Source organism: Castor canadensis, chromosome 15 (genome assembly GCF_047511655.1).
Source record: "Castor canadensis chromosome 15, mCasCan1.hap1v2, whole genome shotgun sequence".
NCBI classification, from domain to species: domain Eukaryota; kingdom Metazoa; phylum Chordata; class Mammalia; order Rodentia; family Castoridae; genus Castor; species Castor canadensis.
Window position 1 is genome coordinate 52,004,805 of NC_133400.1, and position 144,179 is coordinate 52,148,983.

The window sequence follows — 144,179 nt, forward strand, 5'->3', positions numbered from 1 at the left end:
GAGGCAGAGCACAGGAGGGATAGGACAAGGGAAGGAAATCAAAAACTTGAATGTGGCTAATGTGCTCAAGGTACAGCAATGAATATAGAAATCTTAAACTGGCCGGGGCCTCCATGGGAAGGGGACTAGGGAGAAGTGAAGAGGACTGGTAGAGATGAAACATTTGGGGTTGTATGACACACATGCATGGAAACAAAACAAGGAAACTCTCTGTAGCTATCTTTATATCAAACTAGCAAAAAATGCCATGTTTCTCTTTTTCATCTTTTATGTGTTTTCTTCTACAAAATTGGAGAACAGGAGATTGGAACAGGTCCTGCTTAGGGGAGGAGGGGTTTAGCATTGGCGGGTGGAGGGTGATATGGGGAAAGGGGTAGGAGGCTAAATACCGTGCAGATAATGTATACACGTGTATGTAAATGAAAAAACAATAACTGTTGAAACTGTTCCAGGAATCAGGGGAGGGAGGATGAAAGGGAGCAGCTGAGGGGGTGAATTTAAGTATGGTATAATTAATACATTGTAATAACTTTGTAAATGCTACAATAAAAAAAGAAAAAAAATGAAGTGATATTTAATTATTAAAATGTTGGAATTCTAAAGGGAAGGACAATACTGAAAGAAGAAAAGATAGCTAAAATATCCTCAGAAATTAAAATTCAAATTACATGAATTAGAGTGCAGTGTACATAAGAGACCAGAATCATGGTCATTCTCACATTCAGAAATATTGAAGAACAAATGTTATATTTGGGGTTACAAAGAATTTTTCATTTTCTGCTATGAGTTTCTGAAGTAAACTGGAAAAGAGAGCATTTTTATTTAATTATAAAAAGGCAGATATAAAATGAAGTTGCATTTATATTTTAGTAAAATTACAGTTTAATTGATTACTGAATGGTTGAATGATTTAAATATTAAAAAATCTTACCCAGTTTTCTCCTTTTTTACTTCGCACTTTTTCTCACATTGTTTCTTCACATTACATTGTAGGGATTTAATTGCCTCAATCAGTTTGTTTAAATCATCATTCTTTGAAAAAATAAAGACAATTAGATTAAAAAGTATGGAGACTCACTATTCTTTTGTGAAACATTATTCTCATAAGTTTAAGAGTTAGGTTTCTAGACAAGTTCACCAAACACATTTTATAAAACTGATGGCAATACGCACAGACTTACGTTATGACTTCTCTTAAAACAGCCCAAATTGAATTACACTTTCACCACTATGTTCTCTGTAATTTAAATTTCCAGATCTTATTTAATAAAAATAAATGTTGTTACACTTGTGTTTACAAAAATAATTAAGTATAATTATGTTTGTTAACTTTTAAAAATACCGTGGAAACATTTAAATAAATACTTCAAGCTATTCAAGGTTTATTTAAATCATTTTTTATTTAGGCAATTTTTAAAACTCTCAGCTCACCCTGTTATATTTTTAATTCTCATCTGACATTAGGATGAGAAAAATACTATCATTCTCTTAAAGAATTCTGCCAGGAGTTTTAAGTCTTCCTTTGTTAATAACAATTTCTGTTTAAAATTCCTTCTCTACAATAAAAAAATTAACATCTGTCTAGCTATTGAGTTTCCTATCATCCTGTTTATCTCAATCTTTGATTCCTAATATTCTTAAAATAGAGTCTAGTGTACAAATCTATTTAAAAATCACCTAGTGTCTTATTTTACAATAAGAAATTACTTCCAATCCTATAACTTCAATGAAAATTTCAGGGTCATCAAAGACATTTTTACATTTTTAGTTCTTATCCTTCATGATTTCTCAAAGCAAATGCCAAGAGTGCCTGCAACCTCCACTCTGTTTCATTTCAAAACACCAGCCACTGTTGCCTTGTCCTGGCCCATATATTTTTCTCTTTGTAAATTTTCTCAAGGTTTCTGAAATCCAAAGGCTTCAACTATTATTCCTAATCCACACTTCAAGCCCTGACCTCTTTACCAAGGTCATTCATATATTTCTGTCTTTCCCCTAGTTCACTTCTCATACACTATAATCTCAGAACCCATTACCAGTTGTGGGTTACTGTTGTACATAACTAATTTCATATCATTCATGTTAATTCCTATTGGTTTTACATTGAGTGGAATAAAATTTCTGAATTTCAAGGATGTGCTTGGGTCCACATTTGAATGATGACAACCATAATTTGTCTTCCTCTTATAATGCAAAACTTTTCCATGAGAATCTCTTTCTCAACTTGTCCTTTTTGAAATTTGAGTAAATTTATTTTCTATATAGATATGACTTTATAGAAGTCTCAGTGAAGTCTCCTCTACAAAGGCTTGAGTGAGCTGTTGCAGCTAGCTTCTCTTCCCAGCACACACGGCTCATAACCAAAATTGTGTACATCAAAAATCTTAACAGAGTGAACCACTGCCATAGAGACCCATGAATTGAGAGCTTTCTGGAGAAATCAAGAACTGTTGCCTGGGGTGGAGTTCCTTTGTTAAATTTGTGATTCACAGTGTAGAATTCAGAATGCTAAAAATTCTGTGCTATATTCCGATTTCATGACTTTGGAAGTCTATAGAAATTCCGTCATTACTTTCAGTAAGTTTAATAGGTTGGGGGCACTTTTACACCTTTTCAAATTTTGAAACAGTATTACATGTCTGTAAGGACACTTTTGTAGGACGATATCTCCTGGGACTCTCAGAGAAGACTCCCCAACAATAAACTATGTCACATGTACGAAAAGTAAACCAATAAAAGGGTAAACCAATAAAAGGGGAATGAATTATATGAGTACTAAAAAATTATTTATTAATTTATTCAGCCAAAAAAAAGCACAAATTGCCCCCAACAGGCACCGACGGCTTATGCCTATAATCGTAGCTACTCAGGAGGGAAAGATCAAGAAGACTGCAGTTCAAAGACAGTCTGGGCAAATATTTTGCAAGACCCTATCTTGAAAATATCCAGCAACAAAACTAGCTGAAAAGTATCTCAAGCAATAGAGTGACAGCCTGGCAAGTGTGAAGCCCTAAGTCAAAAACCAGAACGGCCAAAAAAAAAAAAAAAAACATAGCAAAAGTTCTCTCAAGATGTTAATCTCTCTAATCCATCTGTATGAATGTAACCATTGTGACTTAAAGAAACCAGTTAGTGGGAGCAATTACTTCACTGTTCCAAGGTAGTGTCCACTGTGTGATTCTGTTTTCAATTTCTATGAAGAAAAGCATGAACATCAGGAGAACTCTGTTTTCTTTAGTAAATAGTTATACAGATTTCACTGTGCATCAATAAATTAGCACCCTGAATTATACATCAACCTTCTCTGAGATTGCACTGTGAAATCTTTGAAAGGCTAATGACCACCAGAAAATGGAAAAAGAGTTAGATTCTGAACAAACAGTTCTAGAAACAGTAAGTTACTCTGTAAGTTTCCATTCAAACAAGGAGAAATGTCCACATTTTCACTGGCAGCTCTTTCCAGTTTTCAAATATAGAAACAAAATGCATTCTCTTAGGGAAAATGCTTTTGAAATGATCTTCTTTACCCATTCTTAATGAGGAATAAAAATGATAAGTCATTCATTTACAAACCTCACTAAAAGGCTTAGCTTACAGTAGAAATCCAGAATTCTCCGTGAAATAATTACATACATTTCATAGAATTTGAAATTCTTGTAAAATGTAACCAGTAACGCAGATATTTGTATGCCAATATCCAGTGTAGCATTCTTCACAGCATCCAAAATGTGGCTATAATGCACTTGTTCATCAGCAGATGAATGGAAAATCAAAGCATGGAATGTGTAAAATATAGGCTGTGGTCTATCACAATCTTTGTTATTAAAATGTTATAAACATCATTAACCTTATGAATTAAGTCACCCACTTCTATACAGTTAAGAATATTTGCACTACTAAAACAAGTGGTAGCAAATGCTTTTAATACTGTCTAAAATATTTCTATATATTATTAGTACCCAAAGAGAAATTTTGTACCACTATCACAGAAATTAATGACAGACACACTTACCAAAGTTGAACTGAATTGCTTCTCCTGAAGTTGTTCCATTTTCTTTTTTTGCTCTCTTATTGTATCTATTAATTGGGGGTGTTCTAAAGTCAGCCTACAATACACATATATACTTCAAATGTATTCTCAGACCAAAATTGAAAATTCCACATAATGTCAAAACAAATTCTCAAAGATAATTACATAAATTATTAAACACTAAAATATGAAATGTATAACTGTAACATGTTTTTAGTTGTGTTTTGTGGATAATGCACAAAGAAGAGAAAGGGAATATCACAACAAATAGCAACGCAATCCAGTGGGCCATTAGTGAATACTTGCAAAGTTTACGTTGTAATAAACTGGAAAATCTAGAAAATGTGGGTAGATTTGTAAACTCATCTGACCTGTCTATATTTACTCAAGAGGCTACCAATTACTTACAGTGCCCTAAAAAAGCAAGGACATTGGAGCAGTAATAAAAGTAACAACAAAAAAGAGCCTAGGCCCAGATGAATTCACTGTCAAATTCTTCCAGACCTTTAAAGAAGAACAAACATCAATACTCCTCAAAATATTTGATAAAATTGTAAAAGAAGGAACCCTACCATACTCATTTACAAATCCAATATTATCTGAAACTGAAGCCACATAAGGAAATAACAAAGAAAATTATAGATCTAGTCACTATATGAACATACTTGCAAAAAAACCTCATCTCAATGAAATACTTATAAACAAATTAAACAGTCTTTTAAAAGATCATACACTATAACCAAATTAATTTCATTAAGTTGATGCAAAGATTGTTCAGCCTACATTGGTCAATAAATGTAAGACAGCACATAAACAAATAAAGGACAAAAATCACATGATTATATCAATAGATTCAGGAAAGTTCTTTAACAAAATTCCATATCCTTTCATGATAAAAACTTTGAAGAAATAGGAATAGAGGAACATACTTCAAAATATGATAAAGCCTATCTCTGATAAGAGCAACTGCCATCATTGTACAAAAAGGGATGAAACAGAAACCATATCCTCAATAACCAAGTGCCCAAAAAATTTAAAATAAAAATAAAATAAAATTCATATGGAAGCATGAAAGACCTCAAATAGCCAAACAAATCCTGGCAGAAATGAGTTATGGTTGAGGTAACAATATTTCACTTTATTTATTTTATTTTACATTTTTACTTTTACTTACATGTGTATACATTATTTGACTTTAAATTATACTATAGAGCCATACTAAAAAAGCAGTGTGGTATTGGCAAAAAAATAGCTATGAAGGCCAATGGAACAGAAGGCCCAGAATGAAGCAGCACAGCTACAGTCATCTGATTTTTTGACAAGGAAACAAAAACCATGTGTTGGAGAGTAGACCATCTGTTCAAAATGATGTTGGGACTGTTGGATATCCACATGTAGAAGACTGAAACTAGATCCCTGTGTCTTACCCTGCAATAAAATCAATTCAAAGTAGATCATGGCCCTTAAGGTGAGACCTAAAACACTGAAAGTACTACAGAAAAGTGTAGAGAAAACCCTGGAAGATACAAATGTAGGAAACAACTTCCCAAATAGGACTCCAATAGACCAGCAATAAGATTAAGCATTGACAAATGTGGTTATATCAAATAAATAGCTTTGGACATCAGAGAAAACAATTTCCAGAGCCCAGAGAGAACTTACAGAATGGGTGAAAATCCTTGCAAGCTATTCTTCAGTCAAAGGAATAAAATTCAGAATACAAAAGACTTTCAAAACAATTAAGGACTAATTGAACAAATAATCCAATTAATAAATGGTTAATCAAATTAAGCAGTTTTCAAAAGAAGTATCAATTGACAATGAAAAAATAATAAGCCTTAAAGGAAATGCAAATCAAAACAATGTTGACAGTTCATGTGAAAATGGCAGTAAACATACAGATTGGGTATCCTCACAACCATGTTTAAGGCAGCACTGTTTACAACAGAGAAGATCTGGAACCAAGCTAAATGCTAACAACCAATCACTAGATAAAGAAAATGTGGTACACATATACAATGGAGTATTAGTCAGGCATAAAGAAAATAGAATTATGTCCTTTGCAGGAAAATGGATAGAACTGGAGGACGTCATGTTAAGCAAGATAAGCCAAGTTCAGAAATACAAATACTGCATGCTTTTGCTTTTATGTGGAATCTACACTGAAAAAAAGTACAACATGACATGATAGTCAAATGGAACCATTTTGGGGAGTGGGACCAGTAGGTGTGGGTGAGAAAAGAGAGGGTGACAGCGGGTGAATATCACAATAATACAATAATATACACTTTACCCTGGAGATATGTTCCCAGCCATAAAATAAACATTCCAGTCAAAGTCAAACAGAAATTTCTTCCGGGCTTCACACAGGTATACTTTTCATCACAAATGATGTAATTCATATACTTCTATACATATTTTAGTCACTTACAAACACTTATATTATTCTGTACACTGGTTTAAATTATACCTTTGAAGAAGACAAGACCTCTTGTGAGCACATTCTCCAGAGTGTGCATGTTTGTCCTGTGTTTTTTGTAACTGAATCATATAGAAAAAAATCATTACTAATAATTTAAGAGAAATCTTCCCACCTGGATTTTTATAGGAAGTTTTATTGGGACACATCTGCACCACATCATATGCATGTTATTTGTAGTTTGCTTTTGCACTGTAATTGTAGAATTGACTGAGCTGATGTAACAGGGATTCTATGGCCAGTGGAGTCTCATATCATACTATGTGACACTTTACAGAAACATTTATGGGACCCTGATCTTGGGCGAAAACATTCTTTTTTTAAAGTATATTTTATCAGATACTTCACACCTTGATAAAATTTGGTGAAAGGAGAATAAAGATGAGGCTAGCTATGAAGCAATTTATGTTTTTGTATTCAACACACCACAACATCAATGGTAAATTAAAGCATATAATTGATTGTGACTCTGCAACTGATGATAAAAATTAAAAGGATGCATTAGTGACAGATTGGTATCTCATGCAATCATAGAAGCAGTATCTACCCAGAGATCAGTATGTCAGGTCTGAATCCAAGCTCCACAGGTTAATAGCTATGGGGTCATGAGCAACCTGGTACAATGCCCAGACAAGACCTGTTTTACCTTCCTATTCTACATTTTTGAATAAAGGCATTTTTGTTTGGTTAGGAGAGCTATACAAGGAGATTCACTCATGTACATATGTATCATAACCCAAATCGGCTCATCTCCCCTCCTTGTCTCTTTTCAAGTTTAGTCACCCTCTTATGGTGATTTCAAAAGATTTACAAATTCTATATTCATTTTGTATAGAACAATTTTATAAACAACCATTTTATCCTTCTTAATTTCCTTCTTTTATCCTCCTTCTTCTATTAGCTGTCACTCTTTGTTTGGTTAACAATAATTCATGGTGTGTTAATTTTACCAAAAAATAATTTTTAATTTAATGACACAAAGGTTTCCTTACATAAAATGATTGTGCCTCAACATACATTAAACATGAAGACTTTATGATGCATTTATACCCATTTTTGTTTTGCTTTTTTTTGTTTTTTTCAAGATTTTTAAAATATTTTTTATTTATGTCTTTTCAAAAGGACAATTAACTTGCAATTCAAGACAAACTTGAATTTATTAAGAGCAAAAATCCATGACATCCAAACAGACAGAAAAACAAATTGGGAAATTTTGGTTCAAAATTTACACTTTTATAATGTATGGCTCTATATAGTCTAGATATATATTCTACCTGTATTAAGTTCAACTCAAAAATACACTAATCTCCACTAAACACAGTGGGTCAAAATTACTTATGTTTATTGATTTAATACAATAAAATCAAGTAAGGTAGAAAGTTCTTTTTTATACCTTAACACCAAAGGGCCCATTCTAGAATTCACATTTTTTTTGAATAGTAATAAAATAGTATCCAAATTTGGTGTATTTATACAGCTCATTTAAAAAGATAGTAGCATAAAAGTCGAAGGAAAAAAACGTGGACATAGAAAACACAGAAACCATCCAGGAAGATGGTACAGCCTGGATACAGCAAGTTTAATGTCCCTGCTGTACAAAGAATGAATACCCTTTCCCCCTCATCCTTGTGCTGGCAATAGGATATGCATTTGGATATGCATTAAAAAATTTGATCTTGGAGTCAGTGAATGAAAGCATGAGCTCTCACATCTTGATCCCTCTTTCTAAAAAGGGTGCTAATAATTTAGCGGATGTCCCAAAGGAAAGGAGAAACTATAGGGCAAAAGGCGGTTTCACATTTTTTAGTCCATTAGTCTTGGGCAGCGTTCTACTGAGGCCAGATGCACGTAGGAAGCCCCAGATATGTGGGTATGTCCACGTGGTCAAAAGAAAAGAAAAGGAACAATTTGGAAAGCCCTGAAGAAAGAGCTTCACCCCAGAAAGGGAAGAGGAGATGCCTGAGGGAAGGCTGGAAGATCAGTGAGGTGATCTTTGCTGTAGTGGTGGGCAGGGCTTAAGAGTTCAGCCAAAGATGTTGCAGAAACTCGGAGCCGCAGTGGTTCACTTCTGGGGGATGAGCTCCAGCATGGGCAGAAAGAAATCTGTGAAGCCAGCTGCATCCTCCTGAGACCACTCATACTTTTCCACAAGAACCTCAAAAAGCCCCCAGGGCTTCAGCTTTGTGATGTGCTTCAGGTCACTTTTTTTTGGTGAAAAATTCCTTGGAATATTTTCCTGCCACAATGAGCTTGCAAAGCACCTCACCCCAAAGTTGTATGATCCGTGCAATGTGACCTTCATCTAGAGTATACTCTGCCTCTGAATGGGGTTCAAACAGTCACCTGTTTTTAACAGGCACTTCAGTTTATCACCCTCTATGCTCCTTCAGTGTTCACTGCACTCAACTAAAGAATACAAGGCAGCATTCAGTTTTAACCTTGGTTATACTGACAGGTAATATAAAACATAAATGTAAACCTCAGGGAATGATCACCCTTGACATGGATCTGACTCAGGGCTTATCACTGTGTTTTATTGTTCATTATTTCAACTGTGTAATCACAATACTCAACTTCCATCTCATCTACTTTATCATGTAAGTTTATTCAAATGGAAGCACAGTCATTACTCAGAAAAATAATGTGTCAATACATATAACACAAAGTATACCCTGTAGTTTATAAAATATTTCAGGATTTATTGCTATTTAAAATGTTTTCAAAATTAAATATTAAATACTACATTATGATCTATTGATTCTAAAGTGTTAGTCTAAAAAATAATTTATTTGCTACATTATTAAATCCAAGAAAGAATTATTAAACCAGAAGTTTAAAGTATAGTTTCTATACCTGGAATTGATTTGCACTACCATTAAGGCTCTCTTGGTCTTCATCTGATGTCACTATTAAGTCCTTTTCTGTAGAAAAAAATATTTAATTAAAATAACCTCCTAGAAAACTAAGATAAAAAAATTGTTTCAAAAATGGATCAAAATTGATGAAAATTAATAAAAGTTATTTTTACATTCCCAATTAAAAATCTAAATTAAACTTAATGTTTACTTGAATATTCATTTCTTTAGGAAATATTTCTAATCCTCAAAAATTGGAATATATCACTCAGAGAGAATTTAGGTATCACAAATTTTAAGGCATAAGATCCTCCCAAAGATTCATCTACAACTTCATCCACCCAACATAAATGAACAAAACTTTAGAAACAAAATTTAGAATTATACTACAAGCACATTAATTCACACTGTACACTTTCCCCTTCCATATAATAGTAACTGGTTTTAGACAGGCTCTTGTTTTGTACCCCAGGCTGGCCTCCAACTCACAATCCTCTTGTCTCTCAGGCAATACATTGTTGGGATAACAGACTTTACACCTTTTCTGGTTCATATAGCAGACCAAGCATGTTCTTCAGCAATAATGGTTTTCATAATTCTGGTTACTATTTATGCATCATCTGAGAACACCCTGCTCCTTATGTCAGAAATATTTTCATCCACTTGATTGCAAAATTCTCTTCTTTTAATCCTTGATTATAGCAACTTTTCCTTGAGAACAAGTGTCTCTTTTGGTAGTGTTCCTATAGTACTTTATTGACTTTTCTACTATGTCTTTACCATTCAAACAATGAATTATTTCTTTGCATATCTATCTTTTTGCTTCTAGACAGGCAAGGGAAACTTATGTTCTCTTTGCATCGTCTTTATTTGCTTTCACTTCTCAATCATTCAATTTTTAGTTTCTGCGAACTGGTTGGCACTGGAGTTTAAAGAGTATCAATAAAATGTGTTAGAATTGACATTTCCACAGTTAGTGTCTGGAGGTGGAATTTCACGAGCAAACTCAGCCAGATAGAGGACAGGAAATGATTACATCCTGAAAATCAGTTAGAAGAAAGAAGTAGCAAATGGGGTTCATATTTCTCAAAAATACACAGATCATTGAGGAGGACTCAATCAGCTGTTTCATAACACTCAACATGAGGGTAGAGAAAAAATTGGTAGGAAGGGAAAGTAACAGAATTCACATCACAAAAGCTTCATATGTAGCCTTAAGATACTTGGGCATTAATGATTTAAACAGTGGTTCATGGTCATATTTGCACCAGAGATAAGTCACTCCACATTTTGCTAGGAAGGTGAGTGTTGGAGTTTCAAATAAAAGGAAGGAGTTGATTTTTGGACAGCAACAGAGCAAATTAAAGATGAGACAGATCTGAACCTAGAATATTTTTCCATAAAATTATATGAAATTATCAGTGACAAGGATAAAAGAACTTATTGAACAAATAAAAATAATATTTGTGTCTGTTGAGAATTATATCCTCCTCATTACTTGACAAATGGTTTAAATGAGATGTGAAATGAACTACCCACACTGTTTAAATGCCTTGCATTTCCTTTGCATTTTCTCTGCTTGGCATCTTCATATGTTGTGGGAACTCATTTAGGTTTTTGTTTTAAATCTCCTGCTTCTCAGAGTGATGTAGCTTATCTAGAAATAAGAGTAGGGCTGGGGTTGCTGCTCAATGGTTGATCATGTGTTTGGCATCCATCAGATTCTATGTTGCATCCCCAGAACTACAGAACAGAGCTACCCATTTTTAAAAAGTACTCACTGACCCTTGTATGAGCAGGTATTACAGCAGTGCATACTCATTCACTTCAATATTTGAAGCAATGACAATCTGAGTAACAATGTGAGCATTAGCTCCTTAATTGAAGAAACTGAAAGCATATACAACAATTAATTTCCATTATATAAATTGAAAAAAACAAATTAAGAAAAGTAAAATACTTTATCTTGTTTCAGTGACAGAAATCAGGTTTATATGACACAAATGATTGTAATATATTCACTTTTAAATGAAGTCCATTTACCATAAAATTAAATAGAATACATGGCTGTTAGATTGGGCAGTACTCAGTTTAACCTCAGACCCTCACACTTTGTAGATGTGCACTCTATCAGTTGCACAATGCCTCCTACCCTCCCCCTTTTGTTTTTTGGGATTTTGGGGGGAAAAGTTCTCCTATTTAACCTAGTTATTACTGGAAGCATCTGCCTATTCAAGACTTGCCTCAAACTCAAAATCCTCTTCTTTTACCTCCCAAGTGTTGGGATTACAGGTGTGAGTCATCACCCTTAAATCTAGAGTATCCATTTTACAACTATCCAAATTTGTTATTAAGTGCCCATAGAAGAAAAATACAACACACAGAGGAAAAAATCCTTTCTTTCTTTCTACTCAAATATACAAAAGCTTTCAGGGCACAAATTAAATGAACCATTTTAGCACAAAAACTGTCTTATATTATAATTTTCATACAACTAAATACTTTCCTAATTCTGAAATAATAAATTTATTAGGAAGGACTGGAGGAGTGCATCAAGTGGTAACAGCACCTGACTCACAAGTGTGAGGCCCTGACTTCAAACCCCAGGGCTGCAAATAGATATATTTTTTTCTAATTTATCTATTTTCCTAATGTAGAAGGAAAATATGTGAATGTCATTTATACATCAATTATTTTACCTGCTGCCCTGAGATTAAAATTTCTTGGTCTCATTGTCTTATATGGGATAAGATTTTCACAAGTAATGTATAATCAGAAGTCTTACCTGGTTTGCTATTTGGAGAATTTTCAGGTGTTTTTCCTCCACATTCCAAAGGTATTGGTTTTCTGCCATTTAAAAAGTGATGAATAATATTATAATTTTAATGTTGATATGAAAAACTTTTACGAAATGCATTAAAATTTTTATAGTATTTAATATTATATATAGTATCATATTTGTACATATGATTCAAACTTAGAAACCTACATTTTTTCAATTAATCTTCTATTCAAAGGCAAAGAAAATGTTAGGTGAAACTGGCAATACATCTCACTACATTAACTCCATTAGCTCGATACAATAGAAAGTGACCTGAAATCAAAAGAGCTTCTAGCTCTGCAAACAACAGTTGTATTTCTAGGAAAAGTCCTTTGTTTTAGGGGCAAACTTTGTTCTCATTATGAAGAGAGGTTGTTTGGAAGAGTTAATGACAGCATATAAAAATATTCATGGATAAATAGTAAGATTAATGTAATAATTTGTTCTTCCATGCTGAACCATTCTGGAAATACAACTAAAACAAAATTTGTGTTATTACACAGACTATTATATTCAAAAGCTACATTTATCAGACAATCTTAAATTCAATCCTTGGTTAAGAGATTTCTTACTTTTACAGCTTATAAATTGGAATAAATCAGACATTTAATATTATGTATCTAATTTTAGCAAATTATTTCAAAAAATTAAATTACAAAATTTCCCCTATTTTTGAAGTAATCAACCCTACCAATAGAAGAAGACTAACATATGTCATGACCTAGATAGAACTACCATTGTTGTTTCTCTGCAAAATCAAACTCTGAAACAATAGATCTTTAGAAAATGATACTGAAGTTCTGTGTTCATCAAAAAATCACTTCAAGGCAACTCCAACGATTCTACATGGATACTGATGAGTCATGAGGGGGATTAGCTCTCTTCAATTCAAGTGAGCTACTTTAGTTTCAGAGAATTCTGCTTAATGGTTGCCTTGTGAAACACAATTTGGAAACATTTGAAAAACTTATGAGTGTCACTACTATGGAAAACATATGACTTGAAAGTCAATTAAATTTTGGAAAGGGTAGTGGAAAAAAGAATTGTTGCAATGTTTGTTCTCTTTTTACCTCTCCATCTCATTTGTTAAGGAGAATTTTCTTCCTTGGTTTTAAGGACACCCTTAAGTTACTGAGAAATTCAAAAACATGGTATAAGGGAGAGCTCCAGGAGAATAAAACAAGATTTACATTAAGCCGGATTTTCCAAGACAAAAAAATGGTAATGAGAAAACCCAAAGTAGTGACATGCTTTAAACCTCAATTGGAATAAAATAGCATTCTCATGTAAACATTTACATATCACAGCCACAAAAAAGCATAATCTATTGCATGCTGTCTAGAAAGATCTTTATCAAAGGCATCAATACCTTGCAGAAGATTTGACTTATATTGTGATAACACATCTTATAAAGCTTCTGGGCTGTCTTAAATTAAGAGACATACCTTCATTCTTAAGTACTTAAGATAGTTATATTTTAAAAGATATTTGAATATGTTTTAACAAGTTTATATTTTGCCTATATGTGTAGAATTAACCAAATAAAAATTCTTATAGATAAAAGTATCTTGGAATCTCAAGTGTTAATTTTTGTAAATTCACTCAAAGGCCAAAGGCAAACAGGAAGCCTCTTCTTCCATAAAGGTATTGCATAGAAGAAGTTCCCATTTAAAAATTTTTGGTGGGTAATAACTATGTAGATTTAATTTATCTGAAGTAGGTAAATGTATAATTAAAAAAAAACTCCATCACTTCTCTAGTCTGATATAATATATAGTAATTCATAGTAATCTAAACTTTAAATAAATAAAAGCTATTTGAAGCCTACAACTAATTATACGAATGTAATATATTTAAAGTAATGACACTATTAGCTTAATATGTTTTAGTCAGTAATACTGCAAATATTTTCTAGGACCTAAACTAAGTGCTATGTGTATAAACTTCCAAACACTATTCAGAATTATATTATGCTCTTTTTCATATCATGAAGCATATATGGGAATAAGTAATTATCAAAGATCACACACATGGAAAGAATGAAAGCCCAGAATTAAGGCCACATTGTGTGAATATAAAGATTATATGTCTTCTCTTTACTATTCTCCTATTACTTGTCATCTTTAAAGAAAAAGTTTTCCTAAATAAAGTTACTTATCTTCCCTATTCTCATGCCAGTTAAAACAAGAACATCAAAGTCTATTAGAAACCAAAGAGGGAAAACATGAACAATGTGTGGTTAATACAGTTGACAGTTACTCAGAGATAACATAACACCAGTATTCTTCAAAGAAACCAGTTTAACATCAAAAATCATCAAAAATGCATTATGATTTTCAGCTCTTGCTCATGCTTCATATAGCATTTGAAAGGCAACAAGTAAAAGGAAAGGAAGTGAAAAAAACTATCAAATGGTCATAAATTTCGTTATGAATCAAGAAGTAAACTAATATGAAACTCCTTTAGCTAACCTAAGAACATATCACCAAAAAGTCGAATTATGAAGAATAAACAAGAGTCTATATTATACTATTATTTCGGTTCTTCAGCTTAAATAAATGCCTTTCTACCTGATTTCACTATATTCCATTAAGTATAACTTAATCTTCTACATACTAATATAATATTTACAAATTAAGTGATATTTAGCAGTGTACACACACACAAGTTCTGAGAAAGTGATAAACATCTATACCTTCCCATCCTATCAACGCTACATAGATCTTCTTTGATGTCTAACAAAGATTCTGCCATTTGATGTCTGTTTTCATTTATACCAGGTATAAGCTGTGTGAGGATATCCTGTAAATCAACAGTGACATTTTATTATTATTCTATATTTCTCAAAAGAACTGAAAATCTTAAGATACACTATGGAGGTATAATTACAATGCCAAGAGTAAATACACAGCAGTCCTTCCCTTCTCACCCACTGGGCTTTCATATGTGCCACTCCTTCCATGTGTCAATGTCTTTGCCTTTGCTTAAAATCAACCCAAAATGTAAGTTAAAAGCCTCCTAATGCCTTTGTTTAATGTTTCCCAACATTTACTATTGTATACTCCATTAGTATTTAATTCTCCAATACTGTTAATTAAATGAATAATTATTTGCATGCGATGGTTGAAACTAAACTATTAAAAGGACTCTCATATATATTATCATGAAGCTTATGGTTGTCAGTGTTTATTGCTCCCAGCCTGATGATTCCAGGGGACTATGAACTTAAAAGACACAGTGAGGTCAACCACCACCCAGGTAACAATGATAAAAAAATGTTGATTGGAACTTTTCTGATGAAGGAAGAAAACTCTGCTTATAATTGTCACTTAGTGACCTGCTGAGCTGAATGATGACAAGGGGATATGAAATCTTTGAGACATACTTCTACTTATGAAAATACAACTTAAAGCATATTTCTCAAAACTTTCTGAAGAGTAGTGAGTGCCAAAAGTTTGGAAAGAAAGGAGTATCATTCTGTAATCCAAGAGATACAGCCAATAAAATATTTTTACTTGTCACAGCAAGACATTGTAGAAATCAGAGCTGTTTTAGACTCTTACCCAGTTGGTTGTTTCTGCCAGTAAATGTTATTAGTGAAATGTTTTATTAGTGAAATGTTTTATCATCCCTCGGGCTGTACATATAATACCAACTACACACTGAGTCTGGTTTCCTCAGAATATTCCTAAAACTAATCTCTATGCATGTTTATGACTGAAAGTTTTTCTTTCTTAAACTAAGAATAATCATTCAAAAAACTGAACAGCATCACTACATCAATACACATGATGTAGGAATCATCTCCAAACTCCTACAAATAACTCTTACTGATAGTTTCCATCAATTACCTCTTTTCCAAATTTTCCTGCATATTTTTATGTTTCCCTTTCCATTTCTCCATTTTAGCTTGACCACTAAAGTTAAATCCCTTTGATCTAACTGCCCCAGCAACAAAATTTCCATTTACTGAAAAATATTTTTGATTGCTGAATTTTAAGATAAAGTTGATTTCCAAGACAAAGTTGGAATTCCTATATTGTATTACTCTAATAAGGAAAAAATACACTAACTAGGGAAAAGCACATGTAAGTGTAAAACATTCAAAAATAAGAAAAGGGTTTTCATAAATATTTGACATGAATGCATATAAGAAAACTGTGTCCTCTAATACTACTTTCAAACTACCCATATTTAAAGTGAAATCTTTCACAAGTAAGTTATTTCAACATAATTTTCACTCAGGGAATGTTTGAGAATTCAATATGGCATATCCTCTCTACTAAATATGTTTATCTCATGATTAAACCACATATATTTCTAAATTTTGAAAGTAAGGTTGGGGAATCTATGCCTTGTTTTTTCACCTTTCTTTGCATTATACAAGCAGCTGGGCAGCTGTTGAGGTGTTCCCCATAGAGACGGCATAGTGAAGGGCAGTGTTGCCCCTGGAGTCTTTCACATTTGGATCAGCACCTTGTCTGAGTAGAATAGATAGACATTCCTCCTGCTGGTATTGTGAGGCCTGTTGGTTTTGAACCAAGAATTGGTTGTCAGTTGCATAGATTCAGAATAAACCTTCCATGTGTTTCATAAATTAGTTGCACTTAAATGAGTTATTTTCATTTCTATTTCAAGAATTTATATCAAATCCATCTCTGCTGAAATTATTGTCTTCCACTTACCTTTATCAAAGCAGTGCTGTGTTCATTGTCAAGAGTGTCAATATCACACTTCCTCTCTACCAAGAGAGTCACCACTTCTGGATGGCCATAGGCACAAGCATAATGAAGAGCGGTCCTGCGAAAGTGAGATTATTTTAAAGAAATTACGTAGCATGATCCCAAACTGTTCCATTCTTCATTCATTGCAACCATTAAATAGAATGCAATTCCTCTGCCTTCTATACACATTTTCTTCTGAAAAAGGACAATGTGTATTAGCTCTTAATATTTTCTACAAAAAAAAGACAGTTTGTTTCTCTCTCTCTCTTTCTCTCTCTCTCTCTCCCTCTGTTTCTCTTTCTGTGTGTGTGTGTGTGTGTGTGTGTGTGTGTGTGTGTTTGTTATATAGGTGATACAACCCAAGACTTCATGCATATTAGGCAATCTCTCTACTACTGAGCTACATCCCAGGCCCAGATCACCAGAGAAGCCTGTATGAAAACAAAGAGCATAGCCTTTGGGTTTACTTAACTTTTATTTGAATTCTATTTATGCTGTGCTGCTTACTACTATCACTTACTCTTTATGTGCCTCAATTTCCTCACCCAAAAATGGGGATTTAAGAAAAAGTAGTTACCTCACAGAAATTATTGCTGACACATGAAAATTTATTCAAAGTATTGAGGCCAGTTTTTAGCACATAACACCTCAACACATTATAGATATTATAATTAAATGGTGGTGTTAGTATAAACAAAGACCACATTTCCACTAAGTGAAAAAATATGATTATACCTGTTTTGCAGATATGTTTAAATGATTATTACAGTTATAATTGACATTTCAAAAATTTCTTAATAGAGAATAAAGGATAAAAAAATTTTGTGAAAAATGATATATTTTTCATGTGATATATATGTATGTTACAAACATACATGTAGATTGTAGATTATAATGTCTGTTTTTCTTAATTTTTTCACATACAACATTTTCTATTTCTTTTTATTTTTCCTTATTTTTATTGAAACAGTGCCTCACTGTGTAGCTCAATCTCAACTTGAGGTCCTGAACCTCCCGAATCACTCTCTCTGGTGCTGATATTACAGGCCTGTACACCACACCCACAGGAGTGGCTTCAATTTCCGTTTCAATAAACTGACCTACAGAATGCTTGCTTTTGAACTGGCAGTGTATCTTAGTGATAGAATCTGTGCATGGCAAACCCCAGGCCATGGCTTCAACCACAGAACAACCACCAAAAAGAATGCATAATTTTGAGTTGTGCAAAGTATGGTACTCTTCACCACAGCTAAAGTTTATAAACATTCAATTGCTTCCTTCATTCCTTTTCTCATTTTGCATTAGTTAAAATTTTTAACCTATGTTTAATCAGAAATTAATTGTCACATAGGAGCATAGATAGCTTGAAGGACTAGGGTTGGCCATTTGCACAGCATACACCAAGCTCTAACTTCCATCTCCAGAAATTCCCCAAACAAACAAACAAAACAACCTAGATGCTTTCTTCCAAATTTTTAAGGTGTATTATGTTCAGGAATAATTCGTATTTTCTAACCTGTATGGAATATCACCATTACCAAATTCTATATTCTTACATCTAATTGGGTGTTTCAGGGTTTTCTATTACATTACCCTCATTTATGTAGCTTACCTATTTTTTTGCTGATGAGGCATTATGTTGTGATAAGTAATGGCTCACATTGATTCCAGGAAGACTAGTGTGTGTTATGTAGAGACAGTTTCTCAGTGTTCTCAAAACCAAATTTGACCAGCCCAGAAAGGGCTCACACTTGGGGAAATGAGACTTTCAGGTGAGTACACAGTGAACATAACAGTACTAGTGACAAGGATCCTTCCGGTTAGGACACAGCCTGTAGGTAGCCTTGGATCACTTTCTCACTGCCTCCCTGGCAGTTGAGAGTGAGCTGGCTGGACCTACTCATGCAAGCTCCTGACCAAGATCACCCTGAGTAACCCTTCAGAACTAAACCAACTGTGATGAAAAGACATCAGAGAAACATGAGAAATCTAAGGACGAGCAAAAACGACGCCTCAAAATAATTTAATGTCACATAACTTCAAAAAAAAAACATGGAGCACTTAAAATTTTTCAGGTAAAGTGTCTCAATAAACAGCAATCATGCATGAATGTGCACTGATATAAAATGGATCCTGGATTTTAAACGAAGAATTTTGAGTTTTGATGTCAATACAGGACAGGAAAAGTTTTCCCTTTATGCATTTTTCTACAGTATCTAAATCAGGCTTTTTACACTATACATTAAAAATAATAGAGTGAAATGGTCTTGTTGTTCCTGTCATCACTTCTAAATGTAAATATACTACTCTCTATGGTAATTATTAGAGACCTGAAAGCAGCTAAAGTTTTGTTCTTGTGTTTGATGCTCATAAAGACAGGCTTGGTTAGAGTTCAGCCCAGGTGCAAAGGACCTAGGTGCTAAGTAGCCTGAGGCAGGAAGCAAGCCCAACATCCCTGCAGAAACAGGACCCAGCCCTTCCTGCTCTTCAGTACTAGGGTTTGAACTCAGGGCCTCACGCTTTCTAAGCAAGTACTCTACCACTTGAGGCACTCCGCAAGCCCTTACTTGTTCTTCTTGTCTTTGCCATTCAAGCCATTTTCCCCACAAAGAAGCATTTGCTGCACTTTAGCTACATTGCCTTTGATTGCAGCCTTGTAGATCTTTCCTGCAGGTTTGTATCCAGCAAGGTATTTGTGCACACGGAGACTATCAGCCCTCTGGATCTGTCGTCCAAAACTTAGGCAGGTTGTCTGCGGACCAGTGGAGAAGCCCGAGGGCTCCCGGCTCTTTCTCCTAAAGCCAAAGATGTTCTTCATGGCTTCTTCTCCAGACCACCCAACCTCCTCCCTCCCACCCTCTCTGTCTCCCACCCTTCCACCCTCCCTCTCTACCCCTTGTCTTCTTGCCGCCTCCTGAACCGAAGACAGCACTTAGAGTGAACAGAACAGTGATTATAGTGATCGGATCAATACGCCGATAATCGCAATCAGACCAATACAGCCATGATAGAGAAAGGCCCAAGTCTCTCTCTCAGCAGCTTCCCAGCAGTGTAGCAAGCTGTTTGGCAGCTGTCAACTGGCAAGTGCACGTTGCCAGGCAACACAGACAAATGCAATTACTGGCTTACGCGCGCACTTGCATCACATGACTGCTGACAGCAGTGACAGCAACTAGTTAGAGCCAAGGTTGAGCACTGCGCATGTGCAGAGCCCACTGTCAAATCTTATCTCAAGGGTGGAGCAAACAGTCCCATCAAATGTTGGAAATTAGCGCAAGTTCACGTAGTAAGACCAGCAAGACCCCGAGCAGCTTCCCAATGGGGTAGCAAAGCGATTATGTCAGTTAACTGCCTCCTTGTTGAGAAGCAACGCCTCTAAACACAAGCATGTGCTTCAAGTCCTTGTGCATCTGCAACTCCTCGTCTTTAAAGGTGCGCAATGCGCATGTGCAGAGCTGGCCTGTCACATCTCAGCTCAATGCCAGAGCTGTGTTCCTGTCAAACGTTAAATGCTGGAAATCAGCAGCGTGTTCACGTCACTTGCCAAAGGCAGACTCGTGCTTGTGGGAAAGCAGTGTTTGTACATGACTGGGTTTAAAGTAGAGTGGAATTTCAGGATGCTGAAGCAGGAGTCTCTAAGAAAACTCACCTAAATTCTCCAATCTACCTGTCCCTCAGTTTATTAACCTTCCACATCCGCTGGACTGCAGCTGGGGTCCATGGACAATTAGCAGTAAGAGAGGCTTTTGAGTGATTTCTCAAAAGGCTCCAATTTTTTAGAAGAAACTAGTGCACAGGGCTGGTGGAGTGGCTCAAGTGAAAAATGTGCCTTTCTAGTAAGGGCGAGTCCCTTAGTTCAAACCCTTGTATCGCCAAGAAAGCAAATAAATAAATAAAACAAAATTTGCCTGGGAATGATGGAAATCAGGGACAGTGGTCAGCCCATGCCCTGCTGAGCATTGGTGTCTTCCACATGTATGGGGACGTGATGCAAGGCCAACAGAGTTAGAGGGACATGAATGTGGTGGAGAATTTCAATTGTGACCATTTTTCAAGAAGGTTATCTAGAATAGGTCAGTCATACACAGGTCACTCGATTTTATTTTTTTGCAGTGACAATGATTTATGCCTCACACTGGCAAGGCCTTGCACATGTGAGGTAAACATTGCACCGCTGAGCTAGATCATCACAACTATGGCACACCTCTTAAATGGCACTGATATAGATTTCAGTCTTATTCCTCGTTCCTACCCTTCTTCAGTCCTTCCTTCCATTTATTCCCTCCAATCGCTTCTGCCTTCCAAACCAGCCCTTTCCGTTGCTTCTCACCACTAAACAGTCCTGTTACTTTACACTCTTGTCATTCGTTTTTTAGGGCTATATTCCGAATATCAAAGAAAATATGTAATATGTATCTTTCTCAGTCAGGGTTATTTCACTTAATATGATGTTTTCTTGCCTCATTCATTTTCTTGCAAACAAAACAATTCATTAAATACCACAGTGATTTCTGTACTGTCTGCACTAATTCAGATTCCAAACCACAGTATATACGAATTCCTTTTTACTTGCATCTTCACCACCTATAAGTTTAGTAGCATTACTTCCTTCTCTATTTTCTGAGAAAGTTTGAGAAGCATTACTCTGATTTCTTTAAATGTATGATAGAATTCAGTAGTGAATCAACCTGTACTTGGCTGTTTCTTCATTGGGCAACACTTTCATTAGCAGGAAAGGGACTTGCATCTGAAAGGCTGGAGTTGTAGAGCTTACTTTTGTTGTAGAGGTTTGTATTGATACCCAAGCTGACCTGATCCACAATTATCATACTGACACTTCCCTTCTCTTCTCGCTAGGATGAGAAGCACATGCCATCATGCTCCACATTTTAATTGATTGGGATGTAGTCTCAGTAAATTTTCTGTCAGGCTGTCTGTGGACCATGATCATTCTGAGCCACATCTCCCAAATAACAAGGATAAAAGCTGTGAACCATCATGCCCCATGAGAGAGACTTTATTACTTCTTAAATTTCATTGCTTGTTCTTGATCAGTTTAGGAAATTTATGTCCTCCCAGTCAATTTTGTTAAGTCATATGCATCTAGAAGCTTACCCTTTTCCTCTATGATTTTCCATTATTAGAATATAAGTTTTTGAGATATTCCCTAAGATCCCTGTAAATTTCATTGCTGTTTCTTTTCATAATGCCTTATCTCATGTCCAAATCTGTGATTTTGGATCTTTTGTTTCTTTCCTGTGTTGAGCATGGCTATGGGTTTTTCCATTTTATTTATCTTTTTAAAAAAACAAATGTTTGTTTCATTGCTTTGGTCTTTATTACTTCTTTCCAGCTACTGCTTTTTGGGTTTGGCTTGTTCTTGTTTTCCAAAGACTTGAGGTGCATCACTAGATTACTTTTGGTTGTCTCTCTGATTATTTAATAAAGATTCTTACAGGAATCAACTTTCATGTTAGCACTCCCTTAAATGTGTCCCAAAGTTTCAAAAAAGTTGTACTTTCATTTTTGTTTGAGTCTAGGATCTTTTTTGATACACCTCATTTCTTGGATGACCCAATGAGCACTTTAGAGTGAACTATTTCATCTCCATGTATTTGAGGATATTATGTAATTTCCCATGTTATTGATATCCAATTTAATGTCTTTGTTTGACAAAAACAAGAAATTATTTCAGTTTACTTGTATTTGTTAAGACTCACTTTATGCCTTACGATATGATCTGTTTGAGGGAAAGTTCTGTGGGTTATTATGAAGAAGGTGTACTCTGTGAATATTGGGTGAAATATTCTGTAATTAACTTTAGGTCCTCTTGACCTAGTGTAGTTTAATTCCAAAGCTTCTGTGTTGATTGTTTCCTTAGTAGATTGTGTCCATTAGTGAGAGTGATGTATTAAAACCATCCATTATTATTGTGCATGTATCTATCTGTGTTTTTATGTCCAGTAGTATTTGCTCAATAATGTTGGATGAGATGTCATTCAGGTTCTATATATTTACAGTTATTTTCAAATCCTAGATCATTGCCTTTATCAATATGAAATGATATTCTTTATCTCTTCTGACTAGTGATGTTTGAAAGCTACCTTGTTAGACTTTAATATGTGTATTTTTGCTTGCTTTCTGTCTCCATTTGTTTAGAAAATGTATTTCCATCCTTTCTACTCTGAGCCAATAGTTTTCTTTGCCAGTTAGATATATTTCTTTACTTTTATTATCATTATTACTGTGTGTTGGGGGTACATTGTGACATTTACAAAAGTTCTTGCATAGTATCATAGTTGAACTCACCCCCTCCATCATTCTCCTTTATCCTCCCTTCCCTTATTGACATATATTTCTTAAATGCAATAAATGGTCAGGTCTTCTTTTTTAATCTTTGTTGTTCTTCAGTTTTTCTTTCATTTTTTTGTTGTTACAAATTTTTATTGGATATATTTATTTTCAGGTGTGAATGAAAATGACAATCCTGATTAGGCTTACATTGTGCATTAGTTACAGTGCCCCCATCATCTCTCCTCAATTTCCTCCCCACCCACTTAAAGAAATTGCATGATTTCTTTGTTCTACTTCATATTTGCACATGAAATCCACCAACCATATATCCTCACCTTAAACTCCTTCATTCCCCTTCCCACCTCCCACTAGTACCCCCTGACAAACTGTACCTATATTACAATACTGTCTTTCATTGTTAATAATTAAGTATATGTTCAAAATGGCTTTTCAGTGTATTCCCACTGTTGGTATACTTTATGTTTGTCTTTTCACCTTCTTCCATTACTCTCCATTACTGATTTATCTCCTATCCCCCCCATTTTTCAACAGCTTTCAATCCATACACTTATATCATCTGACTTCACAAATGTTATGCTTTACAATATTACTTATGCTCTATCATTCTCTTTTTCTTTCCCTCTTTTCTTAAGTTCCATGGAGTAGTTCTACTATTACAAACATGCTCTTCATATGAGTTTGTGTGCCACCATGCTTGGATTTTTTTGTATAGGTTTATCTTTTGGACGTATCTTCTACATATAAGACAGTCTTTGTCTGCCTTACCCTTCACTTAACATGATGTCCTCCAATTGCATTCACTTACTTTATACTATATATCATTATTCCTTATGGCTGAGTAAAACTCCATTTTGTGTATACACCACATTCCTTGATCCTTTCACCAGTTCTAGGGCAAATGGGTTCTTTCCAAATCTTGGCTATTGTGAATACTACTGTGATGAGTATCAGTGTACAAGTGTCTCTATTGCATCCTGACTTACATCCCTTTGGGTATATGCCTAGGAGCAGTATGACCATGTGAATGACAGTTCAATCTTTAGCTTTTTGAAGAATCTCCATACTGCTTTCCATAAGGGTTGTACTACTTTGCATTCCCACCAACAGTATATAAGGGATCCTGTTTCTCCAAATCCTTGTTAGCATTTGTGGTTGTTATTGATGTTGAGATGTAGTTTCAGTGTTCTATATGTGGATGTCCAGTTTACCCAGCAACATTTGTTTAACAGGCAGTCTTTTCTCCATTGTGTGTTTTGGGATACTTTTTCAAAGATCAGTTGGCTGTAGATGTGTGGGATTATATCTGGGTCTTCTATTCTGATCCATTGGTCTTCAATGCTGTATTTATTGTTGTAGCTCTGTAGTTTAGTTTGAAGTTAAAGTATTGTGATGCCTCAAACATTGGACTTTTTGCTCAGAATTTCTTTGGCTATTCAAGATCTTTTGTGTTTTCTTATGTATTTCAGGATTGACTTTTCTATTTTTCTGAAAAATGTCATCAGAATTTTGATAGGGATTGAGAAGACTATGTCAATTGCTTTTGTTTGGATGACCTATCTATTGATGATAGTGGGATGTAAAAGTCTCCCACGACCACTGTGTTGGAGTTAATGTGTGCTTTTAGGTCCTTCAGGATATGTTTGATGAAATTGGGTGCATTGACATTGGGTGCATATGGGTTGATAATTGTTATTTCCTTTTGGTCTATTTCCCCTTTTATTAGTATGGAATGTCCTTCTTTATCTCATTTGATCAATGTAGGTTTGAAGTCTACTTTGTCAAGAGATAAGTATTGCTACTCCTGCCTGTTTTCAGGGGCCATTGGCTTGGTAAATCTTCTTCCAGCCTTTCATTCTAAGCCTATGTTTATTTCTGTCAGTGAGATGGGTCTCCTGTAAGCAAGAAGTTGTTGGATCTTCCTTTTTAATACAGTTGGTCAAACAGTGCCTTTTGAAGGGGGAATTAAGTCTATTAACATTAAGTGTTAGTACTGATAGGTATGTGGTGATTCCTGCCATTTAGTTCTCTTAGTTGTTTGAAGGTTTGGTTGTGTGTACCTAAATAGAGGTTACTCTCTACTTTCTTGCATTTTCTTTTCCTGTAGTTTGGTGCTGCCTGTCTTTTCATGGTTATGTTGGGTTTCCCTTTCTGTGTGCAGAATCCCTGGAAGAACCTTTTATTGTGGTGGTTTGTGGTCACATATTGTTTAAGTTTTTGCTTATCATGGAAGACTTTTATTTCTCCATCTATTTTGAATGATAGTTTTGTTGAGTAGATCAATTCCTTTTGATAGTATGGCCATTTTTGCTGTTTTGAGTGCTTATCCATGAGTATGGGAGATCTTTCCAACTTCTGATGTCTAATTTGATTTCTTTCTTCAGTGGCTTACAGTTTTCATTAAAAAGATCTTTGGTTTCCTTTGGTAAATTTATTCCATGCTGCTTCATTGTTTTTGAGGCTATCGTAAATAGGATTGTTTCCCTTATTTCTTTCTCAGTCTGTTCGTATATAAGAAGGCTACTGACTTCTGTATGTTAATTTTATATTCTATCAATTTGCCAAAAGAGTTTATAATTTCCAATACTTTTTTGCAGAGTTTTTAGGGTCTGTTATATATGGGATCATATATCTGCAAGTAGGGATACTTCGACTTCTGCCTTTCCTATTTGAATCCCTTTTATTTCTAGTTCCTATCTTATTGCTCTGGCTAGGAATTCCAAAACTAAATTGAATAAGAGCAGGGAAAGTGGGCATCCTTGTCTCATTCCTAACTTTGGTGGGACTGGTTTCAGTTGTTCTCCATTTAAGATAATGTTGGTTATAGAATTGTCATATGTAGCCTTTATTATGTTGAGGGACATTCTTTCTATTCCTAGTTTCTTCAGAGGTTTTATCAAGAAAAGGTGTTGAATTTGGTCAAAAGCTTTTTCTGCATCAGTGGAGAAGATAATGTGGTTTTTATCTTTGCTTCTGTTTATATGCTGTGTTATGTTTATGGATTTACATATGTTGAACCATCCTTGCATCCCTGGAATGAAACCTACTTGGTTATAGTGTATGGTCTTTTTGATATGTTGAGGAATTTTTTTGCCAGTATTTTTTTGAGTAAAATTGCATCTATATTCATTAAAGATATTGATTTGTAATTCTTCTTTTTGTTGCATCTTTATTAGGTTTTTGAATGAGTGTAATGCTGGCTCCATAGAATGAATGTGATAGTGTTCCTTCCCTTTCTATTTCCTGGAAAAATTGGTATTGTATTAGTTCTTCTTTAAAGGTTTGGTAACTTTCAGTCATTAATACATGAGGTCCTGGGTTCTTCTTTGTAGGGAGGCCCATTATTACTGCTTCTATTACATTGTTTGTAATAGATTTCTTTAGGTGGTTAATATCTTCGTGGTTCAATTTTCCTTGGTTATATGTGTCTAGAAATTTATCCAATTCATCTACAGTTTCCAGTTTACTTGAATATAATTTTCAGTGTACTCTCTAATTCTCCACTGGAAGACATTAGTATTTGTGGTTATGTCCCCATTTTCACCTATGATTTTATTGATTTGGTTCTTTTCTCCTCCATTTTGTCATGATGTCTAGGGGTTTTCCAATCTTGTTAATGTTTTCAAAGAACCAATTTTTCAATTCATTGATTCTTTGTAGTTTTCTTGGTCTTGACAGAATTGATCTTGGCCCTGACATTTATACTTTTTCTCTGTCTGCTGGTTTGGTGTTTGCTTTGTTGTTGCTTTTCTAGGAGCTTAAGGTGCATAATTAGGTTATTTCATTGAGAAGTCTCTGTTTTTTAATGTAGGCAATTATAGCTATAAACTTCCTTCTTAGCACAGCCTTGTCCTACAGATGCTATGTAGCTGTATTTTCATTTTCATTAGAATGTTGGAACTTTTTTATTTCTTTCCATATTTACTCAATCACCCACTGGTCTTTCAGCAGTGTGGTTTTCAATCTCCAAGTGATTGAATATTTTCTGTGGTTTCTTTAGTTGTTGAGGTCTAGTTTTATTTCATTATGATCTGATATATTACAGGAGGTTACTTAAATATTCTGAATTTGTTGAGAATTTCTTTGTGTCCTAAAATATGATCTATTTTGGAGAAAGTTCCATAAGCTCTATAAAAGAATGTGCATTGCCTAGTTCTCGGGTTATAGACTCTGTAGTTGTCTGATATGTACATACATATGCTATAATGTGTGAAGTAGCTCTGAAGTATCTTTGTTGATCTTTCCCTGGAAGACCTGTTTATTGGTGAGAGTGGGGTACTCAAGTCTCCTGTTATCACTGGGTTAGGGTCTATCTGTACTCTTAGGTGAATTAGAGTTTTTTTTTTTATTTAGATGGGTGCCACTATGTTTGGTTCATATATGTTATGAATTGATATTTCTTCTTGATGAATTATTTCTTTAATTGATATGAAATGAACATCATTGCTTTTTCTGACTGATTTTAGTCTGAAGTCTACTTTGTCAGATATGAGTATAACTACTCCTGCCTATTTGTGGGGTTCATTTGCCTAGAAACCATTTCTCACCTATTGTCTCTAAGTTAGTGTTTATGTTTTTCAGTAAGATGAGTCCCTTGTAAGAAACATATGGTTGGGCCTTGTTTTTTTAACCTAGCTTGTTATTCTATGTCTTTTGATTGGGGCATCGAGGACATTTACATTCAATGTTAATATTGAGAGGTATAGGTTGTTTCCAGTCAATTCTATTCCCTTGTTGTTTACTTTTACCTATTCCTTGTTAACTGATCTGCTTCATCAAAACGGTTTATTCTTTCTTGCATGTTCTTTCCTCACTCTACTTTTTTTTTTCTAACAGCAAAGAATCTTCCCACTTTTTATTTTGACATACTGATACTTCCATAAACTTGGAGTGGAAGATAAGTTGTTAAATAAAAGTCATTTAATATATATAATATACAGATATTATTTTAAAGGTGTTCATATAATGAATTCTTTTGGTACTAACAAAAATTAAGATACAAATAACTGACTAGAAAAAAAACCATCACTAAACCAAGATACACAGGAACTATACTTCATTTTGGGAAAAGAAAATCCAAATAATTCTTAGTGCATTAGAAGAATAAAAGTACATTTGTCATAGTATACATTATTATATTCCCTTAAAGTAGGGACTGTTTAAATTTTTTAAATTAAAAAAAATGTTCAGGTTTAATTCTGTCTGTACATTCAGGAACAATCAGTGGTTATATACAATTCTCTCATCATGCAAAAAAGCCTCAGTTAATTGATTTCTAAAGTCTAATTAAGTAAAATCAACCAATAGCAATTTATCAAGCAGAAAATCAGATAGATATAGAAACTGAGCAGTTGAGTTGTATTTCCTGTCTACACTACTGCACTACTCAATCTCTCTTCTTCATGTGGGCAATGGTGGTCAAAAAATTTCAAATGACAGAATATGTGAGAGAAAGAAGAGTTCCTAATGCCATGACAGCCTTTGCCATCTTTTAATACAGTCCTTACACTTCTACATGTATGTGTGGAAAGGAGCAGGAAACAAAAGCAGTAGATTAAGACAGATAAATAAAGGTAATGCTGAAATAGCTACATTAGAATTATATTTATTAAAAAACTGATCTGAAATCTGCTCAGGACACCCAAACGAGCAAGCAGAGCAGACATTAGTGCAAATTTAACCTGATAATTTATGGAAAAAAAAGCTAGTTGTGATTAGAAAAATTTCAGTTATTTCCTTGTAAACACAAAGAAAACTCAACAGGAATTTTAAAGGTCACAGAAAATGCAACAGTTGCTCTTACAATCCTTCTGGAGGCTTATAGACAAATCAAGTTGAAGGCAAGTGTTAAAATACCTTTCAGCCTGAAAATTCATGCACCTCTATATCCCGTTGTTCCAATTGGCTTTTGATTTAAAAAAAAAAAGACTCAACAAACTTTTTGTAAGAGGTACAGCTGGAGTGATGAATATAAATTAATTCCCCTCCCCACAAAATGACATCATTTACCCTCTAAAGCATAAAAAGCTATATAACATCTCATACAAATTAACCAGTGTACTTAAAAAAGTAAAGCAGTTTTGGACTAATGACATTACACTGAATTTGTGATGAAGTACGAGGCACAAGAATGTATGCACTAATTAGGCATTTCAGTCTAATCAATCTCAAGATTACCATTTAATTCTTGGCAATATATAATAATTGTTACGCATTTTGGTATGTAAGTCATGAATTGTATAGAACAAGAAGCAGTGTGTTATAATAACAGGGTTTGTATTTGACAAAACAACTGCAATGGTGAACAAATTTCTTCTATGAACTTTGCGATTTGCTTTGCTGTTTGTCACTTGTAGTAGATCCTTGATTTGACTCTTCAATATTCATGCTTTCTCCATCCACAGTCTCTAACATTTCTTCATCTTCCTCGTCCTCATGTAGGTCTTTTGAAATTAATTGTCTAGCTAATTTAATATTCAGTTCTTCATTGTAGAGAAGCTTCCTTTTCATTTCAAATTGTCCCTTTTCTTCTTGCTCTTCAATGAGAGGTCATTATCCTCCTCTTCACTGCTTTCTTGTTCCCAAATTCCATACTTTGGCTCAGAGCCTTCAGCAGCAGCTAATTTCTTGGCTAAGATACCTGGAGTCATGGCCTCAGTGGCTTCTGAATCACTGTATCCATCTTCATCACCACCTATCATACTATGCTAAGGAGTGTTTGGTTCATCTATTTTCATTAAACCATAATCTCTGTCTGCTGGATGATATGTTGCCTGGATGTCCATCTCATCCCACTTCTGGGATTTTTTACTCAGTTCCTCCTCGGCTGTTCAGCCTAGGCCACCACCGAGGAAGTCGTGGAGGTCTTGTTCTTCAAGATTCCCTTGATGGGCTGGTGCGAAGCACAGCCAATGCAGAGCAGCTGGCGGCCTTTCTCCGCGCCTGCACTTCAGCCGCAGCCCTCAGACTGAGGCCGACCCAGTGCCCCAGCGCGGGAGCAACGCAGATGCCGAAGCCCTCCTCACCCTAATTTTATCTACTGTGTATAAGAGTCTTTTAAATATTTTCCAAATTGCTACTTTGTTGCATTGTGGATTCCTTAAGTTTTTCTTGTTGTGGGAGGTTTTAATTTGTCCTTTACAGAGGGAGGATAGTTTTGCTGGATAGACTAGTCTAGGCTGACATTTGCTTTCTTTCAGGGACTGAGTTATTTCTTTCCACGGCCTTCTTGCATTTAGAGTTTGTGTTGAGAAATCTGCTGTTATTCTAATGGGTTTCCCTTTGTGTCTTGACTTTTCTCTTTTGCAGTTTTCAGTATACTTTCTTTGCTCTGTATGTTGAGTGTTTTGAATATATGTCTGGGAGTGTATCTTTTTTGGTGCTTTTTTTTGTCTCAGTTGGGGAGGGAGGTTGCTCCGTATAAATTCCTTAAGCTTCTTATTCTCAAGATATTGAATTCTATCCCCTGTTCCACATAGTGAAAAAAGGCTTAGTTACTCAAGCTTTCTTTGTAATCTAACTGCATCCTTGAAGTTGAAGTAATCCATGATGAAGACCAGTTAGTGCTACTGTTAAAGTATGCTTGATTTCCAATTAGAGAAAGGATGAATATTCATGGACATGGAAAGAGTCTGAGGTAATTTCATTTTTCTTTATGTCAGCATAATACTACATTGTGCTGTGTTGTCTTATTCCATTCATTAGTTGTGGGGCTTCAGGGCTATTTCCAAAGCATGGCGGTAGTGAATACTACCGGAATAAACATGGACATGAAGTGATTCTATCATATTCTGCACAAATTGCTACTGGTATATACACAGGGGTAGTATCATAAGATTGTATGGTACTTTGGTTTTTAGTTTTTGAGGAACCTCCATACTGCTTTAAGTGGTCATACCAATTTTCATAACCAAGAGAAATCTTCACCAGGATTTGTGATTGTGTGTGTTACTGATGGCAGCCTTTCTGACTGGAATGAAGTTAGTCTCAATGTAATTTTCTTTTGCATTTTCATTACAGCCACGTATGTTGAGCATTTATTCACAGATTTATTGGAATTTGTACTTCATATTTGCATAATTACATTTTCAGCTCATTTGCACTGAATAATAAATATTCAGTGAGTTACTGGTCCTTTGTGGGATTAGTTTTTTGAGCTACATGCATATTTTGGTCAGATGTACAGCTGCCAAAGGTTTTCTTCCATTCTATAGGCCGTCTCTTCAGTCATTGACTATTTCCTTTGCAGTTGAGTTTTATGTAGTCTATTTGTCAATCATTTCTCTTAATTGCTGAGATATTGAAGTTTTCATAAAGCTATTACCTACCCACATCTATGTGGATCTTTGATCCACTTAGAATTGATACTAACACAACTTGAAAGTCTAGTTTCAATCTTTGGTAAACAGATATACAGTATTTCCAGTACATTTTTAAAAGGCTATACTTTCTCCATTTTTTTCTTGGTTTGTCAAAAATCAAATGGCTATAACTGTGTGTGATTGTATTTTGGTCTTTTGTCCTGTTCCATGGGTCTTCATGTCTGTGTTTTTGCCAGTAACATGCTTTTATTAATTTGACTCTGTAACTTCTTTAGAATAAATTTAACTTGCAATTATATAATTAGATATACTCTAACACATGTTGAATATTAAAACATACTTTATTGAGAAATTAAATTTACTCATTGATTTTCTTAAAAAACTGCCTGTCTCTTAAGATTAATTTAGGGAAAATGAGATACTAAGTGTTTGCATTGTGCAGACTTCACAAGATTAACAACTCTCTAGAGAAGGCCAATAGCAAGCTTGTTTTGGAGAGATCACAAATCACAATTTTACTTAAACCTATTTAGACAAGGCTTACTCCAATGTACAGTGGTGTTGGAAATCTTCCTAAGTTTTGAGGTTTAACTGAATTAATAATCCATGGTCTCTACCTTAAACCAGAGATTTTGGCTCAGCAGCCGAACATTCTTCCATGTGCCCATGGCAAGGTATTATGCTTCTATCCAAGTATGCTCAAAAAAAGGAAAACTAGCTGGACCCTCTGGTATATTGGTTGACTTCTCAGCTTCTGGGCTATTTTAGTATACAACTCTTTTGGGGACACTGAGGCTGCTTCTGACCACAGAGAGCTTTACACACTTGTGCCGGACAGGTTCCCTCTGCCACAAGTTCCCCTAGGTCATGGCCAAATTTGTCCATGTTCAGACTGACCTCAGAATGTGTCCCAGAGATTGGGGAAGTAACTAACCACTGCCTTCTGCACTGGCTGGGGATAGGATGAAGGAACTATGTGCTGTTTCTGTTACTCCCAGTACTTAGAGACCCTTGAGACCAATTCACCTTCATGTGTGTAGATTCAAGATTCAGAGGGTCTGGACTTAGTTCTGTCTGTAAGCAACACACACCATGATAGAGCTCCCAGAGGCAGGTCTCAGTGCTTTGAGGCCCAACTCAGTAGTTCACCTCCCTGTATGGAAGGAGTCTGTGAAATTAATGTGATTTGGAGGGTCTGGGCTGAGGTCCCTAAGACTGTCCTAACAGTTAACCCATACCAATTTATGGTTCATGAAGGTAGGCCTTAGTAACTTTCAGAAGTTGCCCAGGGGTTCACTTGCCTGTTTGGTAGTACAAGCGATGGAAATTTTGCTATTCGGCAAATATATGCTTGGAAGCTTAGATCCACTTGACAACAGACTAACCAGGCTGCAGTTCCAAATACATTGGCCTTCTGTTGTGCTCAGGCCACATGATGCTGCATGGAACCTGGTGGGCCTGCCAGAGGACATGGTGGCCTCCCTGAGCTGTGAGTAAAGGTGCATTTGTTCCAGAGGCTGTCCTAGGACTCCCTGCTGGCAGTTGGCTGTGGACAGCATTTTGCCTGTAGGCACCCTGCCCAGTGTCTCTAGGAGCAGGCTTGGCATGCTTGAATCAATGTCAACAGCCTGCCCCTGTCCTCCCTGTCACATCTCTCCCCCAAATTTCACCAAGCAGGCATGAGCTTGGACCCCTGGTGAGGCACACACAGGGCTGGCTACTGTGGTATGAAGTAGCTCTGACAACCCTGCTGAGCGCAGGATTTTCCAGTCCCCACAGTACTGGGCCAGAGCCATATGTTCTGCCATTAGATAGGTGTTCAGATCTTTCACTGTCTTATGTTGAGAAACATGTGAGTCAGTTAACCAAAGCAGTGTTGGTCCTTGCAGATCAGAAATCAGTGCTTTGAAACCAGCTGTGTTTGGTCAGCCATATCAGTAGGTGTGGAGTTGTGCTCATGACTGCACCTGCTATGTTTGCACTTGCATGGAGTTACCACAGGCAGGAGAAGTGAATTCTGGTATCTCAAGTCATCTGTTTGGTGAAAGGTGGGGAATTACATTTTCCTGTTGCCAAAAGAAAGAAATTGGGTGAGGAGCTTGATCTTATGAAAAGAGGACCAGAGGAGGGTCCATCTGCATGTTAAACTTTGTCCTCAGAACACTGACTGAGCTTAGAACCAGTGCCATCCCTTGGATCTGGGCCCCTGTTGATTTGGAATCACAGCCTGCATGGTTATCTCCTTTCCCTGAGGGGAAGCATGTCTAAGGCTAACATCATCACCCATTTTTGTGGTAGAAGATGGCAGTGGTGAGGCCAGCTCTTTGATGAGCTGCTCAACACTCAGGAGCACCTGCCATGCCAGTTCCCAGGAGACAGATTCAGGCTTCACATAACTTAGATGTGTCTGGGGTCACCTTGCCACAACCAGGACCATAAGCTGCACACCCAGCCCTCCTGGGTCATGCTGATTGGTCAACTTTTGAATTAGATCAGCGTTCTTACCTAAGACTTCAGGCAGTGTATATCCAGAAGCTCAGAAGCTTGCCAAGAATACGGGCTTGGGAAAGAGAACTTTAAAACTAGTTGTCCTCTGTCACAGAAGGGTGAAAGAGGGACTCGTGGGCAGCGATCCAGCTCCAGCCTCAGAGAGGGCATGAGAGCTCCTCTGAGAAGCTGTGTTGGCCTCTCCTCCCCACAGGAGACATCTGCCCAGTGCTGGGCTCTGAAGCCCTCCAGCTCCAGCTTCTTCCCCATCATCCCATCCCATTGGTCCCTAGTGACCCAGATGCATTTTGCTTGAACAGCTTTCTGCCAAGGTCCACAGTCACAGCTGAGTGCATTAGACAGGTCCCTGAGGGTCTCTCAAACCATGCTCAGGCCTTAGACTTGCTGGTTTCCTGCAGTAATGTGACTGACCCCCTTGTCAGGCCTCATTGCCATGTGCCACAAACTGGTATACTTATCAAATGGGAAGTGAGTGAACGAAACTGTAATTCAGAAGCCTACTGTTAAAAGTTGTCGGTAACCACAAAGAGGATTCACATAAACAGATAAATGAAATCAGGAAACCAACACCAGACCTAGACAAGAAATTCACCAACATGGAAGAGAAATTCAGCAAGGAAATGGAAATTATAAAAAATAACCAAGTAGAACTATTAGAAATGAAAAGCTCAATAAATCAAATACTAACCTACTATCCACAGTAGGTAAATGTCATTAGCATACAAGATCAAACAGAAAGAATATTTGAAATGGAACAGATGATTGAGAAGTTATTGCACAGTCACAATCACAAAGAAAAAGAAATAATTACATATGAGCACAACATACAAGAACTCTAGGGTACAGACAAAAGACAAAACCTAGGAATTTATTGGGTGGTGGGATAAAGAGCTGAAAAATTTAAAAACTAATAAAATTAATAGGAAACCAATTCAATAAAATCATTTGGGAAATAAAATTTCCCAAATGTCCCTGCTGTATAACAAATACATCTTAATAAAGCTTATAAAAAAAGAAAATTTCCCAAATAAATATAATGATACACACACCCATGTATAGGAGGCATTATGAACTTCAAATAGGCATGACCAGAAAAGAACAACTATACATCACTTCATAATTAAAACTTCAAATAAGCATGACCAGAAAAGAACAACTATACTTCACATCAAAATTAAAATAAATAAATTAAACATGAAAACAAAGAAAGGATTCTGAGAGCTGTAAGAAAAAAAACTCAAGCTTACATACAAAAATAAACACTTAAGAATCACTTCAGATCTCTCAGCATAAACCCTAAAAGACAGGAAAGCATGGAGGCATATAATTCAAACTATAAGAGAGAATAATTGCCAATCAAGGAAACTTACCCAGAAAAGCTTTCTTTCAATCTCAATGGATACATGAGGATCTTTCAAGGAAGGATAAGCTGAGGCAGCTTGTGTCCACCAAGCCTGGATCAGAAATTATATTCAATGGAATAATTCACATGGAAGAGGATGAAAAAACAATTACAAACATGGGAAGTAAGGAAAGAAGAAAACTCAACAGGTGATATGACAACCCATAAAAGTTAAGAATGCCTGAAGCATGATTACTCAGTAAACCAGAAAATCTCAAAGATGAACAAAGCCAAAAGTTAAAAACAATCAACAGGAATCCAGAGGGGCATAAGAGCAGAGGAGGGAAAGAGAATGTTAGAGAGTGAAAAATATTAAAACATTTAATCTGTGTATGAAGACAACATAACACAATGTACTGTAAGCTCTTAAATAGTATGGAAACCAAATGACATAAAGAAGTAAGTAATGGGGGGATTAATCTGATTAAAGTACGATATATGTCTGAAATACCAAGGCAAATCTCCTTTGAATTATCAATATGCAGAACAGGAGTCTAAAACAGATCCTATCCAAGGTAGGTACCAAGGCGAAGGGGGAGGACATAAGAAGATGGTAATAAAAAGTGAACAAGGTGGATGCATTTTATATTCATGTATGAAAATAGAACAATGAAAAGTTAAAACTGTCCTAAAGGAGAAAAATAAAGGGGGACAATCTAATTAAGATATATTGTAAGCATGTATGTAAATAGACCATGATATATTGATTGGAAAAGTATTCTATGCTAATAACATTATTAAAAAATAAATTAAGAATTATAAAAAATGACTTGGCAATGGAAGAGTCCACCCTTTGGTTCACCCAGTGTACTTGTAGTTTGATTCTTTCTAAAACTTCCAGATTAGATAGCATTGTCAAAAAATGTGATTAGTTTCTTTCATGTCTCTATTTGTAAGGCAGCCCATCATTGCCGGTAACAATTATAACTGTCTTCTTGGATGAGTCAGTAACCACAGAATTAATATGTTCACCCCAATAACTGTCCTATAAAACAAAGAAAAACCTGAGAGGATAAAAGGCCTAGAAGGGTTATATGTTCCAGTAATTAATGGAATTTTTAGAACAATGGAAGGCAATATTGATGTAAGAGTAAATAATCTCATGACAGAAATGCCACCTACTCTGTTTGCTACTAAATTTCCCAGGATATTATTGATGAGCCAGCAGAACATGTTACCTTGATGGCCTGGCCAAGATCAGAAAAGATGTGGGGAATTTCCACATCTGTGCAACAGGGCATTCACAATGCTAATGGAAAGGGAGAACAGAGTCGGCATAACACTGAAGTGCAGGGCTCATGATTCCAGTGTACCTAAGTGGATGGCAGATGGTCACAAAACAAACAAACAAAAAAAAAACACGGTGAGCCTGTGTAACTGATGGCTTTCCTCTGGCAATGGATGTTTACTAGCATCTTGATGAACATGGTGGAAATGAAATAAATGTTAGTGAAGTGCATCTTTGGGAAGAAAGAACACATGGGAGCATGAATGAGCGACTCTGGCTGGTAGTGACAGTGGTGAGGATTTTAAATCCAACACCATGAACAGGTATATGGAAAGAACAGTACAAATATGGGTGAATTCTTGATCCTCTGAGATACCAAGAAGGAAGAATTCTCCTTTAACTGCTTGGTTTTATGCTTCCATGTTATAGAGGAAATTGATGTGAAAAATTCAAATATTCAGATAGGTCAAGTATATACAAGAGTCCCTTATTTTAGAGAAATTGTGCATCTACTTTTCAGGTGAAGTAAATGACACTAAACTTTTCCTTTGCCTTCTTCCTTGTTCTCTCCATTTTCAACCTGGTTTGTTTTTCTATCCTCTTATTTCTATCTCCTACCCTACCTAGCTGTCCAAATTTCATTTACTAAACACCATTTCCATTCCCACATTGTACCAACTAATAGAGCTATTACAGGAGAATACAGAAGATGGAATATGTCTATTCCTTGACAATACTTCAATTCCTCAAGCCAACTGTAAAACAATGTTAAATCCAAATCAGTAAAACAGCTTTAGCAGAGCTTTTTAACTCAGAAAGAATTGAGTCTAATCATGGCTCCAGTTCTTGCTTTATAAGCAAGAAAACATTTTTACTCATATAAAATGCCCTTATCACCTCATTTTCATATCACATAATCATTATAATATTTTTGGGAGTCTGACAAAGATGAGTAATGGGAATAATGAATCTTTTTAATTATCAATTTAATTTATAAAGAGAGAAATTAGATTTGTATATTTCTAGAGACTCAGAAGTTGAAGATCAAAGGGCTCCATTTGGTAAAGGCTTTCTTGCTGTATTATTACATGTCACAGGGCATCAGATGGTAAAGAAACATGACCAAGAGAGGAAAATGGTAAAACTTCCCCTGTTTTTAAGTGACTCTTTCCTGCAATAAGAGTGACAATTCATTTTTGGGTGAAGCTCTCATTACCTAAACACTTCCTATTAGACCTCATCTTTTTAATACTGTTACAATTGCAGTTAAATTTCCACAAGGGATTTTGGAGTAGATGTTTAAATCATAGTATATGATTCTACTCCATTTTCAGAAAACAGCCAAACTTTACCCATGTCACCTAAAAGGAACTTATTAGCAGAGCAAAAAATAGAGTAATAGCATTCTAAGTTCTTCTTCTCCTTAATTATGATTTTTTAAAGTGCACTGTTGAATAGAAGCATTGAAGGTAGAAGAAGCAGCACAGAAGGAAATGACATTCCATTTCAGGAAGGAGAAAGTAGACCATGGGTCTTGTGGGTCAAAATCACATGACTTTGTCTATGGAAATACCCTGAATTACTGATTTGTCAAGGAAGATGAACAAAACCATGGTAAGCCTAAGAAGGTTGTACTGTAAGCACCATGTTTCCTGGTCACGGTCCCTTAACATAGAAGGGAAAAATCAACATCTCAAAAAAAATTTGTGCCAGGGTTTGTCTAGCACATCACTGGCAGCACTATGAATCAAAATTGGATGCTTCCATTTTGTATCTGTCTTGTTCTTCCCATGTTTAAAAAACTCTTGGTGATTAGGTGAAGTGCCAATAAGATTTAAAGCATGTGTACTGGAAATTTATCATGGGAATTCAGAATCAGGGTAGCTTGATTGAAAGGCAAGTTTTTACATGCAACATTTTTAACCACCAACATCATACCTGATCCAAGAACTACATTACACACAATAATGCTCAATAATAAAGCATAAACATTGGTCTCAAAAATTAACATTATAATATAGCAGATAAAATATTTGAAATATTTCAAATATTTAGTGTAACAGAAACCCACACTAACCACAATAGTTAGGCAGAGTTCCATTGCTAAAGACTCGTAGGTACCAAAAGGACAAGGCTTGCATGTGAATGGTACATTGAAGGAAAGACGACAGTGCAGCAGTAGCATTATAGTAAGGTTGTACATCACTGTTCGCATTCACATATTCTCTATTTCAAGGCAATGAGACACCTCAAAACAAAGGGTCTAAATTGGAATTTGAACATAATTTTAAAAAAAATATTCTTGCTATGTGAGAATCCCCAATACCATCATCAGGACCATCCTAATACCTCATTATGGAATATTCTCAGAAAATGTTCTAGAACTCTTAGGTCCTGTCTTTTTTCTAGAGTCCACAAGGCACTTTGAAGTTTGTTCTGAAAACTTTGTTGATATTTAGATTTTTTCCGTTAACATTCGTAGAATTTTCTGCCTCTACACACCTTAAAGATTCTTTTGTCCCAGGATATTATAACTTGTGTTCCCTCTATAGGTGTATTGCTGCATCTTCACCAATTTTTTAAATGTCTAAATAGTGGATAAGATGGTATTCATTGTCATAATACATAAAATTCAGGGATGCAAAATTAATTTTCACTGTACGTCTCCAATTTCTTAATAGGGAGCTTAATATCTTGAATTTTCTATAAATTTTATATCTTTTGGTAAAAAATATTGCTTCACGTATGAGATGCTATTAATATTCCCATTGTAATTTTCTTCTGCTATGGACATGACTAGATTACCTGACACAGTTTCTTATAGAAGGGAAGTGATGGGGAAAAATGTATGGAGAATAAAACAAAGGTAGAACATTTTAATATTGATAACTGCAAATGAGAGAGAAGAAACAATGGACTAAGATTCTTGCATAGATGAAGAAGCAGAAAGAGAGAACCCCTCAACAAACCTCAGTAGAATTGATGAACTAACTCATAAATATCTGTAAGTGATATAACATAAACCAGAAGACTTCACGTTATTTGGATGCCAGCTCTAAGGAATAACACTCACTTCATCCCAGGCTATGAAACAGAAAAATTTTAAGCTTTGTCCACAGGAACACAGAATTACAGGTAAGCACCTGCCTCCTGTACAGAAATGATAGTCGCTGACATGATGATCAGGAGTACTGCCTACTGATCTGTGCAAGTTTGTTGAGTGGAGACCACAGGCTGATGTTTGCAGTTTCTGTGGCCCTCGGGGTTTCCATATACAAATCTGTTCATTGCTCAAGTTCCTTTATTCCCATGTGATCACAAGGCAGCACAAATGCTTAAGGAACCAGGATCAATGAATAAGAACTTGGCTTTGGTGGACTCTGCCACCCTGAGATACCTAGACAAGTCACCTTATTTCCTCTTCCTTTTGCTTCACATCATAACCTTGCCTGCCTGAAAACATAATCCCTCTTTGATTAGATTTTAGTTTCTATTTTGGTAAACGTGATAGACAACCCTATTATAACAATGTCAGAAATAATGGTAACTCATGTAGACTAGGAAATATACTCATTATTTACTGGCATATAACAGTTTCTATGGTGGGAATACACTGTAAAATTTATACATGTGCTTATAATGTATCTTAATTAGATTTATACCCTCCATTGTTTTCCCTCATCTTCTGTCCTCCTCTGCTTAGAACAAACAGGTTTCATTTTTTTTCTATTTTCATACAGGAGTACAAAACTCATCCACCACAATGCCCTCTTCACTCTTTCCTTATGTCCTCCCTCTCCCATCACTGAACAGGACTTGTTTTAACTTTTTGCTATTTATTTTTAAGTGAATACTGATTGTTCAAGTGGATTTTGGCATAGAGTTTTTTCTATGGGTAAATACATACAATGCCAGTGTAAAAACATGAGCTCATGCAATGAATATATCATAAAAATGAAACTGCTAAAGTCTAAGTCAATGAATGATTCATGGAGCATTTATACTGCTTATGCATATTATATTCGGGAGTTCTAATACATTATGTATAATCAACTGTAAAAAGTCATTTATATTGTTAACAGCTTTGTTGGACTAAGACTGACTTGAAATAACATCTCTATACTTTATGTGTAAAATTTAATACATTTTGATGTTATATATTAATGAATTTGAGCATATACAGCCAATCCCACACATATGTAATGATCAAGGAAATCATTATCATAAATATACCAGGATATATATCATCTGTAAAGTGTTTTTCTGCCCCTTTATAAAACTTTGTTTTCTTTCATTGAATATATTTGTTTTGAGATTTGTCCATCCTGTTACATCAATAGCTCATTACTTTTTAACAGTGAGGAGGAATGCAGCATTTGGATATTCTATGATGCACTCATCCATTCACCTGTTAATAGATAGTCTGTTGCTTTCAGTTATTGGCTACTACAAATAAAGCTTCTATGAACATTTTTCTGCAAGTCTCTTTATAGACATATGCTTTCATTGTCCTTTGAAAAATAATGCACAGTAAAAGGGTGGATCATGAGATTTTTGTGTGACTAACTGAATCAGAAATGACCAATATTTTCCAACATGGTTTTACTATCAATTATTCTCATTAGCATTGTATAAGAAGAAAAATTCTTGTATGTTCTTAATATTTGGTATTGCTTGTCTTTTCAATGATAAGTTCTCTTGAAGTTAATATTTCATATTAGTTGTGATTTTAATTTAAATTTCCTTAATAAGTAATGAAGTTGACCATCTTTATATGTGTTCATAAACCATTTGTACATGTTTTGATGGAATTTCTGCTCCACTTGTTAGATTTTGTGTGACACAAATAATTGTACATAATTTGAGGTCACAACATGATGTTTGGATTAATTTATAGATTGTGAAAAGACTAAATAATGGTAATTAGCATCTCCATAATTTTCAAATCATACTACTTACTCATAATGAGAAAATTTCAAATATTTCCTTCTAACTGTGAGGTAGAATGGAGACATATTATTGAATGGATACAAAGTTAACGTTAGATAGCAGAAATAACTTCTGATATTCTGTTGCACAGTAAAGCCAATAGAGCTAACAATAACATATCAAATATTTCTATTTCTAATTTGTTTATCAAATTTCTTCTATATTCTATATAGAAACCTTTAATCAAATATACAATTTACAAACATTTGTGCAAAACTGTGGCTACCACTTGAATGCTATTATAAACCTGATTTGAATGCTATGACCATCACCAAAGTATGTTACCCTATTAATTTTTTTTTCTGAAGGCTTTATTTATATCCATATTCCTCAGGCTATAAATTAAGTGCTTCTTCATTTGAAGGATCACAGAATCCATTATTGAAGCTACTGCTGTCTTCCTTGTTGACTGATTAATTACAGAGCTACCATACACTCCAAAAGCTGTCCATAGAACAAGGAAATTACTGATAGGTTATTTTCTGCCAGCTGGTGACATTCTCAAAATAGAATAGACAATTTGAGTATAAGAGAAAATGATATCAGAGAGAAAAATATCACCAAGGATGACTAATAAAAACTAAAAAGAAATTACTGATGACAGTATCAGGACAGGAAAGCTTAATAACTTAAACACATTCACAGAAAAAGTGGGGTGTATTCACCATGGTTGAGGCTCATGATGACCATTATACATTAAGGGGTGACAAATGACCACATAGAAGTCATAAGTCATTACTGTAAGGAGATAATTTTCCACTCCAACAAAAACCAGGACAGGGCACACCTGAGAGAGGCAACCTGTGCATCTGATACTCTGATCCTGTACTTGAATGCTCTTCAACATGTTGGAATTATACTTGTGATCAAGCCGATATTAGTAAAAGACAAATTGGAAAGGGAAAAGTACACAGGGGTTCAGAGATGGGAGTCAGAGATAAAAGCCAGGATGATGAGCAGATTTCCCAGGATGGTGAAATGGACAGGGATAGGAATATGGACAGGAACAGGCTTAAGGTGAGGAGCTGAAGTTCAAGGTCTTCTGTCAATCCCAGAAGAAGAAATTCTGAGAGAGTTGTTTGGTTTTGGGGTTCTATTCTACAATTGAATATAAAGCTAAAGATGAGGGACTAAAATATATGATTCATGTGCCCACAGTCAGATTATCATCACCTGAGAGCTTGTTAGAAATACTAATTTTTGGTACCCAGCACTAGACTCACTGATCATAAGATACAGGGATGAAGATCATCAGTCCAGATTTTAACAGGCTGTCTCCCATATGCTAAAGTCTCAGAATCACTGTTCAAAAGAAACATTCTGATTTCCCTTTCTCTAAAACAAAACAAGTCTCAACAAATTGAAAAAAAATTAATAAAACCCCTTATATCATACCAGATCACAACAGAAAAAAACTAGACCTCAACAACAATAGAAATCCCAGAAAATATTCAAATGCATGGACTGTGAACAACATACTGATAAAAAAAATCAATGAGTGAACAAAGTAATAAGAAAAGAAATCAATAAGTTCCTAGACTTCAATGAAAATGAAAAGAGAACCTTCCAGAATCTGTGGGACACAACAAAGGCTACACTAAGGGGAAAGTTTATAGCTATAAGAGCCAAGATTAAAAAACAGAGACCTCTCAAATAAACAATCTAATGATCCAACTTAAAGTCCTAGAAAAGCAAGAACAAACCAAATCCACAACCAGCAGGGAGAAATAATAATAATCAGGGCCAATATCAATGAAATTGAAACCATACAAACTATACAAAGAATCAATGAAAGAAAAAGTTGGTTCTTTGAAAAGATTAACAAGATTGACAAATCCAAAGCCAACATGACAAAACAGAGGTGGGAGAAGACCCAATTTATAAAATCAGGGATGAAAAGGGGACATAACCACAAACACCCACAAAATCCAGAGAATCATTAGAGAGTACTTTGAAAACTTATAATAAGTAGCTGGAAAATCTAGATGAGATGGATAAATTCCAAATGCATATAACCAACCGAAATTGAACTGAGAAGATAATAGCCACCTAAATAGTCCTATTACATGCAATGAAATTGAAGCAGTACTAAAAAGTCTCCTGAAAAAAAGGAGCCCAGGACCTGTTGGATTCACAGCTGAATTTTACCAAACCTTAGGAAGAACTAACACTAGCAATGCAAGGATGGTTCAAGATGCATAAATCCATAAACATAATACAGCATATAAACAGAAGCAAGGACAAAAATCTCATGAACCTCTCAATAGATGCAGGAGAAGGTTTTAACAAAGTCAAGCACCCTTCACGATAAAAGCTCTGAGAAACTAGGAATAGAAAGAATGTTCCTCAACATAATAAAGGCTACATATGACAAACCCAGAATCAACCACATACTAAACAGAAAACAACTGAAACCATTTCTCCTGAAAGTCATGAATGAGATAAGGCTGTCTGCTTTCTCCACCTTATTCAATATAATTTTGGAATTCCTAGCCAGAACAATAAGACAAGAGGAAGAAATAAAAGGGATTCAAATAGGAAAAGAAGAAATCAATCTATCCCTATTTGTAGATGACATGATCCTATCCTAAGATACCCCAAAATGTCTACCAAAAAACTAGAAATCATAAATTCAGCAAAGTAGCAGGATACAAAATTAAGATACAGAAATCAGTTTGTTTTCTATATATCAACAATACACATGCTGAGAAAGAAGTCAGGGAAACAATCCTATTTGCAATAGCCTCAAACAGCATAAAGTACTTTGGAATAAATTTAACAAAAGAAACCAATGATCTCTTTAATGAAAACTATAAGCCACTGAAGAGAGAAATCAAAGAAGCCATCAGAACATGGAAAGACCTTCCATGCCCTTGGATCATGGAACATTGTAAAAATGACCATAGTACCAAAAGCAATTTACATGTTCAATGCAATTCCTATCAAAAGTCCAATGACATTCTGCAAAGAAATAAAAAAAATCATGCAATGCATATGTAAACACAAAAGACATTGAATACCCAAGCAATTTTGTGCAAAAAGTCCAATGCTGGAGGTATCACAATACCTGACTTCACACTATACTACAGAGTCATAACAATAAAAACAGCATGTTATTGGTACAAAAACAGACAGGAAGACCAATGGGTCAGAATAGAAGAACCAGATTTAAATCCATGCATCTATAGCCAACTGATCTCCAAAAAAGGAGCCAAAACCCATGATGGAGGAAAGAAATACACTTCAATAAATGCTGCCAAGAAAACTGGATAGCCACATGCAGAAGAGTGAAACTGTATCCCTGTCATTCACCCTGTACCAAAATCCACTCGAAGAAGGAATAGGAAATACAATGGGACAGACAGATATAAGGAACAACTTCCTAAACAGAACTCAAAAGGCTAAGTATTAAAGAGATACAATGAACTAATGGTGCAGAATCAAAGTAAAGAGCTTCTCCAGAGCAAAGGAAACAATCACCAGACTCAAGCAATAGCCCACAGAATGGGAGAAAATCTTTGCCAGCTATTGATCTGATAAGGGACTAATACCAGAATAAACAGAGTACTCAAAAACCTCAGTCTTCAAACAATCAACACCACAATGAAGAAATGGGTACATGAATTAAACAGGGAATTCTCAAAGGAAGAGGTACAAATGACCAGTAAATACATGAAGTGTTTAATTTCCCTGGTTATATATGAGAAGTAACTCACAACATTTACATTTCATCTCACCCCAGTTAGAATGGCCATAATCAAGGGTAATAACAACAACAAATGCTGGAAAGGATGTGGCAAAACAGGAACCCTTATATGCTGCTGGTGGGAATGCAAATTAGTATAACCACTATGGAAAACAGTATGGAGATTCCTCAAACAACTAGTGCTAGAACTGCCAAATGATACAGTGATACCGCCCCTGGGCATCTACCCAAAAGGACATAAAAGAGGATACAGTAGAGACACCTGTACACAGATGTTCATCACAGCATTATTCACAATAGCATACTTCTGGAGACAACCCAGATGTCCTGGAACTCATGAATGGATCATGAAATTGTGATATATTCACAGTGGAGTATTACTCAAACACTTCACTCACAAACGCAGTTGTAGAACATGTTTGTAATGGTGTAACTACTCTATAGAACTTGGAGAAAGAGAGAAAGGAAAGGAGAATGATAGAGCATCAGTAATATTGCATACCATAAGATGTGAAGGTAGAGGACATAAGGATGTGTATTAAAGGCAGTTGAAAAGAGGAGGTGGGATGTATGGGTATAAAGGAGAGTATTAGAGGGGATTGAACACACCAAAGTAAAGCACACACACAGTGGGCATACATTGAAACATGCCTTTGAATATCGACTCAAATATTAATAATGAAAACCAGGACTGCAAACCAGGCACATTGTGTGTGGAGGAGGGGAAGTAGTGGGAGGGGGAGGGTGAAGGAAAGAGATTAGGGTGACAGTGTGTGCTGATGGACTTCATGTACCTATATGAAACAGAACTAAAAATCCTCTTGCAATTGCTTTAAGTGGAGTGTGTAGGGGATTGAGAGACACAGATGATGGGGCATTATAAATAATGTATAATATAAGACTAATTGGAATTTTCACTATAAATCACCCCTGTATAATGAATATGTGCTAATAAAAACTCTATAACAAAAAGAAACTTTCCTTTCAATATTGCGAAGCCAATCAAGATATTGAAATCCTTCTCTCTGATTATATCTCCTTCCCTCCTTCGTCTCCCTAACCGGTACGCCTGCACTCACTTATTCAACTCAATGTTTATTGAGCACTACCTCAATCATATGTGGTGCCAATTTCTGAGAATGAAATAAGCAGACACTTTATTCTTTCAAAATTATTTTAACCTTCTACTGGGCGTGTTGGTGTATACCTGTGATCCTAGTACAGAGGAGACTGAGGCAGGGAGATGGTGAGTTCAAAGCTAGCCTGGTTACATAGTGAAACACTGCCTCCAAAAAGCATAATTTTACATCTTTGCACAAACAGGAATGAAAATTTAATCACTGATCCAAACTAATCTTTAGGGACATTTTTACCTTAAGATGCTGGGAAGTATCTGAATAAGTGAAAAAATTGTATGGAACAAAAAATTAAAACCATAACCTTTTAATAATGCATGTGAAATTAGGCATGATAGTATTCTTCTAAAATCTCAGCACTCAAGGGACAGTGACTAGAGATTTTATGAATTTGTGGCCAGCCTTGGCTACATAGCAAAACCCTGCATCTAAAAACAAATATGTTTGTGAAAACAGCAACCATTTATTGGTGCTCTGAATACAAAGACATAGACGATAACACAAGCATCAGCCATAGTAACAGGAATCTCACTTAAGATGTGAGTCTCCATTTGGGAGACAGAGTAGTAGATACCAGAGCACTGCATGTTTGAGATAAGCCTTAGATCCACACACTATGAGTTAAATCTAGGCTCCACACTTATTTTGTAAAGAGAGAAAATTCTTCAACTGTATCTGTAGCTATAGTTAATGAACTGTACAACAGGGACTATAATAAAACCTGTTGGAATTGTTGCAGTGGTGAGAAATGAAAAGCCCCAAAGCAGCTAGCTCAGTACTCAGCAACTGAGACTCTCAGAATGACATTTTTCTGCCACAAAACCTTATGTGGCATGTTTCTGTCCTAGCTGAGAAATTATCCTTGGGAAATAATGAGAAAAAAAGCAAGAAAGTGAAAACATCCTGAGCATTATAACTGCAAATTTTAGGAGCAGAAAGTCTATGAGTTCAACTTCCTCTTGTGAGTCATAATCATGCACAGAAGAGAGGAAAGAAATATAGGTAACATCACTATTTATTTGGCATGCACAGATTTTAATTAAAACAACTGAAATTGTACTACATGATTCAAATATGAGTCAACATGAACAGTGAAAACTAGAAGAGCAACATTGTATGGTATAAAGATTATAGCATGAGGATTTTTAAACATTTTTGAGTTCTACATACGCGTGGTTTTGTTTATTGAAGATTATTCTAACATAATAAAAAATATGGAAAATAAAGGACTGGGCACATCAAATACATGCAATTCACCCTCCTCACTTCAGGAATTGATATTGCAGTAAATAGTGCATTTTTTGGAAATGATGCATTTCTACAAATTGTTTCTTCTAATTTCTCAGCAGAACCACTACACAAATCTGATGAACATGATTTGTGTTTTTACTGTTTTTGGTCATTTTTCCCATAAGTACTTCCATATTTTTTTATTTTTAATAACTGCATATTAAAAGCATCATAAGCAAACTATTTTACTATTGATGTTCATTATTACATATTTTAACTAATATTTAAATATTGATAATTCAGCTCTACTTCATCAATTTTTAACTACCAGAGATTAATCTACTACACTGTTACAAAACAATTTGCTTTTTCATTTTCTGTGTGACTGATACGAGGTCATATTTCATTCATCCTGTATACAGATGTAAACATCCAAAAGATGAAACCATGGTCAGGAGGAACAAACACATTGATCATGCTTCTGAGAAAGCAAAGATAGGAACAGAAAGAAATATGCAAATTTACCTTCAGTATAAGATATTTTTTCATTTTAAAAAATTCACAAAGATGCTATAGCATAATATCAGTATTAGTGATCTGGAAGATGTTCATTGATGCTGTTTTAAAAATTCTTTCATGGACTACTTCGGCTATCATTACAATTTGAAACATTTGTCGTTTCAGAAAGAAAAATGGTTAGATAAAGGAGGTAGTCTACCAGGTCTGTGTGGATCTATACTTCATTACCCAGAGTCTTCACATCAGTAAACACAGACAATATCACAGGTCTTCTGCAGGAAGATGTAGGGGGACATAGCAGGAAAATAAACTGTCACTGAACAATACCTGTCCTCTCTACCACCACCTGGCCATCCTATTTGTGAAGGGGATCAATTATGCTCTAGAAACAATTATATAATTATATTCAGAGAAAATTGTTAGTTAAGAGAAGCATTGAGTAATTTTACACCAGTACAGAACTCAAAATTATAACTTGCAAAAGCCCCATTAAGGTCTTGGAACTGATCCTTTATGCATATATTCTCCTCACAGTTTCACAGGATGAAAATGTGTTAAGTATCTGCTTCATTTCCTAGGAATTGTCTAAGAGTCTTTGGGTTACCTGACTGACTGGCATCATAGCGGAAGGATGCTGTCTTCTCCCCTGTATTTTGGGGGAACATAGAACATCTGTCACCAGCAACAGTGGAAGGAAAAGCTCAGGCAGTTAGGTCTGTGCCAAAGAGATAAGCACTAGGAGAATTCCAAGATGTTCCTTACTGACTCAGAAGAATTATTCCATGAGGTGGTCAGAGACAAAATACTTGAAGTTCCTGGATTCCCAGGAGATCAATATCCAAAGCTCCTCATTAGTCAAATACTTCCACTGTCATTAGGAATTTGGGAAGTGTAAATCCTTAAAGACAAATAATCTAGAAAGACAAAATTCAGGATGGCTGAGTTCTGCAAAACCCGCAAAGCCAAATTATTTTTCCACTTCTCACCATTTGTTTCTACATACATACATTTCATATTCTCTACACACATGCATGGGGCATCCTTCTCTAACTCAATTCTAGTCTTTCTTCAGTAGAAGCAATAGCATCTCTGAAGTTAGAATCTAGTTTTAGGTGGAGAAACATGGTTTTCATATGTGGGTGTACAACATATATCTATAGGTATACCTCAGATAATGGAAAAATACAAACACTCAGACAGTTTTTTCCATAAGTCATTGAATATTTTTGGAACCTTGATCTTTATTTTGTATATTTAATTCAGGAAATTCGTTTCTATAATTTATCAGAGATGTTCATAGCATGATTTCAAACTTCACAATAGTTCCATGACACCATTTTCTTCACATTAAGGAATTCCAGATTGTGAATATGACTCTATTATTAGTACAGTTATGAGAAATAATCAATGGTGTCAAACCAATGGTGTACTGTTTTCCTCATACTTCAAGGAGACCTAATGAAGTTTCAATCATAATTAATTCTTGAAAGTGGCACTGACTATTACACTTAATTACATTTTATCTGTGATGAATTAAACCCTTTCATGGGTTTATACATGTGTCTCATTTTATATTAACAAGATTTGCACAAAGTTGTTTTTAAATCAGAAGTTTTTTGATACATTACTTGGTAGCATTATGAAAAAAGATGGCATGGCATTGTAACTCATTCTCCTTTATCGTATTACATGAAGTAAGATAAAATTATTGAGCACATAGCTGGTGTCATTAAACAAGGTCTAAATTTTTTATGGGTACCAGAGAATTAACTGAAATTTACAGAAATCATAATTATTGAATATACATTATTTTTGTGCAAATATACCTAAAAATTGTGGGGGGGAAATTAAGAATTTCAAGGGAATATCCCAAGAGTTAGAAATCAAATAGAGCAAGCATTAATCACTGTTTTGGGTAGGTGGTACCTTCATACCTACATTCCTAATTGTGTGACTAGGTCAATGTTTGTATATGTGTGTATATTCATGAGCAAACACATGTGATACATTTTAACACTCAGAAAGAAGTTATGGCTGAGGGTAGTTGGGGAAATAATAAAGAAAAACAGAACATCGCTAGTGTAATGAATCCTAATTTAAACCAAACATTTCTATGATGAACATGTTTATATTAAAAAATGTAAGAAAAGAAACATCATTGATACCAATGTTCATTTGACTTGGATTTAGGGTAAAATATGTAACAACAAAACTGAGTGAATAACTAAGGAATTAGACACACAGGTCATAAAATATATGAATGTCTAATCTAATGATTTTGAAAGAACATATTTTACACCATGAGAAAAATTTCAATTTAATTGAACCTATACAAATATGAACATTTTTATTGTAAATTATTCACAAGTGATAACAACTTCAGAGAACCATGCTGGGGACCCATCAGTCAGCATTAAAAATTCAAATACTCCACCATACTGGCATTAAATATTGCTATTTGAAGGAATAATATAGCCATATTTGAAGCCTCTCACTTCCTGAAATATCACAAACATATTTATATCACTCCACAGGAAACCACTGAAATAACTTGAGATACATTATTACTCTTCACTTTTTATTCTATTAGGTATTAGTCTTACAAATAAAAATGATTGCATTTTGTTGCATTTAAATGTCTTAATAAAATAGACCCTACTATGCATGTGCAATTTCCAATTGAAGTCTTAAGCATCTTGTTTTTTGACTAAGGATATTATATGGGATATTCATTTTGAAAAAGATGATAGAGGTGCATTTCTCCCTGGGGCAGAGAGGCAAGAGTTCAGAATTCTTAAGTGCTATTAAATATTATTAGAGACCTGTTAATATTAATAACATGCCTTTAGGTAAAAATATCTTTTAATATTTACTTTTAAATGAAATAAGATATTATAGGCTAGGGAAATTTATCTCCCTAATTGGCATCCCTTGTATACCAACCTAATACCCTGGCTTCCTTGAGGGAAGGAATGACAGCCAAGCAACCAGTCTGCCCTTATGCCAGCACCAGCTGCTTTGAGCACTCCACAGGCACCTTGAGAAAGCTGCATGAGAGCTACACCTGCTTTCTGCCAGAGCACAGCTCTGACTCTTGAAGGAACAATTCCAGAAAACTGTGCCAGGTTTTTTGCAATTGCATGCCAGAGGAAACCCTAGATGACTCTGCAGCCATTTTGACCCAGAACAGATGAGGAGCAGTACCCTGATGGCCCAAATAAGACTTGTTTTTAGTATAAAAGAGCCTTTCACTTGCAAAAAGGAATGTCAAGATGGGTGCTTAAGAGACTTCCATGAATTCTGCGATTACCATTTTTATAGCCCCCTAGTGGTTATTAATACAGATTCTTGGCCTCATTTTGTCAATCATATGGAATATACTTTCCTGGGTTGTTCTCTGATGTCACAACATTAGGTCCAATGAAGGCTTCTCCTGAATGGTCTTCTTTGTTGCTTTTGATTTTCATCACTAATAACAGCTGATTTAGTAACAAAGTGAAAAGAGCAGTAGTGGCAGCAGTAGTGAGAGCTATAGAATGGTTGATTGGAGTCATTCCAGCAGCAGAGCTGACATTGGTGGGTTATTGATGTAATTGACTGTGTGAGGAGAGCTTAAATTTTGGCAGGTAGGGGTCACTTTAGTTAGGAGCAGAACTGGTATAGCTGGTACTATCAGTTACCCAGGACCCTAGCTCCAAGATGCAAGTTATAACACTTCCCAGGGCTAGTGTTGCCAAATACACTGAAGACCAACTCCAGAGGTATGTGAGATGTCAAACTTGTTATGGTAAGACAAAGGGACCCACCACCCATGCCTATACTGGAGGAGCAACACTAGAAGATGCCACTTGTTGGTGCTAGCTGTCATCTGCTGCTGCTTCCTGTGGATTCCAAAAACCCAACAATGGTCCAAAGTATCTTGAGGAATTTCTCTAATCCTACTCATTATTCTTTTCCAGGCAGAGCAGAAAGACTCCTCCAGCTAATTGACATCAGTTCCTTAATCTTAACTAACACAGTGTTCCACCATATTTTCACAACACAATTTATTTCTACATTTCTTAAGGAGTAAAGCTATGATTATTGACATGATACATATACAGTATAGAATCACGCAGGAAAGACACAATCACATTGAAGTTACATGTTTTGGGAAAGGAAGATAAAAGAAGAGTTACACCAAATTCAACAATTTTTTATGCTCCTTATTTTACAACTTTATTTAAAAAGACTTGAAACATATAACACACTGTCAACAAAGACTAATTTTAGAAATGGAGATTGGTTATCATGTTTTATTGCTGTTATACTATCTCTACTGCATCAATGGAAAATATAGGGTGTATCAGAAAATGAAAAATGAGGGTGATGAAGCTGCTCAGTGAACCTGTCTTCATCTCCACTTCTTTCCCCAGAGTCCTCAAAGCCCTTGTACATACATAGGACAGACCTCTCTATACAATGCAGCATCTACATTGCAACTGCATTTGGAGATTGTTCTTTAAAAAGATAACTACTTCTTGCCTGCAGCAGTATCTTCTAGTGTTTTCCAAGATATCATCATGTTAATCAAGATAAGCTTGACCCAAAAAGGCAAACATTACATGTTTTTTCTCATATGCAGAATACAGATCTAAAAAAATCAAAATGTAAAATGGGGACTGTGGAGCAAGAACCAATGGAAGGATGGAGGGAGAAAGGATATGGTGATGCATGGATGAATATGTATGTATGGAAATAGAATAATGAATCCTTTTTGAATAAATAACATGGTAATAAAATGTTAATTTTAAAGTAAATGAATAAATTGAACAAAATAAAAAAGCTAATTGATTTTATCTGAGGTATTTATGAGAAAACCAAGTTTATATTAGAGCAAACCATAATTCAGTATGACTGGAGTCTTCATAAAAATAGATTAGGGTGAAGGTACACATACAAGGAAGACAATTTGAAGGCACTGTGAGAAGGCAGATGTGTGCAAACAAAGGACAGAGGCCTCAGGAGGAATCACCCTGTCGATATCTTGATCTAGACTCCCGATCTACAGAACTGTGATCATAAAAATTTCTCTTATTAAGTCATCCATTCTATGGCACTTTGTTATGACAGTACTAGAAAAACAATACCATGATCAAAACCCTCCACCACAAACAAAACAATTCAAGTAACCATCACAATATTTTAAATGAGTTATCATGTTCAAGAAGGAATGGATTTCTCTTCATTCAGAAGAAAAATGGTCTTTCCTGATGTATGCAGGAAAGAGAATCTCGGTGTCCATCCAAAAGAGAGCTGGCTGAATATCGGTGAAAATTTGAGGATATGTCAAGTAGGTAACAGGCAGGATGGTCATAGGATTTCTATTCCTCATCATCATGTGCAGGCTCTTGTTTCACTGATTCCCTTGTGTGGAGTTGTAGAAAAACATCTGCCTTCAATACCAAGTCATTAACCAAAGGACTTGGGTTATCTCTTTTACTTCAATAAGAAGAATGCTCAGCATCTTGCTCAGATATGCAAGACAAAGACCTGTACTCAGGAAGGGCACATATGTGGTTGAGTCAATAGGGTCCAAATCAGGAAGGATCATCCCTGTGAGAAGGTACAGCTGTTTCACCCTGTCCATGTAGGGATGCTGAGTATGGTTGTTACTGCTTGACTCGTATGTTCTCTACATGCCAGGGTTCAACATACAAAATTCATCATTATTGGAGAAACATTACTATCCTTCTGGTCTAAATCAGTATATATCCTTAAAGACAAGTTTTATAAGGAAGAATTCAGGGTGACCGATTTCCAGCCGCCATTCTAAGTATATATGACCTGGGTATGTCCAGCATTACCTCAACTCCATTTTAGTATAACACATTGAACTTCTCTAATAAATTCCAACCTTCCTTTTGGCTACCTCTATTTCACAATATCAAGGAACCTTATTGAATTTTATACATAGATATATGAAAGATAGATAGATAGACAGACAGATAGATAGATAGATAGTTATGATATTTTAAATTTTGGTAAGCACCAAAATGTCTACATGAGTATATTAATGTTCCTACACCTTAATTTTGTTGTCAGTATTTTGTATAGAAGAAACAAATATCTTCATTGACTAGTGCTGAGTGCGTTAAATGATAGCTAGCATTCTGTAATCACATTGATAAACATGTTTCCAGATCCGTTATAACATTTCCATGCATATTTCTTTCAAATTAATGGAATATGTGTAAAAACAATGGTTCTACATTTTAAATCACCAAAAGTGGTAGTACACATATGTCTCTATGACAAGGTATTTATTTGTTCATGTACCATAGGAGGAGATGGTGCTCTATGTTATTTATTTTAAGAGATTTTTATAAATAAAAATGTCAATAATTTCATCATATGAATATAGATTATCATGATTTGCCATGTTTAACTCTTTATGAATTTTAATCTATAATTTTAAGATATTTAAAAATCAACTTATAACATTACAATAATTTTCTTTTCCATTATCACCCATTATTTTTTAACAAATGAGTAATAAAGTGTAAAAAATCAAAATGATTACAGAGTAATGTCTATTACTTTGTGTTACACATAAATAAGGTTATAAGTGTGAAATGAGATTAATTTTTCAAAACAAAAATATTAATTATTTCAAGTGCTAAGGGAAAATCTCAGATATATTATAGTAAATGGAAAAAAGAGAAGGATCCATATAGATTTGTATTCATAAGCAAGAAAGAACTTTGCCTTCTCAGGTAATGAGGGCTTACTGTCCTTGAAGGAGAGTGCTTGCCAAGGATAGAGGTGGATGTTCTTTATTTGAGAAATATGAGTTAAATAAGAAGTAAAGCACTACCTATATGCATGCATATGGACTTAGAATACCAGAAGCTTTTAGAAAGTCCCCAAGGAAGAAATAACTCAGTTACCTATAGACTTGATTGAGCAATTTGTTGTATTATCTTTATTAATGAGCAGTATAATATAGTAAACAGAATGTGGGAGTAGAGACCTAACTACTGATTGATGAAGGTGACTGTTAACATTCCAGATGAGAAATCAAGAAAGGAATTATTACCACGTTAAAATAAGTTTTAGTATCCTGGTATTGGATAATATTTAAGATATGTAATATCAGGCATGGTATAGATAAAATAATCCTATTGTTTAGGGAAAAACATTGCAGAAAACCATCACCACATAAATAGGGATTCTTATTGCTGAGTTGGCATCAGATAGAAGTGGTTAATTGTTTAATAAATTATCCTAAGAAATAAAATAAATTTAGATATCTGTCTCAAATTAAACCGGAAAAAAATTTTATGTGGTTTCAGTTTCAATTGCAAAAGAAAAATGTCATATATGAATAAAAATAGGGTGTTCAATATCAATATTTGTAAAAAGAACCCAAAGGAAAATATTGACAATTTAAGACATGGTCAAATATAGCATTATTGTGCATCTACCAATTGTTGTAAAGCACATTCAAGAAGAGACACAGCCCTAAGAATTATACATACATATGTGTGTGTATACTTAAAACAATAAAATGAATTGTGTGTATAACAAAGTATAGGCATCCCAGGGACATAGATAAGTATTATGAGTAAGTGATTTACACAAGGTAAGCAGATTAATGGTAACATAATACACACATATTTAATGAGAAGCAAACAAATGATGATAATACATGTGTGTAGGAATTATGAATCTCACAATAAGAGAAGTATAAATAATTAAATGCTTTTTCCCCTACGTAGACTGCCAAGGTAAATAAAGTATTTGGAGGAAGATGTGACACACCAAAAATATCTATAAGGATGTTAAATTGGTTCAAAAACTCAGGAAACTCTTGGACCTGCCATTCAAATTAAAATCTAATCAGTTATAGCCAATAATTATTACCCAAGTATAAACTTTATCCAAATATTTCAGACAATATCTAAAAGAACACTCAGCTTTTTTTAAAAATGCAGTAAAATAACTTCTGAAACCTCATCAATCTCAGAAATGCTGCTGCTGGGCCCTGGTGGCTCAAGGGTAATCCTAACTACTCAGGAGGCAGAGATCAGGAGGATCACAGTTCCAAGCATCTTAGGCAGATAGTTCACAAGACCCTATCTCGAAAAACCCTCTTACAAAAAGTTGGGCTGGCGGAGTGGCTCAAGGTGAAGGCCCTGAGTTCAAACCTCAGCACTGTAAAAAACAATGCTCCTTATTTTTAATATCATCACATATAATATAAAAATACTGAGCATTAAAAAATAAATGAATAAACATGAAACCCAATAACATGGTTCACTCTATGTTACACAGATGAAAATAAGAAGACATATAATTCATCCATTAGGTTTGATATATAATGACATCAAATAAAAAACATTTATTTAATAAATTATACATGTACACCACAAAATTGATAAAAATTCACTAGACTTTTTGAAAATAGCTGTTGTGTAAGAAAATGTGGTCAAATACTGACAATCAATTACTAGATGCCTTAATTCCTTTTCTGTTTCCATGATTACGTTACATCTTTTCTTTGAAGTGGAGACTTCTGGTTTAAAAAGAAACATATTATTGCAAATAAAGGCCACCCAGACAATGAAAGGAAAGAACTTCTTCTACAAACCCCCTTCTTCCAAATACTATTCACCTGTTTACAAAATAAATCAATGTTGTGTTAATGGGATAGGATATTCCCGTATTTTCAGATCTGACATACAATGCTCTGCAGATATGTGGTATGGTTAACTCATAAAAAATTTACTTATCAATGAAACCAGCTATGTAGATGTATTTTTCTACCTAAAGAATCTTATCTTTGTGTGACAACTGATACCTGCACTTGTTGTAATGACCTGTTGTTTTAGAGAAGATTCAGTCCTAGGATTAGCCTACAACAGAGAGGACTGAAGGAAATTCTCTATTCCAGTACATTTCCTAACTTTGATGTCCTTGGAGTAAAGATTACACTTTCCATTGTTTTAGTTCATTACTATTAGAATTTTTTTCTTATTCCATTGAAGACATGCTTCTTATTGAAATTTACAATTATTTCAAACAACCGTTATGATCTAATTAATCTCATTTTATGTTTTATGTACATGGTATTATTGAATACGTTAGATATCTTTACTAGTGAAGGATACATTTTGCCAGTATCAGGCCTCAATGTATACTTTCCAGAATATGAATGTTCACTCCTTTGCCTCACAAGAGGACTAACTGCAGAATATAATTCCAGTGACTCTAAAGATGATCAGGTGAAGGTCATTTTAAAAATATTAAATGAATTCACGCAACATTTTATTTGCCCTCTCCAACTTGCGTGACTCTGAGAAAACTACACAAAAATTTTGCTAAAATTTGTCTCTACTACAGACTCAGCTTCTGTTTATCCCAAGTAGATAAATATATTTAAGAAGTTGAGATAATTTGTCACTATTCAAGAGCTGAACAAAAGCAACTCTAGGTTTCAAGCTGAGTTAAAATTCACATGGTCATTACATTGCCTGGTTATTTTAGAAAAAAAAAAGTTTAGTGATAAAAGATTCAGCCATTCTGTATCACAAGGGGTCCAATCAATTTAACTTAATATAGAAACCCGATTCCAAAAGAAATGACCAATCAAAGAAGAAGAGATGCTGTCCTGCCAATGAGATTCCTCAAGGCTTTCTTCATGTCCATGCTCCTTAGACTATAGATGAATGGGTTCAGCGTTTGAAGGAAAATGGAATACATCACTGAAGCATACTGCAGACTTTCTGGGTGAGTTGGTAACTGCTGAGCTAATGTCCACCACAACAACTGAGCCATAGAACAAGGACACAACTGTGAAATGAGACCCACAGGTGGAAAAGGCTTTATACTTTCCTGCTATTGGTAGTATTCTCAAGACAGAGGACACAATGTGAAAATAGGAAAACAGAATTCCAGAGATAGAAGCCCTACCAAAGATGCAAGTTTCAATATACATCAGTATGTTATCAATGAGAGTATCAGAACATGCAATCTTGAGGACCTGAGCAAGTTCACACAAAAAGTGGGGTATTTCAAGGTTTGTGCAGAATGACAGCTGCAATACCATCAGACTGTGCAACAGTGCATCCACAATTTTAATGGACAAGGTAAATAAAACCAACACAACACAGAACCATGTGTACCTAAGTGGTTGGCAGATAGCTGCATAATAATCATAAGCCATTGCTACAAAAAGAAAGTTTTTCACTCCAACAAAAACTAGGACAAAGTAGACCTGAGTGAGGCAGTCTATGTAACTGGTGGCTTTGTATTGTGTCCAGATGTTCGACAACATCTTTGGGACTGTGATCATACTTACACAGATGTCAATACAAGACAGATTGGAGAGAAACGATTACATTGATGTGTGGAGATGAGCGTCAGAACTGATGGCCAGAATTATTAGAAGATTTTCCAGAATGGTAACCAGGCATATGGACAAGAAAGGCAGAAGAGGAAGAGTTCCAATTCTGGATTATCTGTCAGCCCCAGAAGAAAGAATCTGGACACAAAAGTTTTGTTTGGGGTTCTATGTTGTTGATGATGCTGATGGAAAAGCTAAGATGGAAACAACAAAATCAGTAGCTGTCAGGTGTTATAAATACAAATATTGAGATGCAGTGGCTCAAGCCTGTAATTCCAGTTATTTGGGAATTTGAAATTGGGAAGATAATTGTACAAGGCCAGCCCAAAGAAAACATTTGCAATGCCCCATCTCAACAAATTGCTGAGCTCAGTGGCAAGTATCTGACATCACAGATACATAGGAAAGTGTTTTCAGGAGGATCGCACTTCGAATTCAGTCTGAGCAAAGAATTTTGTGAGATTGCATATTAAGAAATGCTGAGGGTGGTGGTTCATGCTCATAATCCCAGTTACACCAAGAATTATAAAACAAGAAGATCATGGCTCAGGAAAGCCTAGGCAAAAACAAGACCCTATATCAAAAATAATCATAACATAAAGGGCTAGTGGAGTGGCTCAACCTGCAGAGCACCTTCCTACCAAGTGCAGAGTCCTGACTTCAAACAGAAGTAACAACAAAGAAGAAAAAGTTGGAAAGAGCAAAAGTAATAAAGAAAGTCAGAAAGAGAGAAAGAAAGGAAGGAAGAGAAGAAAGAAAGAAAGAAAGAGAGTGAGAAAGAGAGAGAGAAAGAAAAAAGAAGGAAAGAAAGAAAAAAAGAAAGAAACAAAGAAAAGAAAGAAATACAAGTGCTTTGCCAATTTCTTGACATAATTCTGATATATTCTTAGGATGAGGACCAACAATATACACTCTGTGAAGGCCTGTGGATGTAGGATGAATTTAGAGAACTAGTGAAATAAAAAACAAAATTTATCATGGGTGTGGTCAATTCAAGTGAATATTCAGATACTTTCCTTTGCTCCTTTCTATCTCTGTCCCTCTTCACTCATTCTTCCTTTTCTCTCCCTTACCCTATTTAATACTTTTTGTTGAACGTCAACTTTTTCATGCATTTTACTAAGTGCAGTATAAGCCATAGCTTTTCTATCAATTATTCTTTGTTTTCACAAAAACCAAGGAATAAGTACTAAGATGACATCTGAGAAATATCCCCCAACATCTCAACTCACAGATACCCTAAATTGAACAGCTATACTCACTCCAAACTTCCTCCAGAAAATCTAAGGAAATCAGAATATGCAGTACATTAGATGTGTATACATGAGTATCCCATGAACATGACAGTAGGTATAGAAGGAGCATGGAGTTCAGTTGTAGAGAGAATTTGCTGAGGGCAAGATTAGTGGCTCAGACAATATTATCCAGATCTGCGATGAGAACCTTCCAACCCATGGGATCACAACAATAATAATTGTTCCACAGAAACCCCAAATAATTCAAAAGATAAAATCCTGATTATTAGTACAGCCCTGTTACTAGCCATAGATTCCTCTTAGAAATCTCATTTTTGCATATCCAGTGTCCAGCAATATTGTCATTGACTTGAGAAAAGTGTTGGTCCAGAAAAGAACAGCCTTTGGCATCTAGACCACCAAAGATCAGGTGGGTAGTGAAACCAGAGTCTGAGAGGTTAGGAGCCTAGCCTCTGGAAGCCAGCATGGAAAATTGCAAACAGAATGAGTCTACTTGTCATTACTTAAACACTGGGTGAGGGCCTGAGAATCTGTGTAACCACTCTGCTGCTAAGCTAAATTTCCAACTAGATAGTCCCTACTTATCCTAGCATCTTAAATTTTAATAAATCAAAAAACTGCTTTGAGGAGGAAAGGTTAAGACCTGCCTGCTTAACAATGAAGAAAATACTGACTGTTCATTTTGTCTGTGCCTTTGAGTTTTTTTAATTTGTCTTTGGCATTTTTTCTTTCTTGCTCACTTGCTTTCTTTTTTATTCTGTTTTTCATCCTTCTGTTGTTTGCAGTCATTATACACGAGCCAAATAAAACCACATGTTGCTATTCAATTTTAAAACATCTCTTCTCTCTGCCTCTCTTATCATGCTCCCCATCTTTAATTTCTTTTTTTAACCTTTTAAAAATTATGTTTATTGAAACAATTCACATACAATACATTTACCCATTCAAGGTATAATTATGCACAGTGAATACCATACTCCATTTTAGATCAGATTCATCTCAAGTAGGAACCTTGTACTCTTTAGCTGTCATCTCTTTCCTACTCCCAACTCTCCATCAGCCAACAACCACTAATTCTCTGTTGCATAGATTTCCTTGTTGTAGACATTTCATGTATGTGCCATGAAACAATAAATGGCATTTGGTTACTGGATTCTTCAACTTAATATATTTTAGAGGTTCATCCATATTCTAGCATATGTACTGAAGTCTTTGTTATGTTTGAATAATATCCTATTGTATGATTCTCTCACACCTCATTAAATCTGTAAGACGATGGATGTTTGTGATGTTTCTGCCTTTTGGTTATGCTGAACAATGCTGACAGAAACATCCCAAACATCTACTTTCTTTCTGTCAACAATTACATCAGTTCTCTATCTTATTCTATTACTTTCTTCTCTATTTACCCATCCATGAACCTTCTTTCTTGCCATTATTTTTGAAATAATACTAATTTCCAGATCACTTTTTTCTCTTTTTCTCACCATCCTTTCAGCTGTACCTTTTTATCTCTCTCCTTTTACTTTCTCATTGTCCCCTTCTATTCAGTTTAGCAGCCTCTTCTTTCATCATGATTATACCATGTCGTGCACTATTCGTTCATATCATCTTTCCTCTCTTAATTCAATTATTATCATTATAAACTAATATCTTCCTAGCTCACAAGGTATTATTTCTTCTTTTTTATTCATCTAACAATTCTGCAGCAGTAGCAATGATTCTTCTTAATCAGGGATTACTGTATTTTATACTGAGTGTGTCTGTCAACTGTCATTGTTTCTAACTACAACCTGCCTACTACCCCGTCTTGTCCAAACATTTGGATTACTTTACCTGAAAGGACTCAGTAGATTAAAAGCTCCAAGCAAAACTTTGGCCTTAAATGCATAAATTTCAATGTAGACACACAAGTAATATAACAAATAAGGTAAAATGTCTCCTCCAAAAGTCAACAGTTCCACAGTAGAGGGCTTGAATGATAGTGAAATGAATGAAATTTCAACAAAGGAACTCAAGAGAATGATGGCAAGAATGATCAACAAAATTAAAAATGACATGTACAACCAATCTGTGCAAATTCAAAGACAGTAAAGCCTATCGCTTAATGAACTCAGAAAGAATTAAATAAAAAAGTAAATGAAATATGGAAGATGATAAGTCATAAAAAAGCAAAAATCAATAAAATATTGAAAGCCTAAAAAAATCAACTTGAAATTTTGGAAGTGAGACCTCATTAACTTAAATGTAAAAAAAAAACACAGTTGTAAGTCTTGCTAATAGAGTGGGTAAAGGTAAAAACAGAATAACAGGACTTCAAGATAAAGTAGAGAAATTACAGCACTCAAAAACAAATAAAATACTAAGAAAATGTTAACAGAACATGCAAAACCTCTGGAACACCATTAAATGACCAACCTACAAATCATGTAAAAAACAAGTAAAAGTACAAGTTACAGGCCTGCATAATATATTCCATAAAATTATAGCAGAAAAATTTCCTAATCATGATAAAGAGAGAGTTATCTAAGTAAAGAAGCCTTTGAGGACATTAGGAAGATCAAATAAGAACTTCCACAAATTATATTATAATTGATACAACAAATACACAGAAAAGAAAAAATAGAGAAAGAATATTGAAAACTGCAAGAGAGAAGTAACAAGTCATATACAGAAGCAGAGGGAGAAAGGAGAAGGTTCTGGGAGATGAACATGATTGAAGAACATTATATATTTAAATGAAGATAGAGTAATGAAACACACTAAATTCTGCTTGAAAAGGGGAAAGTAAATGCACTTAAAAGGATAATACAGAGCTTAAATTTGATGAAAATATATTGTATGTATCTTTGGAAACATAACAATCAAACCTCCTTGTACTATTAATTTTTGGTAATAAAAATCAAGAATAACTATGTCCTCTAGAAACTTGGTTTACAAACTTTTGTTTACTCAGAATAACTTGAAATCCTTGTCAAATTTCATATTTGTAATCTTATGAACATTTACCCACAAGGACACCTAGGTAAGGTATGAGTATGTCATGGAAAAATAGATCAGAGATCAAATATTATGGCCTCTGAGCTGATTCTTGAAAAATTACTGCTTAAGCTTCTTTATAGGGTACAATCAGCTTTCATAAATGAACAAACAATTCTCACAGTATATCTCTGTAATTTTAATATGTTCTTCTTATTCAATGATTCTAAGATTTCCCTGTCCTTCAAGGTTTTTCACCTTCCCATGGAATTTTTGTGGAAAGTAGATAGAGTTTATCCAGACACTCCTCAGCAATAATTAGACAAACGTACTTTTAAACTTGAAATTCATGACTCCCACTTGCAAGTTGAACTGATCTAATCTAACTATTAATTCCAACAGAAATTGAAAAACCCTATCTGATAGTCTCAATCTCATCCTAAGTGAATTCATCTCTTAAGATTTTTGGACAGCACAATATTAATAAAATAGCTAAAAAAAACAAAAATTAACTGCACAGAATCATAAAAAGCATAAAAATAAAAATTGATTGTTGCCCTTTAGAAAGCAGAAAAAACTTTAAATACTTATGTTAATCAGATATTCATAAAATAATCAGGTCATTGTAGAACAGTGGTCTTTGTGTTAAGATGGAGACAGAAGAGGCCATGCCAGAAATTACCATTTAGTGTGATATTGAACTCACACATTCTGAATTTTATCTTTCATGGATTACAGGTCTTATGGATGGGGAAATAACTTTAATTGTATGAGAGCCTGGATGGTAAATTTATAAAATGGGAATGGTTTGATGGGTATGATAATTAGATTGATTGTTGTAACCATTTTGTAATGTGTATGTTTATCCAACCGTATGTGTACTCTTTAAATATATGCAATATTTATGGAACTATGCTTCAGTAAATATGGAAAAAATCCTGGTTTATAATTCATGTTTAGAACAGAATTGAACCAATCCCTGAGAATAGAAGAATAATCAGCATACGTGTCTCAGATAATGACATTTCCTGTTCTATTATTTTGTGTCATGCATAATTGTGCATGACACGCCATATCTCAGAAAGCAGACATGGGCCAGGAAAGTTGGGGGAAAGTAGAAATAAAGACAACATCCCTAGCATTACAAAGGAAATATGGGGAAATTATTGACATGTTAAAATTACCACTGGGAAATCCTACACGCACAAAAATGAGTAAAAAGCAACAATATTACAAATACTCATTTGATATGAATATATTATTAAGCATAGTAACTAAAATTAATTAAATAACAAGTGTTTAAGATACATGAATAACATTGATCTGACATCCAATGTATTACTACCTGGTTGACTTCAAGAGGAATGATGCTCAAAATCTCATCTGAACCACAGTCGATGAAATTGCCTTCAGAAAGTGAACACAGGCTGACTTCAGGGCTTCTGATAAAGAAGGTCATCTCTATAAGAAGAGGCTACAGTGATGCCTCTTCACTGGAGCAGGCCAGGGAAATTAGTTGGTCACAGCCTACCTTTTGCAGACTCCACATCTCTTGGGGTTCTATGTCCAAAGCTCCTTCTTAGACAAGCAATTTTATTATCATGCGATCTCAGGAGTGCATATCCTTAAAGACCACAAATAAAGAAGAGAGGAACTCAGATGGCTGCTCCCCTGACTCCAAAGCCATGTTTACATTATTTGATTCTTTCCATCATTTCCCCTCACCTCTATCTATCAACCCTTGCACACAACACATGGCATTTTCTGATAAATCCACAAATTCCATTTTAGCTATCAACAAAAGTGTCTGCATTCCATAATATCAGGAAAACTTATCACTTTGATAAATTTAATTATATATATATATTATTGAATATATCTTATACATTATATACAGCATGGCTATAAATTTAGCTAAAATATTATAAAATACAAATGGAGAGGACATGGAAAATGGGGGATTGAAAACACCTATCACAACATTCCTGTGTCTCTGGGAAGGAGAAATAAACTTTAAGTGGGGGGACTACAAAAAGAGCTTGCAAGTTAGTAAGCAAGGTGACAGTGTCAGACTGACAAGACAGACACTGGCTAAAGAAAATTTAAAAGTATCAAACTTCAGATCTGTAAAAGAAACAGAGAAACTTTGCTCATGTGAAGCCCAGAGCTGCACACAGAAGCAGGAATAGATATGCTGTATTTCTACATCATTCTAGCACAGCTTATTTTTACTGGCTTTGTTGGTTGTTGTTGTTTGTTTGTTTGTGTCAACAGCCACTTGTTCACACTATGCTGCAAAAGAAACTACCAAAAGTGCCAAGTGGCCAAGTGCAGCCAGGCAAGCCTCACCCCAGACATTCTACTGAAGCCGGTACTGCTGCCCAGGGCAAAGAGCAAGCACGAGAGCAAGATCTTTCTAATCAGCTACACGCTTAGGCCCACTGCCCAGACCAACGTTTAGATGTAAATAGAGGAAACCATGGGATTCTCTGCAAGGAAAGCAGACCGGCGTCTTTTTCCAGACCAGAGGATTGGTGGAAAACACTGGAGAACTGGGTTACTGCTTGCTCACAGTAAAAGAGAAGTGCATGGAATCACACAAGCCCAGAGTATTACCCTCTAACTGGCTATACCCTTAGGCCCACCAATAGCTGTGACTGGAGGCTCCCCACCAATACCCCAAACTGCTACTTAACTGGCTTGGAACTGTTCCTCCCCAACAGAATCCTGGTAGAGCAGCCCAACTCTTGGGAGTTACTGGTATTCCAGAGGACCTATCATACTTCATTCTAGCCACTGCCTCTGACCAAAAGCCTTAACAAACTAGGCTGAACCCAGAGGGAATATTCCAGTGATCTAGGGCCAGAAGATGATATCTGAGTAATATGACATAAAACCGTAAACAAAAATGCTAGTGAGCAGAGATTGGAAAATAAGATCCCTGCTCTGAAAGTGCCAAACACACACATACTTCTCCATGAAGTCAATATATTGATTTTTATTTTTTCCTGTCTCCATTTTAATATTTTTCCATTGGTAGATTGTTCTACTTTCTTTGTTATTGTTGTTTTCTCTATCTCTTTGCCCTGACTATAGCATCTGCTTCCATAATAATTAAATCTTACTTCAACACACTATTGTTTTGTTTACCTTCAGCATGCGTACTTCACCATCCTTCTTCCCATCTTCTTTCATGCTTATTTCTACAGTTGACCCCCACCTTGTTTTTACTACCTAAATTTTAAATTCTGAATTTTTTTCTAACTTCCCAGTGCACCATAAAAAAGTGCTAGTCCTATATATATACATATATATATATGTATGTATATATATATATATATATATATATACATACATATATATATATGTATACATATAAACATGATTGATGGCATACATGTTTTGGTTTTTGTTTTTATACTTTTTATAAATATGCTGCTTGGTTGAAAATTGGTGAAGTTGTTACTGTTGAATTATACCCCCAGACCAGTGGTGAGAAATGTCAAATCCACCCTACCACTATTAATTTGAAATATAGAGAATAATTCAACTAAAAGACTGTAGGTAATTAAAATGCCTAAACAATGATGGCATTTCAAATTAGCAAATCTCATTGCAGAAACAAAAAAAATTGAAAAACAAAGCAACATGGAACTGTAAATAAATCAACAATCACATAATAAAGTATCTTAAGGTTTGTGAAGTGAATGAGATCTCAAATATTTAACTCAAAATAATGGCCAGATCCGGATGGTTCACAACTGTAATATTAGAGCTTGGGAATGTTATAGTTCTAGGCCAGCCCAGGAAAACAGATCATAAGACCCCATTTTCAAAATAATCAGAGCAAAATAGACTGGAGGTATGGCTCAAGCAGTAGAGTGCCTGCTTTGCAAGTATGAAGTCCTGGTTTCAAACCACAGTTCCATGAAAATAGTAAATAAATAAAAATAATGATAAGAATGATCAACAGTTCTAAAGAGGATCTAAGAAAATACCTCAGTCAATTCAAAGACTGTACAAATGAACAGGTAAATGAATTCAAAGAAGATACAAATGAACAGTTGAAAAAAGAAGATGATGCAAGATATGAAAGGGAAATTCAATAAAGATAAAGAAATTCTGAAAAATCAAATTAAATTTTAGAAATTAAGTTCTACAAATCAAATAAAAGCCTCATTTGAAAGTTTCTCAAATAGGCTGGATAAAAGGAAAAACAGACTATCAGGGGTAGAAGAAAAGGTAGATGGGCCGGTTGCCAGTGGCTCATGCCTGTAATCCTAGCTACTTGAGAGGTTGAGATTGGGAGAATAATGGTTCAAAGTCAGCTTAGGTGAATACTTAGGGAGATGCCATCACCAAAATAACCAGAGCAAAATTAACTGGATGTGTAGCTCTGGTAGAAGAGTGCCTGTTTTGCAAGCACAAAGCTTTGAGTTCAAACTCCAGTCACACCAAAAATAATACATAAAATAAGATAACTACATGTAATAGAAAAATCAAGTGAAGATAAAAAATTACGATCTATGAATGGAGCATGTAAGTCTTCTTGGACAAAATTAAAAAACAGACCCTACAAATCATGGGCATAGAAAGAGAAGGTCAATGCTAAAATCATAGAAAATATTTTCAAAAAGTTAATAGAAGAAAACTTCCCAAATACGGAGAAGGATATAGCCACCCATGTACAGGGGCCTTTAAGATTCCCAAGAGATAAGACCAGAGTAGAGCCTCCTCCTGTCATTGTATAGTTTTAAAACATTATCTATACTGAACAAGAAAACAATATTGAAAATTATAAGGGAAAAGTGCCAAGCCACCTATAAAAACATTTCTATCAGAATAACAACACATGTCTCAAAAGAAATATTAAAAGCAAGGAGAGGATGAAATAATGTTTTCAAGCTCTGAAAGAAAATGACTGCAAACCTAGATTACTCTCTCCAGCAAAGCTATTCATCACAATGGAAGAAGAAATAAAAGCCTACATGAAAGATTAAGCAGCACTCAAAAGGAATACTCAAAGGGAACTACTCCAAGGGAAAGACCAACATGTCAGATAGGTGAGGGACCCTGAGACACTGTGATCCAGGATTTCAGAAAAATACTTCAGATTCATTATAGCAAGGGCTAGGTAATCTAGATGATTTTAGCAACTTAAATACTTCCAATACATAGGGTGAAAATAATGTTCAATGACCAACCCTTAAAATGGCTTTTTATAAGATATAACAACCAGGGAAGCCTCAGTCCTGGGACCAGCAGCACCAGTTAGTCTGCCTGCCAGAAAGTTGTTTTTCCTTTTTTAACGCTTCTTTTCCCCTGTTTTGGTAAAGCAAAAATGCAACTCAGAAAACGGGAGAATGATTCTGGCAAGCATCTGGTAATTTCTGGACCTGCCACTATATGTGAACACAGGACCTCAGATTCCTGCCTGCTAGTGCAGTCTGGAGCTGACATGATTCCACCCAAGTGAATCTGCAGTCCTGTCAGGTGAGAGCAACACAGCATCTGCTCTCAAGGAGACCAAATAGTTCTGTCCAGTGGTGGGCAGACTGCATGCCAGTGGAAAAATTGGTGGCCAAAGATATGGAGGGAAGATTTCACCTCTGTCTGGTACATGTGAAATGGAACACTGAGTAGGACTAGCCTGTGTTCGGGTTGCATGACCAGGCTCAGTCTGTAAAAACAAAACCACATGCAAATGCTTTGGAGAATCAGGTAGTGAACTGAAAACTGATCTACCAAAAAGCACAATTCTAGCTCCCAAGGTTGCCCTGTGGGCAGAAGGGAGCAGTCACCAGACTGTTCATAAACCAGCTTCTCATGGGAACACTACAGAAAACCAGCCTGCAGCAGATGGCCCATCCCACCAAGCCTATTACTTAGGCTCACACACTATAAGCCAATTTCCTCCAAAGTTGTCTAAGAGAGAGGAGCAACATCCATTGCCACACAGCCCAGCATATCAACCTTAAGAATGGACAGAGATACTGAGAAAGCCCCTGTCAACAGTGTCAGGACCTGAATTTGAAGTCAGAGCAAAGAGTTCAGAACATCCATTGAATTGAATTTTTATTAAGTATTTTAATTTTTATCTTTTCATCTTATGTGTGTCATTTTATTGTTACCTAGCTCCCTCTTCCATTTTGTACAAATACCAATTCTTGCTCCACTTTCCTTTCGCTAGCCCCAATTTTTCTTCTCCTTTTTTGATTTCTCTCTTCCTTCTCCTTCCTTTTTCCCCCACTGTCCCTACCTCCTCCACACTGACCATTCACTGAATAATTTATAGTACCAACTTTGCACATAACCTCATCTTTCTTATCCATCTGCAATCCCTGACAATAGCACCCTAGCCCCAAATGACTGAACAATACCTTAACACACATTAGAGCAGCATTACCCTATAGACCACACACCTTCACACCTCTTCTCCCCCTTGCCCCATTCCTTCTCCTTGCCCCTTCTTCTAGCACAATTTTTTAAATTACATAAGTTTCTATCTATATTCAAACCACTGCCATCTCCCCAATACCCACTGTTAATAGATAATATCACCACAGGGTTAGTAATATATTATATAAATGGGCATTGAATTGTGAATTGGTTATTCCTAAATTATACCTCCAGGTCAGTGAACAGAAATTTTACAACAACCTAGCTAAGCACTAAACTAATGAGCATAGAAATTAAGTAATAAGTCAAGGGAAACTTAACAGGTGACTAAAACCACCAACAAAGTAATAAACAGCATATGAGCAAATCACAAAATAGAAACATGGGGAGAAAAAGAAAGCAGGGAAATACATCTCCTAAAAAGAATAACAACAGCATAATCATCAGAATCATTATAGCAAGAGTTGGGTAATCCAGATGATTTTGCCAACTAAGATACTGCCAATACATAGGGTACACATAATGTTCAATGACCAACTCTTAAAATGACCTTTTATACCATATAACAACCAAGGAAGCCTCGGTGCTGAGACCAGCAGTACCAGTTGGTCTGCCTGCTAGAAAGCTGTTTTCCCCTTTTTAAAATGCTTCTTTTCTCCTGTTTTGGTAAATCAAAAATGCAACACAGAGAACTCCACAATGTTTCTTGCAATTATCTGGGACGTTCTGGACCTGCCAGAATATGTGGACACATGACCTCAGATTCCTGCCTGCTAGTGCAGTCTGGAGCTGACATGATTACACCCAAGTGAATCTGCAACCTTGTCAGGTGAGGGCAACACAGCACCTGTTCTCGAGGAAACAACATAGTCCTGCCCAGTACTGGGCAGATTGCATGCTGGTGGATAAAACTGGTAGCCAAAATTATGGAGGGAATATTTCACCTCTGACTGGTGGGTGTGGGGTTGAACACTGGTAGAACTAGCCTGTGTGAGGTGTCCTGCCCAGGCTCAGTCTGTAAAAACAACACCACATGCAAATACTTTGGAGAATCAGGTAGTGAACTGAAAACTGATCTACCAAAAAGCACAATTCTAGCTCCCAAGGTTGCCCTGTGGGCAGAAGGGAGCAGTCACCAGACTGTTCATAAACCAGCTCCTCATGGGAACACTACAGAAAACCAGCCTGCAGCAGATGGCCCATCCCACCAAGCCTATTACTTAGGCTCACACACTATAAGCCAATTTCCTCCAAAGCTGTCTAAGAGAGAGGAGCAACATCCATTGCCACACAGCCCAGCATATCAACCTTAAGAATGGACAGAGATACTGAGAAAGCCCCTGTCAACAGTGTCAGGACCTGAATTTGAAGTCAGAGCAAAGAGTTCAGAACATTCATTGAATTCATTTTTATAGAGTATTCTTATTTTTGCCTTTTTATTTTTGTTTGTCATTTTATTGTTCCCTATATCCCTCTTCCATTCTGTGCAAATATCAATTTTATTAGCCCTCTCTTGCTCCACTTTCTTTTCTCTACCCCCAATTTTTCTTCTTTTTTTGTTTTCTCTCTTCCTTTCTTTTCCTTCCATTTCCCCCCACTACTGCTACCTCCTCCACACTGACCATTCAGTGAATAACTGTTTTTACCAACTTTACACATTACCCCCATCATTCTTACCTATCTGCAATCCCAGACAATACCACCCTATCCCCCAAATGACTTAACTATACATTTACACACATTAGAGTGTCATTCCCTATAGTCCACACACCTTCAGACCTCTTCTCCTTCTTGCCCCATCCCTTCATCCTGACCCTTCTTGTAGCACATTTTCTAAATTTGCATAAGTATCAATCTCTATCCAAACCACTGTTATTTCCTAATACCCACTGTTAATAGATAATATCACCAAGGAGGTAGTAATATATTATGTATGTAACTGCTTTTGGCATTGAATTTGTGAATTGGTTATTCCTAAATTATACCTCCAGGTCAGTGAACAGAAATTTTTTGACAACCCAGCTAACAACTAAGCTAGTCATAGCATAGAAATTAAGTCCGGGGAAACTTAACAAGTGATTAAAACCCCCAAAAGGTAATAAACAACATACTAGCAAAGCACAAAATAGAAATATGCAGAGAAAAAGAAGGCAGAGAAATACAACTCCTTTAAAGAATAACAACAGCATAATAGAGGACATGGGGTAAAGAGTAGAAGAATGAATGAAACTAGTATTCTTTAGGTGTGGATCTATAATGAAGCATATAGGAATTTAGATGAATTAAATCATTAAGAAATTAGATATCACACCTCACTTCATCTTCAAAGACTTACCTAAAGGACTTTATTTACCTTGTTGGTTTCAAATTGACTAACACTCAACGTCTCACCTGTTTATCCAAGTGGAAGATGTACCTTCCTAATTTACCAAGGTACTGAGTCATTGGTTCCTGGTCAAGAAAGATCATCCCTAGGAATAGGCTAAGTTGTTTGCTGACTGTGGCAGGGTTTTTGAGTAATATGGTAACAGGTCAACTCCTAGAGTGTCTGCATCTGAGGAGGCACAATATCTAAAGGTCCACATTAGATTCACTCTGTCACTATGATTCTGATCCCAGAAGAACATATCCTTAAAAGACAAACTCCACAGAAGTGATGAATTTGGGGTGACTGATTGCTTGACCCCTGAGGCATGTTTCCATCATTCAGTTATGCCTAGTTTCTCTGCCCACCTCCATTTCAAGGATCTTGCATAAATGACATTTATTGTCTATTAAATTTCATTGTTCCTTCATAGTTATAAACAAAGCTTTGACTCTATAATTAAAGATACCAAGAAATTTGGTTTTTATCTGTGAAATATGGCTTAGAAAGTCATTATAAATACTATAAATATAAACATTACATAATATTTTGTAAAATGTTGAACAGTCAGAATATTTCTCCAAAATTTTTGACATGCAAGTTCTAAATATATTTTGCACAGAAAATTATTCTTTTTGTTACTAGCTCATTGCAAAAATATAGATTTTTAGATTGATACATCCTGCTGAAAAATTTTATAAATGCCTTCCTCTACACCAATTATTTTATAATAATTTTATATAATTTATTTCTTATTAGGGTTCTATGAGATGAGATTATAATTGGTCATTTCAAATAGTTGTGTTAACTCAAGTACACAATCACAAAAAGGCTATTTTAGAATATTGATGGATGCTACCCTCAAAATATTTGGTTACATAATTACTACCATTTAATAATCCATACTACCACTTCTTTTAAAACATTTTATAATTATGATCTTCAGTAGTTTCATGTATGCCCACCTAACTTATTATGCAATATATCTTTCAATGTTAATTGTGTTTCTACACTATGATGTGTGAATGTGTTATGTGGATATCTTGTTCACTACCACTCAGAGTAGAGAAAGCAGAGAGCTATCATGAAATTAATTCAGAAATAAACCAACTGTAAATATTAACTGCTCTCTCAATGAGGTAATACAGAAAAGAACTAGGGTAAAAAGGAGCAAAATAGAGGGGACTGACCAATTCAGGTTATAATACATACACACATGGAAATGCTACAATGAAACTACCTGTATAACTATCTGAAACAAGCAAAAGTGGTTTTTTTGAAAATGAGAACAGGTCCACACCAATGAGAAGGGGAAGGATAGAAGGAAAGGGTATAGAAGGGTGAATGCAGTAGAAATGCTGTATACTCATGTCTAAAACTAGAAAAATGAGACATGATGAAACAGTTCCAGAAAGGGAAGAGGGAGGAATAAAGTAGAATGATGGACGAGGTGAATTCAACAATGATATGATGTAAATACTTTTGCAAATGTCACAATATACCTCCTGTATGACAATGATATGGTAATTTAAAAAAAACAAGAAGAAAGAATTAGACTAATTATAGAATAAATATAGGAGTTGAAAACATTTTAAAGTATGGGTGTTAATAAGAAATGGAGGAAAGGAGGAACAAAAAGTGAAGAGAGAAGATATGAAAGAGTGACAACGCATATGTTATGAAGGTATTAGAAATAATCATAAAAGAAAACATTGTAAAATATCACAGAGATAGGGAAAACAGGAAGAAAAATAAGCACACAACAATAATGCCTGTCAAAGAAAGGGCAAAGAAAAGGAGAAAAGCAAGGAAGTAAGATAAAAAGTTGATATTTCTTTGCTGTTGAGACATATTTTGGCCTTTTTACACACCTGGAGCATTTAAAAGAATCTGAACAAGTTAGGACATGGGGTGTTTTCTGGTTTAGGGCTTTTAGTCAATGAGAGAGCACACACCCTGCATCTCTAGGACTCTGAGCCAGAACCCCAGCACAGCATGTATACAGTAAATACTGATTGTAAGCTCACCTCATGATCCTGGTTATCAGGAACTCCTTCCTACCTATTTCTCTCCTAGCTTAATCACCACTTGTATAATTCTGGATCAACACCCCATTCAACCCATGGGGACGTTCACATTGCATTGTCCATGGGCACCTCACATGTCATGCACGGATACCTTCAAATGATTCCTGAAAAACTGAAACTGCTGATTTCAAACTTGCTTCCCACTCATGCTAGGCTCTGTGCTGGTAGTCACTTCTTACACTAGAGATCTGGGTTTTGCCTCATAGAATTCTTCATACTCCCATGTCTTTACTTTGCAGATGTGTAAAGAAAGTAGTGATGCAAGGAGGACTGTGCACCTATTTATTTATTTCCCTTTCAATCCAGGCAGCTGCAGAAGAAGGATTGCAGTTAACAGAGAGCTGAGGGAATCATTATTATTATTTAATAAGTTTCTTGTGCCTTTAGTTTGTATATCATCATCTTTTTCTACATAGATTCTCAGACTAGAACCTGTCCTACAGTTCTTGAAATTTATTTTCATGCCTGCTTAATTTTTAAAATTATTATGGCAATGTAGTAATATTTCCTCAATCTTACCTTCAATCATTGATATTTTTCTGTGTAGTCTTCCTATTGATCATGATTTCCACTTTAGTTTTTGTTTTATTGAGCTATTAATTTCCAACATTTTCAGGGTTTTTTTTTTAAATATCAATCTTCAGTGCCTAGCAGAGTGGCTCAAGTGGTAGAGTGCCGGCCTAGCAAGGAAAAGGCCCTGAGTTCAAACCCCAGTACTGCCAAAAAAAAAGAATATCAAACTTCCTGTTGATTTTCTTATTCAGATTGTTGACTTTCTTTTGTTTAAAATGGTTTCCACTTTATTATTTTTACATTTTTATTATCATATTATTGTTGTGACATTTACAAAAGTTCTCACAATACTTCACAAGGGAATTCACCCACTCCATCATTCTGCTTTATCTCCTCTCCCCTGCAATAGTTTCAACAGCTTTTCTAATACAGGGTTTGAATTCACTTTCTTACTTCATCTGTTTCTTGAATCTTCTTTGAGGTCTTTTGAGCCCTTCATCTGGCATTTCAATAATTTCAATTCAGTAAATGTGGGCATATGAGATTTGGAGTAGTCAAATAGTCCTAGTTTTTCATATTTCTTGTGTTTCTGTATTGCAACGTGTGCATTAGTTGGGAAGGAGGTCTATTTTATTTTATTTACTTGTTTATTTTGTTGGTGTCTTCTTAATGGAGAGTTTTCTCTAGGTTTACAATCTGTACTCATGTACATAAAACCAGCAGTAATATCAAAGCCAACACATTAAAAATATATCAAGTATTTAAATGTAGTATAGGAGAATTGAAAGCATCAGCTACATCTTCAAAAATGTTGGAAATGAAAGGAACATGAACGCTTTTAGGAAACACTAGGTGTTTTGAATTATTAGATCAAGAGATATTAATAATTAAGTATTAAAGGAAGAAAAGATAGAAAAACAAAAAGGATAGAAGCAAAATTGGAAGAGAGGAAATGCTTATAGTATGAAGGTATAGAAAAATATGAAAATAATGGTAAGAGAGAGCAGGTTACATTAATTAAAGTAAAAGACAAAATGGCAGAAGAAAAAAGAGAACAAGCAACAAAACCAACAATATCAAAAACAACTTTAAGAAGAAATGGCATAAATAAATTAAACATCAGTCAATGTTTCTGTCCTACAGAGCAAAAAAACTTGAGTTTACATGCCTTGTTTTGTTTTCTCAGTTTCCATTGGGGTGGTAGCATTTTTCTTCAGTTGAGTTTGTTTTTAATTTTGAATTCATAATAAGTGAAAGCAGAGGAGACTCTTCACAGGCTGAGCCCTGACCTGCCTTTCATGTTGGGCTGAATTCAGGAGAATGTTTACCAGTAGTAGGCCTATTGATTTTGGAGTGCAAAAGCCACCCCCAAATTGTCATTGATGTCTACCATGAGGAACCCTCAGTTTGGTTGACTCCTTGGTCCTGAGGCTTTCATCCTGTGTTGGTTTATCTGGGAAATTCCAGACCAGAAGCTTGTCCACCGGTCTCTCTGGACCTTTGGAAAAGTGCCTAGAAGTTTTCCCCTACAAGGCAAGGCACAGGACTTTAATTGATCCTGGTTACTCTATCTTTAAAATTCTGTTTATTTTTTCTTTTGATCTTGTTCATCTTAAGATTTTGCTGATTTTATGTTGAACATATTTGCTGCTTTCCTAATTCTCATGTGTTTTTCTCTTCCTTTCATGCAATTTGTTGCTCACTGAATTCTCTTTTTGTGTGTACTATTCATTTAAATATCATCTGCATTGCTAGATTAGTGTTCATTAATTCCTTTCCCTGATGGTTATTTTGGAAGGTCTTTATTTCTCTGTCAATTTTCTTTGGGAGCTACTTACTTTCTGTGATTGAAATATGCTGGATTTTAAGGGCTCTGCTGAGAGTTCCAAAGTAATTCTTGTGTGCTTGTATTTGTACATGAATTTTTTTCTCTAGCAATATTCAATATCATTCTTTTGTTCTATATAGCTCTAGCTGTTTTGACTATAATATGATGTGAGAGTTCTTCTCTGTTCATAGAAATTTGAGGTTCTAAATGCCTCCTCTACTTAAATATCTGTAACTTTCCAAGTATTTGGAAAATTTTCTTCTATAATTTCATTGAATAGTTTCCCTATGACATTTCCTTATATGTCATCTCCTTGTTCTATACAGTGTCCTCTTAGGTTTGGTCTCTTGTTCATGTCCCAGAACTCTTGAAGTTTGTGGTTATATTTGTTTATCTTTTGTTTTTATAACTTAGTGTAGTATTTTCTGTATCTTATCTGCATCCCAGTTATTCTGTTTTCTGCTTGATCTTGTCTACTGATTATGGTTTCTACTATATTTCTATTTGATTTCCTGAGCTTTTCACTTTCAATATTTCTGAAGTTTTACCTGAAGTTTTAGTAAGTTTTACTGAATTTCTCATTGATCATTGACATTCTTAACTTTTTTGTCCAAAGTGGGTTCCTTACTTCATTTATCTGTTTGCTTGGATCTTCTTTGTGGTCACTGATAATTTTTAGAATAAACTTTTTAACACTTTGAAATTTCAGTTTCCTCAGTACATTTGAAATTGATTTTTGAGGTTTTCTGAGATTTTGGAAGAGTCATGTTGCCTTTTTTCTTCCAATGTTTATAATTGCATTATGAAATTTAGGATTTGTTAGGCTGTGTATTTGTTTCATTGCCATTCAGAGGAGAAAAAGCAGGTAGCAATAATGAGCAATTCAAAAAAAAACCTGACAGCTAAGTGTAGAACAAAAATTGTGAGCATCAACTATTGCCACAATGAGAATATAAAGGAAAGGGATGAATATATTTATATGATAAACCAGGTGCAAAATTTTTTAATTTTTCAATATTAACAATTAAATAAAAAGTAATAGAGAGGATCCAAGATAGCGACTAGGGTACAGTAGTAGACAGCATGAGCTCCATGAATCAAAAATTTTGAAGAGACACTGGAGCCACACTTGGTGGAAATAAACTACCAAGGAGAATCAAAACTTTGACACCCTGAACCCCTAGCCAGTAGAAAGCGTCTCCAAGTCACGTCACACTGAGAAAACAGGAGGGGTGCCGCCACCCCCAGCCACCAACTCCAAACCTGCTTGGGAGACATTTGACAGACCAAACAGGTGAGCACCAAGCAGCACTCGGTATTCCCCTTGCCACCCACCAGAAAAATCTAGCACAGCCCCTTGGGCAGACTGACAATACCCCTGCAAAAAAACCTGAAGAATAAACAAGGAACTGAAAACTAGCACACAGCAGATGAAGCAGAACCACTGAAAGTGCAAGAAGGCAAGAAGGGCAAAGAGCTAATCTCCATGCAAACCCTCAATAAATAGGAAAGGCAGGAAGGCTGACAGTAGGTAGGTGATAAGCCACTGCCTGAAATATGGCAAGTAGTGATCCACAAAGCTCATCTCCTGAACCGGGGAGCAACACCCAAAGCCAAATGGCTTCAATGCAGGGAGGCAAGGGTGGTTCAACATATGTAAATGTATAAATGTAATACAGCACATTAATAGAAGCAAAGTCAAAAACAACTTGATCATCTCAATAGATGCAGTAAAGCCTTTGATAAGATCCAACACCACTTCAGGATAAAAAGCTTTAAGATAATTAGGAATAGAAGGAATGTACCTCAACATCATAAAGGCTATCTATGACAAAACTATAGCCAACACCATACTGAATGGAAAAACACTGAAACCATTTCCCCATAAAGAGGAATGAGACAAGGGTGCCCACTTTCCCTACTCCTATTAAACATAGTACTGGAATTCCTAGACAGAGCAATTAGGTAAGAAGAAGAAACAAAAGGAATACAAATAGAAAAGGAAATTGTCAAAATGTCCTTACTTGCAGACAACATGATCCTACATCTTAAAGATCTAAAAAACTCTACCCAAAATCTCCTAGATACTATAAACAGCCACAGCAAGGTGGCAGGATACAAAATCAGCTTACAAAAATCATTAGTTTTTCTATGCAGCAACAAAAAATAAATTGAGAAAGAATATATGGAAAAAATTCCATTTACAATAGCCTCAAAACAAATCAAATACCTAGAAGGAAACTTAAGAAAAGATGTGAATGACCTCTACCAGAAGAACTACAAACTCCTGAAGAAAGAGATCAAGGAAGATTACAGAAGGTTGAAGGATCTCCCGTGCTCATGGATTGATAGAATCAACATAGTAAAAATGGCTATACTACCAAAAGCAATCTACATGTTTCATGCAATTCCCATCAAAACCCCAGTGACTTTCATCACAGAGGTTGAAAAATGTACTCTTACAGTTCATTTGGAAACACAAGAGACAACGAATAGTCGAGGCAATACTCAGCAAAAAAAAAGCAATGCTAGAGGTATCAAAATAACTGACTTCAAACTATACTACAAAGCAATAGCAATGAAAACAGCATGGTACTGGCATAAACACAGATATAAAGACCAGTGGAACACAATAGAAGATCCAAATATGAATCCACACAACTATACCCACCTCATTTTTGACAAAGGTGCCAAAAACATATGGTGGAGAAAAGACAGCCTCTTCAACAAATGTTGCTGGGAAAAGTGGTTATCCAACTGCAAGAAACTGAAACTAGATCTATGTGTATCATCCTGTACTAGTATCAACTCAAAATGGATCAAGGACCTAAATATCAGACCTGAATCTCTGAAGTTACTAAAGGAAGGAGCAGGAACCACTCTGAAACTAATAGGTATAGGCAAAGACTTCTTCAATAGAACCCCAGCAGCCCAACAACTAAGAGAAAGAATGGACAAGTGGGACTTAATAAAATTAAAAACTTCTGCACAACAAAAGAAATGGTCTCTAAACTGAAAAGTCCACCCACAGAGTGGGAGAAAATATTTGCCAGCTATACATCAGACAAAGGACTGATAACCAGAATATACAGGAAACTTAAGAAACTAAATTCTCCTAAAATCAATGAACCAATTAAAAATGGGTAACTGAACTTAATAGAACTTTCTCAAAAGAAGAAATTCAAATGGCAAAAATCACATGAAAAAATATTCACCATCTTTAGCCATAAAGGAAATGCAAATCAAAACCACATTAAGATTCCACCTCACCCCTGTTAGAATAGCCATCATCAAAAAGACCACCAACAACATGTGTTGGCAAGGATGTGGAGAAAAAAGAACCTTAATCCACTGCTGGTGGGAATGCAAGCTGGTACAACCACTATGGGAAAAAAATTGGAGACTCCTTAAAAATCTAAACATAGACCTGCCATATGATCCAGTAATCCCACTCTTGGGGATATACCCAAAGAAATTCAACACAGATTATTCCAGAGGCACCTGAACACCCATGTTTATTTTGGCACTATTCACAATAGCCAAATTATGGAAACAACCAAGATGCCCCACCATTGATAAATGGGTCAAGAAAATGTGGTACTTGTACGCAATGTTATTTTACTCAGCCATGAAGAAGAATGAAATCGTATCATTTGCAGGTAAATGGATGGAACAAGAGAACATCATTCTGAGTGAGGTCAGCCAAGCTCAGAAGACCCAAAGTCATATGTTCTCCCTCATATGCCGACTTTAGATATAGGACAAATGCAGCAAAGTGGTTGAACGTGGATCACATGGTAACGGGAGAGCACATTTTGGTAATATAGAAAAAGATAGAAAACCCAAAACATGAAAGTGTTTGATGTCCCCACTCCAGAGGAACTAATACAGAAACTTTAAAGCCACAGAGGTTATCATAAGAAGGGATCAGTAACCAGGGTAAAGATCAATTAGAGATGAATCAACATGGGTCATAACATGTGTACACGAAAGCAAAGGTAGGAATATTTATGTATAGCTATCTTCATCTCAACTAGTTAAAACACTTTGTCTGGCCTGGGATGTAGCTCGGTGGTACAGTGCTTGTCTAGCATGCGTGAGGCCCTGGGTTCGATCCCAGCACCAAAAAAGAAATGACAAAAAAAAAAACTTCTCCCCAAAAACACTTTGTCTTCCTTATTAGGCAACAAAACTAGTGATAAAGGACCTGCCTGGAACTGAGGGGGGAGGGGGCAGAGGGTGGGAGACGGGATTAGGGGGAAGAAATGACCTAAATAATGTATGAACATGTGAATAAACAAAATAATAAAAAAAATGACAGGAGGGTTGATGTCTAATAGAATGGCCTCCATTTTGATGGTGGTTCACTGAAGACAGCATCTCCCAGACCAGGAGAATAATCCTTTTCACATGCTAGAAAAAGAGAAGGGAGCAAACTCGTTTCTTAATTCTCATTTATGTCAGAATTAATTCATTCATGAGGACAGAGACCTTATGACTAAATTACCTCTTAAACACCCACCTCTTAATACTATTAGAATCCCAATTACATTTCAGTATGACCATTGCAAAGAAAAACAGTCGCACAATAGCACAGATGATCACCAAAATGAATAATCATAATAAAATGAGTGCAGCATATTTGTAATGAAATGAGTGTTGAGGAAAACAGTAAAGAAATCAAAGACGACAGATGGCATGTTAGAAATAGTCATCAAACACTTGTATCCCAAATACCAAAAGTAAAATCTCAAGTATGTGGCTCCAAACAAAGGTGGTTAATTTAGAAAGGCACAGGATACCAGTAAAGAATAGAAAAATATTGAACTTTAGACCTAATAAAAATGGGAAAACATTACTTAGGTATAGCTCAGAGAGCCTACAGACCCTGGGTACTCCCAGCTCAATGGCAGCTACATTGTCAGGGAAATTCTTATGAGTGTTACGTGGCTCAGTTAATCTCTGGACACTCCAGTGTATTTGTATGATGAAAGACACACATACTCTGTTCAACACTTTGCAAACTGAGTGCCAGCCTAGCAGGCTAGGAGATACACAGTAAGCCTAAATGCAGGTGACCTGGTGCTAACTGGCACCTGAGACCCCACCCAGGGTTGGACATAGGTACAGGGTCAACTGTAGAAGTGGGAAAACTCCATGGAGTGCTCAGTAACCTGCTTCATCCCTAGACCTACTACCATGCATATTTATATGGGAAGAGCTAGCCACATACCATGTTTTAAACAGAGCACCAGACCAATGAGCTAGACAATATACAATAAACCTCACTGCGTAACAGAAGTTGCTCCCTGTTAAAATGTGTCACCAATACAGGGAATTGACCAGACCCAAGTAGGGCCATAGGACTAGGCATATATAGCAGAGTGCTCCCTGATGCACTAGCCATGCACATATGCTTCTCCAAACTCCTTGTGCTACATCCGCATGTCCTGAGTTGCCTCACCCTCACCAGAACCATTGCATTGAATCATCATGGCCTCAAACCCAGAACATCCCAGGCCACTGGAATTGTTGCTTCTGCATAGGAAAAGCATCATCTCCTTTTCAGGCACAGTAACTGACCAGAGCTTTAACTGTCCACCCACTATATTAACTAAGATGCACCCAAAGTGGGTATTAACGGCATTTCCAAGCTCAAAAGATAAATGGCAGTGTACACACTGGGGAACTACAGACAAGAACTCTTAGGGCTAACTGCTAATCAATCAAACTCAATGTATTTACAAGTGAATAAATACAAATGACTTATGAGTTTTGGCATCTTTTCCTTCTTAGGCATCAATTTTTCCTTCTGATTTTGACACTGACTCTCCCTGCTTTAAAAACGAAACTAAATTTAAGCTTAGAAAAGGGTAGCATTAATTTGGAAAATATTATTGGATGATCATATGGTCCTAAGCACTGTTGGCTACTTCATGCCAATGAAAAGAAATGTGATTCAGAAGCTTCTTTTCTTCATTTTTCTGAATCTGGATGAATTTTCAACATATTTATCATTTAGGGAAATCCAAAATCTAAACTATATTGAGAGTCAAGTTATAATGACTATCATAAAAAAACAACAAACGTTATATTTTTGTTCATTGCTGGTAGGATAGTAAATTAGTCCAGTCACTCTGAAAATCACCATGGAGGTTCCTCAAAAAATATGTATGTTTAAGCTTACTACAAAGAAACCTGTATTACCATGTTTATTGTGGCGTGACTCACAGCCACCAAAATATGGAATCATCCTACTTGTCAATCAATGGATGAATTGATAGACATGATTTATATCTACACAATGGAGTTTTAGACAGCCACTTATAAGGATGAAATTATGACTTACAGGAGAATGGATTGAACTGGAGATCATTGTGTAAAATGACATAAAGCAGTACCACAAAGATAAAAATCACGTTTTTTACTTTTGTCGAAGGTGGGGGAAGACAAAACAAAACAAAAAGCCAAAAACATGATACTAAAAAGACTAATGGGGTGAGGGTGAGAAGGTTGAAGGAAGAGTGAAGTAAAGAAAAAGCAATAGAGGGTATGAACTAGTCTATATTCATATATAGAAATGTTGAAATGAAATCCATTAGTTTGTACAGTTTTGTGTATATCAATAAAAGATAAAACAAGAAAAAAATAAACTAAACACTGTGGACATTAATTAAATTCTAGAAGTACACACAAAGGGAAACACACACCCAAATGAGCTTTAAAGATATAGGTAATCTAAAGTCTTCTATTCCAGTTATACAAATCATTAATGAATTTACTAGAAAAAACACTTATGCAAGCCAATCTAAATATGAAAAACACTTTACTCAACTAAGGATGATGAATGTGTCATCATATGTGAAATAACATACAATTTTAAAATATGAGAAGTGAAAATTAACTAAATGATATCTTACAAAAATTAGCTTGTTTGATGAATGAACAGGTTTTGGGAATGATGTGAGACATTAGGAATATCAAATGGGAAAGCCAGTTATTGCAGCAATTTAGAAAAACACTTTGTAAATTTCCAAATATGATGATCTATTTTGTAGAGACAATAATCTCCATGCTGAGTATAAACTCCTTCCATTTCTATGAGAAGTGATAGAAGAGAATATTCCAACAGTTTTATTTTTATTAAAATAAAATACATAACAAATTTCATCAACATCATAAATGCTCCATATTTTAATGTCAGAACACAAATTATATAAAGATAGATCTTTGAAGATGAGTAAATGATAACCCCCAAACATCATAATCGATCTTGAAGCACAATGATGAGAATAAAAACAAAACTGGAATTCAACAACTTTGAATTTTAATCAGGTTTAAATGAGGACATTTATGCACAGATGGAATTTTTAAAACAGGAGAAATAATTTATATATAAGAAAAAATAATTGCAAAGCAAGAAACACCCCCATACAGTAGTCACTGTGGGTGTGGGGTATTTGGGTGTGTGCGGGTGTACATAAATTATTGATAGGGGTGACAGCATTGGCCTTCTTGATGACTTGAGCAAGTGAACAGAGTGGGGGATTTCCAGATCATTAGAGAAGACAGTCACAGTAGCATCAGACTGGAGAGTAAGACATGCACAGTACTAATGATCAGGGGGAAGAGAACCAGTGAGACACTGAATTATTTTTTAAATTAATAATTAGCTCAGTGGAAATATCATAAATACATAGACCACAAGAGTAAAAACTGGGCCATTTCCATATTACCAATATGGCCCTCAACCTCTCAGAAAAACACATGGAAATTGCTTAAATGATATTTTATTCCCATTATGCCAACAAAGAAAATGCAAATTTAGGGAGCGAGTATTGTGGGGTACAAGTAATATCTAATGGGAAGTTAAATTGAATCAAGAGTTTAAGAATACACTGTGAAAATACTGAAACACAATAACCTACTCTGCTGCATCCAATAATTTCACCCTGAGTAAAAATGCTAGCTTTTCTTTCCCATGAAAGTCATTAAAATATCCAAATAGCTTTATTTACAGTAGTAGACAATTACCTACCAAATTTCATCACCATCAGAAATGCTTCTTATATTTAGTGTCATCATATATAATATGAAATTGTAGAATATTAAAATAAATGCATAACTGATGAATCCAACATCATGGCTCTTCTGAAGCATAATGATGAGAATAATAAGACATGGAGTTCATAAGTTTGATCCATGTTAAGAAATTACAGTATTACAATAACTTGTGTATGTGTTTTTCTGTGGGTGATAAAAGTACATTATGGTCATATGAAACTGATAGTTCTGCAGGATAAAATTGGTCACATACTCAAATGAAATTCTAGATACACCAGTCCAATTTTGACCTCTATGATTAAACTTACTAATTTTATATATAATTCTCATCTCTCCTTCTGTCTGTGTAAAGGAACATGACTACATTTGTAACCCAATCAGATAATAAGTAGTGGCTCCTACTCTGTAAATCCCCTTTGAGAAACCATTCACCTGTCTGTCATATAAGATAACACTAGATAACAGAGAAAGACATAGACATATTTTGAATTCCACCATTCAGTCCCTAACAGTGATGTAGTCTAGAAGATCCATTAAAATTAAACAATAATAGACCAAGATAAAGACCCTCCAGTTTCTGTGTCTGTCATCATGTCTGGGTAGGACATGTTTATCTGTGTTTATTGTGCTCGCCATGTGACATGGAGGAGAACAAGTCCTAGGATGAGATTAAACATGAAAACCTGAATGAAGCTCAGCTCTCTGTTCTAGAATATTGCTTATTTCTGGAGTCTTTGAAAGAAAAGATAACTCCATTTTTTAGTATGTTAATGTTAGCTTTTTTTTCTTATTAGCTTGAAGGTATACTCACAAATCAATTTGAATTATAACACAATCATCTCTGGACATAGATATTATCTAATTGTGGCTATTTTACAGAGGACAACCCTGAACTTAATGGATCCCATGATTACCCCAGAAGTATATGGTTTGACAAAGACAGGTTTTAGTAATTGTTTCACACAGTCTGTATCTGCTCCTCTGATCCACAGTAGGATTAGCTGTAGGATTCAATTGTCATGTATCTAACCAAGTGATCAGGTGGAAATTATTATCAAGATATGATAGTAGATTTTCTTAAATTTTATAGAGGCCCTGTCTACCTTCAACAATGAAATTTCTTTTGAGTGTGCAAATCAAAAACAATTGCCATGTTTAGAAACACTATTCCATGATTTAAAACCAGGCAAAGTGTTTCAAACTGCATAGAGCTGGACAAAAAACAATGTCATAATTCAAGCCAAGTTAAAATGCACCTGGACATTATATTACTCATTTTGAAAAAAGAGTCCGGAACTCTAGCCTACCAGGAATTCTCATGCTTTGAATCTAGAAACCCTAATCTGAAAGAAATGAAACATCATAGAGGAAACACTAATCTTCCAAACAATTTCCTCAAGGCTTCCTTCACATTCCTGTTCCTTAAAATGTAGATAAATGGGTTCAATATTTGAGGAACCACGGAATGCATCACTGAAGCTGGCTCAGACTTTCTGGATGAATTTGTAACTGTGGAGCTAATGTAAACACCATACCTCTCCCATTAAACAAGGAAACAACTCAAAGTTGTGACCCACAGCTTTATATTTTCCTTCTGATAAATCTTTTATGGAAAAGGCTTTATATTTTCATTCTGATGATGGCATATTCAGGACAGAAGACACAATGTAACTATTAGACAAAATTACTCCAGAAGGAGAAACACCACCAAATATGCAAGATGAAACATATATCAGTATGTTATCAATAAGAGTATCAGAACAGGCTAATTTGGTAATCTGAGTGAGTTCACAGAAAAAGTATGGGGTTACAAATTCTGTGCAGAATATCAAATGTAACACCATTGGATAAATCACTATGTTATTAATAATGCTAACTAATAGAGAAAACATCACCAGAATGAGACAGAGGCGTGATTTCATGATGATCCTATATCTCAAGGGATGACATATGGCCACATAAGAGTCATAAGCCATTACTGCAAGAAGACACTTTTCAATGCCAACAGAAAGCAAGACAAAGCAAAACTGGGACAAGAATCCTATGTAATTGATATTCTGGTTCTGTGTTTGAATGCTCACTAGCATCTTAGGGATTGTGCATATGATTAAAAAGATATCATTCTATGAAAGACTTAAGAAAAAGAAGAACATGGGTGTATGGAGATGGAAGTCAGAGGACCCAGCTGAGATGATCATCAGGTTTCCTGGGATGGTAAGTAGATACATGAAGATGAACAAGATGAAAATTAGGAATTGCATTCCTGGATCATCCATAAATTCCAAAAGAATAAATTCTGAAACAGTCAATTGATTTAGAGTTTTCATGTTTTTGATGAATCTCAAAATGTATGGAAAAGAAAATAAAATGTATGGACAGCAGCAGACCTTGAGAATGTAGAAAACAACCCCATCTTTTAATTTTAGCCTGCAAAACTGTATTAAAATGAAGGTATTCTTGTTAAACCACATAGTTTATAGTATTTAATTAGAGCATCCCTAGCAGCTATTACAATCAGCATATCACCTGCCCATCATGAGCACAAAAATAGGATTAAATGAGAGAACGGTTTATAAAAGCAGTCAGGATCGAAAAGGAGCAGAGTTCTGTTCTGAAGGAAATGGGATCTTGTGGAAATATGAGAGGATCAATGGGAGACCTGTGTGTGTATCAGCTCAAACATAGGAAAATATGTCAAGAGGATTAAAGACAGTTGACAAGAGTGGCATGAGGTATCTTACTTCTCATCATATCATGCATGGTCTCTCATTGCTTCCCTTTATGAATTCTAAAAAAACAATTCCCTTCATTTCCAAGGCATTTACTAAGGGACCCTCTGTTACTTGATTTGTCATAAGAGCAATGAAGTTCAGCATCTCACCTGTCTGGTTAAGATGGAATTTCTGTCCTCAGGAAGTTCAAACAAAGTGAAGTTGTCAATGCACTTCTGAGCAGGAACTATCATCTCTAGGAGGAGGTTCAGGTTGTGCTTCCTGACGGTAGCAGAAGTGCTCAGTGAGGTTACAGACTGAATCACACAGTCTCAGTCTCCCTGGGGGTACAATATCCAAAGCTCCTCATTAGCCGTGCTATTTTGTCATCATTCTAATCTCAGGGGGATTATCATTATAAACCAACTCTATAGAAGTAAAGAATTTATCATGATCCCTGATTCCTGAGGCTGGTAAAACATTCAATTCCCACCATTGTTTCCGCTCATCTCCTTTACCAGAACTTGAATAAAAAACACAAACCACTAGCCAGATGTGTGTATGCATTCAGGAAGCTGATGCAGTAGGATCACATTTTGCAGGAATTCTGAGATACATTGCAACACCTTTTCTCAAAAATACAAAAAAACATGTTGGGCACCAGTGACTAATGCCTGAAATCCTAGTGACTCAAGAAGTGGAGATCAGGAGGATCATAGTTTGAGGTCATTCCAGGTAAAATTTCATGAGAGCTCATCTCAACAGAAAAATCTAGGTCTGGTGGCAAATGCCTGTCATTCTAAATACTCTAAAAAGCAAAAATAGGTGGATCAAAACTGAGACCAGCGTGAGAAAAAGCAAGAACCTACCTGAAAAATAACCATATCAAAAAGAGCTGCAAATAGGGCTCAAGTGGTAGAGAACCTTCCTACAACCATAAAGTCCTGAGTTCAAACCCAGTACTGCAAAAAAAAAGAACCAGAAATAGAAAAACCCTAAACTAAACCTAAACAAAACAAAACATAAAAAACCAAAAATACTACTGCTATAATAAATTACAGAATTCGTTTTCTGTTAAGTTAGAAAGAAAATTATGTATTCATTTCAGCAAGACTATCTCCAATATTAAGGGTGGTTATACATCATATATGATATAAATTGTGTAACTATAAGTATTAAATAAGATATTGTAAAAATGTAAATTTCAAGGGAGTCTATTTTTAAGCATCATAAATGTTTACTAAATCTTAATTTTGTTTTGAATTTGCACAGAAGCTCCTAATTTATTAGTTTGATCAATGCCAAATTTCAAAATGTATACACAATCATAACTCCCTGGTTGTAAATTTATTTATTATTTACTGGTTTATTTATTCATTTGATGTTTTGAGACAGGGTATAAATATGTAGTCCAAGCTGAACTCAAACTTTAGTCCTCTTGCTTCCACCTCCCAAGTGCAGAGACTATGGTATGTAGAGTTTTAAAATTTATTTCTTAATATTCTCACACAGGTTTAAATAGTTTTCTTCATAAACAGACTGTGAGTGGAAAATATGGTTCCTCATTTTTATTGAGGTGTTTTAATTTTCAATTTTTATTTTATTGTTTTTACACTTACTTACATGTGTCCACATTATTTGGGCCACTTTCCCCCCAAACCCCTGCCTCCCCTCCCACCTCTGGGAAGAACCTGATCCACCCTCTGATTATTCAATATTGTTGAAGAAAAAAACATATAAGATAAAAAGAAAAACATGGTGTTTTTGATAGTTTGAGATGAAGATAGCTATGGAGGGAGATTCCTTGTGGTGTTTCCATGTCTATGTGTATTACAACTCAAACTGGTTCATCTCTAGCAGACCTCTTCACTACTTCCTAGTCCCCTCCCCATGGTGGCCTCTGCCAGTTTAAGATTACTATATTTGCTATTATACAGTGAGCAGGTCAACAATATTCAAGTTTTTAGTCTCCTTTCCTTTCCGTATCCCTCCTGTGACTAGTCTCCCCTTAGTGTGTGACTGATGTCCAATAATATTTATGCATTTGTTTCATGTCTATAATCCACATATGAGGAAGAACATAGATTTTTGGCCTTCTGAGCCTGGCTAAATTTGTTTAAGATGATGTTCTCCAGTTCCAGCCATTTACTTGCGAATGACAAAATTTCATTCTTTTTGTGGTTGGATAAAATTCCATTGTGTAAAAGTTTCATATTTTCTTCATCCTTTGTTTGGTAGTGGGGCATCTTGCCTTTTTCAATAGCTTGGCTATTGTGAATAGTGCTGCAAGAAACATGGGTGTGCAGGTGTCTTTGTAGTAACCTGAATCACATTCCTTCAGGTTTATCACTAGGAGTAGTATTGCTGGATCATATGCAGATCTATTTTTTGTTTTTAAGAAGTCTCCATATTTTTCATACTGGTTGTACTAGCTTACATTCTGATCAGCAGTGTGAGGGTCGCTTTTTCCCTGCATCCTCACCATCATGTGTTGTTGGTGGGGTTCTCGGTGGTAGCAATTCTAACAGGAGTTAGGTGGAATCTCAGTGGGTTTTGATTTTCATTTTGTTTTCTTTATGGCCAGGGATGGTGAGCATTTTTTCATGTGTTTTTTGACAATTTGTACTTCTTCCTTCGAAAAAGTTCTGTTTAACCTTCCTGGAGCTGAAGGGGAAAGGGAGAGAGGTTAGGGGAGGAGGGCAGGGGGGAGAAATGACCCAAACAATGTATACACATGTGAATAAAAGAATAATAAAAGAAAAGAAAAGAAAAAGTTTTGTTTAGTTAAGGTGTTTATTCAAAGAAAAAAAATCATGTAAAGCAGACCACAGAGGGCAAGATGGAAGAGGAATAGAAGCTTTCTCTGTCAGTCATCAAGAATAAGAGTGTGGAAAAGAAAGAAGAGATATCATACACAAGGGCAAAACAGAGGAAGCCCATGAGAAAAACAATGAGGGAAAAGATCATTGAAATTTAGTGTAAAACAAAAAGCCAACAGAGTCAGTAAAGGAACACTGTGCATCTCAAGCCCCAGCTTAACTAGCAGGAAGGGGATGACAAAGCTTCTGCTCCACGACTGAAACTATGTGGTTTGATAATAAATGAATGGAATTGGAGAACATCGTGTTTAGCGAATTAAACCAGGTTCAGAGAGGGAAAATCTACATAAGTTCTTCATATGTGGAAGATACATCCAAATGATAAATTTATATACAAAAACATATTTCATTACAAACAAACTGATATGTAGAACATCTTTAGGACAGTGGAACTACTTTATGGAACCCGGGGGAGTTGGGAATACAAGAGAGAATGATAGAGAGTAAGCAATATCAAATACATAATATCTGTGCAGGTAGAAACTATTGCTATATGCACTGAAAGCTGTTGAATAATAGGGCTGTGTGAGAGAAAGGGTAAGAAAGAGTAACAGGAGGGGCTGAACTGACTATAGTAAAGTATACTCACAGCTGGGATACATTGAGAAACTCCTCAGATGTTTACAGTAGAGGTAATAATGAAAAACAGGACTGTAAAACAGGTACAGTGTGCTGGGGGTTATTTGTAGGAGGGGAAGGTGAATGGGGGAGATGAACATGAGGGAATATTGTTGATGGCGTCCATGACAATGAAATCTCTCGTGATTGCTTTAAGTGGAACAGGGAGAAGGTTGTGTGTGTGAGGGAAGATGGTGGGTGTAATCTATCCAATGTATAATGTAAAGCTATTTGTAACTGTCCCACTGAATATATGCTAATAAAAATACATATGCTAGTATTTAAAAGGCAACTAGCTCCACTGGCAGAGATATTAAGTTACAGAAGGTGCCTGCAAACTGTCTGCAGGCAGAGGACCACTGTGACTGAGTAATCCTGAGGATTAAAGAGTTGCAGCTTGGGAAGTTCCAGTTCTTGAAGACACATTGTGTACATGAATACTGCCACCAGAGGCAGACCTACAGAGGGGGAGGTTTTGACTGAGGCAAACTGAGGGCTACTGGCAGGATCCCTGGATGTAGCAAAAGGAGAAGAGTTTGGTGGCCCACCCTATCTAGTGACAGCAAATCAAACCAGTAATGACAGTTTTAAAAACAAAGCACCTAGTATCCACTAGAAGACAGCTAGATTATTGGGGTGGCCCTAATCTGCTGATGAACAGGCAGGCTTTTAAAATGAGCCACTGTGGGAACTGGGAAAGTTAAGGAACAATTGCAGTTCAGGATCACAACACTGGAAGAGAGATAGCCATTAAAAGCAGACCAGGAGTTTGAGGGGCTCTTTAGGATCACAAATTGTTGGATGATGTTCAAAAACTTAATAAAGCACTTATCAACCCTTTGTTAGCTCTTTACATACCCCAATGGAAACATGGTAGTAAAATAGGTATGAGACAAACTACCTTTGAAAAAGAAGTGAGTTGAAAAGGATTGGAGACTGGAGTACTGGAACTGAAGCTATCCTATCTGGATAGCTTGCCAAATATGTCTCCAAATTGGATCACCAGGTTCAGGGAACAGAAATGTCTTGGTTTCATCCAAGAATGAGGAGGAGACTTAAGCAGGAGTAGGTTTACTAATGCAAAGCCAAGCAGAAGTGCACCTCTGGGTGGGAGAGTGGGCAGGGTCAATAAGAAGCACTGTTCTGGAGGTCCCAGGACCTCAAGGTTTTATTAGAGTCTGTGCACATGGAAAACTGTGTTAATAAATCAACTTCTGGACAGTATGCTATGTGTCATCAACTCCTCCCACAAGTAGGATTGTAGAATTCTTGGTCTTATATGGTCAGATAAAGGTAGCCATGGGGATTCTGAGTCTATATGACTCTGCTGTATGTACAGGTCATTTAGTTAACATCACCATTCCAGGATTTGAATCACTATCAACATTCAAGACATCATTCTGAGCCATCACGTGTGTTATTTCACAGCCTAACTCCTATGCCAATACCATATATCAAATGAGGTAAAAGACTAAAATATATAAGAGTAAAACAATTTGTGACCATCAGAAACTGTAGAAAGGAGTAAATGGAGTGGGACTGATAATGACAATATGGTTTCTTTGGCTACAATGAAAATATTCTGGAGTTAGGTAGTAGTACTAACGAAATTCTTAAAATATACTATTTAAAATTAACTTGAAATTAAGTTGAATTCTTAAAAGCTTACCTTGTCAGTTCATGTTTGTTTCTTAAGTGATACGACCCACTATCAAGGACTTCAAGCAACTCTACTAAACTGGCATTATATTTCACACAAACACAAACATGAAATGATAAAAGTAACTACAAAAATATAAAAGGGTCTGCAGAGTTCAAAGACTCAAAGAGAACATAATGAAGACAAATAAGGGACCTAATACAGATGAATGGAAAAGCCATTGTAGGGGATAAGAAAAAAGTTTTATGAAACACAGGCACATAGATATTCAAAGCCCAGAGTTATCAAATGCAGTTCAGGTTTACAGGCAGTTTCAGGTGTCAATATAGTAATATTATAAGTCTCTATATAATATGTAAACAACTGGTCTAGCATTGAATTTGTGAATTTGTTATTGAGAGTTTACATTTTCAGGTCAGGGACAGAAATAGCAAATCAATCTAGCTAATGAGTAAGCCAGTCACAACTCAGGAATTAAGTCAATGGAAAAATAACAGATGGTTAAAACCACTAACTAGCCAACTATAATATAGGAGCACAGCACAAAAAAGAAGCATGGGAAAGAGAGGCAAGGAAATTCTACCCCTCAAAAGACCAACAATTCATTAGAGTATTTAATGGGAAATGAAGAAAATGCAAACCCAATTACCAACCCCAACATAACTATAATAAATATAACCAATGGGCTGAATGATTTTCATAAAAATTTCTCAAACAGGAAATCATGAATGAGCTCATGTAGATATCCATGAAGAAGCTACAAGAGATGATTAAATAGAATGTACATAATGAACTCATGGAATATCAGAAATAAAAATCTTGAAAAGACCCAAAGAGGATTGCAACAAACTTCAAAGTGAAACAGAGGAGATATATGAAGTAAAGAGATATATAAAATAAAGGATACTACACAAGAGATAATAGAGGAGTTTAACAAAGATATGGAAGATCTCAGAAAAAAAGTCAGACAGAAATCTGGAAATAAAATTTCCTTTAATCAAATTCAAACACAGTGAAAAGCCACTTCAGCAAACTAGAACAAGTGGAAGACAGAATCTCAGGGATCAAAGGCAAAATAGATATGAAACAAGGAACAGAAGAATTCTTAGACAAAACAATCAAGAGTCATGACAGGAATACCCAGGAAGTCAGTGACTCCATCAAAAGATAAAACCTGTGAATCATGGGCATCAAAGGAGAAGAGGTACATGACAAAGCGATATGTAATATATTCAACAAAACGATAGCAGACAATTGGCCAAATCTTGAAAAGTGTTGCCCATTCAGCTACAGGAAGCCAGGACACCAAACAGATTTGACCAAAATAGAACCTCTCTATGGCATATTATCCTTAATATAGCTAGCACAGAGAAAAAAGGATGTTGAAGTCTGTAAGAAAGAAAATACAAGTAACATGTAAAGGAAAACTGATCAAAATACTGACAGATTTCTCAACAGAAACCTTAAAAGCAACTAGGGCATGGAGTGAACTATTTTGAGCACTGAAAGGAAAACATTTCAGTGCTAGAATACTCTACCCAGCAAAACTATAATTCAGAAGTGATGAAGGAATAGAAATCTCCAATGATAAACAGAAACTAAACAATATATGACCACCAAGCCTTCACTACAGAAGATTCTGAAAGAAATCTTACACACAAACAAATATAACCATGAACGATGGGAAGTATTAAATCTCATGAGAAGAAGAGACAAATACTCTTAGAGTAGCATTGAATCAGCTGCACACACTTATCCTTAAATAACAAAAACAACTACATGGCAGGAATAACCACATACCTCTCAATATTAACACTGAATGTTAATAGACTCAACGACCCCATCAAGACACACCACTTGGCAAACTGGATGAAAAGGAAGATCTGGCTATCTGTTGTTTACAAGAAATGCACCTTATTGACAGAAACAAACACTGGCTCAGGGTGAAAGGAGATTTACCAAACTAATGGCCCCTAAAAAATGTCAGGAGTACCTACACTTTCATCAGATAAAATACACTGCAAAGTTTAATAAGTCAAAAGAGACAAAGATGGTCACTTCATTCTAATAAAATGAGTAATAATCAAGGAGAAATAACAATTATCACCTTATATGAAACTAATGTCAGTGCACCCAACTTCATTGAGCATACACTAAAGGATTTAAATTCAATACAGACCCAAACACAGTGGTAGCTGGAGAAGCTAATCCCTCTATCACCAGTAGAGAGGTCATCCAGATGAAAAACACTACAAGAAATCCTAGAACTAAATGACATCATAGATTGAATGGAAATAAGACATGTCTACAAAGTATTCCATTTGCAAAGGCAAAATATATGTTCTTCTCAGAAGCCCATGGAAATTTGTTCAAAATATACTACATCTTAGGGCACAAAGCAAGTCTCAAAATATAAGAAAATTGAAATATCCCTGTGTACTCTCTGATCACAATGTGATAAAACTAGAACACAACAACGGAAGCAGCCGAAAACACACAAACATCTGAAGATTGCTCAATGACAAATGGGTCAGAGAAGAAATAAGCAAGGAAATCACAAATTTCCTGTAATTTAATGAAAATGCAAACACAGTCTATCAGAACTTATGTGACACAGCTTAGGAAGTCCTACAAGGAAATTTCATAGCCATGAATGCATATACTAAAAACACAGAAAGATCTCAAATCAACGACCTGCTGCTATGTTCTCAAATTCCTAGAAAAAGAAGAACAAGCTAAACACAAAACAAGCAGAAGAGAAATAATAAAGATAAGAACCAAAATCAACAAAAAAGAGATAAGAAACATAAAGAATCAAGCAATAAAAGTCTGTTACCTTGAAAAAATAGGCAAGATTGACAAATCCCTGGCAAATCTGACTAAAAAGAGGGGGGAAAGGCCCAATAAAGAAAATCAAAAATGCAAAGGGGTGATAACAAGAAACACGAAGGAAATCCAGGGAATCATCATGGACCTATATTTAAATAAATAAATATAATAAATTAAATATTAAAATAAATAAAGCCTACATTAAAATAAATTGGAAAAACTACAAGAAATAGAAAATGTCTAGATACATATGAGCAACTACAACTGAACCAAGAGTATATTAATCACATAAACAGATCTATAACATGAAATAAAATTAAAGCAGAAACAAAGAGTCTCCCAAAAAAGAAAAGTGCAGGACCTGCCAGATTTTCCACTAAATTCTACCAGAATTTTAAAGAAGTACTAATACCAACACTCCCTAAAGTGTTCCACAAAATACAAAAGGAAAGAATACTACCTAACTCATTTTATGAAGCCAATATTACTCTCATCCCCAAACCAGACAAAGACAACACTGAAAAGGAGAATTATAGGCCAATTTCCTTAACGAACATCTTTGCAAAAAACCTCAATAAAATAATGGCAAACAGAATGCACCAGCACATCAGAAAGATCATGCACCATGACCAAGTCAGCTTCATCCCAGGGATGCAGGGGTGGTTCAACATACACAAATCTATAAATGTAATACAGCACATTAATAGAAGCAAAGACAAAAACCACTTGATCATCTCAATAGATGCAGAAAAAGCCTTTGATAAAGTTCAACCTCACTTCATGAAAAAAGCTCTGATGAAACTGGGAAAAGAAAGAATGGACCTCAACATAATAAAGGTTATATATGGCAAACTTATAGCCAACATCATATTTCATGGGAAAAATCTGAAACCATTTCTCTTAAAGTCAGAAATGAGACAAACATGCCCACTTTCAGCACTCCAATTCAACATGGTCTTGGAATTCCTAGCCTGTGCAATGAGGCAGGAAGAAGAAATAAAAGGAATACAAATAGATAACGAAGCCAAACCTATCCCTATTTGCAAGCAACTTGACCTAAAAGACGCCTCCCCCCCAAAAGAATACTCCTCAACACCATAAACTCCTTCAACAAAGTGGCAGGATACAAAGTCAACTAACAAAAACCAGTAGCCCAGATATTGAGAAATAATATAGGAAAACAATTTCATTTATAATAGCCTCAAAAAATCAAATATCTAGGAATAACTTTTAAAAAGATGTGAATGATATTTACAAGGAAAACTACAAACCACTGTAGAAGGAAATTGAAGAAGACTAGAGAAGATAGAAAGATTTCCCCAGCCAAGATGACCCACTACTGACGAATGGATTAAGAAAATGTGGTATCTATACACAATGGAATTTTATGCAGCCATGAAGAACGAAATGTTATCATTCTCTGGTAAATGGATGGAATTGGAGAACATCATTCTGAGTGAGGTTAGCCTGGCCCAAAAGACCAAAAATCGTATGTTCTCCCTCATATGTGGACATTAGATCCAGGGCAAACACAACAATGGGATTAGACTATGAGCACACGATAAAAACGAGAGCATACAAGGGAGGGGTGAGGATAGGTAAGACACCTAAAAAACTAGCTAGCATTTGTTGTCCCTAATGCAGAGAAAATAAAGCAGATACCTTAAAAGCAACTGAGGCCAATAGGAAAAGGGGACCAGGTACTAGAGAAAAGGTTAGATCAAAAAGAATTAACCTAGAAGGTAACACCCACACACAGGAAATCAATGTGAGTCAATGCCCTGTATAGCCATCCTTATCTCAACCAGCAAAAACCCTTGTCCCTTCCTGTTATTGCTTATACTCTCTCTACAACAAAATTAGAAATAAGGGCAAAATAGTTTCTGCTGGGTATTGAGTGGGGGAGAGGGAGGGGGCGGAGTGGGTGGTAAGGGAGGGGGTGGGGGCAGGGGGGAGAAATGAACCAAGCCTTGTATGCACATATGAATAATAAAAGAAAAAAAAAAAGAAAGATTTCCCATGGTCATGGATGAGAGAATAAGCAAATAAGCATAGCAATATAGGCTCTTCTACCAAAATCAATCTACAGGTTAAATGCAATTCCCATTAAAATCACAGTGACATTCATCATGTAGACTGAAAAAAATCAATCCTAAAATTCAAATGGAAGCACAAAAGATCACAAATAGCCAACACAATTCTGAGCAAAAGGAGCAACACAGGAGGTATCACAACACCTGATTTCCAAATATACTACAGAGTCATAGCACTAACACAAAAATAGATCAGAAGACCACTGGAACAGAATGCAGGACCCAGATATAAATCCACAAAACTATTCCCACTTAATTTTTGACAAAGGTGAGAAAAACATATGATGAAGAAAAAGACAGTATCTCAATAAATACCTGAATATGTCAAAGAAAATAAATCAATGAGTGGATACATGAGTACATAAATACATCAAAATACATAAATAACCTATTGACTGAATGAATAACTATATCAATGAATGTATAAGAAAAACATATAAGACAATAAATAGTCAGAGGAGCCAATAATACATGCATAAATAAATATATGAATGAATGTATGAATGAAGAGATACATATAAGAACAATTAAATGCATAAAGGATTTAAAGAGTGAATGAATAAACGACTGACTGAATCCAAATACGAATAAAATAATAGAAAATAGGAACAAAGAAAGAAATAGAAAGAAAGAAAAAAAAAGAAAGAACACTGCACAGATATAAATGAAGACATCACTGGTTCGTTGACCCACAAGTGATCCATGGGTAGCTTGGTGGCTGCCAGAACAGCCCTGGTTGTGTGGAGGTTCCACAGGGCCTGCTGGATGACATTGGTCCAGAGGCACGGAGGTTTCTGAAGCAGGTGAGGGACGTGACCGGGGAGTGCAGCCACCTCTGGGTTCCACCAGGCTGCCCCAGCAATGCAAAACTATAGGGCAGCGTGGAGCCCGCCTCCACCAGCGTGTCTGGGCAGAATGCTGGGCCTGCGGAGAGCTGGTGTGGGCAGCAGGGCCCAACCCCTCCTGTCACGCGACCATGGTCCCCAAAGAGGCAGCACTGTGCCCCTGAAGGTGGCAGCGCCTGACCGGAACCCTTGGCTTAGTGGGACTCAACAGTTCATGCTCAGAATTGCGCTGGCCAGCTTGCTTCCTCCTTTAATTGGTTCTCCCTAAGGGGCCTGTGGGAAGGGAAGCAATATAGGAGAGCAAATCAGCTCACAGGAATCAGCTGGCTGCACAGTTCAGGCATTGGAGTGGTGGGTTTGGGGGCGGTAGGTCCAAGGAGCCTAGGAAGTTGGCGTTTTCTTTCTTCCAGCTGCCCTGCTTCTCTTGCGCTTCAGGAGGCGGGTGTGATTGCCCTGCAGGTCCCACACCTGCCAAAATAGTTGGTGCATCTCCACCTCACCAAAGTATCAGAAAAGCAGGGCTGTCCTAAGGACTAGGAGCTCATTCCTCAGCACAGAGTTTCATCTCCAGCCCCACAAAGAGAAAGACAGAAAGAAACAATGAAGGAATGACTGAATTTATGAATAAATAAACATGTAACTGAATACCTCCACAAGAATAAATGAAAAGATAACTATATAAATGCACCGATATATCAATAAATGCACAAAGAAATAAAGCCTAATACTTAATAAATACAAAATAAAAAATAATAAACATCTAAAGAAATTAAAATTAGAACACATGCATCAATAAAAGTACATGATGAATGAAAAATTAATGCATTCATAAATAAATATCAATAAATACATAAATAATTACATAAAAATAGAGACATGAATAAAGGAAAACAGAAATACATGAATTCCTAAATGAACAAAATGAAATCAATGCACAAAGGAGGAGTGAATACTGAAATGAACAAGTGAATACAAAAAACGAATGAATAAACGAATACCTACATACTCAGACACCTAGATGTATAGGAAAGTACAGAAACGACTAAATACATGAATGGCTAAAGATATACATAATTGAATAAATAATGAATGCACACATGCATAAATACCAAAAGGAATCCATGCATGAATGAATAAAAACTACATAAACAGATACATAAATCCACAAATGAATAAATGAATGAATACCTAATAACCATGTAAATACGTAACTGAATGAATCAAAAAACACGTCAATACATCGAATACCAATAAATTGTGAAATGTTCAATGAGTAGATCAATCAAGGAGTGGATACACACATACTAAAACACACTAAAGAACACATCAATAAATAAATGACTAAGTGAATGAACACATAAATGAATGAATTCGAAACTGAACACAGAAGATCACAAAAACGCAGACGTGTCAACAAAAAATAAATGCATGAATGAACATGTGAATGAATACAAGAATGAAGAAATACATAAATAAAAGAATAAAGTTTTAAATGAGTGAATGAGTGAACAACTGAATGAGTACAAAGAGGAATAAATGAAGAGAATGAAAGTGGGAAGAAAGAAAGAATGTTGAAAGAAAGAAAGAGAAAGAATGAGAGAAAGAAAAAAGAACTACCCAGATAACATAAATGAAGACATCACTGGTTCTTTGTCTCACAAGTTATCCATTGGCGGCTTAGTAGCGGCCAGCACAACGCTGGTTGGTTGTAGGATCCGCAGGGCCTGCTGCTTGACTTTGGTCCAGAGGTACTGAGGTTTCCGAAGCAGGTGCAGGACAGATGGGGGAGTGCAGCCTTCCAGGTTGCACCTGGCTGCATCAAGTGATGCAAGGCTATAGGGCTGCGAGCATCCAGCCTCCACTTACCGGTTGGTGCAGCTTGCTGGACCTACAGCAAACTGGTGAGGTCAGCGGGGACCAGCCTGCTGGTTATGCTACCAGGGTCACAGAAAGGGCTCAAAGGGGCCCCTGGAGGCAGCAACACCTAACACAGGCAATAGGGGCCAGCCAGGATTCCTGGTCAGGGAGAAGGCCCTCGTTGGCACCTGGAGGACAATTTCAGCCAGCCTTGATCTGGCCTCCCTCAAGCAGGTGCACCTCACCTTAACAGACTAGTCCGCTCCCCATTAGGAAGCTGTCCTCCTCAGCCACCTCCTCCTGCCTCAGCTTCCTCACAGTGATCCATCTTCCTCTTCCTCCTGACTCCTGCAATCCATGCCCCTCCACCTACAAAACAACCAACTACCTTCTCCCTCTTCTTGCAGTCCATTCTGTGACACAGCTGACAGCTGACAGCTGGCAGAGGCTTCACTTGGTCCCTCAATACCCACACCTCTCCCTCAATGCAGATGGAACAGTGTTCGACCACCAGCTCCTGATGGTGGGCCGCAACCATTCGAACTTGGAAATGCGCAGGCCAGCTTACTTCCTCCCCTGGTTGGACCTTCTAAGAGTCTTAGTAGAAGGAATACAATATAGGAGAGAATATCAAATCACAGGCAGCGTCTGGCCGTGTAGCTCAGGTGGTAGAGCGGTGGCCATGGAGGGAGGCGGTAGGTTTGCAGTTCCCGGGGTTCCCTTCCTGCGGCTTTCTTCTGAGGAGGCTTGTGTTTTCTTTGGTGAGTCTCCACCTCCACAAACGGGTGGGAAAACCAGGGCTGTCATAAGGTTAAGGGGCTCATTCCCGTGCACAGAGTTCCGTCTCCAGTCCTGCAGAGAAAAAGCGAGAAAAACAATGAAGGAATGAGAATTTCTGACTAAAAAATATTTGAACTGAATAAAACTGCCGGAATTAAAGAAAAGATGAGTATCCAAATGCGAACATGTATCAACTAATGCACACAGAAATAAAAGGTATCGCTTCATCAATAAAACACTAAAAAGGAATAAACATCTGAATATTGAAATTAAAATACATGCTTCAATTAAAGTCCATGAATAAATGAAAAATTGTAAAGCCATCAATAAATGCGTAAGTTAGGGAACTACACAGATAATATAAATAAAGACTTCACTGTCTCTTTGGCCCACGAGCCATGCATGGGTGGCCAGGTGGTTGCCAGCACAGTGCTGGTTGTCAGGAGGTTCCACGTTGCCCACTGGATGACATTGCTCCAGAGGCAGGGAGGTAGGTTTTCAGAAGCAGATGCCGAACTTGACAGGGAAGTGCAGATGCATTTGGGTTCCACCTGGCTGCCTCAGGAGATGCAAGGCTAAAGGGCAGAGGAGATCCCACTACCACCACATGGTCTGTGTGGCGAGTTTGACCTTTGGGGAACTGGTGCTGGCAGCAGGGCTCAGCAACGACTGGCATTGGACCATGGTCCCCAAAGAGGGAGCACTTGAACAGGAGGCAGCAGCACCTGACGAAGTCTCACTGCGACTGCAGGGATTCATGCTCACTGCAGAGGCGTGCCATCAAGCCTAGTGGCCAACTTCATCCAACCTCCTCCTGCGGGCCAACCTCTCCCTAGCAGCCCTGCAAGCCAGACTGCATCCCATTACCCAGCTGTCTTCCTCCACCACCTTCTCCCCCTTGGCTTTCAGATAGTGATCTACGTTACACTCCCAATTGCCTCCTGCAAAGCATGTGCACTGCACCTGCAGCACCGCCAGTGCCCTTCTCCCCACTGCTTGCAGACCTTTCTCGGACACGGCAGTAGGCTGACAGCTGAAGGCAGTCAGGGGCTTCACTTGGTCCCTCAATACCGGCTTCTTTCCCTAAATGCAAGTGGAACGGTGTACGAGCACCACCTTGTGTTGGTGGGCCGCAACCGTTCAAGCTTGAAAATGCGCAGGCCAGGCCTAGCAGGGGGAATACAATATAGGAGAGAAAATCAGATCCGAGGCAGCGGTTGGCTCTGTAGCTCAGGCGGTAGAGCGGTGGGCAGGAAGGGAGGCGGTAGGTTCGCAGTACCGGGGTTCGCTTCCTGCGGCTTTCTTCTGAGGAGGTTTGTGTTTTCTTTGGCGAGTCTCCGCCTCCACAAACGGGTGGGATAAGCAGGGAGGTCCTAAGGCTAAGGGGCTCATTCCCGTGCACAGAGTTCCATCTCCAGTCCTGCAGAGAGAAAAACAGGAAAAACAATGAAGGAACTGAAGAATATTTGAACTGAATAAAGCTACCGGAATTAAAGAAAAGATGAGTATCCAAATGCGAGCATCTATCAACTAATGTACACAGAAATAAAGCGTATCGCTTCATGAACAAAACACTAAAAAGGAATAAACATCTGAATATTCACATTAAAATACATGCTTCAATTAAAGTCCATGAATAAATGAAAAATTATAAAGTCATCAATAAATGCATACATAGCTACATACATGTAAATAAAGACATGAATAAAAATCTAAAATACACTTATGAATGTAAGTAAAGACCTGAATAAATAGAATTATAAATAAATACATGAGTATCTAAACGATTAATTCTATGAAGATAGGAGGAGTGAATACCGAAATGAATAAGGGTATAGATAAATGTATGAATAAATGAATAGCTAAATATACAGTCACTTAAATATACAGCAAATTACATGAAAGACTAAATACAACAATGCCTAAAGAAATACGTCCCTAAAGACATCAATGAATGTACGCATGGATAAATACATAAAGAACGCATGAATGAATGAATAAATACTACATACATGAACATAGAGAAATAAATCCACAAATGAACACAGAAATGAATGACTAAATACCTAAAAACCTTAGGAATACGTAAATGAATGCAACAAATAGCACATCAAAACAATGTATATGGATAAATACATGAAAATGTCAACAGGTAGATAAATCACGCAGGAAGTACATACATTCTAAAACATATTAATGAACACATCTATATATACGTGATTAAGTGAATGAAGGAATCCATAAATGAAACAAAAATGATCACATAGAATAGCATAAAATGCAGACGTTTCAATAACAAATAAAGGTATGAATACAGGAATAAATGCATGAATGACAAAAAACATAAATAATCAAGGAAAAACATACAGGGTTAATGAGTGAGTGAGTGAAGGACCGAAGGAGTACAAACAGGAATAAATGAATAGAAACAATGTGGGAAGAAAAAAAAAGGAAAATATCAATGAATGCATGAACGAAGAAATACACAAATAATCAAATAAAAGCATACAGATGAGTGAGTGAACGACAGAATGAGTACAAATACGAATAAATGAATAGAAAGAATATGGGAAAACAGAAAGAAAGAAAGAAAAGAGTTGAAAGAAAGCAAGAAAAAAGCAAGCAAGAAAGAAAAAGAAAGACAAAAAGAAAGGAAATTGAAGAAAGCAAAGTGAAGAAAGAAAGCACGGAAGCCAGAAAGAAAGAAAGAAAGAAGAAAGGAACTAGACGGATCATGTAACTGAAGATATCATTGGGTCTTTGGCCCACAAGTGATCCATGGGCAGCTTGGAGGCTGCCAGCACAGCGCTGGTGGCTGGAGGTTCTGCAGGGCCTGCTGGATGTTTGGTCCAGAAGCACAGAGGTTTCCAAAGCACGTGCGGCACGTAAAGGGGGAGTACAGCCGCGTCTGGGTTCCCTCTGGCTGCCTCAGGGGATGCAAGGCTACAGGGTGGCGAGGAGCCCACTTCCACCACCAGGTCTCTGTGGCGAGCTTGGCCTGCAGAGAGTTGGTGCTGGCAACAGGGCCCAGCACCGTCTGGCACTTGACCATGGTCCCGGAAGAGGCAGCATGGGGCCCCTGGAGGCGTCAGCACCCGACAAGGGTCTCTGAGACTGCAGGGATTCACGCTCAGCGCCAAGACGCGCCCTCGTGCCCGGCAGCCAACTTCAGTCAACCTCCCTCCTTCTGGCCCACCTCGCCCTAGCTGCTGTGCAGCCCAGGCTGGTCCCCATTAGCCAGCTGTTTTCCTCCACCACCTCCTCCCCGTTGGCTTCAAGGTAGTGATCCACCTTCGAGTTCTTGCTTCCTGCAAGGCAGGCTCCCTGCACCCGCAAAACCTCCAGTGCCCTTCTCCCCACTGACTGCAGACCTTTCTCTGACACAGCTGTCAGCTGACAGCTGTCAGGGCTTCCCTTGGTCTCTCAACACCTGCTTTACTACCTAAAGGAAGATGCAACGGTGAACGAGCGCCACCTCGTGTTGATGGGCCGCAACCGTTCATTCTTTGAAATGTTCTGGCCAGCTTGCTTCCTCCTGTGGTTGGATCTCTCTAAGGCAGCTGTAGGAAGGGAACCAATACAGGAGAGCAAATCAGCTCGCAGGAAGCTGCTGGTGGTGTTGCTCAAGAGGTGGAGCGTTGGCCTTAGGGGCAGAAGGTTCGCAGAGCTGGGATTGTCTTCCTGGGGCTCTCTACTGAAGAGGATTGTGTTTTCTTTGGCGCGTCTCCATCTCAACAAACGCATGGGATAACCGGGGCTGTCATAAGAATAACCTGCATGACAGGAAGTGTGGAATTTCCATAGATGTATAAACTATGCAATGATCAGATACATTTATTTGGCATATTGCCACCGCAAATATGGATCATTTATTATTGCCTGAAATATTCAATGTCTTCTCTTTTTAAATACACATTTAATGTTGACAGCCATAATCCTACTGTCCTGTGGAATACTGAAAGCATTTCTCTTATGAAATTGCATCCATAAAACTGTTAGCCAGACTCTACCCTTTTATATATTGTCTTTTAAAAATTCCTATTCAGAAATTTGCTCACTAACAATTATGATATTTACTCAATAATAATTGAATTATTTGGGACATTTTCAGCATTGAGTTCTTTACATAATTTTGATATTATGTTATTAAGTATCAGTCTCATATAGAACTCATAAATAAATGGACTATATTAGCAGTTTGGAAATGCCAGATAAAATTAAGTGAGGACATTCTTTTGGGTGGAGACCAGTGTCTACATCACAGTGTGATTAAGGCCATGTCAATTCTACCCCACGGAAGGCCTACAGTGCAATAAGGGAGGTAACATTTTGTAACTAATTCAGTAATCACTGGGACCAGTCACCATATTCTTCTGTGGAAACATTTGCATCAGCGTAATTAGCTTCCTCTTTGCAAAATTAGCACAGTTAGATTATCCTAGTTGTTTGAGATGACTGAAATATTTGAAATTCATCAGTGAAGATATTTTCAGGATCCAATTAAAAGTAACCTTAAGATTAATATTTTGAAACAATATACAGATTTGTCTTTCACTAACATTACATGATAGTTAAGGAGCATTGTATATCCTGGAGCAGTGCTTCATAAAGCCAGTAATCTCAGGGATGTTTCTTCACCAGGCGATTGCAACTAATAGAGGTGTCACCCTCAGACATGCTTCTCTAGGCAATAAATCTGAGTTGATAAAATAATTTCTATGGATCAACCAGAAAACACCTCTGTCATTGACTAAATTATGTCTTTCAAAGCAATATGTCCACAACTTAATCCACTTTCACGAATATTGACTTATATGTCAAAGGGTGAACATTAATAGTGACAAAGGAAAAGTGTTTTACCAAAGGAATAGCCTGTATTATGAGGTGGTTGCTAAAGGTAGTCACATGTTTGCAGATAAGATAGAGAGACGGAGACATGAAGAAGTCCCAGAGAAATGGAGTAGTTAATATAAGAAAGGAGACAGAAATTAAATGGGTGCCGTCATTGTTAGATTACCATTATCGATAGTGATGCCCTAGAAATCTTTTACATTCATGACGATATTTTTAGTACTATACAAATTTTCATTATTAAATTTAATCTGGATATTCCTTTCAAAGGGATAGCAAGGTTCAAGGTATTCATTCTACCAATCCATTAACATGGGTGGTCTTTCAATCTTCTAATGTTTTCTTAAATTATGTCCTTTCTTATTTTACAGATTTCATTGTATAGGTCTTAAACTTCCTTAATTAAATCTAGGAATAGACTATTCCTAAACTAGGAATTTTTCCTGGGAACCTTTTGAAAGATATTGCCTCCCATTTACTTGTTACCATTGTCAGACAAACAGAATGTAGCAGAAGATAAAAATGAAGTCACACTTTAATTTCTTCTCTTTCCAGAGCCAGAATTTTTGTTTTATTTTCATAAAGCACAATCTGACATGATGTAGTAATGTTTCATATGTGATTTAAGAGAAGTCATCTAGCTCAGCATTGACAAATTAAATCCTACAAGTGTGCCAATAACTTCCTTATTTCTCTTATTTGTGAAAATTTTGATTTTTTGATCCTATTCATATTTCCAGTATCTAGTGGAAGGAAGGGGAATGATTAAGTTAGAGTATTACTCATCATGTTAACATGGAAGTAGATTGTATTATTTCAAGTCTTTATTGTCTATTATGAAGGCTGCAAGATCCCTTTTTCAGAACCTAGAAAATCATTAGGGTACAGGAGATTATTAGAGCTGGCAGTTAACTGGTCCACGCAAAATTCCTAAAAATTGGTACTGAAGTTCCAAGCTCAACTGATCCAAAGGCGCAGACATCTGAACAATAAGTATCATAATAGAAGATTTGACGACAGACTTTAAAACACTGTCTTTCCTATAATTGGGGGGGATGAAACAAAAGCCATGGGTACTAACACATAAATTGGGGAAAACTCTTATACCACTGCTTATAATAGGGGTAATTAAGTTTCAGAATTTGAATTAAAAAAGCCAAAATTTTAGGTGAGGTAAATACCAATGCAGTATTTATGAAAATTAACAGGCAAATGCGTATCTTTGGGCAATTAACTCATACATGCAGATTAATCATAATAACTCCAATTATCATTATTTTGTTTCAACTATCCACCGTTGTACCTTTTAAATCTCTGTTCATGTAATCAAAGCTTAGCATTTAATGAGTCTATAATTTAGCTTACTGAAATTTGTTTCTTAGTTGAAAATTCTTTCTTTATATTCTCATGAGAATACTATTCATGGAATTATTCTCCTGGGATTATTAATTTAGTTGAAGGAAGTACTCTTGTAAGACAGCCCTTCACTGTCATAGCCCTTCTGAGCTTGCCTCACAAGAGATTCATTGAAGTCAAATTCACTTCCCTTTGCCAGAATTACATCAGTGACTATACAATGCAGGTTAAAGAGTTGCTCACTTTCCCATCTTGAGACAAGTCTAATAATATATCTGGTGAATCTATGAATTGTCCATGAATCTATGGCCAATCAAATGACACTGAGTGTGAGTTCATCACAGCTGAATTTATGCCACAGTGTAATTAAGTTTGCATTTCTTATCATCCACAGGATGACAGTCTAATAACCTGGCAATGCCAATTTCTGCTTAAAAGCCTTATTTCAGTGTAACTCAAACTGTTGTAATAACTAAAGTTATTGCCTTTTAGATGTTTAGAAATGCTAGGGATTATATGTGTTTGGAAAAATGATGATATAATGTAAAATATTGCAATCCTAAACAGGATGGTAATGAGATGCTTCCCTGAGAATGTGACATTTGAGGAAAGACCTGAGGCAGGTAAGAGTGAATGATCTGCTTATGTAGAAATCAAACCAACTTTGGGTTTCTGGAGTAAAACCAACTTTAACAGAAGATATTATATTCTTGTATAATTTTCTGATTCTATATTTCTCACATTCAGCTATTATTTTGAACTGTCAGAGTAATGGGATTTATTTTTCTTATACTAAATGTCCCTACATTTGCCACCCACTTTGTGCTGATATTATTCAATGACATAGAACATGCTCCATACATATTATTTCTAGAATTATGCTTTAATCATTAAATCAACCCTACCAAATGCCTGAGAGAATTTCTGTATATAATGTTTTGTGTCTGGTTCTTTGAGAAATTATGGCATTGATTATTTAAAATTATGTTTTAATTTTGACCTTATTTACATTGCATATTTTATTGAGAGAAATGTGGTCAGTTGTGTATGGCTGCAGTGAAGATCAACAATTCCATTTGTACATGACACACATTTACGCTTGGAATTCCCTCTGGAAATCTTCACATCTTATTCATCACTTTCCTCGTTTTATTAGATCTCTATTCTACCATTCCTGTTTTAAAAATCAGTATCATTAATATGTTGAATAGAACCACACTGATCTTATCTCATCATAAAATTAAAACAAGTTATATATTAAACTATAAAAACAAAGAAGACAATATTAAATGTAAAATAAATTTCATAATGATATAAAGCATTCAAAAAAAGAAAGGTTTGAAAATGAACACTAACATGGAAGACCATTTCTACCTATGAAATTACATTTCAAAACTAAACAAATTGTCATTTAGACACATCTAATATTCAAGTACACTCTGGTAGCTTAGTAATTAAATTACTAACTTGATTCAAAATTAACAACCATAAATTTAACTCATAGTCTTCTTATGTGAAAAAAATTATCATAGGACATTGTGAAAAAGATGTTCATAAAAATTGAAACAAGGAGTTAATGTCTGCCAATATTCTTGACTCTCAGTAGTTATAATAGAAAGTGGAGAAGAAGGACATGTATTGTGGCACATGCCTTTAATCAAAGATACTAAGGAGGAAGATGCAAGAGGATCATAGTTGAAGCTATCCAATGGAAAATGTTAGCAAGGCATTCTCTTAAAAATAAGCCAGTTGTGCTAGCATACACATGTATACCCAGTTACTCAGGAAACAGAAATAAGAGGTAAGAGGTTTGAGGCCAGCTACTCAGGAAGCAGAGATAAGAGGTAAGAGGTCTGAGGCCTGGATTGGCAAAGTTAGTGTAAACCTATATGAAAAAACAAAAACAAATCTGAAAGCAAAAGACTAAGGGTGGAACTCAACTGGTAGAACACTTACTCACCAAGATCAAGGCCCTGAATTTAATCCCCAGAATATTAATAAACAAAAGCAAGGAAGAAAGGGAAAGAGAAGAAAATAAAATAGATTAGAATCTTCATGGCTAAATATAAATAACAATAACTATTGTTCACTCAACATTAATGATATAAAAAAATAAATAACCTTGAATCTGCATTTTCACAATGTTTAGCTAATATGTATATATACCTTACTAATAACCCCATATATATTTTCAGGCTTAAAATACAGAAGTGTTATGCAGGCATGATGAAGTAATAAGAAAGGACTTAACTTATAAACTTTGTAATTTATGAGTGAAGTGGTATGTGTTACGAATACTACCTTAGGAATTGTAGGTGATTAGAAAAAAATGGACAAGTAAATTTTGTATACATGGACTCAGGGTTCATTAAATCGGCAGTCTTGAATTCTTTCTGCCTGTCTTGGTCACTGAGGATATGAAGTCTTAGGTTTAGAATGATAAAAATATATCTGATCTAATGAGAACCTTTGGAAATTGAATCCCCAGATATATAGGGATGTAGAAATCAGCATGTAACCTCATCCAATATTCTTGCCATTCGGAGGAAGTAACACCTGAGACTCAACCCAGAGATGATCCTGCTTGACCTGCATCCCTCTCTTATGAGCCTGCCTGCATTTTCTGGGAACAGATGATTCATTTTCAATATGATGAGTCATCCAAGCAAGATGATCATTTCATCATTATTGAAGACAAACAGGGAACCTAAGAAGCCTGAGTTAATTATTAGAAATAAAGTAGAATGATCTTGGAAAATTTCATTTTGGGGAATCAGTGAGGAGAAAACACGCATAAGATGATAAGGAATGTCCCTTCGCCTCTCATGATATATCATTGTCATTTTCTTGACACATCACATTCTCACATTATTCTACTAATTCTTCTACTCTCATTCACCCACAAAGACAGGTTCCATTTCATTAAGAGGAGAACTGTAACACTTGTCAACATGACTGTTAAAAAATATTCGGACATGTACTTGCATTCTTGTGATAGTGTAAAGCATGTTTATTTTAGTGGATTAGTTTCTAGTTCTAACATAACCAAGTATAGCAAACTGCATGATTTGAGAAAAATGGATGTATTTTCTCTGTTACAAAGGCTAACTTTCAAGGATCAAGGGGCCCAGTGGGATGAGAATATAACATGTAGTCTAATGTACTGCTGCAGCAAATGTACGTATTTTGTTAACTTTTCATAATTTTTTACCTTCAGGTTTCATCTCTGTCATGGAAGCCAGAAACAAAACAGCTATTTCTAAATTTGTTCTCCTGGGAATGACAGATGACCTTAGACTTCAGCCCCTCCTTTTCAACCTGTTCCTGTCCATTTACCTGAACACCATCATGGGAAACCTGCTGATCATTCTGACCATCAGCTCTGACGCTTGCTTCCATACTCCCATGCACTTCTTTCTGTACAATCTGTTCCTCAATGACATGTTTCAGCAGGTCAGAGTTCCAAAGATGCTGATGTACATTCAAAGACAAGATCACAGAATCATTCAGGCTGAATGCTTATCCCAGGTTTACTTTGTTATCATTTGTATTGCCTTAGAAATTTTTCTTCTTGCAGCAATGGCCTATGACCACTATGGGGATATTTGTTATCCCCTGAGGTCATTACAAGCCCCCACTTCTGTTGTTTACTTTTAATGATTTCTCTGGCTATTACCACTATAGATGTCATTCTTATATTAATGTTGTGTCCTCTGTGTTGAGGATGCCATCAGCAGCAGGGATATACAAAGCCCTTTCAACCAGTGGGTTCACCTGCCTGTAATTGTCCTGATGTTTGGAACAGTTTTCTTGTGTTTACATTAGCCCTGCAAGTACTGATTCAGTCAGGGGGACTGCTTTGGCTTCAGTGATGCATTTTGTGATCCCTCAGAAGATGAGCCCCTTTATCTACAGTCTGAGAAACAGGGACATGAAGAAATCCTTGAGGAAACCCATCGGAAGATATTTCCTCCTTGATGATATTTTATTGCTTTGGACTTTTGTTTCTATAGTAACTCAAAATTAAAGGATTCCTGGTGAGCAACAATGCTTAATATTTCTGTCATCTCATTTTTTCCAGAAAAATGAGGTAGCACCATGTGCTTACCTTGATTTCACTTTATGTGTATCCCTTTGATATTTGACACATGACATGAAATTGCTAAATACAATAGTTTTCATTGATTAAGTGTTAGAAGACAGTGTTGCACAGTTTAATTTTTGCTAAGTTAGTTTGGTGCACCTCAGAAGATGCAGGCTAGAATAGATGGTCAGATCCAGGAAAGTTAAGTATATTTCTCATAAGATTTAGAGTTTAGCTTCCATGTGATCATTTATCAATGTCCTTGTGATTGTGCCCTAGATTTAGTTTTACTGTGAGGCAAAGGAATGGGTATTCACATCTGAGAAAAATTTACTCAGTCAAATTCCTGGCAAATGTGTCTTTCTCAGGCAAATAAGAGCCATGAGCATCGTCCTTTTATTATCTATAAATTTATCATAGTATAATTATATGAGTGGTTTGACATGACTGAGATATCTTTGTAATTCATGAAAAATATGCTTTCAGTTTAAATAAGGAAAAGAAATCCTAATATTGACAGACTAAAAAAGAGCCTTAACTTTCACTTTAAGCATGTCTGAGTTTGATAATACATGAGAACATGGAGTGGGGCTTCATTCAGTTCTACTTGGAGGGGGATCATCTTAAGAATGGTTCTTTCCCAGGTTCCTGGTGATAAGGCTCGAATGTACATGTTACATCTGGATGAAATGCCAGAGACAGAAAACTAAGTTGTCTTCCTCTTGACTCACTGATTTTTAACTTTTCCATGGATTAGCCAGACATCTCTGCAGTGAACTAAATCCTGCCCTTGTAACACGTGCAGGCTCTGTCCTACTAACATGTTCCTGTCTAATTTGATAAATATGTGAATATTATTTGTATGATAAATGGGGGAAGTAGGGAAACATCTGGGTGTTCACACTTGAAATCCATGTTATTTAGGAGGTGAAAGTAGAATCATTGCTTTCTGAGGCTTGCCCAGGAAAACTGCATAACCTTTTCTGGAAAACAGCTTAAATATAAAAAGGCTGGAAGCATGACGCAAGAGGAACTCTTGCCTAGTAGGCAAAAGGCCATGAGCTAAAACCCTTTGTCCTCCAATGAATTTGGAAAGGCATATGTGAAGAAAAAGAGATTTTCCTCAAATAACTGACTGGCCCTACAAAATGTAATGATGTTTCCTCATGTGATGGAAATAAGTTTTGTAAGATGTGCAGTAAGCCGGGAATAATTGTAACCAATGTGATAAAAAACATACTGACTCAGGCAATAATAACTGCCACTATTTGATCTTATTTGTCCAGCAAAAAATTATTTACACAGAACTCTAGTCCTTTTAATGATCCATGTAAATATTGCTATACATATTATCACATGAACTTGCTTCTTTTTGACCTTGCCATTTCTGAACTTTCCCCACAAAAATTGCTAAAATTAGAAATCCTGTGCTGAGATCTATTACTGCATGACCCAAGGAATAAAATATGTTTAGAGAATTGAAATGTGTAAGACACCATCCTTTTTAGTTAATGTGTTAGTTTCATATCTTTTTATTCTGATCCTTGTGCTTTTATATTAATCATGATGCTAGGTTGAAAAGGTATTTAGTTAGTCCCAATGTTCTGTACTTTTAAATAGTGTATATTGATAGTACTAAAAAGGATCATCATTGGGATTGGTCATTGTGGCATACAAGTGTAATCCCAGCTCATTGGAAGGAAGAGGTAGAAAGGTCATGACTCAAGGCCAGACCAATGTTAGCATGAGATGCTATCTGAAAACAAATTAAGAGCAAAGTGACTGCTGCCTGAGGAAGTGGCTCAGGTAGTAAAGCTCTAGTCTAGGAAGCATGAGGCTGTAAGATCAATCCCCAGTATGGCAAAGCAGGAAAAGAAAAAGAAATAAGGATGATTTTTGTTTCTGGTGTAATTTTGATATCTCTTTTTCTTCTAATTTAAAGTGTTTGAATTTTCATCCTATGTATTCTGGCAAAATTAAAAGCTAATTTTTCACTTGTGGTTAGATTATGGGCAGCAGCACCTGACGAAGTTTCACTGCGACTGCAGGGATTCATGCTCACTGCAGAGGCGTGCCATCAAGCCTAGTGGCCAACTTCATCCAACCTCCTCCTGCGGGCCAACCTCTCCCTAGCAGCCCTGCAAGCCAGACTGCATCCCATTAGCCAGCTGTCTTCCTCCACCACCTTCTCCCCCTTGGCTTTCAGATAGTGATCTACGTTACACTCCCAATTGCCTCCTGCAAAGCATGTGCACTGCACCTGCAGCACCGCCAGTGCCCTTCTCCCCACTGCTTGCAGACCTTTCTCGGACACGGCAGTAGGCTGACAGCTGAAGGCAGGCAGGGGCTTCACTTGGTCCCTCAATACCGGCTTCTCTCCCTAAATGCAGATGGAACGGTGTACGAGCACCACCTTGTGTTGGTGGGCCGCAACCGTTCAAGCTTGGCAATGAGCAGGCCAGGCCTAGCAGGCAGCGGCTGACCGTGTAGCTGAGGCGGTAGAGCGGTGGCCATGGAGAGAGGCAGTAGGTTCGTAGTTGCGGGGTTCGTTTCCTGCGGCCAATGTTAGCATGAGATGCTATCTGAAAACAAATTAAGAGCAAAGTGACTGATGCTTGAGGAAGTGGCTCAGGTAGTAAAGCTCTAGTCTAGGAAGCATGAGGCCGTAAGATCAATCCCCAGTAGGGCAAAGCGGAAAAAGAAAAAAGGATTATTTTTGTCTCTGGTGTAATTTTGATATCTCTTTTTCTTCTAATTTAAAGTGTTTGAATTTTCATCCTATGTATTCTGACAAAATTAAAAGCTAATTTTTCACCTGTGTGGTTAGGTTATGGGCAATTATAGAATACATTTTAAACTTTTGGTATATCTAAAGAATATTTATAAGTAGTTGAATGAATTTAGGTTCTGATTAGATATTCTTGATATTCATTATTATCTGGAGAACATTCTCATTTTACATGATATATAAATTATTTTTGACTAATTTTTTTGTATTTATCTTATTATGAAGTTGATGATCCTTTCCCTTATTAGGAGATATTTATATTTTCCCTGTGTAAATGTATTTATGGCATTTCCATTGAACTTCCCATAGTTTTCATAATTCATAATAGATAGTTTTACATTTGCAATGTCATTGCAAATTTTTTATTTAGGTATATGCCTCCTCTCTGACATACATTAAATTCTTTAGTAGACATTCAAATGTTTAGGTTTTTTTCTTTCTTTAATCCTTGAGATCAAGCATTTGTCCTTATGCATACTAGCAAGCACTCTTGGGTGTTCACAAATACTCATGGTTTCACTTGCCAACATTCTCTTCATGGTCTGTAGAATAATTGGTCTTAGCTTTGAAACTTCTAGTAGGCTGTATATATTTATTGTCTTCACTTATGCAGTTGTGTCAGAGCCACCTAAAATGTATAATTTCCTATAATAGGAGAAAGATATACAAATTAATTTTAACTTATAGTAAACTTTATTTAATGGTCCTTCCATAATTTCTAATGCCAATTCAGTAATAAGGAAGATGTTCATTAATGTGTCAGTGGTTTTCTACTAGAATGCTAGAATAACAGCATTTTCATATCTGGCCTTGCATTAAAGTATCTGTCTTAACGATTGCATCTCATCAGTCAGTTAAAACTATGTTAGTTGTGCTAACAAACAAGCCATTTTGTTACAATTGCTAAGGCACTGAGTATCACACAGTATCTGCTTTTCTATTAAAAGCAGTTGCTATTTCCTATAACAACAATTATAACCTTGAGACATTATTTCAACGTATGTGTTTCAGAATGTGTCATTGTGTGTAATACTACTATGATATTTGTAAAACCTGGTTGTAAAATTCAAGAAAACAAAGAATAAAGCCTTTCAGCAATTAGCTCATTATGATGACAGAGAACATAGTAGTGACATCTGCTTGTTATACGTGAAAACAAATTCAAATTTATTGAGACATAAATAGAATTGAGGCTTTTTGGTTTCGTTTTGATCGTACATTTTCTATGATATCAAACTTATTTGTATTATAGTAAATGGATGAACAGATACATACATTTAAACTCCTATATACCTTCCTGTATATTTATTTATCTACCAATATATCTATATTTGTCTATGTATCTTTATCTATGTCTGTATATCAACTGTGTAATCTAACAATCTATCATATCTGTAATGTTTGTGTATTTTGTTTTTGAGTTTAAATGTGGTTTCCTTCTTCCTTATTATTTTGAGGATATCTTTGACTCAAAATAGTTACCGAAAGGATAGCAGAAACTAGTAAGAAGGGAATGGAGTCCATATGTGAATGGTGGTTGGGATAGACTTGAGCAGAAATAAGTTCATACAAAAGAATGGCCTATTCAAGATATCTGAGGATGAGGGAATCAGCCAACAACAAGTAAGGAAAGGTAAGGATTTTCAAAAATTAATGTCTTATTTCTCAACAAATCAGCATTATTTTCTTTTTGTATAAGAATTTTATATTTAACTAGGAATAGAAAGAATTTACCTCAAAAACATAAAAACTATATATACATACAGCAAACCCAAAGCCAACAGCATACTACACAGAAAAATAAACTTGTTTTCATCCAAAAAAGCATTTCAAATAAAATGTCAAATATACTAAATCATTAATGAACAAATTTATAATGAAATATCCATAAATGATTTATATCCCAACTAGATTATAAATTCTCCTCAGCTGGTAAGAACAAGACATAGTTTAAAACATGTATGACAAATATATAAGTGTGAAGTTCAATGGTACATTTTATGTGAGAAGATACTTAAATCCAATAGTAGTAAAATATAATTGTAATTAAAATATTTTATAATTAATAGATTAAGGTGAATAATTTAAATAATAGAAAATGAAAATTTACTCAAGCAGGCAAATGAACTGGAGAACATCATGTTAAGCAAAGTAAGTCAGGTTCTGAATGACAAAGGTTGTATGTCTTTTCCTATGCAGGAGATAGAGCCAATACAACTACAAGCATCATCATATATACCTATATATGATATATATATATACATAGAACATATGTATATAGGTGTATATATACATAGAACATATTTCCAAAAGAGTGAGATAAATGAAAGGGGATGAAATGTTACGGGATAAATGAAAGAATAAACAAATGATAGCGTGTGAATAATAATTAAATATATCATATCTGTGTAAGAACAAGTCACCTGAAAACTCCTGAACAATATGCAGTAGAGCGAAAAGGGTAAGTAAGAGTAATAGAGGGGATTAGACTGACTAAAGCATAGTGTATGTACTGGTAAAATGCTAAAGCATAAGCCCACTGAACAGACACTTAAACAATGAAGAACAGGAATGTAAAACAGGTCATGTTAAGGGGAGGGTACCAGTAGATAGGGAGAGGACAAATGAGGAAGGTAAAAGTGGATCAATATTGTTAATATATTTTTATACATGTATGAATATGGAACATTGAAATCTAACGAAGCCATTTTAAGAAGGGGGAATGGTAAGACAAAGAATAATAATAAAGAGAAAAAACCAAATCAGGATACACTGTACACAAATATTAAAATGTCACAACAGTACCCCTATTCAACTATTACATCCTATTAAATATGTTAAAAATATTTCATTGGTTACAAGAACATTCTAATAGAGTGTAAAATAGTTCACCCACCTAGGAAAATACTTTTGTACTGCCCAGAAGAGAATAGGTCTTCCCATGTGCCCAAGAACTCCACTCCACATAAGAAATACTTGCTGTTTCCATCAGGAGATAAATACAAAAGTACACACACACATTCATTCATAATATCAAGGAATTATTTGCTGTCATCAGAAAGAATAACTATTTTGTGAAATTATATAATATGCAATGTAAAAACTACATGGCAAAACATGAATGAATTGGTGCCACACATAACAGATTTGAATCTCAGAAAAACAGTGATGAAAAAAAAGTATCAACAAGCATAATTCATGGTATTATTAAACTTTTAATGTGTTTATAATGTCATGATTAATAGATATATTTAAAATTCCATATGTATACATATGATTCAATTGATAGAACACTGTCTACCATAGGCCAGGCCCTGACTTCAATCCTCAGCACTGGAAAATAAAAGGAACTAATAGAAAAGAAAAAAGATAGATTAGAATCCTCTGGTCGAAATAAATAACATAATACTATAAATTATTATAAGGAAAGATATACCATAATATCTGCATATTCATATTATTTAGGTAATACACTTATATAGACAGGATATATTTTCACATATATAATAGGAAACAGATTTCCAGATACCACGTATTAAACAGAGATGATTTAGTTGGTAATAAACAAAGAACTTTGGAATATATGAGAGAAGAGAATTTTGTTGATTATATGAATCAACAAAATGCAGATGAACAGAAACATAGAACTAAATGGTGTACAGCAGGACTCATGGGTCATTAACTGAACAGACTTGAGTTCCTTACCTCCACAGTCCTTGTCTTTGAGAACAGACACTCTTTGGATTAGAATGATACTAACCATACTAACCTAAGTGATCTAATGAGGACTTTTGCATATCAAACATTCAGGAATAAAGAGATGTAGCAGTCAACATGTGACCTCATCCAATATTCCTGCTCCATTCTGGAAGCAACACCTGAGACATACTTTAGAGATGATCAACTTGACCTGCCCTGCTTTCTCTCATTCAGTCTATGTGCACTACTTGAGGACAGATATTTCATCTTCAATATTCAGGTATGATTGTCATTCATTCCTCTTGAATCCAGACAGGAAATATAAGAAGCCTTAGACGTATTTTTGAAAATGAGAAAGGATGACATTGAAAATTTCCCCTTGGGGAAGGAGCAAGGAAAGCAAGTGCTTAAGATGACGAAGAACAATACTCCCTTGATGCTCTGGCCAACACTGTGTCATTATCTTCACTCATTCTCATATGTCCTTATACTCTTTATGGCTCTCATTCTTTCCATCACACACTCTCACAATGACAGGACCTATTTCATTCAGAACAGAAAATTTCCCCTTCTATTACAATATGACATACCAAATTTTCTGACATTTTACTGTGTTCTTGTACTTGTGTTGAGCAGTTGGTTTTGGGAGTGTAATAGTTGCAAGTGTTGCTTAGCTTGAGAGAAAAGATTATTTCTTTTGGATCTGGAGACTAAAGTTCAAAGAGCAGTAATTTCACTGGAGTGATTTTTGCATGTGTACTGACATATTGCTTCTAGTAGTGTATATATTTTATCAAATTTTAATTAATTCTTTTCTTTCAGATTCACCAATATCATGGAAGATAGAAACAAACTAGCTATTTCAGAATTTGTTCTTCTGGGACTAACAGAAAAATCTAGAACTGCTGCTGCCTATATTCAGTCTGATCCTGTCCATGTATCTGTTCACCATCGCAGAAACCTGCTCATCATCCTAGCCATCATTTCTGACTCCCAATTCCACACACCCATTTCTTCTCTCTGACATGTCCTTTACTGACATCTGTTTAAGCAGCATCACAGTCCTAAAGATACTGCTGAACATCCAAACAGAGACTCAAAGCATCACTTACACAGATGCCTCTCACAGTGTTAAGAATATCATCATCTGAAGGAAAGAATAAAGCCTTTTCAACCTGTGCATCTCACCTGGCTATTGTTTCCATGATCTGTGGGACAACTTTAGTGGTACAAATTAGCTGCACTTATGACTCAACATGGAAGACTGCAGTGGCTTCGGTGAGGTTTTCTGTAGTTGCTCGGATGATTAACCCCTTTATCTAAAGTCTGAGAAACAGGAACATGAAGGAAACCTTGAGAAAACTCATCAGCAGAATAGCTTTTCCTCAATGATATGCAATTTTGTTGGAATTGTGTTTCCAGAATAAGTCAAAGTTACAGGATTACTAGTATCCCAGAATACCTGATATTTCAGTCAGGTAAACAATTAGACAATATAATGGCCAAGTACTTTTAAACTGCCTTGGAATTTGCCTTTGCTTTATGTACTTCTCTTTGATACTTGACAAGTAACTTTACTTCTCTAAGTGTATTTTTATTTTGTGGCATACTAAGGTTAATTTCAACTAAGTTACTTTAGTGCACCTCAGAAGAGATAGGTTGGAGCTGGTGTCAGAGCAAGGAAAGATAAGAGTAGCTGTGGTCATATCTAGAGTTTAACTTCTGATCATTTAGTTAAGTCCATGCAAATTGTGACATGTCTACTATGAAGCAAAGTAGTGGACATCTGTACCTTGTGAAGCAACAACTGAGTCACATTCCTGGCAGATTGTAACCTTCTCAAATATTAATAATGTATATGATACTCCACTTTATTATCTATACAATTGTCATATGTTGATTATCTCAGTGGGTTTAGGTAACTGTAGTATGTTTGAAATTCATGAACAAATATGAGTTCAGTTTTTAATAAGAAAAAGTGGTGCTAATATTGAAAGGATGAAAGAATAAATGCTTGAGGGCATGCTTGGGAACACAGTGTATGACCTCAATCAGTCTGATTGAAGGGAACTTCTCCTTGGACTGCTTCCCCTCCAGGTTCCTGGCAATAGGATCACATGCTTATGTCATATGTGTAAAAACATTACAGAAACAGAATACTGATGTGTGTCTTTTGATATATGGATATTTAATTTTTCCATGGATCAGCCAGACTATATCTCTGCAGTGAAATAAATGGTGCTCCTTGAAACATGTCCAGATCCTGTTGTACTCACATGTACTACTCTAATATGGTAAATACATTACTATTATTATTAGATAAATGAGGGATAGTAGGGACAATATTTTATTGCATAAACATATTTCTTTTTCACCTGTTTTTTCTGAGGGCACACCACAAAAATTGCTAAAATCAGAAAGCCTAGTTTAGGTACTTTTACAGCATTACCAAAGAAAATGAAATGTATTTTAAAGAATTGAGAGTATGTGTAATTATTCTTTCAATTAATTAATTAATATCACATCTTATTATTCTACTTTGTGTTTTTTATTGATCATAATATTGAGCTGAGCAGATATTCATTCATTTTCATTGATATATATTTTAAATAGTATATATTTTCATTACTGGGACTTGTTGGGGTATCATACTCCTGTAATCCAGCTACCTGCAAAGTAGGGCTACCATGGACCAAAGCCAACTTAGACAAAGTCAGCATGAGACTATTGAAACACAAACTAAAAGCAAAAGGAGTGAGGGTGTGGCTCAGTTGTTAAAGAACTTGGTTAGTAAGCAAGATGGTGTGAGTTCAATTCCCAGGATGGCAGATCAAGAAAAGATAAAGAAATAAGGGTTGTATTTGATATGGGTGTGATTTTGTTATCTTCTTCACTGCCATTGTGATAAAAACTGTTTGAACACTGACCCCAATATATTCTGAAGAAAATAAAGACAATTTCACACCTGAGGTTGAATTACTAGCAATTTCAGAGTAGTTTTTAAAATTTTGGTAGATATAAAGAATATTCAAATTAGCTGAATAAATTTCATTTCAGTTTAGATATTCCTGGAAATCCTTCAAATTTGGAAAACATTCTAATGTCACTTAGCAGTCTCTTGAGTGTAAAAATACTTATCAATTTATATTTCTCTTATTAGAGGTATAGGGTTCTTTCACATATTAGGAGATATTTATTTTCTTCCCTTTAATAATGATGATTATAACATTTCCACTGAACTACTTGCAGTTATCCTAATTCATAATAGGTTTGGGTTTTTTTGCAATTGAACTGGGAATCCTTTGTAGTTTTTTGTAAATGTTGCGAAGTTAGTCTTTGGGAGTACTCCCCATTTGTCAGGTTCTTTTAACTCACCAAAGCTCAGGATTACAAGCACTCATTTGTAACATGATTCAGTATGTCAATACTGTCTACTTGATCTGCAAACCATTTATCCTGGCATTAACACACCTACTAGCTTCTATATCATATATAAAGACTTGTCAAAAGGCAAGGGGTAGAAGCCATCTAAAATTTATGTTTTTGTTTCTTAGGAAAATGTATGAAAATTGATTTCCATTGCAGCACTTTTTATCAAATAGCCTATCCATAAACTCTAATGCCAATCCAAAAATATGCAAGACGTTCATATATGTGTTGACTGTTTCTGCATTCCTGTGTGAATAAAAATAATGATTATGTCAATCCCTTCACAAACTTATCTCTTAAAAATTTCATCACATCAGTCAGTTAAAACTTCATCAGTCATGCTAACACAGATATCTTTTTTGGTCACAATCACAAAGGCACACTGTACCAGAGGTTAATTGTTTTTATGTTACTTTGCAATCTCTTGTAACAATATTGATAACCATAACAAATAATTTTAACCTATGCCTTTCAAAATACCTGTTTTTTGTTTAGTAGCCATATGACATTTGTAAAATGTCATTGTGAAAATCTGGAAGAGCAAGTGTATTGCCTTTTAAATGCTGTTTAAAATGCTAGAAACATCTGCTTATAATATGCAAAAACAAGTTCAAATTCACTGAGATATGAACAAAATTAATTCTATTTGGTTACATTCTTGTACAGTTTCTATAACATTTGTATTACAGTTGGCAGATAGGTCTCTGTGTGCATTCTTATACATATACATACAGATATAAATGTTTACATTCATATGTGCGTGGGTCTGTGTGTGTATCTTATTTTTGAGTTTAACTTCATGCCTCTTCCTGTTAACTTTTGTTAGAGTAATGTGACTCTAAAGATATTTATTGAATGGAAAAATAGAACTCAGTACAGAAAAATGTTGAATCCCTATGTCAGTGGTATATGGAAGAGTCTTGAGAAAAAAATGATAAAGGGAAAGTTATGGAATGAATACACATGGTGTTACAGGATGAAGGACCAGGTAACACCAAAGCCAAGTTGAAGAATTTCTCAAATTAATGTCTTATTTCATGACCACTTATCCCAATTCTCAACTATATCAGTAGTTTATACTTAATCAGGAACAGAAGGAATTTACCTTGAAAAACAAATTATATATATAATATATGAACATATATAAACATATATTACATATATATGAAACCTCAACTCAACAGCAGGATAAACAGGAAAAAAATCTTTCTGTTAATCCAAAATTATTACAAATGAAATATCAAAAAAAGCACAGACTTAGTAATAATACTTACAATGAATATAACTGATCCATATGCTAACTCAATTAAGAATTTAAGATAAATAATATATCTATGTATGTATACATATATATATATTTGATTCACACACACATATACAGAGAGAAAAAGCATGAATTTAATAGTGGGTCTGTCTGAGTGCAAAACAGGGTGGTTGGAGAGCAAATGACAATGACATAGAATGGATTTTATCAAAATGTAATGCATGTATGTATGAAAATAGTATAACAAAATTCTCCATAATCTGTTGCTGAATGACAGTAGAGTAGCATAATAGAGAAAGAGTAAGTAATAGAGGGTGTTGATCTGATTAAATTTTGATATATACATGTGCAAAATACTGAGGTGTTACCCCCTTCAACCATCAATATACACTTCAAATGACAAAGGAGCGAACATAAAACTGGTCCTATCTGGGTTGGGTATCAGTGTGAGGGGTGAAGGCAAATGGTGAGCATAAAGGCTGGGCAATATGGTCTATGTAATTTCTATATATGTATGGAAAGAGAACAATGAAACTTGTTGACATTGTTCTAAGAAGAAGGGCAGGGACCAGGAGCCAGAGACTCATGCCTATAATCCTAGCTACTTGGGAGTCAGAGATTAGGATGCTTGTTTTTCAAAGACAGCCTGAGCAAAGAGTTCACAAAACCCTCTCTTGAAAATATACCACATAAAAAAGGGCTGGTGGAGTGGCTCAAGTGATAAAGTGCCTGTCTAGCAAAGACAACACCTGAGTTCATTCCCAAGTACTGCAAAAACATGATTGACAGTAACAAAAGTAGGGGGGATGAGGAAGAATTATGAAAGGAGTGAATCTAATCAAGATTCATTGCAAGCATATATAAAAATATTGCAAAGATGCCCACTGTAAAACTAATATGCTAATAAAACTATAAAATAAGGAAATGAGAAATTAAATCCCAGATTTGGGATTATCAATTGGCAAAAGACGCATTTCATAAAGTATGTTACCCAAAAATATTATTAAATGAATTTGTACAGACCAATAACAAAAGACCATCCACTACACATACAATAAAAATATATTACAAAAAAGTGTAAGAGTCAACGTCCCATTACATGTGAGAAGACACTTAAATCATGGAGAGAGTAATTTACATCAGAGTATATGAAAATGTATTCATGATTACATGTGTTAGAATAACATTATAACAGGAATGTTATGTTCAGTCAACAGATTGAACCAGATGGTTCAACCACCTAGCAAAACACTTTTTTACTACCCAGCAGAGAATAGATATACCCATATGCCCATTAACTCCACTCCAGATAAGAAATGCTTTCTTGTTTTCAACAGGAGAATAATATAAAATTGTATACAAACATTTATTCACAATAGCAGGAAGCAATCATTAGAAGATTGTGTCTATCTGAAAGGATAACTATTTTTTATATCACCATATACAGTGTAAAACTACATGGTATCCAAGGTGAATTTGTGCCAGACATAACAGTTTTCAATCTCAGAAATCACAGTGGTGAAAAACAAACAGTAAGGCACAGAACTTATGTGATTATTTAACATTTTAACAAGTTCAAAAGGAAACCGCTCATTTAATAAATATGTGTAATATATTTTTTATGGATAGTGATCAAGAGGATGAAGAGATGACATTTAATAGTACAAAAATTACACTGATGTGGAACAAAATGATCCACTAATGGCAAATTCATGCAATTCTGTTAATTGGAGTGTATCATGGCAAAGATAGATTTCAAGGAGGTTAGTTACACAGTGACGAGAGGGACATATAAGTACAAGATATTTCTAGTAATTCTTCATCCATAACTTGGTAATGAATCAACATGTTTTTACTATATTACTAAACATTAAAAGTACAGATAAACTTACAAATATTTTAACATTTGATGATTGAACAAGGAAAATGATGCAAGAGCTTTTATGATGCAGATAACAAATGCATCCTCCTATGTATTTTGAATGTTAATGTCATGCTTGGTACACTTCAGATATCACAAGTCCACCAATCAAGATGTCTGACAGGCATCACTTCAAACTGGAAAGTCAATTATTTTTAAGTGAAACCCAATGAATATGGAGTAGGATCAAAATTCTCACTTGACTCATTTTCAGGTGCTCTGTGGAAATCAGTGAATGAACCTCTACTGTAAAAGAAACCATGGAGTCTAGGCATGGAGCTGTCACCTTGTTGTAGTGCAGAAAATTTTTCCTTCATCCCAAAGTTCTTTCTCCCCAGTGATGGGCTGTATTGACATTCTAGCAAGTGTCCTATGAGAATTCAATTTTTATGGTCTGGTACAATGACTCAAGCCTGTAGTATTAGCTACTTAGAAGGCAGAGATCAGGAGGATGGGAATTGAAAGACAGCTCATAAGAAAGTTCATAAGACCTTATCTTAAAAAATGACTGGGTGCAGTGATGCATGCTTGCCATTCCCACTGTATAAGGAAGTACAAGTGGAAAGATCCCAGTACAGGCCAGTCTGGACAGGATTCAACATTACCTTAGAAATTACAACACAAAAAGGGCTGGTAGAGTGACTAAAGCAATAGAACTCATCACTAACAAACTGGAGGCCCTCAGTTAAACCACAAGTACCACAAAATAATGATTCCATCATTCTCAATTCATAGCCACAGAGATGACTCCAACTTATGGATTGATTTTTTTGCCTTTGGAAGACTATGACATTACCTCTGTCAATTTTTTCTCTCCTCCTTCTCTTTTTTCTTCTTCTGTTCCTGTACCTCCTCTTTTCTCTTCCTACATCCTCTCTCTCTTGTTGCCTCCTATTCCTCTGCCTCTTCCTCCTCCTCCTCCTTCTTCTTCACTCTCTCTGCCTCTTTATTTCTCTCTCTAAAACATTATGAGAAATAACAGTCTTTATACAGAAAAATGGTTTTCCTCATAAACATATTTAGAAATTTTTTAAATGCACAATATTTTCACTTTTATGAATTCTGGAATCCTGATTTAATGTTGAGGGCAGTTACCAAAAATGGTTATTTACTTACTGTTTTCCTCAGTGTTCCTTCATGTTTTTGTTCCTCAGAGTGTTGATGAAGGGTTCAGTTCATCATTTGAGCTCTAACAGAGTACATCAATGATGCCACTGCAGTCTTCCTTTATGATTCTATAACCACAACGTTAATGAACAGATTGACCAGAAACAGCAAAATGTAGAGTCTCCAGTTAATATTGACTGTGTGACTCAGATGGTGGCAAGTGGCAACATAGTTGTCTTAGGTCACTGATGGGAAAACATAGCATTCCAGGGAAACATAACATAACACAGAGTAACTATGTTATCTTTTGTAAACATGCACTGACTCTGTTCTGTAATGTCAATAAGCATCTTTAGGACTATGCTTGTGTTCAAACAGATGTCAGTTAATGACAAATAGGAGAGAAAGAACAACATGGGGTTGTGCAGGTGGGAGTAAGAGCTCACAACATGAGTAATGAGCAGATTTTCCAGGATGGTGATCAGGTACATTGACAGGAACAAGCAAAAGTTCTGGATTGACTTTCATTTGCAGAAGGCATTCTTAGAGAGTTGTTTGGCATCTGTGTTACTGGCTATTCCTACTGATGAATTGGAAAGAAATGATGGGTTATATGATATATGATCTATGATTTCTGGACCCAACAGTAGCAGCATAATCTGGTATCTTGTTAGAAATGCTGATAAGTGATGGAGCACATGCAGACTTACAGACAATATATTCCAAGAATATAGATCAACAGTACACAATTAACAATCTCTCATATGCTAAATTAGATTGACAGTGATTATTCAGGAAAATCTCTGCTCTAGAAAAACCCTTTATGAAATATTATAGATATTTCTTATAGTGTTGAAAGTCTCCTCTTTTCTTCCTTCTTTTATCAACCTTGACTTCTTCTCTGAATACATTAATTCAGTCAAATTTTTGTAAGCACAAATACTCTAATGAATTTTGATAAGTTCTGAGAATGAAATAAAAGATTAGACTTTATTATTTCAGAATAATTTTGCACCTTTAAACAAAACTACAAGAATTAAGCACTGAAATCCACATCATCCTGAGGAATGTTCTACCCCTGCATTGGTAGTTAGCCTATGATTTATGAATAACTGAACATGAAATAAATGAACTTCATAACATTGTAAAAATATATGTGGAATTTGTTGATTCTGAGACACAGAGTTTTTGAAGATTACAGTAATACTATTCTAACATGAATGTCCCTGTAGTGGTTCAATTGCCTTCTGGGCTACTTGGGAGCAGCCACTAGAGTACAGTTCACTTGTGTGTCATCATTAGATTCGCACACTCTGAACTAAGTGTAATCTTCACCATTTGTTTTATAAACAGAAATTTATTTCTTTAAATATTTAATTATCCAGCTTTTCTTCATGTGCACCACATATACTATCTTTTTATTGGGTTTTCACATGAATAAGAAATGAGAATACTAAGTTCATTCTTCACAATTCTTAACAATAAGAATGGTCATAATGACTTGCAATATAAGGGCTTTTGGTACCATACAGAAGGATCTGTCATGTTTCCAACCTAGGAAGGATGTGTCAGTTGCAAAAATGAGAGAAGAAGAATGATAGAATGGCTCCTAATGTCATTATTGCAAATGTCAGGGGCAATGAATTTCATGTGCTCAGTTTTCCCATGGAAAATTTGATTATATACAATGAAAAAGAAATAAATATATTGATATCTATATTGATTTGGCTTGGACATAGTGCAATCAAATTGAGGTAAATCATAAAATAGATGCACCTGAATCATTACAATCACTGAATAAAAATGGGAAATTTGTATGACATAACAGATATTTTGTGAGAAACTTGCTAACATTTATCAAATGTACACAATAAAATTTCATTAGAAATTACTCAACATAATACAGAGTACAGAAAACAACACTGAAGACTGGATACTCAGGAGTGAACATTATCAACTTCAAGCTTTATCACCTTCACTTTAGATATTATCATTGCAGTAAACAACAAGCATATGTGAGGCCAAGATTTTTACAAACAACAAACATGTATGAGCCCAAGAACCAGGACAATAATATGTCCTATAGTTTTTCTTGATTTGGCACTATTCTTATATTTTGAAATTTGTTGCTTTTTTTTCCATTTATTAAAAAAACCTGATGTAACAGCAGCAATATATGCATGTCATTTTGCTCATTTTTCCTACTTAATATATTTAATAATATTGATAGTTATATCTCCTACTAATTTTAAATGTTGCAGAGGGTCCAATATATTATTACATCATGATTTAATTCCCCAAGGTTTAATGATGGACATTGTGCTATTAACACTTTATTGTATATGCACAAAAATGTGTGTGCTGTATGAAACCATGCACAGAGGAACCAACGACATTGTTGTTGTTTCTGAGAAGGGAAGAAGACAGGATGTGGATGGGAAAGTGGTCTTTCTGCTCATATATTATTTGTTTAATTAAAAATGACAAGAAGTTAATACAGAAGAGTATCAAATGTATTAATTTTAAAAAGTATTAATAACAAAAGTCAGCACTGTAAAACAGGTGCAGCATGTGCTGGGGTGGTACTAGTGGGAGAGGGGAGAGTGAAGGAAGGAGATTAAGGTGACAGTATATGGTTGATGGACTTTATATACCTGCATGAAACAGAACTAAAAGCCCTCTTGCAATTATTTTAAGTGGGGTAGGGATGGGGCTGTGGGAAGAGACAATGGGGGCAATGTAAATAACGTACAATATAAGTCTAATCAGAGGATCAGATCCAAGATGGTGGCTAGAGGGAGGAAGCAGGTAGCATGAGCTCTGTAAAGCAAAAATCTTGCTGACAGGCTGGAGCCACACTTGCCAGGAGAAACAACCAAGAAGAAGCAATACTCTGACACCCTAACCCCAAGTCATATAAAGCTTCTCCATGCCACACTACAGTGGGAAACCAGGAAGGATCCGATGCTGCCGGATGCCAGCTCCTCACCTGCCTGGGAGATGCAGACCAACAGAGCTACTACCCAAATACCAACACAAGGACAGGACGCTGAAGAGTAACACCAGAACTACTAAGACTGAAACTTCACTGCACATGAACCTGGGACTTTTTCTCACTTCTATTTTTCTTTTTTCTCTTTCTCTCTAAATGCTTGTTTAGTTCACAGTTGATTAGTACACCATTTCTCCCTGTTAATTTCTTTGGTTCTCTATACTTTTTTTTTCTTCTTTTTTTCCTTTGATTTCTTTTTCCTCTTACTCTTCCTTTCTAGATCTCATTACTTTTACTATTGCAAGCTAGCTAATGCTAAATTACACACAGTACAGGGACAGTAACAGCAACAAGTGGAATGATGGGAAGATGGAAAAAGAATGGAAACCATGTTCCCCCCAATAATAAATTACTAAAGGAACCAGATGGAAATGAAGAAAAGTGATACCCAGATTCAGATTCCAACAAAACAAGGAGAAACTATACCAAGGAACCCAACAAAACCCACAAGAACACCCTGAAAGATGAAATCATGCAAATAATCAATGAGAATTTCATAGAGATGATACTAGACATGGTCAACTAAAATGACAAAGAGACACTCAAGAAATTCTAAGACAACAAAAAAAACGAATATAAGGAAGCACAAGAACAAATAAAAGAAAGCATAGAACCCTGGAATAAACACCAAAGTGAAACAAATTACACCATAAATAGAGAGATAAATGAATTAAGGGTGAAAATTAAAAATATTAAAGTGGAAGTGACACATAATATGGAAAACCTCAGAAAAAAGAATGAAACAGAAATACAAAACAAAATGAAAGACCACTACAGGAGACTAGAACAAGCAGAACACAGAATCTCAGAAGTCGAAGATGAAAAGGTAATTACAGGAAAAACTGAAGAACTGCTAGTCAAACAACTCATGACCTATGAAATGGTTATGCAAGAACTCACTGACTCTATCAAAAGACCAAACGTGAGAATCATGGGCATTGAAGAAGGAGAAGAGGTGTAAGCAAAAGGAATTTGTAACATATTCAACAAACAATAACAGAAAATTTCCCAAACCTAGAGAAAACTATGCCCATTCAGGTACAGTAGGCCTCCAGGACATCAAAATAGAACTACCCCACAACATATTATCAGTAATACAACAAGCACAGAGAATAGAGAAAGAATATTGAAGCCTGTAAGAGAGAAAAAAACAACTAACCTACAAAGGGAAACCCAACAAACTTGCAGCAGACTTCTCAACGAAACCTTCAAAGCAAGAAGAGCATGCAGTGAAGTCTTGCAGGCATTGAATGAAAGTAACTTCAACCCTAGGATACCCTACCCAGCAAAATTATCATTCAAAATAGATGGAGCAATAAAAGTCTTCCATGATAAGCAGAAACTGAAACAATATATGACCACCAAGCCACTACTACAAAAGATTCTTCAAGGAATTCTGCACACAGAAAGTGAAAGCAAACAAAACCATGAAAGGGCAGGCAGTAACGAACCACAGGAGAAGAAAAGGCAAGAAAGTAGAGAGTAACAAAGATTTAGCTGCATGCAATCAAGCCCTTAAACAACTAAGACAACTAAATGACAGAAAATACTAAATACCCATCAATACTAATACTGAATGTTAGTATTAATTAGCCCATCAAAAATCACCATTTGACAAAACTGGATTAAAAAGGAAAATTCAACAATCTGTTGTTTACAGGAAACACATCTGAAAGAGAAACAAGCACAGGCTTAGGGTGAAAGGCTGGAAGGAGATTTACCAGACCAAGCTCTGCAAAAACAGGCAGGAGTAGCAATATTTATCTCAGAAAAAGTAGACTTCAAAACTACATTGATCAACGTGATAAAGAAGGACATTCCATACTAATAAAAGGGGAAATACACCAAAAGGAAATAAAAATTATCAACCTATATGCACCCAATGTCAATGCACCCAACTTCATCAAACATACTTTGAAGGACATAAAAACACAATATTTCAATCAACTTCTGCACAGTGTACATTGTTCTCAGCAGCCCGTAGAACCTTCTACAAAATTGATCATATCTTAGCGTTACAAAGCAAGCCTTCGCAAATATAAGAAAATAGAAATAATACCATGAATTCTATCTGATCAATGCATTAAAACTAGATCTCAAAAAAAAATAATAGCAAAAAACATGCAAGCAGTTGGAAACTAACCAACACATTGCTCAATGATCAATGGGTCATTGATGAAATTAAAAGGTTCTTGGAAGTTAATGAAAATGAAAACACAGCCTACTGGAATCTAAGAGACACAGAAAAGGCAGTCCTGAGAGGAAAGTTTATAGACATGAGCGCATATATTAAAAAGACAGAAATATCTCAAATCGATCTAATTCTACCTCTCAAACTCAGAGAAAAACGAGAACAAGGGAATCCCAAAACAAACAGAAGGACAGAAATAATAAAAATAACAGCTGAAATCAATGAAATAGAAACAAAAAAACATACAAAGAATCAATGAAACAAAAAGTTGGTTCTTTGAAAAAATAAACAAGATCAACAGACCCGTGGCAAACCTGACTAAAATGAGGAGAGAAGAAACCCAAATCAGTAAAATCAGAAATGCAAAAGGGGAGATAACAACACCATTGAAATCCAGAGACTACTTTGAGAACCTACATTCTAATAAATTTGAAAATCTTGAAGAAATGGACAGATTTCAAGATACTTATGATCATCCAAAATTGAATCAAGAGGACATTAATCACCTGAATAGTTCTATAACACAAAGTGAAATTGAAGCAGTGATAAAGAGTCTCCCCCTAAAAAAGTCCAGTACCTGATGGATTCTCTGTTGATTTCTACCAGACCTTTAAGGAAGAACTAATACCAACCCTCCTTAAATTGTTCCATGAAAGAGAAAGGGAAGGAAAACTGCCTAACTCATTTTATAAAGTCACTCATCCCAACACCAAGCAAAGACACCTCCAAAAAGGAGAACTATAAACCAATCTCCTTAATGAACATCAATCTAAAAATACTCAAAAAATAATGGCAAATCAAATTCAACAACACATCAAAAAGATCATTCACCACAACTAAGTCAGTTTCATCCCAGGAATATAGGGGTGGTTCAACATACACAAATCAATAAATGTAATACAGCACATTAATAGAAGCAAAGAAAAAAACCCCTTGATCATCTAAATAGATGCAGAAAAGGCCTTTGGCAAGTTCTAACACCATTTCATGATAAAAGCTTTAAGAAAACTAGGAATAGAAGCAAAGTACCTCAACATTATAAAAGTTATATATGACAAACCTATAGACAACATCATAGTTAATGGTGAAAACCAGAAACCATTTCCCCTAAAAACAGGAATGAAACAAGGATGCCCACTATCCCCACTCCTATTCAACATAGTACTGTAATTCCTAGCCAGAACAATTAGGCAAGAAGAAGAAGTAAAAGGAATACAAATAGGCAAAGAAACTGTCAAAATATCCTTATTTGCAGATGATATGATCTTACACCTTAAAGACCCAAAAAAACTACCCAAAAACTCCTAGACACCATTAAAGAGCTACAGCAAGGTGGCAGGATATAAAATCAACTTACAAAAATCATTAGGTTTTCTATACACTAATAACAAACAAACTGAGAAATAATATATGAAAACAATACCATTTACAATAGCCTAAAGAAAAAAATCAAATACCTAGTGTAAACTGAACAAAGGATGCGAGTGACCTCTAGAAGAAGAACTACAAACCCCTGAAGAAAGAGAATGAGGAAGACTACAGAAGGTGGAGAGATCTCCCATGCTCATGGATTGGTTGAATCCACATAGTAAAAATGGCTATACTACCAAAAGCAATCTGCATGTTTAATGCAATTCCCATCAAAATCCCAATGACATTCATCAAAGAGATTGAAAAATCTACCGTTAAATTTATTTGGAAGCACAAGAGACCACAAATAGCCAAGGTAATACTCAGCAAAAAGAACAATATTGGAGGTATCACAATACCCGACTTCAAACTATATTACAAAGCAATAGAAATGAAAACAGCATGGTACTGGCACAAAAACAGACATGAAGACCTGTGGAACAGAATAGAGGTTCTGGATATGAAGCCACACAACTATAACCAATTCATCTTCGACAAAGGCACTAAAAATATAACATGGAGTAAAGACAGTCTCTTCACAAAAGTTGTTGAGAAAAGTGGTTAGCCATCTACAAAAAACTGAAACTAGATTGATGTTTATCACCCTGTACTAGTATCAACGCAAAGTGGATAAAGGACCATAATATCAGACCCAAAAATCTAAAGTTCTTACAGGAAAGAGTAGGAAACACTTTGGAAGTAATAGGTATAGGCAACAACTTCCTCAATAGAACCCCAACAGCTCAGTAACTAAGAGAAAGTATAGACAAATGGGACTTCATAAAACTAAAAAGATTCTCCACAACAAAAGAAAAGGTCTCTAAACTGAAGAGACCACCCACAGAGTTGGAGAAAATATTTGCCAGCTAGACATCAGACAAAGGACTGATAACCAGAATATATAGGGAACTCAAAAAACTAAACTCTCCCAAAATTAATGAACCAATAAAGAAATGGGCAAGTGAACTAAACAGAACTTTCTCAAAAGAAGAAATTCAAATGGCCAAAAACACATGGAAAAAATGCTCACCATTTCCAGCCATAAAGGAAATGCAAATCAAAACCACAATAACATTTCACCTCATCCTTTTTAGAATAGCCATCATTAGAAACACCACCAACAACAGGTGTTGGCAAGGTTTTGGGGAAAAAGGAACCCTCGTGTACTGCTGGTGGGAATGCAAACTAGTACAACCACTCTGGAAAATTTTTGAAGGCTTCTTAAAAATCTAAACATAGATATGCCATGCATAACCACTTTAAAATAATATGCAGTCACTAGATTGGCAGGAGGAATGACAATTCTTACTGATGCTATTAAGACCATCTAATGGGACAGGAAATTGTTTCAATCAATTAGAAAAATATTTGGAAGTAACAAATTATTAGGGTTTTTCTAACACCTAAATAGCCAATAATTTCCCAAGTAAAATAAAATACTTTATCTCATTTATACTAAGAAATCTGTAAAAGACCACCAACCAGCCTTACTGATAATTGCATGACATAAGCTGTTATAATTTAAATCAACATCAGAAATTCTACCTATATTTCCATTATCATACAAAATAAAAATAGCTATAATGGAATACAAATGAATTGATACTAAATTCAATAATATAATTGAATCTCAGAAGTACAATAATGAGAATAAGAAACAACATAAAGCATTTCTGAAATTTAAATGTGCACATGGTCAAGAATCTGAAGAACTGGGTAGGAGGATTAAAAGGTATTGATCATATGAGTATGACAGATTTGAAGGGCAAAAATGCACAATACTAACAATCAAACACTAACGCAATGAAATGTCTATTTCACTGGTTACATATCCCAATTGTTTTCTGTGCGTCTCCTCCATGTCTTTCCATTTTATTGGAATTTATGTGTTACATTTACACACAACCAAGATAGTCCAGGATGAGCTACTATTCTGCAAACACACTGTTCCTAAGTAACTTACATTCACCCATTTGTCATGAAATTAATATTCTGAAGTTCAAGATAAAAGATGTGGACATATTGTTTTGGTGGACATCATTCAACTCATGATAGAGATGCCATCTGATGACCTAAATGAAATTCTGTCATCAATTTACTAGAGGAAGGAAACTCACTTTTTCCTCCTAGAATCATGCCTGTGTGTAACACCTGCATGTTCTGCAACCACCTTGTGCCCTTGAGATGAACCAGTCCTGGGATCTTTCACCTCATGCATGACCGAATGAAGTCCTGCTCCTTGTTCTGATGTATTTCCTAATTCTGAGGTCTTTAAAGTGTATGGTGACTCAGTCTTTTGTGGATAAACTTGAGACTTCAGGTTCCTTTCATTAGACTTTACTGAGGTAGTTTAAATATTTCACAATCCTTTCAACTCACTCAAATCATCTTAGACTTATTGCAGAAGCTGAAGCAAAGTATGTTGGATTCAAATGTTACATCATAAGAAAATGGTTTTCCAGTGACTGTTCCCCCTGAATACTAAATTGGGTACAAAAGTTTAGTTCTTGGTTGAACTGTTCACCTGCCTTGCTCTTCCACTGTCATAGACCTTACCATGCAATGAGGCAAAGACAATGATTTCACTCACCATTTCCTGACATGCCCACCTCTTATTGTTCCTCTATCAGATGGTTTTCTCAGAGCAGGGAGACATTTTGATACAAAAGCCCTTGGTTTAAACCACAGTACCACCAAAAAAATATGAGAATAAAAACAAATAAAACACAAGAAGAGTTCAAAGAAGGTAGACATTACTTCTTAAAACATTATAAAGAATAATATTCCTAGACTATATAAAAAAAAAAGAAAGAAGACTTGTTTAATGAAAATAAGAAATGAAGAGCAGTTATTAAGACTTACCACAGATATTGAAAGAAGATTGTGGAAATTATACATCCACATACTAAAATAAAAGTAGAAACTCCTTATCACATGTGATCAACTAAACTCATAAAGGCCAGAAATATGAATAGACTAATAACAACCAATGAGCATGATTCAGAAACAAAAAGTGTCCCATCAATGAAAAAGGCCAGGAAATTACAACTTCATCAGTGTTTTCCATCAAATAATTAAAATACTATTAAACCATCTCAAATGCCTCCAAAACCTGAAGAGTGGGGAACTGGTAAACTCCCTTTCCTGGGTCAGCATAACACTCATACCAAAGTAAGACAAAGAAACCACAAAAATAGAAAAGTACTAGTCAATCTCTTTGATAAAAAAAAATTCTCAAGTATTAGGCAACTAAGTTGAACAGGAAAACGTCAGGAATGACTTTGCAGTTTCTTAAAATGTAGTTGTCATCAATTTTGACAGAAAAGATTGTTTGCATAGTGTATTTGAGAACTAGTATGTTTTGGATAGAGATTTTGAGTTTGAGATAGAAATGAGGCAACTATACAGGTATGTCAACTAAGAAGCTGCATATACACTTGTGGAATCTCTGGGAGAACATCCTCTAGAAGTATAAACTTGGTAGTTCATATGGTGGGAATGTCTGTTACAAGCATCAGTTGGAATTCTTTGAAAATTAATAACGGTAGTAGAAAAGAGCACAGAGCTGGGTACTGATTCAGGGTCCTTCAGTGTTTGCAAGTTGGGGATATGTAGAACATTAAAGGACAGTGAGCAATAATAGTCAGTGTTATAGAATAAAATTGACACAAAATATCTGATGGGAAATGACAAGTGGATAATACTTTTAAGAAGTAATAAACTGGGTCACTGCTAGTAAAATGTTTCAGAAGATAGTTTGCCAGAGTTAAATTCTAGATGGGATTAAATGGAGATATTTCATGATTCTTCAAGAACAGGACACAAAATTCTGTGTGTCCTGGAGCAAAATTCTTGTTGGATTGACCCAGAAGAATGTTCTGAGTAGAAAATTGGAGAGGCTATGTGTGGAGAACTCTTTTGGTAAACTTTTACTGTAAAAAGAGTGGAAAATGGGACTGTGGCTCGAAATTTCACACACAATTTAATATTTATTTCACTACTATACACTGATTATATATTCTATAGAATTATTGAGCCCAACCATTGGAAAAATATTAAAGATTGTAAGCCATTTAAAAACCGAAGAGTGTACCCACTAAACATTAATGAAAAATGAGAGAAACATGTAACTCATAAACTGGAGGGTGAGGAAAGAGGTTTGAAAAGCAGGCGAGAGGCTAAAGCAGCAGGAAGCCTTGTGGGTGCCTGGAGCCCTAGTGCCCAGCCTGGGCCCTTTCCGCCTGTGCCACAGCGCAGCCGGGAGTAGAGGATGCGGCGGGGTGTGGGAGCGGCGGCTGCAGAAGAGGGAGGCGGGGAGCCATAGGGCAGAGATTGCGGTGGAGGGTGGCCATGGCGGGTGGTGGCGACTGCGTTTGGCTGCAAGGGCTGGGCTCTGGGAGGGGGTGAGGCGCCTTCCTGTCCTGGGAAGTAGGAAGGAGCAGACAGGGCAGGGTGACAGAAGGGCAGGGAGCTCGCCTGGGCCTGGCAGTAGTCAGGAGGGAAGGAAGAAAGACCGGAAGGAAGGCAGGAAGGATGGATGCACCAGAAGGAGCGGTGGCGGCGGCCAGAGCCTGCCTGAAGGCGGGGATGGGCAGGCCATTGGGCCAAGGCGGAGGCCAGGCGGTGCGCTCTTGGTGCCTCCGCAGAGCAGGAGTGGCTGGACCCCATCCTTCTTCCCCGGGTGCCACGGAGGGGGAAGGAGGAATATGGAGACCCACATCTGCTTGTTCCGGGAACAGCTGGCCATGCTCTTCAGCTACCTGGACATCATGGACAAGGGGCGTGCGGCTTAGGTGTGCAGGGCCTGCTGGAAAGTTGCCTTCCACAAGTCCGTGCAGCTGGGGGTGGGGGCCAAGCTGCACCTGCACAGGGCTAACCCTTTGCTCTTCCCCGGCCTGCAGGCCCAGGGCTGCAGCCGCATGTAGATTCTGAGCCTCCACTGCAGCCTCAGCTATGTGATCTGAGGCAGGGCCGACATGGAGAGCCTCAACCTCAGCGACTGTTACATCTTCACTGACAATGGGCTAGGCCACAAATTAGTGCAGGATATTAGCTCGCTGCACACCCTTAACCTGAGCCTCTGCTAGCAGATCACCTACAGCAGCCTGGGCTGCATTGCCCAGTACCTCAAGGGCCTCGAGGTGATGGAGCTGGGGGGCTGCAGCAACACCACCAACATCGGCCTTCTTCTCATGGCCTGGAGTCTGCAGTGCCTCAAGAGCACTGTGTTTAGAAAATTGTAATTATAAATCAAAACTCAGAGATCCAGTCAAGAATGAAAACAGTTTCAAGCAAGCTTAAAATCTACCTTGTCCAAATGTTATCTCATTATTCAAAATAAAATGATGACAGAAGAGTCAGATTTATAGCTGACTAGAAATCTACATTCTTTGAATTACTCCAAAACCTCAAGTTGAAAGAAAACAATACATGATACAAGTTAAGCAAACCTACTGATGAGACTTCCCAAGGCCATTTTCAGGTCTTTGTTCCTCAAAGAATAGATAAAAAGGGGTTCCATATTTGAGGGAACATAGCATACACCAGTGAAGCCACTGCCATCTTCCTGAAAGAGTCTGAAATTGAAGAACTAATGCACACCCCTAAGCCTGCCCATAAAACAAAGACAAAACAGACAAATGAGAACCACAAGTCGAAAAGGCTTTATTCTTTCTTTATGATATGACATTCTCAAAAGAGAGGACACAATGTTAATATAAAATAAAATTATTCCAGTGAGAGGGATACTACCAAGTATGCAAGCTGAAACAATTATCAGGTTGTTATTAATTACAGGTCAGAAGGGGTAAGCTTGATAATGTGAGCATGTTTGCAGAAGATGTTTGATGTTTCTAAGTCTGTGCAGAAGGGCAGACTCAACGCCAGCAATATGTAGACCACTTCATCCAGAGAGAGAGACACCAGAGCCAGAATGACACAGAGGCAAAGGTTCATGATGACTGTGTACCTAAGGGTCTGACAAATGCCCACATAGCTGTCATAGGCCATTACTACAAGGAGAAAATTTTCTATGGTTGCAAAAATTATGACAAAGCAAACCTGGATAAGACATCTTATGTAAGTAATGCTCTAATCCTGTGTTTTTATACTCACCAGCAACTTTGGGACTGTGAATATGGTCAAACATGTTATTAAAGGACAGATTGGAGAGAAAGAAGTACATGGGTGTGTGGAAGTAGGAGTCAGAGCTTGTGGTCAAGATGATCAGGTTTCCCAGGATGGTAAGCAGGTAGAAGGAGAGGAACAGGCTTAAGATTAAAGGCTGGTATTCTTGATCTTCTGTCAGTTACAGGAGATTAAACTCATAAATACATGTTGCTTTCTGGGTCCCATGTTAATTCTGACCATATGGAAATGATGGTGTCAAAATAAAATAAAGTAAATGATTTCTGGATAAGCAACAACAATATTAATTTAAATGTGGGCATATATGAAAATTCTGGGAACCTCTGTGGACTTATGGATCATCAGCACTGGTAATGAAGACTAGCAGTCAAGATTTTAATAAATGTGATAGATATTTTAAAGGCTGAGAATTCTTAATAAAACCTCTTTTCTTGTATGTGGTAAAGCAAGATATGTGAAAGCTTTCACTTCCAGTGTGTCTCAACATTAATCTCTATCTTGTACTTGTCCTTCCTCTAATTTCCACTCCCTTTATTATACACCAACACTTTTTTTCACTTCTAACCAAATTTTGAGACAAAGAATAAAGTAGGGAATTGTTTAATTCCTTCAAACAAAAAGAAAGTTGAGAACATATTTAGCCTATCTATCTTTTAGAACAATTGGCTCCAACTTTGGCGAGCCTCAGAATTATCTGATAGACTCCTCAAAATACAGATGAGGTACTTTAGCCATCATCCCTATAGATTCATGATGACATATCATTGTTGCAACACATGCAATTGGTATTTGCTGAAGATTGATTTAGAGATCACATTGTCTAGCAGCTAAGGTGATTCTCCAGATAAATCTATGCTAATATCTCTGGATAGTACAAAATTGCATTACTGAAAGATTACTAAATTTTCATAATTTCTCTATAATTGTAGTACTTTCTTCCTGGAAAAAGTCAAAATTTTCCCTTATTTTAAAAATGTATACCTTCTTATACCAACGAATTTAATTGTGGCCAGTACAGGGTGATCATCCATGTGTTCATGAGCAAAGACTTAAATATCTTGCCATTAGACTTGAAATTCATAACATGCTACCTGGAAATACAAGAAATATCTTTTAGTACTCAATTGTGAATGAAGCCAGAAAACAATGGAGAAGAAATTATCTATTGCATCTTTTGGGAATTTCTTCCCTTAGTGAAATAAATAGAATGTAATTAAACTAAATATACAAATAAACAAAAATAACTAAATGAGAGCAATTATGTCAAGCACAGAATCCTATAAAAAAGACAGAAATAAAAACATTAATTTTGGTGGAGTGACAGAGATGTACAAGACAACATTGACTTAAGTAATCAACTTCCTTACAATTGTGTCCCTAGAAAGCCATGGGGTTCCTCTCATGGGACATAGAGAAGCTGTGATGTCAGTGTCATCATTTGTTGTAATACGTGACTCAAAGATTCCTATTTAATCCAGGTTCCCAAATTACTTGTTAAGTTTGCTTGTGTTGTGTACACATGGTGGGATTGTGGAAACATGGAAAGAACATTCCATCAGTGTCTGGCTTCTTTATCTCCATGAATCAATCTTATGCACAGAACCTTCCAAGGGCATCCCCTTCCTTGCTCATTCATTGCCAAAGTAAGGATGAGCATCTTCACAAATATACATTTCCATGTGCTTCAACCACTGGAACTGGAACATGCTACTTCTCATGTGTCTGACTCTTCCAGGGAAGATTTAGCATAATGTTTCCTTAGATATCCTTGAAGAAAAAGAAAACAGTCTTTCTTCTCCAGGTTTTCTTCTGTTTGCCTTCCTTCAAACATGGCCCAACATTCCTCCCCTTGCTGCTACTAATTCAAAAGACTTCTTGGGAAGAATCTCAGTGGTAGAGTGCTCATAAAACATGACTGAGGCCTGTGTCAACAACCAGCACACAAAATATTTGAGAAGGCTCAGCTTACTCCTTTGGTCTACACAATGAATGTCAAAGAACTTCTGTCTCCATATGTTTAATGATAACATATATACCATTGCTGTTGGCATTACGAAGCCTAGAATGGACTCCTACAGTTTTATGTTTTCAAGTCTGGGATTTAAATAATGAGGCCTGATATTTTCAATAATGTTGATGCTATGTTGTCAGAAATCCACTATGATATTCATGGTTTGTGTAGAGAGATTATTTTTTTCAGTGATCCCTCATTGATCATGGGAAAGGGAATCTGATATACACCCATTGCACTTTCTGGGGATGGGTCTCTGCTTCCCCTCACTGCACACCCTGATGCTGTCTATGCTCCTGTGTAGCCAGAAATAACCAGTGGATTAAAACCAATATTTCTTTCTTTTGTTTCTTTTTATACTTTATTAATTTTTTGCTATACAACAATGATACAGGAGTGGTTGTGATATTTCCATGTATGCATATATAGTACCCTGGCTTGAATAAACAAGCAAAATAAACTAAATACAGAACTACTCTAATCAAGGTTAGCCAGGCTCAGAAGACCAAATATCATATGTTCTCCCTCATATGTGGACTTTAGGTCTAGGGCAAATGCAGCAATGTGGTTGGACTTGGATCATATGACAAAGGGAGAACACATGTGGGAGATATGGGAACAGGTAGAAAACCCAAAACATGAAAGCATTTGATGTCCCCACTCCAGAAGAACTAATACAGAAACCTTAAAGTGACAGAGGTTAATATAAGAAGAGGATCAGGAACCACTGTAAAGATCAGTTAGAGATGAATCAACTTGGGTTGTAACACATTTGTACATGAAAGCAATGCTAGGAATCTTTTTGTATACCTATTCTTAACTCAACTAGCAAAAATGCTTTGTCTTCCTTATGCTTATGTCTTCTCTCCAACAAAATTAGAGATAGGAGCAGAACAGGTTCTGCCTGGAAGTAGAGGGGTTTGGGGGAGGGGAACAGGGGGGAGAAATGACCCAAACAATGTATAGACATGTGAATAAATGAATAATAAAAAATTGAAATGACAAAAAGAAGTACAAATGTCTAAAAAATTCATGAAGAAACAAATGCTGAACATCCTTGGGCATAACGGAAATGTAAATCAGAATGATATTGAGATTTCATCTCACCCCAGGCAGAATGACTATTATCAATAATACAAACTACAAGAAATGGTGACATGGATGTGGGGAAAAAAGGAACACTTATACACTGTGGGTGAGAATATAAATTAGCACAACTATAGAAAGCAGTATGGAGGTTCCTCAAAATGTTAAAAATAGAACTAATATATGACCCAGCAATACCACGCCTAAGCACATACACAAAGGAAAGTGTTCCGGGATACAATGGAGCCACTTGCACAACCATGTTTATTATAGCACTGTTCACAATAGCCAAGCTTTGGAAACAGCCTGAATCTCCCATAAATGATGAATGGATTAAGAAATGTGGTATATATATATATATATATATATATATATATATATATACATACTATGGAGTGTTATTTGGGCATAAAGATAAATGAAATAATGTTATTTTCAGGTAAAAGAATGGATCTGGGGAATATCATGTTATGCAATATAAGCCAGGCTCAAAAGGTCAGAGGTTGCATCTTTTCCCTTATATGTGCTAGCTAGACCTATAAGATAATAGTATGCAAAAATAACTAGATGAAAAAGCAATAGAGAGAACATGGTTGTTTTAGAGGACTACAGGGAGATGAGTGAGGAAAAGACAATGTTAGAAAGTGAAAAGTATTAGAACACTGCAACTGCGTATGAAAATGTTCTTTTACTTATATTATAGCTCTTTATTTATATTTTTTATTTAAAAATGCCATTACTATATTTATTTTCTATGTTTTAATTATTGTTGTACTAGTGTTATATTGTGACATTTACAAAAGTTACTATACTATGTCATAGTTGAAGTCACCTTCTCTATCATTCTCCTTAATCTGCCTCCCATTCCTGGAATAGTTTCAACAGGTCTCATTTTTCCATTTTTATACTTGATTAAAAAACTTTTCCATCATATTCACCCCCTTACAACCTTTCCTTTTGTCCTTCTCCCTCCCAATGATGCCAATCCAGCAGCTAAGATGTGTTTTACCTTCCTGCTCTCCGTTTTTCTGAATACTTGAATCTCATAAGTCTCTCTCATGGAAATGTGATTAATTAATTATAGAAATAGTTTGGCAATTAATTATAGGAATAGTTTGGATGGTCTATCTATGAAATTCTCTCTCTTATCTGAAGGAATTCCGATACCATCATAGGTGGCATATCATTTTAATAAAAAGCAGCAAAATAAAAAACTGTATTATATGAGACTATGAAAATAAAGGTGATATGATGGTATTCAAAACAACAGAAACTTAACAAACATACACTTATAAGACCCTTAGAAGGTATTAAATGTCCTGTTCAGCATTGTATGGAGTACAGTGTCTGCATGCATGGTGACACAGATATGACTATTACAGAATTCACTATTCTGTACAGTACAGGAGGACTCACACACTCCCCAAATCATCCAGGTGACAGACAGGCTTTGTGAAGAGGAAAAAAATCATTAATATTTGAAAAGATTTGAATCTATATTTGCATAATAGGAAATGCATAGTGGTTATGTGAATTGAGTTGATACTAGCAATTATTTGGATATGTTTATGCACATACATTATATATCTAAACATCATCATATACAGCTTGACTATATACAAATTTTATTCAGCTATATTTCAGTGAAATTGAAAAACTTATGTCCAAGTTTCCTGAGGAGTAATGAATAGAATAAAAGTACCCAGCACAATGCTCATCATCATACTTTTATTTCCAATTACATTCTTTTTAGTTGTTATCAAGTATTACTCTAGGCACTACTCATTCCTCAAAAATAAAAGATGTGTTGGGCAATTTGAGGAAAGAGGAAATGAATAGATTAGCTCTAGCATAATAAATGCAAGTATCAGGGAATTATTTATGTGCAAATCATTTCTGAGAAATCTGGTTATATAAAAATAACTAGAAAGAAAATATTTCTGATCCCAATATTCATATGGCATGGGTATATAATAAACTATGTTTAAACTAAAATGACTTAGATATTTAGATAAAATGTACATGTGTGTCATACCTCATCTAACTTGCAAAACCTTGAGGAACTTTGTTACCTGGTTGTCTCAAGACACATGCTATCCAATATCACACTTAGATATGAAAGATATGTCCTCATACAGAGCAGACAAATAGCCACTGGTTATGGTCAAACAGGATCACCACTCAAGGAGGCGAAGGTGTTGTGTCCTGACTGTAGCAGACTCTTTGAATGTTTTAGTCACAGGTTGATTCCTACAATCTCTGCATTCCCAAGAAGCATTAGGCCAGTTATTTCACTATCATTCTAATCCCAGGAGTGAATAACCTTAAAGATTACCCTAATAGAAAAGAGACATCAGAATGGCTAATTTCCTGCCCCTGAAGCCGATTTGTATAATTCAATTCTTTCCATTTTTTTCTACTTCTATTTCACACCTTTTGAAACTTTTAATTTCTTAATAAATATCATTGTTGCTTTATAGGTAAAAGGCATCATAGCTTGATAACTACTAATGTCAAGAAGCCCAATTTTACTTAAACTGTAAAATATGTCATATATATGTATGTATAAATAGTACAATTGTAAATATTAGGTAGGATTGTATAAAACAAAACCCAAAACTCTCCTTAATTGTCATCAAATGATTGGTTGGCTACAATATATTATGTACTTTGCACAGAGGATTTTAACCTAGTTTCTGCCTACACCAAATACAGACATGACTGTTACACTCTATTCAGAATTTCATGGATACATTTTTTCATACCATAGGTAATGTTTACATGTATATTTCTCTTCAAAACTGGAGACTGTGAAGTGAAATTATAATTCTTTATCTTTTTTCATTTTCTGTGGAACTAAAACCTAGAAATTTACTAATGCTAGGCAAGCATTCTAACACTGAGGTATGTACTTACCACGTATTGCTCACTTTTAGGTAAGGACTTAACTGAATTGTAACATGAGCAAAAGACATTGGTATGAGAATTATCTATACAATAAGGAAATTTAGTCAGATATCAAACATCATTTCTTGGGGAAGATGGTACTCCATATTACCACCCATTTTTAAATGTTTTTATATAATACTTCCAATATTTTCATATGATTATTCAATTAATTTATAATCTATTAATTGTAATCTATTAATTATTTCTATATGGATTTATAATTTGTAAAATAGCTCCGATGTGCTTTGTGACATAACATTACAATGACCATCTTTAAAATCTTAGCCAACTGAATTTTACAAAACAAGTATAATTCAGTGTATATATATATGTATATATAATATATAATATCTATATATTTCATATATTATATATAGAAAGAGAACAAATAACTTATAAACCATAGTTCAATTTTCCCTCTGTG

At 35.8% G+C, this 144,179-nt stretch overlaps 3 pseudogenes; all 3 read right to left on the reverse strand.

Moving 5' to 3' along the window:
- Positions 1 to 29,219: 29,219 nt before the first annotated feature.
- On the reverse strand, positions 29,220 to 33,149 carry LOC109677397 (protein phosphatase inhibitor 2 pseudogene; annotated as a pseudogene).
- A 24,741-nt stretch (positions 33,150 to 57,890) lies between these two features.
- On the reverse strand, positions 57,891 to 66,077 carry LOC109678572 (olfactory receptor 7G2-like; annotated as a pseudogene).
- A 19,421-nt stretch (positions 66,078 to 85,498) lies between these two features.
- Positions 85,499 to 86,477, reverse strand: LOC109677566 (olfactory receptor 7G2-like; annotated as a pseudogene).
- Between the last annotated feature and the right edge of the window lie 57,702 nt (positions 86,478 to 144,179).